The following is a 144,179-nucleotide window of genomic DNA, read 5'->3' on the forward strand; positions in this document are numbered from 1 at the left end:
TTGTTGCTTATGAGTTGTTTTTTGAGCTGATATCTTTATGCTGGTTCCCACAACTGGAATGGAAAGACCAATCTGGGACAGAAATTAATTGGGGTCCATATAGTGTTGAGCTACCATTTTCAGAAAACACCAGTCCATCATATATCTCTTTATCCTCTATCCCAAAGCAGGTTTAGGAATTCTGACACTAGAGTCACCTGACCTCTCTTAATTTCTAGAAATTTTTGAACAATTGAGGTATATTTCTACCTTTGGGGAAGGAAAATGAACCAGTGAAAGAGACAGAGAAGGAACAGTCTGAGAAGAAGGAGGAGAACCTGGAAAGTAAAATGTCACAGAAGCTATAGGAAACAATAGTTTCCAAAAGGTAAGGAGCAACCAACAATGTCAAGTGTTATAGGGAGACCAAAGAAAATGAGGATGGAAAAAAGGCATTTGTAAGTAGGGGGTTCCCACTTATTAGGAAGTGCCTCTTTATCAAATATTTTGCAGAGAAGACCCTGGTTCAGGTACATCAGGAGGTTTCAACATTGTGTGTGTGTGTGTGTGTGTGTGTGTGTGTGTGTGTGTGTGTGTGAGAGAGAGAGAGAGAGAGAGAGAGAGAGAGAGAGAGAGAGAGAGACAGAGACAGAGACAGAGACAGAAACACAGACACAGACAAAGTGACAGAGACACAGAGAGAGAGAGAGAGAGAGAGAGATCCCCTTTAGTAGTCAGGCAAAATCTACATACCCATTTTCAGAATAATTTTTTTCTTTTATTTAGTTTAAAAGTATTTTATTTCCCCTAATTATATGTAAAAATAATTTTCAGCATTTGCTTTTTAACGTTTTGATTTCCAAATTCTCTCCCTGTCTTTCTTTCCTCCCCCACTGCCTAAGGCAGTAAGCAATCTGATATGTTAGACATGTACAGTCACGTAAAACACATTTTCACATTAGTCATTTTGTAAAAGAAAACTTGAACCAAAAACAAAAGAAAAGAGAAAGAAAATAAGGGGAAAAAATAAAGAAAATGAAAAATAGTGTATCTTGCTCTGCATTCAGACTCCATCAGTTTTTTTTTTCCTAGAAGCAGATAGTATTTTTCATCATGAATCTTTGGGATTGTCTTGGATCATTGTATATTGTAGAATAGCCAATTCATTCACAGTTCTTCACTGTACAGTTTTGCTGTTGCTATACACACTGTTCTTCTGGTTCTGCTCACTTTGTATCAGTTTAGCAGTTTTTCCAGGTTTCAGAATAATGTTTCTGAATGTACACAATAAAATCCTTAGGATATAAAAGTAATCAATTATATTGAAATACAGTTTTCAATTTTAAAAAACCACAATTTTGTGGACCCCAAGTGAAGAGCCCCTCAGATAGACATTATACTAGGATAGTCCCTGAGATATTTTACAACTCTTAGATTCTGTGATCCTATGAGTTTGCCATAGGAGGTAATTGATGATTTTCAAAGTACTGACTTCAGGGGACTAGAAGAGATAGAAGCCAGACAACAGGAAATTAAGAAAAGAATGAATATCTCAAAGTGGAGGTTCCATTTATGACAAAAACTCCCTGAAGGCAGGAACTGTGCCTTTTTTTATTTTTTATATCTAGCACTTAACATAGTAGCCTGCACATTTCAATTGTGTCTTATTCTTCATAACCTATTTTGAGGTTTTCTTGGCAAACATACTGGAATGGCTTTCCATTTCCCTTTTCCAGCTCATTTTACAGATGAGGAAACTGAGACAAACAGGATAAAGTGACTTGCCAGGGTCGCACAGTTAGTAAGTGCCTGAGACCAGGTTTAAACTGAGGTCTTCTTGATTCTAGGCCAAATGCTCTATTCACTGTGTCACCTGGCTGCCGCATAGTTAGTGCTTAATAAGTATTTATTGTTTTGTTTTTGGATTCTTGCGAACTATTCTTTGGGGAAATTTGATGAGAAATAGAAGGAAATAAATACCTCAATAAGTAGAAAATCAAGAAAAGGTTTATTTTAAAAGAAAATATTGTGCCTATAAAAATGGTGAGCAAATGGGGATAAAAGCTACAAGAACCTCTAGTTTGTTGTATACCAGTCCTTCTGCACAAGACAACTCCTGTCCTCATCCAAGGTCTGCATTCTTGTTATGCACCGAGAGAGCTTCCAGGGAGGAAGAATAAAAAATATGCTTTATTTTATGTTAAAAGAGAAGAATCTCAGACCTGTTCCAATGATCTTGTGATGGAAAGACCCACCTGCATCCATAGAGAGGACAGTGGGAACTGAATGTGGATCACAACATAACATTCTCACTCTTTCTATTGTTGTTTGCTTGCATTTTGTTTTCTTTATCTTTTTTTCTTTTTTAAATGATTTTTCTTTACGGCATGATATTTGTGGACATGTATATAGAGGAATTGCACATGTTTAACATATATTAGATCATTTGTCGACTGGGGTAGGGGGAGGGAAAAAAATCAGAATACAGAGTTTTGTAGGGGTAAATATTGAAAATTATCTATCTATATAAAAATAATATTTTCATTATTATTATATATTATATATAAACAAAAAATATTTTATTATGATATATACATAATATATATTCAATATATATTGAAAATAAAAATATATAATTTAAAACAAAATAAAAACAAAAAAATTGAGAAGAATCTGTTAACAGTAGTCAGGGTAATATAAAAATAGGCAGTATCAATTGTAAAATGATGAGAAAGGACCCCAAGCAATCCCTTATTCCCAAAAATATTTGCCTTAAGAATTTAATATTTATGTTTCTAAGTCTATCATTAGCATGTCCTTTCTTGGAGTTAAAAAAAAAGTATTATACATCAAATTTTTATTTGTTAGCAATGTGAGGTTTGCTCCGGGTGGAGAAATGAGAAGTGGGTGAGAGGAACATAGCTGGACTGCTGCCCAAGATGCACTGGCTTGGGTTGGGCATCAGTCAGCCAGCCTATCAATAAACATGTATTATTAGGCTGTGTGCCAGGCACCATATTAAAGCATTGGGAATATAAAAATAGGCAAAAAGATAGTTTCTAACTTCGAGGAGCTCATAATTCAATGGAGGAGACAAGAAGCAAACAAATTTGCATAAATAAGCTATATACAGGATAAAGAAATAATTTAGAGGGAGAAAGAACTGAAATTGAGAGAAGTTGGAGAAAAGACAGGAGAGAGCCCGAGGGATACCCAAAGAGCATCATGGATACACTAAGTGCTTGGGGGAAGGCAGAGGAAAAAAAGAAGGGAGAGAAAAGTGTTCTAAATGGAGAGGTGAAAGGAAAGGAAGGGCCAGTCATGATTTTATTAATAATAACAATAATAATCCCAAGATGTTTAATTCCTGGTGGATGGAGCCTTGTTCTTCCTCATAGTTCCACTTAAGTGGGATTTTTTTGTTTTGTTTTGCAGCTAGCTGGAACAGCACACTCATTTCACTTAGTACATCCTACGATAATCTCCTGCGGGGACCATAATGTAGATGTCTGAGACTATCTCAGTCTGTGCATTGAGCACAGTCATTAGCATCTGCATTTAATTTCCTGTCCTTGGAAACCAAATCACTTTCCTGGTAGGGCCATATGGAAAGTGCTCCAAACAGCATAGCTACTAACCAACCTGGAGTGCCTCTCTGAAGCTACCAGGCGCTGGTTGAGAGAGGAGGGTGTTCGGAAAAGGGAATGTCCGGTCATTTCCAAGGACTGTTTTGAGAATTAAGAGATGAGACCTATGGAGTCCTTTAAGATCAAATCTTGGGAACAAGAGGGTGCCAGCAAACATATTAAACTAATTTGCTCATCCTCCAGTCTAGTTCAAGGGGCAGCCAAATAAAATTCCACCCACCTCCCTGAGAATTAAGTCATGTGCACAACATTATTGCATGTTCAATCATGGGCAGGTGCTACCCCATGGGCCAGATGTAGGTCTAGAAGATAAACAGCTATGTTGGTCACTGACAGGGAACAAATACAGTGTTAGCCTGTCACTTGGGACATTCGGGGCCATAATAAAGAATTCTGGAGAAATTCATTTGAGGGACAGGGAAGCCGAACTGATAATCAGGAAGACCTTGGGTCACAGCTCACATTAGGTGTCCCCCATGAAAGGCATGCTATGGGTTTCCAGGCACAGTAGCGCCTGGCCTTGGTTGGTTGCAGTCACTAAGGGACAAGGGACAGCTGGTCTCCTAAAAATACTGTCCAAATCACAAACTTCATTTACTAACTCCAGCTCCATAAAAAAAGGCAATGTATCACGGGAAACAATCAGAGGGAGGTACTGAAGACAAGGAAGGCAGGAATGTAATGAGGAACACACGTCTGCAAAAAAGCAAAAAAGTCCTGTGGATAATGGTATGAAGCTGGGCAGAGGAATGGGGATTGTTATCATGATCACACTGAGCAAGAGAGATAACAGATGACTGCCGAGGGAAGGTAAGGTGGCTCCCCCCAGAAGCTGGTACCTTAAGTAAAATCTTAATTGTTCTACTGTAACTCTGGCTCTAAAGACATACAGAAAACAGTAATGTAAGCAACAAGAGAAGGTGCCAGGTGGAAACCATCCCAAATCAAACTTTAGGGAGCAGCTTTTTGTGAATGGGGAGGACTGTAAGTTAAGGGGGTAGGAATATCAGAAGAAAAATGGGAAATTTTTGAGATCATCATTTTTTTCGTAAGAAGTCTATGCCTTGGTATAGCATTTTCATGTGTGGCAAATAACAAGAACATGTACAGATTCACTCATTCTAGTGGGCTGTACAGAGCATGTCCAGATGTTCTGCTCCCAGGTAACCAAGTGGGAGCTTTGGGAACACTTCTGGGACCCACTGCTACAAGGACTTGCTATTTTAATATGATATAATAGATCCTGAGTGATACTTTAGTCATTCCCCTGACCAGTTAGAGTTGTTGTTCACCCTTCATTTCAAAGTGGACCAATGGCATGATGGGTGATGTCTTGACTTATGCATGAATTGTATTTAAGTGAGGCAGAGCTACACAAAGTCATCACTCTCTGTGCTAGAGGCATTGAAGTCCAGTGGCAAGACAAACGTCAGGATGACCAGCAGCAACCCACGATGCAGTGGATGAACTTGGTGTCTTTGATGTCTGCCCAAACTCTGAGCATTCCACAGAGCCTGCTTCAGCCACCTTCATGGCCACTGGAACAAACTGTTCTCATCCATCCACTTCCCTAGGGGAAGTGCTTGGCATACACATTCCCTTAACACACCAACAGATTTGAGGCTTTTTGGTTGCCCTCAACTGGCCATCTGCCCAGAAGGTTTTGGGGTCAGGGGTGTGGCTGCTACCTGTGCTACTGCTTCTTGGAACCACAGGGAAGAGTTGGGAAGACAGGTGGTCACCAAAGGTGTATGAGCAGCCTTGAAAAGGGCTTGACAAATGTATACTTATTGTGTATCTAATTTATACTTTAATATATTTAACATCTACTGGTCATCCTGCCATCTAGGGGAGGGGGGGTGGGGAGAAGGGAAAAATTGGAACAAAAGATTTGGCAATTGTCAATACTGTAAAATTACCCATACATATAACTTTGTAAATAAACTATTTTTAAAAAAGAAAAAGAAATAAATAAAAAAAGAAAAGAAAAGGGCTTGACAAGTTTTTATACCAAAGGTGCTAATCCTCCCTGAACACCCCATCTACCCAGTTACATTAACAAGAAGGAGCAGAATTCTTCATCTATTAAAAAAAAAGAGAGAGAGACAGCTTCTAGCTAATGGCCTGTTGGCTGTTAATCTCCAGATGGCAAAGTATGACTCCAGTGAGGGCTATAGAAAGATGTTTCTTCTTCATTGCATTATCAGGGTGTCCCTCTAACTGCTCTCCTCATGGCTGTGAACTCAAATGAGCAAACTTCATCCTGGGGTTCCTGGCTACCTTTGTCCTTTTTGCTCTGCTTCTTTCCTGAGTTATTTCAATAGATTCAAAATTTCAATCATAGATCCCATCTGTGGTCAGAACTGAATGCTATCAATAATCAATGACATATCTGGAATTGGAGTGGCTGACCACAAGGGAAGTTTTTCAGATAGTGGCCACCAGGAAGAAGCCTGGCCAACGGGTGCCATTTTACCAACAGTCAAAAGTCAGAATGATTTAGACAATTCCAACTCAAGGGAAAATGAAAAAATGGCTAATTAGCAAATTTTCAAGATGACTAATGTCCTAATAAGGCTTAACTACCCGCCTCTTCATACATAGTCTTCAGAAAAATCTTTTGTGACGTAGGCAGCTCAGAAAAGAAAACTGAGGCACAGAAAATTTAAACGACTTATATTAAGTCACACAGCCAGTTAGTTAATGGCAGAACCAGGAACATAGGAGCATCGATTTAAAAATGAAAGCATACAAAGTAGTTATGAAATCCAACCTCCTAATTTTCCGGATCAGAAAACTGAGACTTGGAGAGATTAAATTACTTACACCATAGCTAGTTTCTGTGATGGGATTTGAACCCAAGTCTTCTGACATTCAGTCCAATGTTCTTTCTACTACATGGGAAGAAGGAATAAAGGAGGAGGGGTGTAGAGAAGAGGAATAAGTATTTTTAAGAGTGTACTGTGCCAGGCACTGCGCTAAGTGCTTCACAAATATTGTCTCATTTTATCATGCTAACTTTTCTTGCACAAACAAACATGTAAATCCCTTGTGATATTGTCCCAGGGAAGTATACTGAAACTATAGAAACATGTTTCCTTCCTTCTTAAAGGTGTTTGCAACCTGAAAGAAATGAGGCTGATATATAAACAGGCAGCAGAACATAAGCATGAAAGAAATGGGTTATATTTCTACAACATAGAGAACCAGGGAGGCAAGGGTTAATGAACCTCTCAGGAGGCAATGAGGTGGTGTGATAATGGATAGGGGGTAGCCCTGGAGTCAAGTCTTCTCAGGAAGGAAGGAAACAAGCATTTATTAAGTGCTACTAGATTTCAGGCACTGTGTTAAGTTATATTATCTTGCTTTATCCTTGCAACACTAGGAGGTCAGTGCTATTATTACCCCCATTTTACAGATGAGGAAACTAAGGCAAATAGAGGTTGTGACTTGTCCAGAGTCATGGCTAGTAAGTATTTACAGCTGGATTTGAAGTCAGGCGGGACTTCCTGACTGCAAACATTCGTATCTCATTTGATCCTCCCAATAGCCCTGGAAAAGGTGTTATTATCCAGATGAGGAAACTGAGGCAGACAGCAGTTAAGTGGCTTAAAGATTTATGACATAGCACTAAAAACAAAAATACTTTAAGCTTGGGCTATATAAAAGAGGCATTATTTTCAAGAATAAGGAGGTAATAGTTCCCACTGTACTCTAAGCCAGTCAGAGTATACCTTGAATATTCTGATTAGTTCTGGACACAATAATTTTAGAAATAACATTGTTTACCAAGAGTAGAGCAACCAGAATGATTTCTTGCTATAGGATTGATGGAATTGGGGATATTAACCTAAAAGAAAACTCAAGGTGGGATATGATAGCTTCTCAAATATTTGACAGGGATTGCTTGTAGAGGGATTCCACTTGCTCTCTTTGAGTCCAAGTAGAAGAACCAGAAGAAAGAAAGGAGATTTTAAAGGAACAGATTTAGGCTTGATATCCCCAAAAGTTTCCTAACAATTACAACTGTCTCAAAATGGGGGGGGGGGGCTTCTGTGAGTCTCACAGTATGAATTACACTAAATGGTCACTGGGATCCCCTCTAGACTGAATCTGTCTGTCTCCACCAAGATGGATACTGGGCACCTTGAAGGTTTGGGCTCACCAGCTGCAGGAGGACATTAACTGATGAAACACTTAATGCCCATGTAAACAAACCATGATTACCAACAGAAATGCTACTTCCTGAGTCCATCCCTCTTTCCCTAAGGACACTATGTAATGAAAAAAAAAAGAGATAAATTTGGAGTTAGAGGGCCTCGATCCACATATCAGCTCTGCAGCTTATGAGGCTTTCTGACCTTCAGCAAATTCTTGGCACATAATAGGTGCTTAATAAATGGGTATTTCCTTCCTTGTCACTGATTGATTGAAAACAGAACCAGGGATCTTTCCTCCATACCACATACATTTAAGCCAAAATGTGCCTGAAATAGTAGGGGTGATGTAGGGGAGAGAGCAGTGACTCTAAAGCCTTATTGACCTAAGATTGCTCTTGTTTGCCAATGATTGTAAAAGTCCTCTAGCCTAGGAATGTAAGTGCTCTGGTCTGTCAATTATTGTAAAATGTAATAATATTTCTCCCCTTAGATTTTAGGGAAGATATATCAGTGATCCTGAAACCCTCTGACCTTGTGTTAACAATCTGTCAATGATTTCAAAGTCTTACAAGCATCCTATAAATATTACTGTCAGATAGAATCTGTTGGACAGTAATGACCAAGTTCCAAACCTACCTGAGAGCCATAAAATTAGCAAATAAATAACATGAGGCTCTGATCCAATTTTGTATAAATCTATCCCCTTCTCTTGAATCCCTTGCTAAATTCTCTTGGAATTTAGTCCACTTGTAATGGCGTTATAATTACAATAAATCTTTGCCCTTTGATTAGGAACTGGGTTCAAGCCTGCAAATTATTTTGAGACATTTGGCGACACTGGTCTGTGACCCCACACTTTTGAGGTCCTCTTTCCCAAACTCAACAAGGGAATATTTTATCCTTAAATTTTGATAATTATCTAAGTTCTTGTTTTCAAGAGAAATCTTGGTATGTGCCATTTACTGGATACAATCTGACAGTTATCTGCTATTGTTAACATATGAAGCACAAGGTTATCTTGGTTGGAGAACTAGGTAAAAGGAGTGGGGAGTTCTGTGAGTCATTTGTAGTAGAAATGTCAGATAATCCCTAGCAGGATATGAGCAATCTCTGTTAACAAAATCAATGGGCATGGAATGTGGAAGCAAAAATGACCAGACCTTTAGATCAAAGTGTCAGTAAAAAGCCCAGCTAAAAAGAATAAACCAGGAGCAAAGACAAAGTGGGGCCCATGTCCAGATATTTAGGTTGAGCAAAAAAAAGGCACATTCAGAAGCAGACTCCAAGAAGAACCTAATCAAGGAGTAAGAATCCAGGACTCACCAGAAGAACAGAGAAGTGTTAAGCAAGGAGACTGGACAACTTTTCTCAGGGTTTCATACAAGTGGGTGGATCCACTTGGCAAAAATCAACAACTGGGTTGTCTCTTCTCTGCCCTAATTTTAAGCACCCTTCTTGGACTGAGTTGATAAGATCTAGCAGGCAAGGGAGTTTGGGTTTGGTTGGGGATTTTGTAGATTTTGCTCAGCATACAAAGAAAAAATCCTGATAATAATAACTGACCTTTATATGATGCTTTAAGTTTCACAAAGCTAAGACAAAGATAAGTGTAGGAAGAAGACAGGATCTGGAGTGAGGAAATACCTCAGTTTAAATCTAGCAAATTGTATAACCATCACTTAACTTTTCCAAATCTGTTTCCTTATCTCTAAAATGAATATAAGGGCACACATCACAGAGTGCTTTTGTGAAGATCAAAGAGATATGAATATAAAACACTTTACAAATCTTATGGGGCGATATAAATATCAGCTCTTTTTAATCTCATTTCATCTTCATGTTAACCCTGCGAAGTCAGTACTAAAGGTATTAATCCTATTTTACAGAGGGGAAAACTGAGGATTAGAGAATTGAAGGGGATTTCCTCAGTCAGAGGTGCTAAATGTCAGAGGTGAGATTCTAACTCAAATTTAGTCTGACTCCAAGCCCAACAATCCAATAATCAAACTATAGAGCTAATAGTCAAAAGAACTTGTATGGCGTGAGCTTTGTACAGACAATGGATTCCCTATCACTTTGTCATGTGAGATCTTCATGCAAAAGATGAGTGACCACTTGCTGAGGCTGTTTTACTGTAGTAGGTATCTATGGATTGTTATGATGGGGTCAGATTAGAACAGGGCTTCTTAAACTTTTTCCACTCATGACCTTATTTCACCTGAAAAATTTTTATGCAATCCTGGTTATAAAGATATATAAAATAGAGATATAAATCAAACATTTACTGATAAAAAAATCATAAAGAAATTTATTTTAAAATAATTCTTTGGTGTATATACATATGTATAATTTTCCTATTTAGTAAAAGTGAAAGCAAATTTGCATACTAATGAGATGGATGGGCTTGTTTGTTTTTATATAAAAAATTAATCTTAGCCAAATATTTGATACTGCAAGTCACAGAGCATTCAGAAATCTTTTACTGTTAAAAATTTTTTGTGATCCCACATTGCAGCTCCACATAAGGTTATGATCCATAGTTTAAGAAGTTTAAGAAGTCTTCTCAATATAAGTCTATAATAGATGGAAGTCCTGAGAATGAGAACAAGATGAACATGAGGGATCAGATGGTCACAAATTTAGAGAGGCTGAGGTTGGTGTGATCCATGACTGTATCAAAGACTGAGTTAAGTCATACAGTTTCAAAACTTATCATGGGATAAGTAGAGTCAAGAAAGCTGGGGTTACCAAAATGGAAGCTTCAAGGTCAGCTATTTCTTCTAGGAAGAGCATGAGTTTTCTAAGGCTTCTTCTACCTCTGCTGCCCATATGCCCCTGAAATCTCAAGAGAATCTATTCAGCTCTTATCCAGGTCTATGGTAGTCCCTTAGGCCAAGAATTGAGGTCATGGTATTCCTTTCCCATCCCTTTTAATCATTTTTCCATTCTTTGCCCTTTCTCCCATTATTTATAAAGATTTTAAAATTTATAGAGATTTAAACTCAAGGTTTCTAGATTCATCAGAGGTGAGCTTCCCTTAACTCTACCCACCCCTCACATGGGATGCCTATAGCTCCTCTCTCTCCAGCTCTGCCCTTGTCTTATATGGTACAAAGAAAAGTTTATCTGTGCATTGCTTTCATGTTTTTATACTCTATACCCTACACACATACTTGACTGCATCAACATCAACTCTCAGACTGTAAACACCTTAATGTGGGTGAAAGATCCATGTAAGTTCTGTTGGTATGCTGCCTAGCATAACAGCAAAGGTAATTTAATGCTAGTATTTTAGTTTTGGTAGGAAAGGCAGCAGAATATAATGGAAATGGGTACCAAGAGACCAGGATGCTACTAGCTAGCTAATGTGCCCCTGAGCACTTTACCACTCTTAGCTCAGTTTCTATAGCAGTAATAGTAATAGTAGTAATAGTAGTAGTAGTAGTAGTAATAGTAGTAGTAGAGGAGGAGGAGGAGGAGGAGGAGGAGGAGGAGAAGGAGGAGGAGGAGTAATAGTAGCAACAGTAGTAGTAATAGTAGCAACAGTAGTAGTAGTAATAGTAGCAGCAGCAGTAGTAGTAATAGTAGTAGTAGTAATAGTAACAGCAATACTAATTATGCTAGTAGTAGTAAAGTAGCAGTAGCAGTAGTGATAGTAGAGTAGTAGTAGTAGTAGTAGCAGTAGTGATAGTAGAGTAGTAGTAGTAGTAATAATATTAGTAATAGAGTAGTAGTAGTAGTAACAGTAGTAGTAGCAGCAGTAATAGTAATAGTAACAGCAGTAGTAATAGTATTAATAGTAGTAAAGTAGTAGTAGCAGTAGTGATAGTAATAGTAATAGCAGAGTAGTCATAGTAGTAGTAGTAGTAGTAGTAAAAGTAGAGTAGTAATCATAGTAGCAGCAGGAGTAGTAATAGTAATAGTAGCAGTAGTAACAGTACTAGTAGTAGTAGAGTAGTAGTAGCAGTAGTGATATAGTAGAGTAGTAGTAATAATAGTATTAGTGGAGTAGTAATAGTAGTACTAGAGTAGTAATCATAGTAGCAGCAGTAGTAGTAATAGTAATAGTAGCAGTAGTACTAGTAACAGCAGTAGTAATAGTACTAGTAGTAGTAGAATAGCAGTAGTGATAGTAGTAGAGTAGTAGTAGTAGTAATAATAATAGTAGAGTAGTAATAGTAGTAGTAGTAATAATCGTAGTAGTAAAGTAATAGTAGCAATAGTAGCAGCAGTAGTAATAGTACTAGAGTAGTAGTAGCAGTAGTAATAGTAGTAGTGATGGTGGCAGTGGTGGTGGCAGTGATGGTGATGATGGTAGTAGTGATAGTAAAAATAGCAACCCACATTTACATGGCACTTTGACTTTTAAAAAATGCTTTCCTTCTATCAACCCTAGCAGGTTGTTAGTATAAGTATCATTGTCTCTATTCTACAGATATGGAAAATGGATCTCAGAAATGTGAAATGTCTTGCCATAAAATTGGTGCACAGCTCTCCTGATTACAGTTCAGTTCAGCATCTATTATATGCTCCGTGCTAGTAAGTCTTGATGATTAAACTAATAATATTAATAAGGATCATAATAACTAGCATTAATATAGTGCTTTAAGACTGAAAAAGTACTTTACAAATATTAATTCCTTTGATCTTCACAATAATCCTAAGAGCTAGGTGCTATTTTTCTCAAATTACAGATGAGGAAAAAGAAGCACACAAAGGTCAAGAGAAGAAGGGTAGAGAGGTAACCTGCCTAGATTCACATACCTAAGAAACATCTCAAACTGAATCTGAACTCAGATCTTCCTGACTCCAAGACCAACATTCTATCAACTGTACCACCTAGTTATCCCAGTCAAATAAAATATAATAATATAACTAAAATAAATTAAAGAATACCTACTCTCAAGCAAAGTTTCTGTCATTCTGCCTTTTTTTCATGAGTTAAATTATATTATCTTTCTCTAACTGCTAGTTTTGCAATTGTATAGTTTGCTTCCATTTTTAATTGAAAAAATATATATAATATATATGTGTATAGTATTTCCTCTATTTTGTACTTAAAACAGAAATAGTATGACTTAGTAGAAAACCAGCCTCAGAGTCAGAAATGGTTGTGATATGGTAGTAATATGGTCAGACACATAAAGTCTGTGATCATAAGCAAGTTTCAGCAACTTCAGCAACTCAATGTTCCCAGCAACAATCTATGACTATTCATTGTAAAGGTGCCAATCAGTATTGTTTGGGAAGTTCCTATGTCAGTGACATCACAGGTCAACCCCCAGAGCTCTGTTTTAAATGCATTTTTAGGAACAAGTCTGGGAAGGACATTCTTTAGGAAAAGAAATGTTCAGTTACAAAGAACTGACTTAAAAATAGGTTACATTGAGAAAGTTCACATGTAAACTCTTGTGTGAAGAAACAATGTAGGCACTGAAATCTGTGGCAAAGTAGGATGTGGAGTTTGTTATCAGGGCATTCAAAGCACTTTATGAATAATAGAAAGAGAGGCAGATAAGAAGTCCCCTTTCACCATAGGCAAGATCGAAGACTCCTAGATACAGAGAATAAATCAGTAGTGAGTCAAGAGTTTGTCCCAGCTCACCAGTACTCTTTCCTCTACCATAATATGGAGATGAAACAGCATCAGCCACATTATGGGACACCTGTATGGTTCTGCACGATGCAACATTTCCTACTCCTACCTTTGGTTTTCTGTACAGCACCAATCCTAGGTCTGTTCTTGAGATAGGCTATCATGCAGCCAGGATGGAAAAAGAAGAGAAGCAGGAAGAAAGGAACAGGAGAGACGGAGGAAAAAGAGAAAGAAAAAAGGAGAAAGAGAAGAAAGAAAAAAAAAAGAACACAAACAAGAAAAAGAGGAAGAGGAGGAAGAAAAAAAAGATGGAGGAGGAGAAAGAGGTAGAGGAGAAGGAGATAGAGAGGCATTAAATCTTAATTGGAGCGTTATGTCCTGGACCATCCTGGCAGCTGTATCTGGGAAGAGAGGACAAAGAGAGAGGGAAGAGGAGTGGAGGGGAAAGAGGCTGAAATAGAGACAGAGAGAGAGAGGAGGAGGAAGAGAGGGAGGGAAGGGGAAGAGACACATTAAGGCTCTGAATCTGCTACAACTTTGGGAAAATTCATTCATGGAGGAGATAAAGTCAGTGAAGAGAGGTAAGAAATCTAGAGAAATAGGTCAACCAATTAAACAATTTGATAAGAGATGTAACTAGTTAGGCAAATGAAGCTCCAGGCACTAGCATTCATTAGCTGTGAGCTCTTTTTTCCCCAAAACAAACACACCCAGGAAAATGGAGAAGGGCCCAGGAGGTGTGAGTCAGAAAGTAGTTAGCTCTGTCCTATTATAGTCATCATTTCCTAGACCTTTCTCTGCTTAATACCACACAAGCCTCACACAATAAAGCTCAAAGCACAAGTCTTTCCCGGGGATACATACACACAAAAAAAACTGAACCAGACATGCAGACAAAGCCATTCGGGTTAATCTCCCCAAGACTGCCTTTCTCTATGGGGAAAGGCCTGAAGTGGCTCTCCTGCTTTTCTTCCACATCCATATATTCAGCTCCACAAGGGCTGGTTTGGAAAGACAAGTTCAAAGGCCTGCAATCTCCTCTGCTTTTCAAGATAACTCTTGGGCAGTCTCAGAAGGAATAAAAAGAAAAGAAAAACAGACATTATGAATTTATTATTCACCAAGCACTGTGCTAAATGCTTGGGATATAAATAAAAAAGGCAAAGTGGTTCCTACACTCAAGGAGCTCACACTCTAATTGAAGAGACACAATATACAAAATAAATGGGACTGGTCCTTCAGGAGGTATAATTTCACTATGTCCACTTAGGAAGAGAAGGGGAACAAGAAAAAGGAGGAGGAGGAAGAGGAGGAGGAGGAGGAGGAGAAGGAGGAGGAGGAGGAGGAGGATGAGGAGGAGGAGGAGGAGGAAGCAGCACTGCAGAGCAGATAGAAAGGCCCAAAAGTGCTAAAAGTGAAGAAGCGAGGTGGATGGTTCAGGGTATTTTAGCATACATCAGTAAATCAGATGACAATACAAGAGGATTTTAGGGCATACAGGCAGGACAGGTGGTAAGACCTGGAGGATTTTAGGAGTCAGTGACAAGGCAGATAGTAAAGGCTGATAGTTTTCTATCTCCTAAATAGGCATAGAGTTAAAGCTAAAGTGTTGGTATCCTCATTAAGGCAAATGACAGGAGCTCCTACCTTCCTACTTCAAAAGCTCATTGCACTTTCTGATTGTGAGAATATCTAGAAGTAGAAGAATTCATGCAAAAAAACCATGCAAAGCCTTGCTTCATGTAATAGTGCTCTGAATATGCACAGAATCCTCAGAGATAAGGCATCTTTCCACATTTCAATGAGAGCTAAGAAAAGAAAAGTTGGGGTGAATTGTATTCCCTCATCACACTTTTAATTATTTGCAATCCCAGTAAAGAGAAACAGCATTAGCCTCTATTGCCAAATAATCAAACAAATATCTAACTATGATTACTATTATTATAGTTTTTAAAGTACATTTAAATTATTTTCAGGGACAAAATTTAGACAAAAGATGAAACTGAAAAAAAAAAAGTTGTTGAAGAACAGGGGCAAATAGCTAAGCCCCAGTGAACAGTTATCATCCTGTTCCCTCTGTGGAATTGATTGTTATACACAGATTTTAATGGTTGATAAAAACTGTGAAAATACTGCTTATAACACAGATGCAACTGAAGTTCATTTAAATGTCAAAGAACCAAAGATAACATCTTAAATGATAGCTGACATCACAAAACTTAATTCTAAAAATCACATTAATTCATAATTTTTTTCCCAAACCACGTCCATCTTCTTAACTTCTTCATTTCAGTCCAGGATACCATCATCCTTCCAGCTCCTCAAATTCAAACATCCTCTGCTCTTCATTCATTCTGCCTTCCCATGCCCTTCCTACCATAAATAGTCTGTTTTCAAGTCTTGATTGTAGCTCAACAACATCTCTCATATCTGCTCCCTTCTCTCCATCCTCACCCAGGGCTTTGAAGTTTCTTTATTTAAAGGCCCACAAAACAAAGTTTTTGTTTTTACTATAGTCCGGCCCTCCAACAGTCTGAGGGACAGTGAACTGGACTCCTATTTAAAAAGTTTGAGGACCCTTGGAAATAACCTCTTACTTGGTTGGTTTATCTTAAGACTCAATGCATCAAATCCTATTCCATTGCCCACACAGTCATCAAAGTGATATTCCCAAAGGATAATTGTGACCATGGGATCATGATCAAAAAGCTCAGGAACTCCCTATTGCATCTAAGATAAACTACAAAGCTTTCTGTATTTAAAACCATTAAAACATAGCTTCAACCTGTCTTTCCAAGTTTATTACCTATGATTCCCTTCACAGACTCTACATTCAAGCAAATCTGATTCACTTTCTTCTCTTCCTCATATGTAACTTCCATCTTCATGGTTTTGCACATATTTTCTCCCATTCCTAGAGAACATATTAGAACACTCTCTCTTCTCATCTCTTCATTTTACAATTCCTAGTTAGAGCCATCCAGGTGATGAAGAAGAGAGAACACTGGACCAGAGTGAGGAAGACCTGATTTTGAATCCTACTTCAGGCATGTTTTAGTTATTCAACCATGAGCAAATTATTTATCCTTTATCAGACTGAATTTCCTTATTTGTGAAAAGGGGATAATAATACCACCTATACCCCAAGATGGTTGTGAGGATTAAATGAGGTGACATATATAAAATGCTTTGTAAACCTTAAAAGAGTCATATAAATTATTATTGTGTAGCACGGGCAGAATAAATGTGGCCAATTCAATAATATATTGGGAGTTATTCGCAAGATATTGGTTTATCAGGCAATTTTCCAATGGAAATATAGCAAACTGAGATTGTTTGACATATTGCAAATTGAATAAATCTTTATTTTGTTCTCCTCAAGTTCTCTTTGCAAGACAAAATAGTATATGATCACACTCATCAAAGAATATTCATATTCTAAAACTTGTATCTGTGCCTGAATATAACATTAGTATTCAGTGTATGATTTTTTTTGAAGTACGAATAAAAATCCAAAAAAAGAAAAGAAATATTGCCTTGATGCTACTGTTCAAATAATCACTCACCACAGTGAAGTAAAAATTATACAAAAGTCTCAAAGGTATTTCTGAGGCCATTCATTTTTTGTGCGGAAAATAATCTGATATTTAGAGATCCCTGTAATAAAATTGGAAACCAGCATATTGAACTCTTTGTGGGTATTATAAAATTACTTCACAAGCCTAACAAAGCATGAAGGGAATGATTTCAAAGCATAACTTTGGTTCTGAAAGCTACTTGTCTAATACAAGTCCAAAATATCTACAAATGAGTCCAATGAACTACAAAATAAATCTATTGATCTGTCAAGCAACAAAATTCAAGCCATGATAATTTCAGAAATTAAAGTGAATATTTCCATTGCAGTTCAATTATACCCATGATGTACCAAGAAAAACTGAGTCAACTAACTCAGTAAGTTTAAATTACAATAGGATAGTTTCCCTTCAAATACAAAAATTTGATTGTGGATTATCATCATAAATTACTATTAATTCATAGATTCAGAATTTGAAGGTTCTGTGGAAGCCAACCAGTTTATCCCCTCAATTTACATATCATTTTAAATGCATTATTCTTATTTTTAAATTCACAAGTATTTTTAAAATTAATGTGTCCCAATTTGGAACTATGCTCAAAGGGCTATAAAAATGGCCTACCCTTTGATCTATCAGTGTCACTACTTGGTCTATATCCTTATTCCAAAGAGATCATTAAAGAGGGAAAAGGACCCACATGTGCAAAATTATTTATAGCAGCTTTTTTCATAGTGGCAAGGAACTGAAAATTGAATGGATACACATTAATTGAGGAGTGGCTTAGTAAATTATGATATATTAATGTAATTGAATACTATTAATTGATAAATGGTCAAAGGACATGAACAGACAATTTTCATATGATGAAATTGAAACTATTACCACTCATATGAAAGAGTGTTCCAAATCACTATTAATCAGAGAAATGCAAATTAAGACAACTCTGAGATACCACTACACACCTGTCAGATTGGCTAAGATGACAGGAAAAAATAACGACGAATGTTGGAGGGGATGCAGGAAAACTGGGACACTAATGCATTGTTGGTGGACTTGTGAACGAATCCAACCATTCTGGAGGGCAATCTGGAATTATGCCCAAAAAGTTATCAAACTGTGCATACCCTTTGACCCAGCAATGTTACTACTGGGCTTATATCCCAAAGAAATACTAAAGAAGGGAAAGGGACCTGGATGTGCCAAAATGTGTGTGGCAGCCCTGTTTGTAGTGGCTAGAAACTGGAAATTGAATGAATGCCCATCAACTGGAGAATGATTGGGTAAATTGTGGTATATGAATGTTATGGAATATTATTGTTCTGTAAGAAACGACCAGCAGGGTAAATACAGAGAGGATTGGTGAGACTTACATGAACTGATGCTAAGTGAAATGAGCAGAACCAGGAGATCATTATATACATCAACAACAATACTGTATGAGGATGTATTCTGATGGAAGTGGATTTCTTTGACAAAGAGACCTAATTCAGTTTCAATTGATCAATGATGGACAGAAGCAGCTACACCCAAAGAAAGAACACTGGGAAATGAATGTAAACTGTTTGCATTTTTGTTTTTCTTCCCAGGTTATTTATACCTTCGGAATCCAATTCTTCCTGTGCAACAAGAGAACTGTTTGGTTCTGCACACATATATTGTATCTAGGATATACTGTGACATATTCAATATATATAGGACTGTTTGCCATCTAGGGGAGGGGGTGGAGGGAGAGAGGGGAAAAATCGGAACAGAGGTGAGTGCAAGGGATAATGTTGTAAAAAATTATCCTGGCATGGGTTCTGTCAATAAAAAGTTATTATAATAAAAAAATAAAATTAAAAATTGAATACTATTGATTTATGAGAAATAATGAGCAGACTGATTTCAAAAAAACCTGGAAAGACTTACATGAACTGATGTTGAGTGAAGTAAGTAAAATCAGAAGAACACTGTACACAGTAACAGCAAGATTGTGTGATGATCAGCTCTAATAGACTTATCTGTTCTCAGCAGTATGGTGATCTAAAACAATTCCAAGAAACTTAAGATGGAAAGTGCCATCCTCATCCAGAAGAGACTGAATGCAGATCAGAGTATATTATTTTCACTTTTTTATTGTTTTTTCCCTTTTGTTTGATTTTTCTTTCACAACATGGCTAATATGGAAATAGAATTTGTTTAAAATCATTGTACATATATTTAACATGTATGAGACTGCCTGCCATCTAGGAGAGGAGATGGAGGGAAGGAAGGGAAAAGTTGAAACAGAAGTGATTGCAAGGGTCAATGTTGAAAAATTACCCATGAATATGTTCTGACAATAAAAAGCTATAATAAAAAAAATAAAGTAAAATAAAATAAAAAATCATTGTACATGTATAACATCAGATTACTTTCTGTCTTGGGGAGAGAGGAATTAAGGGAGAGAGAGAAAAAAATTTATAACTCAAAATCTTGCAAAAATAAATGTTAAAGACTATCTTTACATGTAATTAGAGAAACTAAAATACTTTTAAGTAAAATAAATCTGACTTCCCATTACTCCCAATTAAATAAATAAAAAAGCAAACCTGAAAAATAAAGTTCGCAATACATAAGTACAGAATCCAACAAAACTAATTCTCCTGTTAGGCATATCTGTTAATGTATGTTTTTTTCTACATTTTGAGTTCATCATCTCTCTGTCTGGAGGCAAGAGACATGTTTTATCTTCATTCTTCAGAGCCATGTTTTATCACTGCATTCATTAGAATTCTAAAGTTTTTCAAAGGCATTTTTATCTATATTGTTGTTATTGTATAAATTATACAATTTTTATATATAAGAAACTAAGAATGGAGGGCCACTTGCCCAAGGTCACATATGTTAAATGTCAGAATCTGGATCTGAACCCAGTTCCTCTGATTTTAAATCCGGTACTTTTTAAACCTGAATTGCAAGAAATAAGAGAGCCAAGACTATGTCAACAGAATAGTTAGCATGGTAAGTACAAGGAAGTATATCCAGCATATTTCCAGAAAATGGATTTGCCAGATCTATGTTTTATGTGGCACACAGTCTTAATTTTTTGGGAGCAAATTAAGTTTCTTTAAATAATAGAGCTGTGAAATTTTGGGGAAGAGTAAAAAGAAAAAAAAATGACAGGCTTTCTTAGGCATTGGAAAGTGTTAATGAGCATATGGCAAGCGTCTGTGAAAGACCTCTCAGAAACAACCTTGTGTCCTAAACAAAGTGCTATAAAAGCATTGAATTCCTAACAACAGTCACCTTTGAGGTCTCAATGAAAGTGTCATATATCAGCAAATTCAGAAATTATTCCCATGGTCCAAAGCTTTTCTGCCAAATGGAAATGCTATTTTTGTGTGTTCAGGTATTCTAGAATGTAATTCTGAATCATGGTGATAAATTCCACAAAGCAATGTTAACCAGGAAGGTGATAGTCTTGCAAATCTTAAAAATTAGACAAGCTGAAGGGAAGGTTTACAATATTATGTAAAGATAACAAATTTCTCATTTACACTGAAGAAATTTCCAGGAGGCTTAGAAATTCCTACTTCACACAGCTTGTATGAATCAAGATTTGAATCCAAGTTTTCCTGACTTCAAGTCCAACATACTATCCATTGTCATTCTAGCCTCCGTGAAATAAAAGAAATAAATCACCAAGCAATGAACATTAATTAGGTTTGGCCTGCAAACATTTGTTTTCATGTACAGAAAAAAAAAATATTGATTTTTCAGATCTGACACAGCAAAGAAAGAAAGTTTTATTAAAAACCTTGTTTTAAGGTTTTCCTTCCTGTCTAGTCCTAGACCCACCAATAAGAAATCAGCTGAATTAAATGGAGCCCCAAATAGGCTAAATGCAAATTGAGGAGTTTTATATTTCAGATTTCTGTTTAGAAAAACATGATGTCAGTCACAGTAGATGTCAGATCCCTAGGTAAAATCTTTCTTCCCTGCCTAGAAAGAAAAGGGGATTTTCTCATGTGATGAAGTTTGAAGGGCAAAAGACCTCATTAGTATTAATGATTATTCTTCTGGGCAAATAAATGCTGCTGAGTCACTACCCTGGCTACTTGGGATGCCAAGCCTATAGCTTGGTACTTAATACATGCTTATTGAATTGAATTGGGAAAAAATGTGTTCCCAGAATGTGTTGTAGTTGCCAAGAGAGAGCTCATAGGGGTCAGTGTGAGTGAATGCTTCAGTATTAGGGTCTTTAATAATTAAAAAGTAGCAATATATTTATATGGAAAAGTGAAGAAGGAATTTAGTCAAAGTTATTTGACTGTTCTTGAAGGAATTTTTGCTATTATTGAGGAAATGGACACTGGATTCCAAGTCAAAAGATTTAGTCTCTCAGGGAAGACACTTCCAGAAAAATACTTATCCCAGATCTTAATGCATATAAAAGACCCAAATCACTAGAGAAAACTCCAGTTTTATGAGCTGAAAAAGTCTTCCTCTGTGATTTTCATTTGCTCTTCTATAGAACTGAATCTAAAGCTCCTTCTAACTTTTTGTTCCTATTCAGTCTTTTTCAACCATGTCTCACTCTTTATGAGCCTATTGGGGTTTTCTTGGCCAAGACACTGAACTAGTTTGCAATTTCCTTGTTCAGTTCATTTTACAGATGAGGAAACTGAGGCACACAAAATTAATTGACTGGCACAGGATCTCAAGATGGTAAGTATCTGAGGCCAGCTTTGAACTTACAGGAAAATGAGTCTTCTTGACCAGTTCCAGAACACTATACACTAGATCACTTTCTAGTTCTAATATAATACTCTGAAGGGATTTCCATATCCACAAGACCATCTCCAAATCTCTCTTCCTGGATGATAAATATGAAGACCTAATTTCCTAAATTCTAGGAATTTCTCTAATTTCTAGAGTCTTATTCCAATAACCTTAGACTCCCTTTCCTGGATATTGGGCTCTGACTGGCAATTCTAGCCTTTTTAACTAATGCTCCAGCCTGTTTGGGGGCCATCGCTACATCATGTCTACACTCATCCCCACCCTCTTTTCCATCTTCTCTTTATGTGCTGCCTTTCCTTATTAGACCTTGTACATAGTGACCATCTCAATGGCTTGTATTTGCACTGCTGGGTCTTAGCACAATATCTGACACTTAAGTGCTTTATCTACTTATCTTCTTTGCTATTCAAACAGAAATTGAGCTGGGGAGGCTGCTAAGGACAAAGACCACTAAACCAGAGAAGGCTGGAAATCTGCCTGGTGGTCTGTCTGCCTAATGATCTGCCTGTTACCAGCCCCCAAAGAATAAACTACCTTCATCCATGGAAAGAAAAGTATCAGATTCCCTTCTTTATATATCCCCAAGGCACAAGAAAGGGTTGTACAAAAATTCCATGGGTGGAGAGAGAGAGCCTAAAAGCTCTAAACACAAACTTATCTCTGGAATCAAGACTAGAAACCATAATCCTGACCCCTAAATTCCTCAAACTCTTGCAGCAAGAGTTGGTTGAAACATGGCTTGGGGAAAGACAGGAATGTTGCTAAATCTTAATTGACTAGAAAACCAAAATACCTAAAATATCCCATTCCTAAGCAACTATCCAATGACAATTCACATGGTTATAGCAGCAAAGGGTATTATGTATTGTTAACTTATTTGAGCTTTAAAACACCTCAATGAGGTAAATAGAGCAAAGGATATTATTCCCATCCTGTAGATAATAAATCTGAGCCTCAGAATCCTTGAATGACTTACCTACAATCACACAACCAGAAAGGGGAAGAGCTGAAACAGAGGCTTCTGATTTCAATATCTTTGGCATTTGTTCCACTACATCACCCATTTATTCTTTGGTACTCATCATCAATACATTGCTATCACTGTTTGCATGTCATTGCAGGTGCATAATAATGTTGACTGATGGACTGTATATGGTTTACCAGATTGCAAACTGAGGAAAAGGGATCAAATCTGTTTCTTTTGAATTCCTACACGATATGATATATCTACAAATGGTAGGTACTTGACTAGTGTTGCTTAATTCATAATTCAATTCACCTTTGTCTATAAGACCTGTTTTCATTCCTCATTGACAAACTAGTAAAATATAGTTTTAGAGCCTCCCCAGTCATAAAGGTGAATTCTGGTCACTTCACTCTGAGTGACATTTTCTGGATCTATATCACAGAGGGGTGGATTTACATAAAACCTTCTCTCTTTCTTCTCTGGGGCTCCATTCTACATAAAAACATTTCCCAATAGCCTCTGTTTGATCACCTGATTTAAAGCTGTGGGTTTTTCAAAGTGGGATAATTATTTGCCAGTGAAGTCATTTCTGAGAATGTTTCTCAGACCCAGCCTGTTTGAAGGGTGTGGCTCTGGAGAAGTATAGAAAGAAGCTGCTCGTCCCAGACAGGAATAGAGCTGGTTAGCCCATTACTGCTCTGTGTCCACAGAGTCCAAAGAAACTTAGGCCCTTTGGGACAGATTTATTTTTTTCGCCTGGTAAGTTGGTTGAAGGAAAGGGTAGGAGTGAGGGTGAGGGCGGAATGGTTCCTTCTAAGTATTGTAAACATGTGCCATAATCCTAAAATATACAGCTACAGTCTAGATAATGTTATTTTGTATTTTTCCTCCTCTACTTCTTTAGGGAAAAGAGCACCGGACTGAAGACAATGGCCTGGTGGAAAGCTTGGGTAAGTCAACAAAATGCTGTCGTAAAAATGGCTTCAAGAGAATCTACTAGCGATTCTTTAAATTCCGCCCCCACATATAATCCTGCTTTTAATTTCAGCTACCACATTAACTGAAAGAAGTAAGAATGGAGTTGATTTTCTAGTTGTGGGATTCTTACCGAGCCATTCTTGCTCTCTTGCCTATCAACTTGTGCTCATTTTTTTTTTCTATACTTAGAGGGGAAATAGCAAAGAGGGTGAAAATGTCCCATATTGTCCCCAAGTCCCTGACTTGATTCTTTTTATCAAAAACATGAATTCTTAGCCTTGGGTGGAGAAATTTAATTTTTTTAACATTTTGAAAACTTTATTTCACTATAATTGATTTCCTTTTTAATTATACATATTTTATTTTATGTACTAAAAACATTATTCTAAGTCCACTGGCTTTCTCAGATTGCCAAAGGGGTTCAAGACACACAAAAAAAAAAAAATGTTCAGAATCCATGGATTAAAAGAATCAATTTGACTACCTAAAAAAAGGGATCTGTAATGAAAAGTGTTCTGGTCCTCTATTTCTTAGTAGCCAGGACCATTTTGTCAAAGATTTGTTAGGCTATTGTAAGTTGAGCCAGCCATGAGCTTCAGAGGTTAACTAAGCAAAAGGTTATGCCTCTTTTTAAAGAAAGGCTCATGCAGACCAAGAGTCTGTAATTTAAAATAATGGATCAGGAGCAGTTAGGTGGTACAGTGGATAAAGCACCAGCCCTAAAGTCAGGAGGACCTGAGTTTAAATCTGACCTCAGACACTTAACACTTCCTAGCTGTGTGACCTGGGACAAGTCACTTAACCCCAGTTGCCTCAGCAAAAAATAAAATAATGCGTCATTATCATATTACATTTTATGGCTACAAAACTTTGTACTTAATATTATCTCATTAGGGGCTCTAAGAGATAGGTAACAGTATACATTTCTTAGACCCTAGGTAGAGGTAAAAAACTAATGGGCTGGACTGGGACTTGGGCTTTTGCCGCTTAAAACGCAAAAGAAGTTTGGCTGAAATGACAGGAAAAGATAATGATGAATGTTGGAGGGGATGCGGGAAAACTAGGACACTGATGCATTGTTGGTGGAGCTATGAACGGATCCAACCATTCTGGAGAGCAATTTGGAATTATGCTCAAAAAATTATCACACTGTGCATACCCTTTGAGCCAGCAGTGTTACTACTGGGCTTATATCCCAAAGAGATCATAAAGAAGGGAAAGGGACCTGTATGTGCAAGAATGTTTGTGGCAAAAAACTGAAAACTTAGTGGATGCCCCTCAGTTGGAGAATGGCTGAATAAATTAGTGTATATGAATGAAATGGAATATTATTGTTCTATAAAGGACATAAAAGAAGTAATGGGATAGTCAACCTTGCTGGAAGGAAGGGCTGGGTTCAAATTCCCCTTTGACTCATTCTAAGTCTATTAAGACCCTTAATCTTTCCAAGTCTTTCAGGCAACTTTCTAAGGCTCCTAAGTGAAAAGGGTGACATTGATCTGCATTAGCAGAGGACCAGAGAAATTACAAATTACCTGATTACCAGGTTCTCTCTCTTCTCTCCTCCTCTCCTCTCCTCTTCTCCTCTCCTTTTTTTCTCTCTCTCCTCTTTTCTTTCTTTCTCTCTCTCTCTCTTTCTCTCTTCCCTCTCTCCTCTTCTCTTCTCCTCTCCTCTCCTTTTTTTCTCTCTCCTCTTTCCTCTCTCTCTGTCTCTCTGTCTCTATCTCTCCCTCTCTCTCTCTCTTTCTCTCTCTCTCTCTTTCTCTCTCTCTCCCCCTTTCTTCTCCCTCTCTGTTCCTCCCTCCTGTCTTTCTTATTCTGCCCATTGCAGAGGTGGTTTGGGTAATTTTTGCTAGCTTATATTCACTTAAGGAGGGAAGACAAAGATACAAATGATCTCCTTTATAATCGTTATTAAAGACATTGTTAATATGTATAGACATGCTTGACTGAGTCACATTTATTCTATAAAATATTTCTGCTTGGATCAGCCTCTAAAACCTTGGGAAATTGCTAGTGCCTTTGTCCATTACTGTCTAGGTAGTGGCTTCTCATAAAAGACTAAGAAATTTCATGGAAAATTATTTAGCACAATGAGGATAAAAAATCGGGAACTCTCGGTTTGGGTCATTAAATCATATCCCTCTTCATAAATTCTAGATTCCTGTTTCACCCCACCCCCAACCTCAACATCTTTTTAATGTTAAACCCTATAAGTCATCAGCCCTATCCCCAGTCTTCAGCTCTGGATCAGTGAGTGCCAGCTCAGATGGCTCTCCCTTGGTGAAGGCTTTGCAATGGCCCTTGTGGGCTAGACATTCTTTTCAAGAAGAAAACTCTATTCTGAATGAGAGATAGAGGAAAACCCCACCCTAAAAGTCTTTTCCCAAGCTGTGTAGAGAAGGGGATTATGGGCCAGCCTACATTCCTAAGGGAAAAGGAAACAGGGAGTGGCAGGAACACCTTTCAGAGACAGAGTTCTTGGGCAATCTTTGTGGCTGGGGGAATGGAGTGGGAGGACAATGGCACTACGATGACTCTGTTCCCATCCCTTTCTCTGTATAACAGACACTGAGCATACCCCAAACAGGCCACGGAACCACACCCACCATGCACGCTACCCCGGATGGCACCTGTCTCCCTTACCAACCGTCCATACACAATCACACACAACACATAAACCAGCCACTTTCACACCTGCACACACCCCTGCTCCCCTGACATCCCACCACTATGCAGACACATAAGCCAACACACACACACACACACACACACACACACACCAATTCTTACAGCAGAGAACAAGAAGCAAAACAGATGAGTGTCAGAGCTCTCCAAATGGATTGTCTCTAGAACTCTAGAGCTGCCATCAGAGGATCTCTATCAGTTATTATTTGTGCAAGCCATTTGATCTTGAGTCATATATGTTGTCTCTGATCATCAGTTTCCTTCATTTGTCAAATGGAACTAAACTGAAAATATCTGCCCTGTCTACTGAGCAAAGTTGTTGTGAAAGTAGAAATGAGATAAAATGTGAGAAGGTGCTCTGAAAACCATACACAAAAGCAGAGTGAAGTACAATGGTTTTCAATAAAACGAGGTTCATTCCTGGACCCAGTGCTGAGTAAAATATACAAGTGGACTCCTTCTCTGCCAAGATCCTGTGTAAAATTCAAGGTTTCTCTTGTCTCCTCTGGCCCAGTTTCCAACCGGACTCCATATCCAGTCATTTAAAAGACCACCCCTCTCATTTAACCTTAATAATTTATCTTTGAGCTTGGAGTCAAAAGACATTTAATAAGTAACTTCTAAACGTAAGGCAGCGAGGTGCTGCAGTGGAAAAGCACTGGGCCTGGAGTCAGGAAGACCTGAGTTCAAATATAGCCTCAAATATTTATTTATTGGCTGTGTAATTCCAGGCAAGTCACTTAGTCCAGTTTACCTCAGCTTCGTTATCTGTAAAATGAGTTGATGAAGGAAATTTCAAACATTTTTCTTGCCAAGAAAACACCAAATGAGGTAATGAAGAGTTAAATATAACTAAAAAACAACAACAAAAAAAAAAAACCTAAACTAAATTAAATGCAAATTACTAGACTAGATGCTAAGTGAGAAATTGAGAAGAATAAGGTAGAGGCTGTCCTCCAGGTTCTTATAGTCTAGCAGGTTAGATAAACAATTATAAACAAAGTGTGTACTGTATGTACCTTTTTTATACTTTCTGTGGTCTATGAGAGCTGCTAAGAAATTACAAGCATTTATGACTGAATAGCACCAGAAAGAGTTCCAAGATGGTACCTTTTGATTAGGAAACTAACCTAGAAATTAGGACAGACTTGGGTTAAAATTCCACATCAGTCACATATTGAGTGTGTGACCCTAAACAAATCCATTTAATTTCTCGGGGGCCTTGGGCACCTCTAAGATGTTTTTGTCACAACGCAGGTGTTAAAATATGTACTGGAAGTAGGGGTTCCTTGTGCCCATGAAATTACTGGTTCTGTCCAAAAATAAATAATAAAATTGCTTCGTGGACAAAATGGCAATTGATACAGACTTTTAAAAAAAATAAAACTTAGACAGAAGAAAATATGTGTTGTGGAAGAGAGAGAGATTCCAGATATAGAGAAGGGAATGTGAGAGACAGATTCATACAACAGTGAGTTCAGACTAGACTGAGGAATAGTGGAAAGTAAGGTAAGAAAGATGGGTTGCAGTCAGATTGTGGATGGTGTTGAATGACAGTCTAAAGAACTTAACCTTGATTTTGTACTTACTGAGGAGTCACTGCAAGATTTTGAGCAGCAGAATAATTTTTTTTTTGAATAGCACAATCAGGATTGTGCCTAAGGATATTCCCTGACTTTGTCCCAGAACACTCTCTGCTAGGCTCACCATCAATGCCTCAAGGACATTTGGAAAGCATCAGCATTCAGGAAAGACAAGATGATCTTTGCCATCCTGTTAGGTAACTGGTACAGGGTACAGTGAAAAGTGGTAAACAACCTGTAATGAGCATTGATCAATGCAATGAGAATAAGAAGATAAAACACAAACATCTGAGAAATGATCCCAAATTAAAGTGTTGGAATTTAAAATACTTCTTGGTAGGTTAGGTGAGCAAGACCTGGATTCAGGAAAACTTGAATTCAATCCAGCCTCAGACACTTACTGTGTAACTTCAGAGAAGTCACTTAATCTGTATCTCAGTTTCCTCATCTGTAAAATGGAGGGGATAATAATAATAATAATAATAATAACCCATCTCCCAGGGTGGTTGTGACAACAAATGAGGTAATATTTGTAAAGCATTTTGCAGACTTTAAAATGATATGTAAATGCAAGCTATCATCATTTTAAGGGTCTGGAATTTGATGTTTCCTGCAAATGAATTTGAGACCCTGAAATGTCTCCCCAAACTTGAATGATAGATGCTAGTAGAGATTATCTGGGAAATCTTTTTTTTTTTCGGTATTTTTGGCCTGGATGGGGAATGTCACTGTGTCATCCTCTTGCCACATGCAAAGAAGAACCAAGACCATATTAATAAGTTATGCCTTTAGGTAGACAAGTCTCTTTCAATTATCTTGTGGTTGCGTCATTTGACTCTTCATGGACCTCATTTTCTTGCCGTTTTCTTCTCCATCTCATTTTACAGATGAGGAAACTAAGGCAAACTGGGTTAAGTGATTTGCCCAAAGTTACACAGCTAGTAAGTGTCTGAGGCTAGATTTTAACTTGTGAAGATGTCTTCCTGATTCCAAGTCCAGCAGTTAGTCCACTTTGCCCATTATCTTAGTACTTAGGCAATTTACTTCCCTTGAACATCACTTCAGTGGCAGAAGGTAAATCAAGTGCGGAGGGAATTATTATTTAGACCCTTATTACAAACACTTATTAAGGACCTAAGGTAAGTTGTATGCTGTGTTATGTGCTGGAAGAGCTATTATACTTAACTAAAACATGGTGCCTGTCTGGAAGCTTTCATGAACAAGACACAAATACAGAAAAGTGTAATACATAGTGTTACCCCCTAAACACATTCAAGTTGCAGACCAAAGTATTCTATGAGACCAAAGGGAAAGTCCTTTACCAAAAGGAGGAGGAAGATGGGAATGGGAAGGTTGGTAGAGAAAAGTGAAGAAAGAATGAAAAGATAATGTTCTCTGCAAATAAAATGGAAATTTCCCAGGAGCAAGTATCAGTTTGTATTTTATCTTTCTGTTCTGGTGCCTGGTGCTTAATGGGTACCTAATAAACCCTTGTCGTTTTGAGTTTGAAAGGCAGAGTCTAAGAAAGGAAAATTAATTCAAGTCTCACTTTTCCTTCCAGAAAGGAACCTTGAGAGCTCCCAAAATTGCTGTAATTTGCAGATTCCCTGTTTATTATATATTCTTGAGTATATTGGCTTCTGAACCAAATGCCACAGGGATACAGGTTCCAGATAATGTGCCTGGTCTGGCTACAACCAGAGATGATGGAATGATCATTCTATTTCTTCCCAGGTTGAGCAAGAAGCTATCACTGTGAAAGGCAGCCCCCACTTTAACCCTGACCCTGATGCTGAAACTCTGTACACGGCCATGAAAGGAATTGGTGAGTTGTCACATAATCAGCCCTACCGTTGAAAAATTATTTTGCGGTCATCCTAAGTGGTTTTATTTGTTTTCAAAGAATTAACTATTCTATAGAGAGGCAGCATGGGAATAGTAAATAGACTGGACAAGGAACTGAGGAAAGTGTGGATTTAAATCCTGTCTTTCCACATACCTATTGGGTAATTCTAACACAGCTTTGTCTCCAAATGCCTTTGGGCTACTTTCTAAGATTAGAAACTTCAAAGCAGTTAAGTTTCCTCACTCTGGAGATCAATACAAGAATTAAGTCACAGGTTTTGACCAAATCAACAACAACCAATTATTGTGTCAAGTTGGGTTGAAATGGAAAGATTAGTATAAACATATAAAGGGAATATGGGGGGGGGGAGTGTCTGTGAGAGAGAAAGAGAGATAGTATGTATGTATGTATATTTTACATACATGTGTGCATGTATCTATATATAGATAACTATATGTATTATGTATATATATTATATCTATGTAGGTATATATATATGTGTGTATGTATATGTATGTGTATATATATGTGTGTATTTCTATAAATGTCTCTCTGCATATATGTGTATAGTAATTTAAAAGACTTGAGAAACAGTTTCTGAGTAAGTTAATCATTGTATTAATAATTACAATAATTAATCATTAATAACATTGTTAATAAAAGAATTATCATCTGTCTTAGACTAAAGACCATCAGGGTAGCAGACTCAGGGCTTATTTGTTTTTTTGAGAAGAAAAATGGCAAGCAATTCTGATTGGTTAGCATAGTGACAATTGTTGGGCTCTATTCAAATGAGGGGCTGAAAATGACATTTGTCACCCTTGGACACCTTGAGCCATCTAATCAAAGAATTTATCCCCACCCAAAGCTGAGTAGAAGACTGTGGGTTTCCCACGTTAGATTGAATTCCTTATAAAGCCGCTTGGGGTCTGACCAAGATTGAGGAGAGTTAATTCAGTCTCATTATCAGTAAAATTCAAGAGACTGAACTTTTTATTTTTTTAAATCAGGACTTTGACAAAAGGAGATAACTCTGGATCTCCCCAAATTATTGGTGACTAATAATCATTTCTCTGATTATACATACATGCCCATATGTGTACATATCTATACATACATATAGATATATACAATTATATGCATGCATATATTCACACATATACACATACAGATGTTTATGCAAATCTATATGCATGTGTACATGTACATACAGACACATACATATGTATGTACTTGTGATGATATATGTACATTTGTGCATATGTATGCTGCATGATACACACATATATGCATATTTACTTATACATAGACATATGTATGTACCTACACATATATACATGCATTCATATACCATGAGTCCAGCAGTTTGGAGGCAGAAATAGTTAGAAATAATTCTCTATGGCCATCTCCTAAGGCTTTCTTGCAAGAAAATGTGAGGTTTTGCATCAAGATGAGCTTGTGGGATAGTGCTAAATTCCAAGTGGCTCATCTTACTTTCTGCCTTTTAATAACATATTAAACTCTCTGCTTTTGTGACGAGGCTGACATCAGCTGAAATGTTACTTCTCATCTTCTTGGAATAAGGTGAAAGATTTTTTTTCTGAGTTGATCATAAAATCGTAGATCCAGAACTCAAAAGGGTGGAGGACAAAAGCCCAACTCAGAGGACTTGAGTGATCTTCCCTCACTCTTGTCTTCCACTTACAGAGACTGCATTCAAATTCCACATTCACCTCTCTCCCTCTAGGCAGTACACAAGATAGTGATTTCAGGAGTGAAGGCTGAGGATAATAACTGACACTTATGCAGCCTTATTAAGATCAAGGAACCCTTAGAGGAAGGAAAGTCACAGCCTGGGGCTAGGGACTGATCTTTGGCCTGAGATCTAGAAGATTCAGGTTCTTGTCCCATCTCTACCAGGCTTTTTCTTAGTTTCCTCGTCTGTAAAACAAAGAGGTTGAAAGACATAACCTCTAAGTTCTTTCCTAGTTTTGAATCCTATAGGTGGTATAACTATTATTATTCCCATTTTACAGGTAAAGAAACTGAGTCTCAGAGAAAATTAAATGTCTTGCCTTTGAATTCACAGCTAGTAAGTGATGAGAGTGAGTGAACAGGTCTTATTGTTTCTATAGAGCACCAATTTCTGATGGATCCCGGGACATTCTCTTCTTCTCTGATGTAATTAAGGTAACATTGTTCTAAAGGAAGTCTTTAAAAATCAGTATTAACTGCTACAAGCTAATTTTTACAGTAGCCTTGACTAGAAATGTGAGAGAAAAATCGATCAATCAATGAATCAATAAGCATTTATTAAATGCCTTCTTTGTGTCAAGGTGCTGTGTTCAATGCTGAGAGTAAAACAAAGGCAAAAATGAAATGACCTTTGACATCAAGGAGCTTACGCTATAACAGAAGAAACAATATGTATGTCTATAAGCAGAGAAAAAATATGTAGAATATATACTAGTAGGGCAAGTTGTCCAGAAAGGTCTCTAAGCTGAGTCCTGCAGGATTGCTCATGGGATCATCCAGTGCCCGGCGCTGCAGCTGGGAGTCCAAGGCAGTGACTACAAACTTCCCCAACAACTACTCGTTTCTAAGTAATTTATTGATGAAGCTATGGAGGCTCTGCTTGCAAACATCAGTTGCCTCATGCTAATCAAACTTTCTTGTTCCTCAACAGGAACCAACGAGCAAGCCATCATTGACGTTCTCACCAAGAGGAGCAACACACAGCGGCAACAGATCGCTAAAGCGTTCAAGTGTCGGTATGGAAAGGTAAGAAAGGTGGCCACACGGCCTCCTGCCAGCCAGTCCCTTCCCTTGCCAGCTTTGGAAGGCAGTGCCAGGGCTGCGCTTGGTGTCCAGAGATCTGGCCTCAGACATTTACTGGACTGTGATCCTGGGCAAGTCATTTAACTCTGTCTGATTCAGTTTCCTAATCTGCAAAATGAGAATAATGACAGCAACTACTTCCCAGGGTTATCATGAAGAACAAATAAGATAAAATTTGCAAACATTAAAGTGCTATAGAAATGTATTATTATTATTATTATCATACTAAATTGCCTGGTTACCCATTTGGGTAATGCAGCTCTATGTTAGAACAAGAGGAATCAAATCAGATATAATTACATCCACAGTCTCCAGCCCTAAGTCCATAAAATGTAAATAATAACAGCTTTGCCAGCTCTGGCCCTGAATTCAGGAAGACTTGAGCTCAAATCTTATCTCAGATACTTAATAATTACATGATTACCTCAGTTTCCTCATTTGTAAAATGGAGATAATAATAATAATATTAAACTTCCAAGATTTTTATAAGGATAAAATGAGATAATAATTGTAGAACTCCAAAAATCTAAAAATCACCACACAAATGCTAGTTTATTTAAAAAAAAAAAAAAGCAATCACTGTGACTCAATGATTCTCCAAATTAGCAAGAAGACTCTCCCCTTTCCCACTGAGTGGAATTTCAAGGGTCCATTGATTTGTCAAATTAATTCTGACAATTAATATTAACAACTAACATTGATATAGAGCTCTAAGGTTTGAAAAGTACCTTATATGTATTTGATCTTCAGAACAACCCTGAGGGATAGATGCCCTTATTATTCCCATTTTACAGATGAAGAAACTGAAATTCAGGAGAGGTGGCTCAAAAGTAATATTCAAATATAGTTCTTCCTAACTCGAAGTCTAGTACTCTAGCTATTACTTGACCCATATATCTGCTTTGGAGGTGCTGTCAGGAGAATACATTTGTGCCAAAAGGCTTAGCAGCCTGACTCTGCTTCCCTCTGCATTCATTCTGATTGGCTAATCTCAAGTTCCTTTGATGGAGTGATTCAGGAATGGCCACTGGTAGAGGATAAGATAAAAAGGCTGACTCATATTTGCTGGATAAAGAAACAATGCAGAACATATACAGGTCAAAGGAGCTCACCGGAAGATAGGAGAACAGTCCCAAGAGGGCAAGACTGCAATGCTATCGCTTTAGCTAACAAAGTCCAAGGTTAAATGGCATTGCATCCACTTCTGATGAGCTAATATTAGTGATAGAGCATCTGAACCAGAGAGGCATCTGGGCAACGTGGTCCTGAAGAAAGAGATGAAGGGGGATGAACTAGCAAGGTCTTTCTGGCTTCTTTCCTAAAAACTGGCAACGGCAAGGAAATGTGTAGGAGCCAGATTCTCTCTGATGGAGCATCTTGTTGTTTTCTTGTTACACCAGGATCTGACTGAGACCTTGAAATCTGAACTGAGTGGCAAGTTTGAGAGACTTATCATAGCTCTCATGTACCCACCATACAAATACGAAGCCAAGGAATTACACGATGCCATAAAGGTAACTGAAACAATGGTAAAATCCTGTCAAGAATCAGCTGAAATGCTGCCCATCCAGATGTGGCCTGAGGTGTCAGCTTCCCACAAGGAGGATGAATGTTTGACCTTCTGCATCCTCCATGGCAGACAATTAGTAAATGTCTGCCATAGGGTGGAAGGATTGATGCTGTCTCTTGTTTTCAAACAACTTACATTATAAAGTTACCAATATTGCGGCTGGTGTAGATGCAAAAAAAAAAAAATCATTTGCCAGACCCAAGAAACACATTAAATTTGAAAACACCTATGTGCACATAAACTCTTTCTCTGTCTCTCTTTTTCTCTCTGTCTCTGCTTCTCTCTGTGTGTCTCTGTTTCTCTCTCTCTCTGTCTCTGTCTCTGTTTCTGTCTCTGTTTCTCTCTGTCTCTGTCTGTCTCTCTCTCTCTCTCTCTCTGTCTCTCTCTCTCTCTCTATCTCTCTCTCTCTGTGTCTCTGTCTTTCTTCTCTTTTCTCTCTGTCTCTGTCTTCTCTCTCTCTCTCTCTCTCTCTCTCTCTCTCTCTCCCCCTCTCCTTTTTCTCATTGAAATATACCCATGTACAACACTCTACCGCCCTAAGAACCTGTCTCTCATATTATCTCCCAATCTGACCAAAGGCTGCCATTTGCTAGGAGTTACTCTTATGTGGAATTTCTTTCTCTTCCTAGGGCATAGGAACCAAAGAAGGAGTCATCATTGAGATCTTGGCATCTCGGACCAAAGCCCAGCTTAGGGAAATCATGAAAGCTTATGAGGAAGGTAAGAATCATTGTAGCCATACCATTGGCACCTCATGTCATGGATTCACATGGCAGTTACTGAAAGTAATTCACCAATGAGAAGGCTTAGTAATAATAGAGACAAAGATATGGGGAGATGGAAGTTATCCGCTGTCAGAGGGTAAAACACTTTGGGAAAGTAAAGATCTATATAATGTTATATAAAAGTAAAAAAAATCATAGAATGTTGTCTCTAGAGACTTTAGCAATTATCTAGCCAATATCCTTTTTATTTGCAACAAATCTGCTTACCATCTATTGTACCAACTATTTTATTTGGGGGATTTTTTTCACAGAAATTGTATTTTTCCAAGTAAATTGCAAATTGCTTTTATATTCATTACTATATTTTATAGCCAGTGAAGGCTATTTTTATAATTTTAAATGGTTTCCCTCCAGTACTTAATAGATTTTTCTGATTAATAACAGCTTGTCTAGAAGGGGAAAAAATGAGAATTAAAATGGCATTCTCTCCCAGGGCATAGTAATGTAAGGACTGCCTCAAATTACTAACAAATCGATTACTAAGTTGTTGTTGTTCAGTCTTTTAGTTGTGTCAGATTCTTCATGACCCAGTGGACCAGACTGTCCATGGGATCTTCTTGGCAAAGATATTGATATGGTTTGCCATTTTCTTCTCCAAAAGTTAGATGATTTGCCCACAATCCCATAGCTTATAATGTCTGAGACTGGATTTCAATTCAGGTCTTCCTGACTACAGGTCCATCAGTCTATCCACTGAGCCACCTAGCTGCCTCCTCTTGTTTTTTCACTAAGATACGGACTAATAATTAGTGACATGTGCAAATGATAAAGCCTGTGTTCTCTGTCCCACTGTCTTGTAAAGAAAGGGAACTAAGATGAAAGCCATAGACAAATCTTAGGGAAAACTTGCTCGATAGGCTTCAGAAAAATAATACAAATTATGCAGACCAATTTCAATGAGAAGAAAGAATTATGAACAGGAGTGTTGCTCTTCAAGCCATGGCAAGAGTAGAAAAATGCTGAACTTCTCAAGAGACTACGTTCAGACTCAGTATGGTGATAGATGTGGTTCTAAAAACCTGACAGAAAATCAAAGAACACAGCCATATAGTCTGTCATCTGACAAATTAAGAAACAGAAGGTTAAGGAGGATATGGACTGGCTCAAAATTACATTTGTAGAAAAACCAATGGATTTTGCAAAACGTATGCATGAATCTATGTCAAGGGCTCTCTTCATTGCACGATGATGTAAACAGAAAGATTTTGCTGCCCACCAACACGGCAATGAGCAGTACAACATATTCTTGTATTTGATGTCACAAGATTTGAATTCAAATCCCAACTCTTTTACTGTTAGTTCTGGAGTATTAAGCAAGTCACAGTCTCCCCAGGGTTCAATTTCCCTATCTTTAATGTGCTAGATGGTCAAATGTTGTCTCAGACATTTACTAACTGTGATTTTGGACAAGTCACTTGATTTCTCAGCCTCAGTTTCCTCATCTATAAAATGGAAGGGTCTCAATGGCTTCTACAATCCCTTCTTGTTCTAACTCCCCAGGCTCCAGTTGTTCTAAATCTGACATTTTTTTCTAAGCATACCTATCTCACAGGGTCATTTCATCACAGGAGAAAAAGTGCTTTTATACTTTAAAGTGCTATATAAATTTGGACCAATATCATTAACCCTCCTGAGTTTCTGCCTTGTAGAATATGGTTCCAACCTGGAAGAAGATATTAAATCAGACACCAGTGGATACCTGGAAAGAATCCTGGTCTGCCTTCTACAAGTAAGAAGGGGTTTATATTTCTGATGGTCCCTAAGCAACTATGAGTCTACAAGTCTGGTTCCCTGAGAAGACCTAAGTTAGAGAGCTAGGTCAATCAGAGAGGGAAAACCTTTGGTGATTCCAATGTCAATGAATGGAAGAGTGCAGACTTATTTTGTCACTACAAGGTTAGCCAAGGGTAGGAATGTAGGGTTCAGGCTCAGCTTCAAATCTAATCTGGGGTCAGGTGGAAAGATTCCATTGCCTTAAAAAAAACTACTTTTTTCCTCTTCCAGGGCAGTAGAGATGATATGAGTGGTTTTGTGGATCCAGGACTGGCACTCCAGGATGCACAGGTAAACTTTTTAATTATTAAATGAATTTTTTATTATTCTAAATTTGTCAAACACTAGAAAATATGGGCATTTCTATATGCAAACAACAAAAAAAACAGAATATAAAAGTTCAAGCCTCTATGACATATAATTTTAATATTTAAAAGTACACTTAGCATGTTAGTTCCAAAGCTAGACCACTTGTCTATGTTATTTCCCTCTTGGTATTTAATTTTATTACTTCCTTGATACTTTCTCATTTTTAATGGTTTTGCCCAAGTAAGTTCTAAAGGATCTCAGAGTATAGCTAGTCCAACCTACTCATGAGCCTCACCATTGCTTCCCTAGAGATTATTTTCCCTACATCCTTCACACACACACACATACACACATACTCTTTGCACACACAAACATATGCAGACACCATACTGTTTACCTCCCACCTCTTCTGTAGGCAAATTTTATTTCTTTAGACCAATCTGTGATTTCACTGTTATGGGGAAATTTCCATTCAGGAAACTCCCTGTACCAATGGACATCCAAACCTGGTCTACGTCTTAAATATTAAACATTTGGCTTGGAGCACTGAGAGGTTATAGAATTTGCCCAGAGTCACATAACTTGTAGGTGGCAGAGATGGAACATGATGAATATCTGTAGAGATCTTTTATTATTATATTTAGAACCTTAGAATCAGAGAAAATCTGAGGTCTATTGAGGGGGAATGACCTGTCCAATCAATAAAGTTAGACAAGAACCAATTCTTCTGATGGCCTGTCCAAAACTTTTCTCAATTCAACCAACTGCCTCCTTTGCACACTGATGGCAGAACTTTTACGAAAGCAGGATCACCTCCACCCCACAATGAGACACTGAATCATTCTGTCTTCCTTCTGTCATCCATTGTCCTACCCAAGTCAAAAGGCAGTCCTAATTCTTTTATATTCTTTCCCAACATAGCTTAAAAGGGCAGCCAGGTGATTCAGTGCCTAGAATCTACATGAGTCCAATGAGTTGGACACAACTGTAATGACAGAACAACAACATAGTTCAAACTATTATTTATCACTTTCCTTGCTCAGAAAGGCTCACCCAGTCAGTGAGTGCCCTCTGCATCCACACTGATCACTTTTTAAAAAGCTCCCCCATTAGAACCACATAGAGAACACTTATCCCTTTTAAAAAATATTTTATTTTCAATTCATGGAGCAAAACAAGCATTTCTAGAACATTTACTCCTATAACAAAATCCCTTCTGCTTCTCCCTCCATGATGGTGACTCAAATGCTCTCCATCATAATACTTTTCTTTCACTTTCTAGACTTTCTCACAAGTAGATATTGTTGGGGCTGACAAACACATTGTAAATAAATGTTCTTTGTGCTATTAGGATCTCTATGCAGCTGGAGAAAAGATACAGGGTACTGATGAGATGAAATTTATCACCATCCTTTGCACCCGGAGCGCCACCCACTTGATGAGAGGTACAGAGCATTCTTTGTAGTGTTTTCATACTCCTACAGTCAGTCAACAAACATTTCTTCAGTGTCTTCTATGTGCCCAACACTGTGCTAACTAAGCTTCCATAGGGCTATCGGTGAGCTCTGCTTTGGCTGTGGACCTGTTCAAATCCTGAATCTCCATCACATCCAACTTTTCACATGAATCACATCAAGATAGGATAAATCTAAAGCAAATGGAAAGTGATATGTTCAGTCCCTCATATCTGGGCAGTGTCTGTGTGGGAATGGGTTATAGCTATTAAACAGAATTGGGATTTCTAGAATTATAAACTAAAATTCTCAGCTCTTACCCCCATTCATCCCTCAGAGTTAAGTCTCTTCAACTAATATTGGTCAGGATTGATGCAGCTAAGATACAGGAATTCCTCTAGAGCCAGTGAAGCTATCAAACTGCAGAGAGATGCTACAGATTTGGAGCAGGTCCACCTGGAAAGAGATAAAGGTTTCAGCCTAGGGTCACAGTTTAATGAGCACAGAGTATTTGGCCATCTTCATATAGCCTAGTGTATCTAGAAGAACATCATCCAGAGATCCTAAGAACTCAGCTAAGTAAATTGTTGATGATAACAATAATCATACTAGCTAGTATTTAAATATGCTTAAAAGTTTGCAAAGTGCTTCATAAATATTATTTTATTTAATCCTCACAACACCTCTGAGAGGAAGGTGCTATTAGGTACTTTATCATCCCCATTAAGAGAAAAGTGAGGACGAGAAAGTGATTTGCCCAGTTAGTAAGTGTCTGAGGCTAGATTTGAACTCAGGTCTTTCTAATTGCAATACCAAACACCTTCTCGATTTTATGGGAGACTAACAAAGTAATGGAATCCTCTATTAGAATAGAAGTAATTCCATGGAGGAGTATTACCACAGTCCTTCAAACTCAGGATTGTTCTCTGGCAGAGTGATATAAAAGGAATTATTGCTCCCTCTACTGAATCCCCTCTAGTGCTTATATTGTGGTATGAAAATGATCCTGTGTTCCCAAAGGTTGTGACAAAGAGGCAACTTAAGTCCCAACCAGATAGAAAAATTCTCAATACAGAGATATATTTCTAGCTAAATTTGAAGAGATGTGTTACTGGGAGGTTGCTATCAAGTGATAATTATTTCACTCACAACTCCAGAAAGAAAGGCTATCTCCTAAAGTATAGATGGATGGCTATCTGCATCAGTAGAAAAAGTAGTCACACAAACAAAATCAGGAGTTCTTGAACATTTGAATTAATAATGGTTCTCATTTACGTATTGCTTTAATATTTACAAAGCACTTTTCCTTACAATCATCTTGTGAGAAAGGTAATGCAAATGTATTATTTATTTTTTATAGTTGAGCCAAATAAATCTCAGAGGGAGAAGTGAATTAGAATCACACAATGCTATATTCTTTCTTAGCATCATGCTTTATGAGGCATCAAGGATGGGGAAAAGTTAGAGCTCTGGGCTTGGGGCCAGGAAGAACTGAGTTCAAATCCAGTCTCAGATTGCATAACACTAGACACATCACTTAACTTCTCCCTCTCAGTCAGTTTCCTCATCTATAAAATGAAGGGTTTGGAGTCATGGCCTCCAAGATCCTTTCTGGCTCTAAATTTGTAACGCTGTAATTGTACTTCATGATAACCTGGAAAGATCCACAAACCACCTCCGTTTCTCTTCAGCGTCCATTAGGAAGTCTCTTATCTATAAAAGTACCTAACTTTTTTGTTTTATTTTGTGTTTTTACCTCTACCATCTTGGGATCAAATTGAAAATTATATAGAAAGTGTTTAAGAAATAGAAACAGATTTAGGACTGAGACTAAGATCACACAGCTAGTCTGTACTGGACTTGGAACCCCAATTCCAGCTTTCTTGACGTTGTTGACCAGTGCATTTTCCACTCTGCCAGGCTACCAAATAAAGAGCTTTACTTGAAATCAGGAGTTCTGAGTTTGACTCTTAATTTTACTAGCAGGTGACTCATTATCTGACTCCGTTAACAATTTGGAACTAATAATACTTGGAAATACCTTTTTTTCAACTTGACTGTGAGGAAAGGGTCTTGTAAAACATAGAGCAAAAAATAAATGAAAGTTATTGATGTATTTAAAAAATTCACCTTAAAATTTAAGATGAATTAAACAATTACTGAGCAAGTTAAGTTCTTCAAATAAGAATCAGGGGAACCAACTCCAACAGTCAACAAAAATTAACCAAAGTACTTAATGTGTTCCAGATGCCTGTAGTCTATTGAGAGAAAAAAAATAGAAATTTGTATTCATAGATGCAAATGGAAACTGTATACAAAAATATAAGTAATTCTTGGTAATTTTGGCAAAAGTTGAGAGATACTAATAATACATATGGGGGATACTAATTTGTATGAGGGATACTAATAATTAGCAAGTTCTTGTAGTATCTTAGAGGAGATGGCACTAGAACTTAAGGAAGCTAGAAATTCTAGGAGACAGAAGTGAAAATGGAATATATTCTAAGAATGGGTGTAGACGAAGACCATAAGATTGGAAATAGAATGTCAAATATATAAAGCAAAAAGTTCAAGAATGTAGCATGCTTGAAAGGGAATAATGTTCAGTGAGTAACCTCAAAAACATTATAGTAATTGGCAGACGTTTTTGCTAAATTTTGCATTTCTTTTCATTTATTTTTTCTTTCAAAAGTATAACTAAATGCTTTAAATTCTATATCTTTATAAGGCATTTTGTATAATCAATTTCAAAAATTAGAGAAAAGGAAGATTTTGTTAGATCATAGATTGTGATTTTTGGTTCAGAAAACTTATCTATAGCCCTTTTCTTTCCCTAAAAGATTCTTGTGACCAGCTAATCCCTATTCTTTCTTCACAGTGTTTGATGAATACCAGAAAATTGCCAACAAGAGCATCGAAGACAGCATTAAGAGTGAGACCCATGGTTCCCTGGAGGAGGCGATGCTCACTGTGGGTAAGGCACTGGAAGAGTCTCAATAATTGTTTACAACTCCTTATGGCTTTCAGATTGAGGCTGCTTCTTGACAGCTGTATCTACTTGGGTCCAATAATGGAGACAAAAGCAAAAGATTCAAGTGAAATTCAATAAATAATTTTTAAGCTTAGTATAGTGGATCCCAGCTTTGATAAATATTGGCAGGGTGATTCTAGACAAATTATTTAGATCAGTAAACAATTCCCTATAGCTATAAGTGACAGAGAAAGTGTCAAGTTACACTGGCATGTGTAGCTTATATAAGATTGCTTGCTATGTTGGGCAGGGAGAAAGAAGGAAAGGAGAAAAATTTGAAACTCAAAAATATGTTGAACACTATTGTTAGCCCTCAAGTTTCTAATACTCTATTTGTCCAAAGATAATTAAATACAAAACTCTACCCTCTGTGACAAGACAGAACAAATCTAATCTCTTTTCCACATAACTACCCTTCTTCTAATTTTACACATGAGATGAACTGATTTCATTTCTCTTGGTTATATTGCTGATTGAAGGAAGGAAGGAAAGAAGCACTTGTTAAGCACCTACTTTGTGTTTAGCACTCTACAAATATCTTGTTTGATCCTCACAACTACTCAGGGAAGTAGATATAATTATTATGCTCATATGATAATTAAAAAAACAGGCAGAGAAGTTAATTTTTGCACAGGGTCATACAACTAGTGTTTGTAGAATAACTCACACTCAGGTCTTCTCAATTCCCATTCCAGCTTTCTTTCCACTAAGTCACTTGACTTCTTGGCTCAATCTAGTGTCATTTTCATTATACTATGATACTTTCAGAGCAGAGGGGAGAAATGAAAAATATAATTTTTTAAAATTTATGTCATAAGGGACTATAGATGTAGACTATTGCATATACTATCCAATTTCAATCACAACAATTTATTAAATATGTACTATATATCTGGCACTGTTCGAAGTGCTTAGGATTCAAAGAAAAAGTAAGATCTATCCTTTCCCCCAAAAAGCTTATGTTCTAATGGAGGAGACAATGTGTATATAAATAGGAATGTACAAGTTATATACAGAATAAATGCAAAGAACTGACCTTTTTCTCTCTCTTTTTATACTTAGATGCAAGGGGGATAGCTTGTGGGAGGAGGAGGGATATATTTAGAAATGAAGGTGATATAAAAACAAAAGATGCCAATACAAATGAAGAATTTTTCAAGTATATTAGTTACAATAAATAAATAAAGAACTGAGTTGAAAAAAAACACCGAAAACACAAATCTGTGTTTTCCATAAATTGCCCAGGTTGAGCTGAAGGCCACCTCAAACCTTGAATTAAAATCCAGGAGGTCTTGTTACATATAATCCACTGGACCCTCCCAATAGTGTAATGAGTCTCCCTCATTTTACAGTTGGGGCCTCTTCTAAAACAAAACTTTTTGAAGTCATATTTTTAAAATGGTTCAACTTAGATTATCAATACCCACCTTACCATAACCAGACACTGACTGTTGGGAGTTACATCTATGAAATAAATCCCTGATCACTATCATGATGATAAAAATACGATGAGGAACTATTATTCCTAGAAGCATGAATATCTATATCTATATATAAATATAGATATAGATATAGATATAGATATAGATATAGATATAGATAGATAGATAGATATATCTACACTCCTAGAAGTTAAGTTAAGAAGGCCCAAGTTGCCTCATGTTTATAAAAGATTCAAATTTCAAACTTAGGCAATATCATCTATCATCACTTCTAGAGGATTAACAAAATCTTTCCCTTTGTCTAGTGAAGTGCACCAGGAACATTCACCGTTACTTTGCAGAGAGGCTGTACTGTTCCATGAAGGTGAGAGACTATGCTAATAATTTAGCCTATCAAATTCCTTTTCAACCTCTTCAAAGTCCCTTGTTCCTAGGTCTTATGGGAAAACTGAACATAATCATCTGATTTGGGGTTTGGCTTTTTTGGGTGTATGTGTGTGTGTAGCTTTGAGTATCTTCAATAAACAAAAATCTGCCTCTTACCTAAATTCTATTTATCAAAAGTTCTTTTATTTTGCAAGGAGACATTTTGAGTAAATATGGTCAAACACCAATGCTCATTGATCAAAAATCATTTATTAGCCACTTATTAGGTGTTAGGCTTTGTGGCAGGGCTGAAGTTATAAAGCTGTAAATAAAACGGTCCTTGCCTTCAAGAAAGTAACATATTGGGGAATGGTAAATGGAGAGAGAAGGTAGAGCATATATTTATATAGTATAAACAAAATAAATACAAGATAATTTTGTTAAAGCCTACTCATGCCTACCATATGTCTCTTTGTTTCTCCTTGAGTGAACTTCAATTTAAATTCCAACCCAAGCTGGATATCCATTTCTTATATCTTATATGACCTTTTAGACCTTATAGACCTTTTAGACTTTTAGACTAATGTTCAATTCTCAGTGAACTCCCCAAAATCTTTAATCTTTTCAATCAATATGCTTTCAACCTCCTAATTTAACAGAAACTCTGCTATTTACCATACCTCTATAAATGTCTCCACTAGATTCCCTTTTCCCAATATCTATAACTTATACAAGGATACATGTTGCTTTTTGATTCTTTTTTCTAGACTTATAATTCACAGACACTACTATTCACCCAGTCATGTTTTCTACCTTGAGATTATCTCTGATTTTTCTCTCTCCTAACCAGTTATTTACTAAGTCTCATTGATTTTATATTTGTGACATGACACATTTATTTCCTCTTCTCTATTCCCATTGCCTCCATTCTCATGCAAGCCTTTATTATCACCAATCTAGATTGTTACTGAAAGATTCTAACAGATATACTCCTCTCTGGGTTCTATATCTCTCCTAACAATCCCTCGCATAGACTATTTCTTGCTCATCAATCTTTGCATGTCCTTTAACTACTCAAAAATCATATGGCCTGCCAAATAAAGTTCACATTCTTCTGCCTAGCATTCATGGTCTTCAATAGGTTGACACTGACTTTCCAGACATTTCATTTTATTCCTCTCTTTCACTCTACTTCCAAACTGGTCTGTTCACTGCCCCCTGAATATGATACAGGTACTCTTTCTTGCCTTTGTACTTTACTGTTTCCTCCTCCATTATTTTTTTTTGATTTCTACCTAACCTTTATAGTTAATTTTAAATGCCACCTTCTACAGAAAACCTTTTCTGAACCCCAAAAGGGATGACCTTCATTAGTAGAGTTTACATAACACTTGGTTTTCTAACTCTCTAACATACTTATCAAAACATTTGATGTTATAGTTGGATATGATGTTGACTGATGCTCCTACTAGATTATCAATTCTATGAGAGCAGGAATCATGTATTATTTAAATTTTATACCTCTAAAGCCATTAAGCAGAGTATTGTAAACTGAAAGGGATTAATAACTATTTGAATAAGTTAACAGCATCAAATCAATTTATTTTTAAAAGCTGTTGAACTGGAAAGATAGCAAATACATAAAGGCAAAAGTTTTACCTCTGATTATCACTATCCCTTTGAGAAGTTTAACCAGTGTATAAAAGTAGATATCTTCCAAACTACCTCAGCCAAAAGAAAAAAAAAAGTGATCTCTTTGCTTAGAAGAGGGATTTAACTACTAGTTTAGAGTATAAACTCATTTCCAATGCTTTATTGACAAGTATAATAGAGAAAAACACAAAACAGCAAAAAATCAAGGGGAAAAAGAGAAAAAAAAAATGGCTTAAAATCTGTTAACCAAATCTCCTCAAGAACTTTTGTAAACAAAACTGAAAGAAGGGTGACAAATAGTTGTGAGATGGAACAGGGTTCTGTAACAATCTATTCCCCTCATTAATGATGGCCGAACTACTATTTTTACTGTCACTATGTGAAGTACCTCATTATATGAGAAAGTAGAAATGACAATTAAGTAAATAAAATCAAGAAAAACAGCTTAAATATGGTAAGAAAAACAAACACAGACTCCAGAAGACAATATTTTATTATTCTGAAACTAAATTGGTCTGGGTAGACTTTTATTAAGAAGATTTTACTTGTAAAATAACAAGGAAAAAATGTCCTCAAATGTCATTTATTATTTTAAGGTCTTGATTAATCGATGTTTTTCACATAACTGACTTAATAACCACTAAAATCTTCAAATTTCATTATTAAGAAAGTGAAAAAGTTCAAATTTAATGGTAATCTTGTTAGTTGGGAACAGAAATCATGGAGAGTGATACTTTACATTAAATTAATGAATTTCATTCCTGTATTTCAAAACAAATATGGAAATGTTTCATTAACTAAAGTCTAAATGAAACCTACTAAGTTTCTCTCTCTTTTGAAAAGGCCAGAAGTAATACCTATTTTATAACTATTTTATCCAGGGAATAGGAACTTGGGATGGTACCCTGATCCGAAATATTGTTTCAAGGAGTGAGATCGACTTAAATCTCATCAAGAATGAGTTTAAGAAGTTGTATGGGAAGTCTCTTTCTAGCATGATCATGGTGAGTAAATCCTTATCTTCTACCCACTTAATTTTCTGTTCTCATGCACACAGACACAATTATATCATCTCTCTGATTAAAAATCTGAGAATCGTATTGTCTCCCAAATAAAGGTTAAATTCCATTGCCTGGTACCTTAAAGAAAAAAATCCAATCCCTCTATCATAAGAGAACTCTTCAAAATGCCTCCTCATTTTTACTATTTCCTGAAAGCATCTACTGAAAACATCCCTCAAAAGGTCTTTTGACTAAACCTTAGAGTTTGAAGCAGTAGCAGTATGTCAGTGTTCAGGTTCTGTTCGACAAATTCATGGAGTAACTTTTGAGTTCCCACTGATAAACAAGTCAAAACAACCCACATTTTTATTTGTTTTTTTTTACTTTTGTTGCCTCAAGCAAAATTTATTTAGCTTGAACTATAAAAAGGAATGAACTGCCAGTGAACCATGAATTTAGATGGCTGTTGTTCAGTCATTTTTCAATTATGTCTAATTCTTCATGACCTCATTTTGGGGTTTCTTGGCAGAGATATTGGAGTGGTTTATCTTTTTTCTTCTCCGATTCATTTGACAGATGAAGAAACTGAGGCAAAGAGAATTAAGTAACTTGGTCAGAATCATACAGCTGTAAGCATCTAAGAGCAGATTTGAACTCAGGAAGATGAATCTTCCTGACTGGAGGTCCAGCATTCTATCCACTGTTCTACCTACCTTTCCTTAATTTTGATTGGGTTGCCTCAAAGCCATTTAGAGTATGAATTTGTGCCCAAAGATATTTTGAAATTATTCAATTATTCTGTACTTTGAGAACTTTAAATTTTAGATATATAGAATTATATTCTAGGGTGAAACAGAAACTAGAATGTAGATTAATATCTTCTAAAGTATTTTGTCCCAGAAATGAACTTACATTACCCTTCAAAATACAAAAACAAGCGCTGGTTTTTTCAGGTGCAATAGAAAATCTTCCTAGGGACAGTCATAAGTAATCAGTCCTAAGAGATTTAATTTTAAGAATCAGTTCCAAGAATACACCCCCCCTTATAGTGCAAGTAATGGTCATGAGAATCTGGCAAAGAAATTCTTGAGCCATATGCTTCCCCTTACCAGGCCAACATTACTACCATTTTTGATTGTAGAACTTGCTACTTAGGTTTTGAGTTCTCTACTGGGAAAACCAAAAGACTGACCCCAGTGACCCTCTTAGAAGAATATTGGCCAAAGTGCATTAGAGGAAGATTTTATTTAAAGGAAAGAATTTAGCAGAGCACAAGTGGACAGTCTCAGTCTAGTTATCACAAAATCTCAACTGTCAGAAAGAAGTTACCTATCATAAAACCAGATCAGAATTAACCTCTATCCCCTTATAGATGATCCTTCAGTTTTTACTTGAAAGCTTCTAATGAGGAGAAATCCACTACCTTCCAGTAACCTATTTCACTCTTCTGCTCTAATTTTAAGAAGTTTTTCCTTCCATCATTGTGAGCTCTAGCAATGAGGAGCCCTACTAAGGATGACTCTTTATTGAAGCTTTTTTTCCTCTCTTTACTTACTCAGGAGTAGGGGCTTTGTATCATACACAGAATCACTGAATCTCAGAGTTGGAAAGAATTTCATAAGTCATCTGTTTTCATCCTTATCTGAATTATGCAATGCAAAGTTTTACAGCCTATTGGATAAGTAGATATTTGACATTCACTTGAAGGCTTAAAGTGAGGGGGTATCTTTTAACTCCCAACATAGCCCATCTCATTTTCAGATAGCACTAGTTATTAGAAAACTTTATACTATACAGACACAACCTTCACAGGTCCCCTGAGTCTTCATGAGAATACACTGTGATAATCTTATTTACAGATAAGTTGACCAAAATTTTATTTTATTAGAAAGCTCTATACTATACAGACACAATCTGTACAGGTCCCCTAGTCTTCATAAAAATACATCATGATAATCTTATTTACAGATAAGGTGACCAAAAATTTTATTCCAAATCTCCCCAGGAGAACTGAGCATCCCTTGCCCAAAGCCCTACATCCTACTAGTCCAAGACCTGACAAGATAACCTCTAATTATCATTCCTAATTAGATACTTGGACAGGATGTATCAGATTATTTACTTCTAAAGTGAAACTGAATCCACAAAAACTTCATACTTTAATGTGAATGGCCTTTGGGTTCAAAGCCCTCCTATAAAACCTGGAGAGAGAGATGAGCTCAGAGCTCAGAGTCTTCTGACTAAATAGAAATATTTTTTAAAATACTGGTAGGACATAAAGTTTGAGTGAGGTTTTCCCCAAACCAGAGGCAGCCTAATAGTACAGTAGAAAGAGTACTGGGCCTGGAGTCAGGAACTCTGGATATGTCATCTAAAATATTTTTTCCTTCTCTTCCTAATCTGTAAAGTGAAGGTGATAATAGCATCTACCTCCTAAGGTTATTATAAAGATCAAATGAGATAATAATTATAAAGCACTTAGCATAATTTCTGGCACATAGTAAGCACTATATAAATGTTAGCTGTTATTAATTGGACCATTTTTAGTTACCGATTTGAAACGCATGCACACACACACACACACCCCTTTGTAACCTCCTCAGATATACTTGCATACATCAAAGCTACAGTTACTACAAACTTTATTTTTAATAGTAAACTTAGTAACTATTTGTTGAATTGGTGATTTTAAAAAAAAAAAGTGTATCCCTTTCCCTAGGATACAGATAAACTTTTTTCTCACTTGGAAATGGACCTACAGGTTCATCACGTGAATACTCCCCAAAGAAAATCTCAATAGATTAAGGCTCCTTCTTCTAATATACAATGTCAGCTTCAGCTATCTTGATAAATGAGCCTCCTTTAGGGATCTGGAAAGAATATTAATTTTCTGATGAAACTTGTGATGAATATCTCCTCCTTCCCCTTTTTCTTCTTCCCTGATCTGAAGAAAATATACAAGATGGAGAGAGGAGAAAAGGAAAAGAATCACTTCAGACATTTTATCATATAGCTGAAATAATGCTTATATCTTTGACCTAAATGTCAGGTTTTTTCCCCCTAACTGATTTGTCTGGGCACATCAAGTTAATTGGTAGTTGGAAATCATACTTAGATCTCTAAGTAAAGTTGTCTCTCTCCATCTCCTCCAAAGTACAACCTGAATTGCACTGAACAAAGGTTGGGGATGGCCTTAAAATACTGATAGAGAGTAGCTTGCATTTATAAAACACTTTCTTTTTTCACAATGGCTCTGTGCAATAGGCAGTGAAAATACCAATATCTCCATTACATAGCTACATACACTGTATGTGTAAAAAGGCAATTTGATTAAATTCATGTCCTTAATAAGCAGCAGTCCTGGTTTGAAGGGAGATCTTCTGATTTTGAGTACACTACTATTTCCACTAGCAATATGCTGCTTTTAAATGAAGTTACCAGCTGGCAACTGGGCAATTACAAGGACAGAATAGCTCCATCTGTTCAGGTTGTCCCTGATCATTGACAGTGGTGATGACTGAGCAGCCTCTGAAAGGCCCCTCTGGACTGGGATTCATTGGTAATCAATACCCTGAGTTGGTGGTGGTCTTGCTATCTTGCTCCTTGTATTGTTGTTGTTGTTGAGTACTCTGAGTACAAGTCAGCCTCCATTCAACAAAATAGGCCCCAGACATTATCCCATTTTATGGATGATCTTTCTGTTTATTTGTGTTGCTTTACTACAGATATTAAATGCTATCTCTATTAGAGTGGGAGTCTTTAAAATTTGGGAAATTTTTCTATGTGGCTTAGAAATAAGACTTGCTTTTTTTATTTAGCATAGTTACTGACTTCATTTTTTAATATCAGTTATCTAAATCTTAGTAACTAGAAACTAATGCATGAACTGAAGAAGACAGGTATACTTCTGGGAATTAATTTCTGCACTCCTTTAACTCATAATCCCCACCCAAGAAGCCTCAGGCAATGAACAGGCAGATTAAAAAATTAGAGGGTTGTTTTTAATGAAAAGAAAGAGGGAAACAAAACAAAAATTCTTTTTTCCACTTACTAGTATTTTATTTTTTTCTAATTACAAATGGATATGATCTTCAACATTCACTTTTATAAGAATTTGAGTTCCAAATTTTTCTCCATCCTCCTGCCTGCCTGTTCCCAAGATAGCAATCTGATATAGATTATACATGTACAATCATGTTAAGCATATTTCCATATTAGTCATGCAAAACAAAAATTCTTCAATTAGAAGTCACAAGTATTGAACATCTATGTAAATCTCCAGAATCACTTACTCCCCAATATAGGAATTCCATCAGCATAAATCTCTGGCCTCAGGTTTTCTCATGAGGATTCTATTCTCTAATTGCTCCAATTTTGAGAAATTTTGAAGAAAAAGTGTTTTGTCTCTCTACCCTCTTTTCCACTGATTGTCTCTCCCATTATACATCTGGCTTTTTCTGTGTGCCTATCTTTGTCTCTGTTTCTATCTATATCTCTCTCTCTCTCTCTCTCTCTCTCTCTCTCTCTCTCTCTCTCTATATATATATATATATATATATATATATCTCTCTCTCTATGTCCCTATCTATATATGTCTCTCTCTCTATGTCTCTATATGTCTCTCTCTCTATATATATGTCCCTATATATGTCTCTCTTTATATGTCTATATATATAGATATGTATATCAGTTTCTTTCTTTTTCTGTGTCCCTGTCTCTGTTTTGCTGTTTCTCTCTGATTCTGTATGTTTCTGCCTCTCCTTTTCTCTGTCTCTATCTCTCTCAGTCCCTGTCTCTTTCTCTCTGTCTCTGGGTGTCTATCTTTGTCTCTGAATATACCCACTGTCTCTATTTATCTGTGTGCTTCCATCTGCCTCTCTCCTCTCTATCTCCTCTCAACTTCCTGTGGATCATCATGCTAATAAGGCCACCAGACCTTTATTTATCAATAAACAAGTGAGGGCTGATTCTATTAGCTTTTATTGTGTAGTTGTTAGGTCAGTTTGATGTGAGAATTGAATATTCCATCTAATCCCTTTTAATTTATTGGCTCCAGCTTGACTGTCAGAAATTATAGCTAAAAGAGGAAATTTTCTCTTGAGCTAAATATTCACTTAATGAAATGCAGCCTCTGAAGTAAATATGATGCTTCTCGTTATAAAGTTTTTATGCAGCATGGTACCCAGGAGCACCGGGTAGCAAGTATCTATCAACAGAACACAGTATTTAGCTACTAAGAAGTATAAAATCAAACCTTTGGACCTCTTTGTCCAAGAAAGATTAGACTGAAGAGAGATGCTTAAGATTTTTTTTTCTTGATCATATTAAATATACCTACTTTCTTCTGCTTGAACACAACACATATTCTCTCTTCCTCCTAACTACTTTCTCCTACCTTCTCCTTTTCAACTATAATAAGATTTACTTATTTGTCTTCTCGCATCAGTGGTGAGAGAAATGACTATTCCTCCCTTCTATTTAATAACTAATAATTGAAGTAGGACCAAGGTTTTTCCCCTTTTCTATTTACTTATTCAGAAATCTTCCCCTATAAGTTATTCAGGCAGACTTTGAGGTGTAGGACTGATACTGAGAAGAACTCAGATCTGTTCAAAAGACAGTTAGGTGAATTGATGAATTCCAGTTCTTTTGTCTCAGATAGGTCTGAGGAAATGTGAATTCTTCCTTTTGTCAAACTGATGATATGGACACAGATAATTCTCTTTGACTAAAACTGTGTGATTCTGGTCACATATCATAATCCTTCCTTAGAATAAGCTCATTTCTCATTATAATAATCAGTCTTCTCATTAATTGTTAACCAATAAGAGTTGATGTCTACCCTCAAGAACACCCAGTCTTCCAAGGAAATATAAACTTTGAGTGAGTTCTATAAGGGATCTTTGGGCTGAGAGATGGCCAAATGACCAATCTTTTATGTTGATATTATTAATAAAACAATTAATTATCCAGAAACCATGACATTCAAGCTTTTTATATGCCACAATGGATTTCTTTGTCTTGAAATTGTTCAGTTTAATAATTTCATCGATAAGATGAATGCTAATATATGAGTAAAAGTTTCATGAGGACGAAGACTTCTTATCTAACTTTTGTATCTTTTCTAATACCTAACAAATTGCTTTGCACATTTTTGTTGTTCAGTTGTGGCCAACTTCTTGTGAGTTGGGGTTGCCTTGGTAAGGTTTGTCATTTTCTTCTCCAACTCATTTTACAAATGAGTAACTGAGCCAAAAAGAGTTAAATGACTTGTCCAGGTTCACAAGGCTAGTTAGTGAATCTGCAGCCACATTTGATCTCATGGAAATGAGCCTTTCTGATTTCAAGTTCAGTGCTCCATCTACTGCACCACCTAGTGGTCCTTAGCTACTCTGCACATGACTAATACTTAATAAACATGTGGATTGATTGATTGATCACCATTAACTCTCATTTTCTTGACACTTTTCCAGGATGACACTAGTGGAGACTACAAGACAGCTCTGCTGAATCTGGTTGGGAATGACTCCTGAAGCTTTCAGAGGCAGAAGAGAATATCAGAAATGGGAATTAGAATTACAGGATACCATTATTGTCAATACTGGGGAAATCACATCCAACAAGCTTTTATTTACAGAGTTTCTATTTTCTTTGTTGTTGTTGTTGTTGTTTTACAAAATCTCCAACCTTTTCAAGCTAATATTTCAAGCAGTTGGAATCAAATATGTCGCTCTATCTTCCCAGCACAAGAGAAGAGCCCAAATTCTATATCAGGCTGAATAAGGAAACCTAAGGGGCTCAATTAAGAACTGGTACTAAATACAATCACAATACCGTGATTGTGAAACTAGCCACATGTCTTGAATCTGATAGAATTAAATCATTTAGTTCAAGGCAAATTATCACAAGATTTAATTAGGAATGACTGAAAACAGAACACAATTTTAACAATTTAAAATATTATTAGTTGGTTATCACCAGTATCTTTAAAAAAAAACCATCCTCATCTAGAAATTCTGGGAGATCAGAGGATACTAAATTTCATGACATGAGAAGCTGAAGTTGATCTATCATATTTGCCAAATCAGCTGCTCCTGGGGAGACTGAAAGCCGGATAGGGATAGAGCAGAGAAAGGTGTTGCCAGAGCCCAATAGCAATTGTTGACAGCAATTAAATTCCTAGGAAGACTCAATGTATTTGCGATAGGTGGCCCTCTCTGTTGGAGAACTTCTGAATTCTTTGTTGTATTTTGCAAATTAATAAAGATTTGTATATTAAAACCTAAGGGTTTTGGGGTTTGTAGCAATCATTTGGCTGGAAACTCTTTCTTTGGACAGCTCAGTACAAGTGAAAGGGGCTCACTGGCATTCTGAAACCTCTGAACACCTGATTCTGTATGGTGTCTTTGGCTCTGGAAGCTTTCCAAGGTAACTAGGACTGATTTCTATTTACTTCATCACTTATAACAGTTTATACTCAACCATCTCTTACGTCATTTATCTTCACCACCATCCTGGGAGAGAAAAATGGTAATCATCACCTTTGCATTTTATTGATGGGAAAACGGACTCAGAGACTGGATATCTTGCCAAAAGGCAAGCCACAAGTCAGTGTTAGCCACCACACTATGTTGTTTCACAGACAGATTTGTGGTATTGTGAAATATTAGTCAGTGTTAAAGCAACCATCTCATATAAAGTGAAATCAGTTCAATATCCCCTGAATGGTGCAGTGACTAGAGCACTAGACCAGGACTCAGGAAGACCTGATCTAGTCTCAAATACTTAAATGCATGACCCTGGAAATATCACTTAACCACTTCTGCCTCGGTTTTCTCATTTATAAAATGGGGATAATAATAGGATCTACCTCCTGGGGTTGTTGTGAGGATAAACTGAGGTAATATTTATCAAGAACTTTGAAAACCTTACGTTGTTATATAAATGCTAATTACTATTATCATTTTTTTGAATATATATATTTATTTATACGTGCTCAAAACTTACCTATTGCTTAGGTTTAGAGAAAAGGGGAGAATCAAAACTGAAGGTCACTCTTGGGTCTGTCTGCTTGCCTGCCTGCCTGCCTGACCAATGCTGGACTCTGATAGCTTCAAAGAAGACCAGATGATGCCAGATGAACAATGATCTATGACAGCTGATGCAATCTCAGCCCCTAATTGGATTCCATGTTTCTGTTGAGATGGCTATACAGGCTAACAAATGTTGATGAGCTGCAGAATTGAATTACAGACTAAAGAGGTTCCTGAGTCATGGATTATTCTGTTCTGCACAAAGATTAAAGACTGCTCACTGCTCACAGAATCTTTGGGGGGGCTTTAAATATTAGAGAAATAGTTGGTTTTCCTAATCAAGAATAAAAATTAGCTGTCAATAAATAATAGCTTAGACTTTATAATGATTCCCACTTGAGTATACAGAAATATAAAGAGTAACCAGGTAAAACTCCTTGTCTCCTTAGGACTAAATCCATCTTGTCAGAAGTGGGATTTGAACCCAGGTTCTCTAACTTTAGAGCTTGCACTTTGTTGATATAAAAAGAAAAGCTATCAATAATTTTTTTAAATCATAGGATATGTCTGAAGAAATGGGGAAAAGAAACTGGGAATGATATTCTCGTTTAGTCATTTCAGTTGTGACTGCATTTGAAGTTTTCTTAGAAAAGATATTGCAGTGGTTTGCCATTTCCTTCTCCAGCTCATTTTACATAGAAAAAAACTGAGGCAAACAGAGTTAAATGCCTTACACAAAGTCACACAGTTACTAAATGTCTAAAACTAGATTTGAATCAAGAAGATGAGTCTTTTCGACACTATGCTCAGCACACTATGTTCTGGGCTACTTAGCAGCAACAGCAGCAGCAGGAATAGGGATGAATTAAATTAGAGATTAGCATATAGTATATAAAGAAAAAAACTTCATTTCTGGTTTATGTAGACTAGTATGGTAGGAGGTAAATACCAGTCACTGGGACAACAAATAAGGTGAGGCTTGAGTTGACTCCCTGGTTCTAATTTAGAATGTTAGTATGAAGGTGTCTCTATAGACCCATCTCTCAGATTGGCCCCTCTACTGATTTCAGAAAGGAGCCAGGAAGGAGCCAGTCTCCATTGAGAAAACAAAACAAAAATTCTCACAAAGTAAGCCATATACAGGCCACTCCTCAGAACACACTCCTCAGTCATTCTGCTTAACTCCAAATCAGTCTGGTGATATTGGTCCAGGTTCAGTTTTAGTCCCTAAGATCCTCCAAATAAAGCAAATTCCCTGGGAAGCTGATGTTCTTATCTCAATTTCCTCAGAGACCATTTGCCTTGCCATTAAGGGAAACTGTCTAAAAGGCAAAAACAGAGCTGGGTCTCAGTAGGGGAAATGTTGATTTGCCCCTCTGATGATAGGGAAAGACAGAGGTTAATCATTCTTGGCCCATGACTGTGGATTGCAGCATCCTTTAGATAAAATTGTGAAATAAAGTGTTTATCTTCAGGAACTCCTCGTCCTTCCATTCTCCTACTAACTCTCACCCCCTCCAACAACCTAGGGATCCCATAAAGTTCTCTATTTCAATTTCCTATACCTCTCTGCTCAGGCATTTATTTTCCTCTACAAATCCCTTATCAAAATTTACTTTCCCATATCTATTATATCCTACAAATCTATCACAGTACTTATCTCATAGTAGATATTTAATAAAATCTGGTTGATTGATTGATTGCCAAAAAGAGAGCAGCTCATAAAGTTTTAGTTTGTCTTGATGACAGTTTTTTTTTTCCTTCAAGAGATGAGAAAGGGAAGTGACAAGTGGAAATTTTATGCAAAAGGGAATCATGACTAATGAGGAAAATGGAGCTTGATATGGAGATTAAGAAGAGATAAGAGAGAAATAACCACTCTATTTTAAATGTGCAATTGAGAACAGGAAAATTAAACTTTGTCTAATATGCCCACTAAATTTCAGAAGTATATATTTCAGAGCTCAGAGAAGACTCTATAGGATTCCAGAGCCTTGAAGGTAAGTCTCTATTTGAATTGCCTAGAGATTTTTTTGGATCCCTGTTATTTCACATGTTCATCAATGACTTGAATGAAGTCATAGATGACTTGCTTATTAAATTTTCAAATGATATGAATCCAAGAGTTATAGCTAACATATTGTATGACAATCAGTGTCCAAAATTATCTTAAGAGGCTCAAACATTGGACAAATTTAATGAGATGAAATGTAATAAGGAAAAAAAAATTAGCCCATAGACAATGAATATAATTCATCTTCCTCTCTGGTGAGTCCCACTTTCTTTCAGGGTCGTAAAGCCTTTCATTTTTGTATCTCCACCCTTTGGGAGAAAAACAAAGAGGATTTCTAAGGAGGCAATTCTTTAATACTTCAGTGAATAGTTCTTTTAACTAAAGAGACTCATAGAGGGATCCAGACTTGTCATTGTGTGGTTTAGACTTCCTCTGAAAGGAAAGCATTCTAGGGGTTTCTAGACTGGCAGCTTCCACTTAATATTCCAATAAATCCTACCTTTACCTCCCCTTCCAAAACCAATACAAACTTACAGCTTTATAATATCTCCCTGAAGGCTTCAGATCGTAAACAACAACAAAAAAAAATTTGGCCTGGGGAGGCAGGGACCTGTTGCTGAACAGGCAACTTCCTTTGGAACTACAATCTTTAAATAGTTCACAATGATAGAAGAGGGTAAAATCTAGATTTTCTCTTCTGCCCTTAGCATCATTTTGTTTTCTTCTCTAGTTTTGCAGCCATCTCTTAAACTGCTTTTCTAATGCCAAGAAGAGATAATCAGTCTATGGTATTGGACCAGTAGTTAGGTGCCCTCGAAAGACCAAATTCCAATCTGAAGTATTGGATCTCTGATCTCTTCTTAGAAAAAGAGATAAAAAAAAAACAAAAAGGCCAGCATATTTTTAAGTCTAATATTAAAGTGTGACTTCTCCGGCAAGCGTCCATCCTACAAGAATCTGAGTTAACTATCTGAGCTATCCACAATCACTGAGACCCATCATCCAAGCAGCACTAAGGGGAGGCATGGTATAGAACAAATGAGCCCTGGATTTAGATCCAGATTATGTGGGTTCAAAGCCCACTTCTATCACTTGGTGACTTTGGACTAGTCCTTTAATCACTCTTTGCCTCAGTTTACCCTTCTTTGAAGTGAAAGAGTTGGGCTTCTAACATCTCTTCCAACTCTATGCGCTGTAGATCTCAATAAGAAGTTAAATCAAATCCAAAGACCCCAGCTTTTGGGATAAGAATTCAGTATTCAACAAAAACTACTGGAAAAATTTGAAACTAGTATGGCAGAAACAAGGCATTGACCCATACCTAACACCATATACCAAGATAAGGTCGAAATGGGTTCATGATTTAGACATAAAGAGGGATAGTATAAGCAAATTAGAAGAACATAGGTTAGTTTACCACTCAGATCTGTGGAGAAGGAAGGAATTTGTGACCAAAGATGAACTAGAGATCATTATTGATCACAAAATAGATAATTTTTGCAAGGGCTAATGTTGAAGAATTATCCACGCATATGTTTTGAAAAATAAAAAGTTTTAATTAAAAAAGTTAAATCAAAGTCCCAAACAAAGCCCCATCATTCTTCACACTCATCAAATTTATCAGGAAACTGCCCCAGATCGACCCCATGCAGGAGATAGCAGATTCCCCCTCATTGAAGCAGGTTCCCTCTCTTCAAGCAAAGGTTGGATAATCAACCATTGAGGATGATGTAGAAGGCATGGATTGAACTGTTCTACTCTGAGCTGCTTCTAACCCTGAAGTTATGTGATTCTGTGACTCACTCCTTCCATGGGATTTAGGGGAAAGGCACAAGAACAAGAGTCATCCCTCATCCCTATCCAAAGCTCCACCCTAACTTGGGGAGAATGAGATGGTCATTTCATCTTTCTTTTCTCATATTTATAACATCACAGAATTTAGAGCTGAGAGAGATCTTCTATCCCAAATTCTGAGTTATGTAGATGAGAAACTTGATTCCCAGAAATTAATAACTTACTCATATGGTCATATAATTAATAGTAGGAAAAGTGAGAATTTGAACTCAGGCCCTTCAACTCCACCAGTGCATTCTAAGTCCTTTTCCAGGACTAATGCCCCATAGTAATGGATATAGCTGCTATCTAATTAATTAAGCCAGGTTTGTGCATTATTGTGGTCCTCCTTTTATATAACATATGTACCTTAACAGAAGGTTAAGGTACAATTGTCTCCAATTTTATGGGAATAAATTGAATCCCCAAAGTAGGAATTTCAGTTACTGCAAGATACTGTAGAGGATATTAAGGAAAGATGGTGGCCAACTTCCCAGTTTGCACTGCTTCTGTATCACCTACTCCTATCCTATCCATTCCCGGAAACTCGGAAGACAACTACAAGCAGAATAGGGGAGAATAACAATTTCTTAGAGAAGGAAGAAAAGAATCTATAAATTGCTTTCATGAAGAACTGACAATGTGGAGAGTATTATCTCCATAAGATAAATGAAAAGATAAAATGCTCCGTCAGAAATCCATGATGAAAACTTTCCTATGAGACTAGAAACTTGCAATATCCTGAACATTAGTGTTTCAATTTAAGGTTCTGCCTTTGGCAATAAATGATTAATTCATCTTTGGAATGGATCATTCACACCACTACCCCTCAGGCTCATTCTGTGCAGATCACAGAATCAGAGAATATTAGACCTGGAAAGCACTTTAGAGACTATATCCTCCTACCTTCTCATCTACAAATGAAGAAAGCAAGTTTAGCGACTTGTTCAAAGTCACACAGATATTTAGTGGTAATGACTAGACTAAAATCCAACTTTCTTGATTTCTAAGTTTTTTAAATCATCTCTTTGCTATTACACCATAAATATCATATTCTATATTTCCAAGCCCCATTCCCCTAGACTAAATCCTGATATATGCCTATATTGCTAGCCCTCTGAGACTGATTAAGTATAGAATCATAGAATTTTAGAGAAATAATTCAGTGGCAACATAGTTTACCCCATAACTGAAAGAGGAAAACCCCACTATAATATCCCTGAAACCCAAACGTCACTGAAAGATCCCATTGAGGAGGAACCCACGGTGGCAAGTGTTAAGAGTCTGAAACAGTTAACTTTAAACTCTGCCTCAAACATGTGTGACTCTGGGCAAATCACATAATCATTCTCAGCTTGACTTTCCTCATCTACAAAATGAGGATAATAATAGCACCTACTTCCCAGGACTGTTGGGAGGATCAAATGGAATAGCACATGTAAAGTGCTTTACAAATCTCAAAGCAGTGTATACAAATGCTAGCTAAACACTATTATTATTAATTATCATCTGAAATAATTTGTTCCACTTATGGAAGGCTCTGCTTATTAGAAAGTTTCTCTTGACAACAAGTCTGAGTTAAACTCCTTGAAATTCTCACTCACTTTTCCTGATTTTCCTGGGTGTTTTTTCTTTTTCATTTGGGTGACTGGCCCATTACTTATCACCCCACAAATTTAGAAGATTCACTATATGATATATCCCCATGTTGTCATCAGTGTCCCTTGCAAGCACATATTTTACAAAGCTAAAAAAAAATTACAGAGCTCTTTTCAGAGCTTACAGTCTTTTTGTCTATTTTTGTTTGTCTTGTCTCTCCCTACCTTTGTGTGTCTGTCTCTGTCTCTCTCTGTCTCTTTCTGTGTGTGTGTGTCATTACATCTTTGCTATTTAAATGTAAGAAAGTGATGTGCTGTCTGGGAATACAAAAAGAACTCAGAATAATCTGGACACAGCCTGCTGGTGGAAAAATCCCTTTCACATTTGAAGGGCAGAGGAAAGTAATGAAGGTGCAATGACTGGAGAAAATGGAAGGGAACATGCCTAGGGCAAGAAAGAGAAAGAAGGACGATTTAGTCCAGGGAAATGGGAACTTGGAAATATCATAGAGGTTTGCTATTTAAAGAGTAATAGCAAAGGAATAATAGGCAACTAGAAATCTTTCTTTCCTTTCTCCCTCCATCTCCCTATCCCCCATCCTCTCTGTCTTTCTCATGTCTTTGTCTGTCAGTCTGTCTGTCTCTGTCTGTCTCTCTCTCTCACACACATACACACACACACTCACACACACACACACACAATCTCACAATTTCTTATCCCAGAGATCTGGACAATCCCACTGTAGTCGCACACATCAGGCATTATCTTGGCCTTCACATGGCATTTCTCCTCTCATTCCTCAACACATGGTACCCACTGCAACTCTACAAAGCTCCTAGAATGCACCCCCTCCCTTCTGGAGGAAAGCCCCTCTTCTATCATAGATTTCTCAGTGCCACAGGAGGAGTCACTATCAGAGTTCTTTATCATAGTACTGAGACTGGACCACTCCACATAGACTTTTCCTTGGTACTATGGTTCCTCCAGCCCCCTGATCTCATGAAAGACTTTGCCTAGAAGTTAGAAACACACCATACCCCTTTTCATTCCCCCTTTGCCCTTCATTGCTGATGCCAGGCTAATTCCAAGTAAAATCACAGTCTAATGTACCCTCTCCTCCAGCTTCTAAAGGGCAAAGGGCTTTGCTTATATCAATATTTTCCATGAATCCAGAAGATCAACAAAAAAAATGTTTTAAACATCCAGACAAAAAACATCAGTAACTAATGTAAATTTCACATTATTCAAAGCTGTTTCCCATGCCATCCAGAACAGGGGGATGTATGGTAGGGAAGTCACCCACTCCCTGGCACTGCCATGCATTGAGAAGAAAAAATGGCCAGCTCTCCTAGCATCAAATAAGGATACTAAGGTTTGCAATAGCCATCTCACAGAATTGAGGAAAAGAGTCTGGAAACCTTTAAGGTCTTACAGAGATGTGAGCTATTACTCAATGTCTAAAGAGAAACACTAAGGACTTTATTCTCCTTTCCAAATGGCCCCCTCCCTTCTCTTCCTTGCCCTAGGCGTGTTCCCTTCCATTCTCCCCAATCATTGTGCCTCCATCACTCTTCTGTTAGCTTTAAAAGTGGCAGTTACCCTGAACCCTTTTTGCATTCCCAGACAACAGATCACTCCTTACATTTAAACAGCAAAGTCATTTTTAGAGACCTTTAGAGTTTCAGAACCATTTCATACTCCAACTGTTTCATCCACATTACTGCAACTGTTACATGTAAGAATTCTGAGGCAGGGAGGGATTATTATCTTCATGGCTAGAATAGGGAGTGAGGGAAAAGATACTAGACCAGTGATTTATCATAAAAAGTTCCTCACTTGAGATAGATCAGCATCTCTCTGTAATTTATGGTCTTAGAAAGAGTTCTAGGATATTGAGAAGTTGAATGATTTGCCCGTTGTGACACAGCCAGTATGTGTCAGACACAGATCATGTTTTAGTTTATATCATAATAATATGTCATATCATAATAATAAATAGTATTTATTTAGTGCTTTGAGATTTGAGATACATAGGTTCTCTCTCTTGTTTGATCTTTACAACAACCCTGGGAGGGAGGTGCTATTATTATCCTAATTTTATAGACAGGAAACTGAGGCTGAGAATTACCAAGTGAGTTTTCCAAGGTCACAGAATTAGTAAACATCAGAGGCACGGTGATCCTCACAACAATCCTGGGAGGCAAGTGCTGTTATGATTATACCCATCTCACAGTTGAGAAAACTGAAGCTGAGAGAAGTTAAATTACTTGCTCACAAAATAAATAAATTACTTGCTCACATAGCTAATAAGGCAGGATTCTCATTCAGGTCTTCTATTTCTAATGCTAGCATTCTATATACTCACCAGCTTGGGAAACAATATTGTTACCAAGAGGCAGCCATGTTAAAATGAATAGAGTGCTGGATTAGAACTCAGAAAACCCCAGGTTCAAGATGGTTTTAACACTTATTGGCCAAGTGATCTGAAAAACCACTTAGTTTTCTCATCTGTGAAATGGGCATCAGAATACCTAAATTCATGATTGTAAGAAAGATTAAATTAGATCATGTATGTAAAGCATTTTAAGACACTACATAAATATAAAGTATTATTCATTAATAATAAATTAAAAGTTAAATGATCATTTTTTTTTCAGTTAAAACCTTCCTTTCCTGATCTTCAAAATGGGGATGATAATGTTTGTCCTATGTTCCTCCCAGGAATGTCATCAGGATTCAAGGAAAAGCTGTATGCTCTCCAGCATTTTCTTTTGGCATCAAACCCAAAGGGATCAATTGCTCTAGAAACAAACTGCTTATCTTCATTTGAGAGAAGGGGCAGAGCAAAGGCACAACATTGTCCAGAAGCCAGCTAGATAGACTCAGAGACATGTTTGGTACTGCCAGGCTTTAGGTAGCAATGGGATAAACAGACCAGCCTCACAGATGGAGGTAGAGGATGGAGAAAAAAAGATAAGGAGTACTCAATATTCAGCTAGGCAGAAGGAAGGCTGGCAGAGCTGGACCAGAGATCTCATCCATAGCAGGAAAGGATGGTAAACAAGCTGGCCTGTCCCAGTCTTTCCCTTCCTCAGTCTGCCTTTCACACAGCTGCCAGAATGATCTTCTGACCACATCAGTGACCACTTCTCCACTCAAAAACATTCAATGGTTCCCTATGGCCTGTAGGATAAAATACAAGCTGTTTAGCCTGGCATGTAAAATCCTCAGAAGTTCAGCTACCTTCCTTCCTTTCCAGCCTTCCCCATGGTACTACTTCTCCTTGAATTCTATATTCCATACAACCCGAAGTACTTACTAACTGCTCCTGGGCTGGACGTTCCATCTCCACTGCTTTCTCTCCTGGGTCTAAATGTTTTTTTTCTTCTTGTCTCCACCTTGAATAATGCTTGTCACCTTCAAGTGTCCTTTCTCTGTGAAGTTTTCCCTGACATGTCCCTCTCCAGTTGTTAATGTTTCCTCCTTCTTCAATTTTCCTTATATTCTTCTTGTTTGTTTGTGCATTATACCCCCCCCCCCAAGAAGAATGTAAGCTTCTTGAGGTCATGGACTACTTCATTTTTGTCTTTGTTTCTCTAGGCTTACTACATAGTATGTATCCAGAAAAAAATAATGTTTTTCTAAAATTGAACTGAAATATTTACAAACTAACTAATTTTGAAGTTGCTTAAACCAAATTATGTTGTAAAAAGTCTCCCTCTGAGCAGGAAGTAGGTTGATTGGAGGGATATCCTGCTGCTTTAGAACTTGGTTGACCTTCTCCGTCTATTTTTCCAGCTGATTTTCATGTTAGAGTCTAATCTAAACAGAAAAGCCTGGAATTAAACAATAATAAACTTTTAAGTTTGTGTCTCTGTAGCCAGCATCTGGATGAATATTTGGGGAGGTTCAACCAAATTTAGTTTGAAATATAATAAATTGGAGCAAAATCATTCAATTTATTGTAATGTCTTTTGGCAACTTTTAATTTTGTGTCACGTTCATCTGGAGCAATCAAATTATTATATTCATTTGAGGCCAAGCCCCGTGATGCATGGAACCATACTCCATATTGAGGGCATTAATTAAATCTCCACTAACAGAGATAATTAGCCAACAGGAAGCTGAAGAGGAGGGGTATCCTGAATTATGAAAAAGAGCTCCAGTATGTTCTAGGAATACAAACAAGCATCATAGAATCATAAAACCTTTGAGATCAAAGATCCCCAAAGATCCTCTATTCCAAACTTTTACTTGATGCATGAATCCTTTCTATAACCCAAATGGTACTAGACCAGTTCTAGTTTTACATCCTTAGGTCATCTGGTCCATTTTGTTGTTGTTGTTCAGTCATTTAGTATTTGATTCTTTGTGATCCCATTTGAGGTCTTTTTTGGCAAAGATACTATATTGTTTAGCCATTTCCTTCTCTAGTTCACTTTACAGACAAGGAAGCTAAAGCAAATAGGGTAAAGTAATTTGCCCAGGATCATACAACTAATAAGTGTCTGAAGACAGATTTGAACTCAGGAAGATGAGCATTTCTGATTCCAAGTCTCCTGCCTTATCCACTATGGTGCCACCTATCATGTAGTAGGTACTGTATTATTATTATTATTATTTTTAATAATAATAATAATAATAATAATAATAATATTATTAGCTATTATTTTTTTTAATTAAAGGGCTTAGCAAAAAACCTGGCACATAGTAGATGTTGTATAAATGTTAGCTATAATTTCATTTACTTATTTATTTGTGTTTCACATTCATTATTTATTTATATCTATATTAGATATAATATATATTATAAATGTATTTACATAAATTTATTAATGTATTTATATATTTATTTGTTGTTATTGATTAGTACAACACCTGGCACATAGTAGGGGCTGTATAAATGTTAGTTATTATTTGTATAAAAGGGCTAAGCACAGAACATGGCACATAATAAGTATTATATAAATGTTAGCTATAGTTTTATTATTAAAGTGATTAGCACAACACGTGGCCTATAGTAGATCCTATATAAATGTTAGCTATTATTTTTATAAAAGGGGTCAAAATCTGGCACATAGTAGACACTATATAAATATTAGCTATTATTATTATGAAAGAACTTAGTACAGTACCTGACATATAGTTGGTGCTATATTAAAACTTATTCCCTTCCCCTCCCCTCTTTTTCTAGATTCTCTTCATTGCCTTTATTATTTATTTATTATTTATTCTTTTCATTGCCACCGCTTTACCTTGCACTAAGGTTGTGTCAGTAGTAAGGCAGGGCTTTTCTAGTATTAAAGAGTAATTGGCCATCTGTCAGGAGACAGTCTTTTGGTCTGGAAAACTAGTGGGTACTTGTACCTATAGAACTGAAGAGAGAAAATATGAAGAATTAGCTGCCTTAGAAACCCTGTCTTGTGGCCAGGTACCATGGCAACTCAGATTGACAGCTTTGTGAAGGTTGTCTCTTCCTGGGCACCACTGAAGAACCCATTGTTTGTATGAAACCAAATCAGTCTCCTGGAAAGTCTTTATCATCTGAAATGGGGATTCAGTTAATGTGTCTTGAAAGTGGATAGTTAATAATTCATACGATGTTAGAGTTGGAAAGGATTATTAAAATTGTCTCATTTAATCATTTCATTTTACAAATGGGGAAACTGAGATTCATAGAAAAAAATTTATTTTAAGGAGGTTAAAAAATCTGGTGTGTGGTTGGGTGAAGATTAAATCCCAGGGCTTGTGACTCTTGGGCCCAAGCTCTTTTAACTATGCCGTGTTGCACTTCTTTGTTTCTTCCCAATAAAGTTTTATTTTGCTTGATAAAATGAATCGAAAGTTCTTCCTTCTTACCCTAATCTAGTCATGTCCAGTTATTTGTATTAGAAAATTCTGGCTACATTCCATCCCTGAAGTGGCTGTATTTCAGGCTCGTTGCAAAGGGCAATGTTCACACATGAACTGCTTGCAATTACTAATTTGTTTAAAAAAAAACACACTCTGGATATATTGAGGTGAAATAATCTATATAAATGCATCATCATAATTGCATTTCCAGCTATTAAAATACATAATACTTATCAGAAAGATATATGCAAAAATTATTCTCTCAGCTTCTGCAATCCAATTGGGTTATTCAATTAGACTTCTCATAATACATCCTCCGACAATGAGGCTGGCTGCTCCTTCACGTTCAGAGGCTACTGAGTGATAATAAATTTGACATAAGAATGACTTCACCATGACCTCTTGTTTTCTGCCATAATCATGAACCTATTAAATCACCAATGACTCATCAAGGATTCTGCTCATTAATATATTTTGTTTCATTATCCAATCCAAAAAGCATTTTTTAATTTTTAATTTTATTGATATCTTTTCTTTAAGGTCACCTTTATTTCCAAATTCCCTTCCTTATCCAGTGAACTATTTCTTGAAACAACATTTTTTAAAAGGGGGAAGGGGAAGAAAGAAGTAGTTTAACAAAATTAGGTAACATATCAATTGAGTCAGGCAATATACACAATGTTCCACACCCAAATTCCTTGCCTCTGAAAAGGACAAGAGGTGTATTTTCTTCTTCATTTACAAATGTGTTCATTATAATTGCACAGTGATCAGTTTTATTTTTTTCTTTTAATTAACATAATTATAGTCGTTGTGTATGTTGTTTTCCTAGTTCTGTTCACTTCATTCTGCATTAGGTCATATTCACTGTTTCTCATGATGTGGTAATATTCTGATATATTTATGCAGGACAATTGGCAAACCTGCAATCAATAGGCATATGTACTTTGTTTCCAGTTCTTTGCTACCTACCACAAAGATACTGCTATGGATATTTAGGGCTATATAGGATCTGTCCTGTATAGTAACAAGCTAATTATAGATGTTTAATAAATGTTTGTTAGTTGACTGATTAGTTGCCTACACCTATCAAGGACACTTCTTTGTCAATGGATATGGATATTTTAGTCACTTTTCTAGTATAATTCAAATCACTTTCTAGAACCATTGGACAAATTTGCAACTCTACCAACAATGTATTAGTGTGCCTATTTTCCTACAAACTGCAACTTTGACCATTCTCTCTTTCTGTCATCTTTGTCAATTTACTGGATGTGAGATGAAGCCTCAGTCTTTTTTTTATTATTTTCATTTCTTTTTAACTAATGATTTGGAGCAATTTCTCACATGTAGTTACAACATTGAAATTCATCTTTTGAAAATTGGTTATTTATATCCTGGGGTTCTTTATCCATTGGTGAACAACTTTTAGTATTTTGTAAATTTGAAATATATTTTTATTTTTTAAATAATAGCTTTTTATTGTCAAAATATATGCAAAGATAGTTTTCAACATTCACCTTTGCAAAACCTTGTCTTCCAAATTTTTCTCCCTCTCTTCCTTTCCATCTCCTCCCCTAGAAAGCAAGTAATCCAATATATGGATTAACTTTAGTCTCAAATCTTTATGTTAAATGTGTATGAATACAGATCTTGGTTATCAAGTCCTTACTAAAGATATTTGGTTCACTTTTCCTTATCATTTGCTTTCCTTTTTATCCTAGATTAGTTGAGTTTGCACATGCAAAAACCTTTCAATTTTATGTTATTATAATTGTATTTTATCTTTTCTGATTACCTCTTTCCCTAGATTGACTAAAAACTGTCCCCCTAACCATAACTAAGAAAGATACCTGGTCTTCTTGTTGCTTAATTAATTTATTTAAATGATAGGGCCTTTGAAAATATTCAATTCACAAATGTCTGTTTTGAGTTTATTGTGGTATTTGATGTAAGTTAATATAAATCAAATTACTGCCAAACCACCCTTGTACAAACAAGCCTTTGTTAAGTGTTTACACTTTGTTAAGTACAGCTCACTATAATAAGTACTGGGGGAACAAAAACAAAATGAAAAGTAGTCCCTGACTTTAAAGAGGTTTACATTCTAGTAATTGGATATAACATATAAACAGTCATATACTTGATAACTTAAGAAGGAGGGAACAATAACTAAGGGAAAGCCTATAAGAGGTAACTCATGTGCTAGTCCTTGGAAGAAACTAAGTCTTCTAAACGGCAGAGATGAGAAAATCATGAGAAACACAAATGTAGCCAAAACTGAGGGAAGAAGAAAATATTTTACATCCAAGGGTTCTGATAAAGACCTCATTTCTGAAATATAGAGAATTGACTCAAATTTATAAGAATTCAAAAGGATATGAATAGACAATTTTCAGATGAAGAAATTAAAACCATTTCTAGTCATGAAAAAAATGTTCTAAATTACTACTGATCAGAGAAATGCAAATTAAAACAACTCTGAAGTACTACTTCACACCTCTCAGATTGGCTAAAATGAAGGGAAAAAAATAATGATAAATGTTGGAGGGGATGTGGGAAAACTGGGACACTAATACATTGTTGGTGGAGTTGTAAACTGATCCAACCTGGAGAACAATTTGGAATTATGTCCAAAGGGCTATAAAACTGTGCATATCCTTTGATCCAGCATTGTGGTACTACTAGATCTGTATCTCAAAGAGATCATAAAAAAGGGAAAAGGACCCACAGGTGCAAAAATATTTGTGGCAGCCCTTTTTGTAGTGGCGAGGAACTGGAAATTGAATGGATGCCCATCAGTTGGAGAATGTCTAAATAAGTGATGGTATATGAATGTTATGGAATATTATTTTTCTATAAGAAACAATCAGTAGCATGATTTCAGAAAGACCTGGAGAGACCTACATGAACTAATGCCAAGTGAAGTGAGTAGAACCAAGATAATATTGTATACAGCAACAACAAGATTATGCAATGATCACTTCTGCAGTTTGTGACTCTTTTTAATGATGATTCAGGCCAATTCTAATAGACTTGTGATGGAGAGAGCCATCTGCACCCAGACAGAGGACTATGGAGACTGAATGTGGATAACACGATAGTATTTTCACTTTTTTCAATTATTGTTTGCTTGTTTTTTTCATATTTTTCTTTTTAATCTGATTTTTCTTAGACAACATGATAAATGTAGAAATATGTATAGAAGAACTACATATGTTTAACATATATTAGATTACTTGCTGTCTAGGAGGAGTGAGGAAAAGGAAGGAGAAAATTTTGGAATACAGAATTTTGCAAGGATGAATGTTAAAAACTATCTTTGCATATATTTTGAAATAAAAAGCCATTATTAAAAAAAGAAGACCAAAAATAAGCCAAGTATGATCCCTAGTTCTCTATATAACAGTTCTCTATGTATCTCCCCAGACAATAATGATGTTATGAAAAGCTTCCTCAAATTGGGAAGGCCAATATTAATGCTCATTTTCATTAGACATTGAAGAGGTTCATGAATGGTTGATTTTTATGGAATAAAACCATGATAGAAATTGAACATAGTGCCCAGCACAATGATATAAACTTAGTGGCTGCCTGATTAATGTTTGATGAATTAATAAAGAAAAAAAGGAAAGAGAAAGGAAGGAAGGAAGGAAGGAAGGAAGGAAGGAAGGAAGGAAGGAAGGAAGGAAGGAAGGAAGGGTAGAAGGAAAGGAAGGAGGGAGGGAGAGAGGAAGCTAAGGAGGTAGGACTTCAACCCGATGTTCTTGCTTTTTTTGCCTAGTTGCATTATGAACTACATATTGTTTCTTAGGTAGAAAGAAAAGCAGTAACCTCAATGTGGCAGTCTAAGATGACACTGAAAGTTTTTATTTCACATTTCTCTTTCTTTACACTAAAATCTAGAGTAATAAAATCTAACAAGGTTGTCTAAGACTTGGAAGGGACCTTAGAAGTCATCAAATTTAACCTTCTCTCTGAAGCGAGAATTCAGTTGAAAATGTCCCCGTGTAATTATTTAACTGGTATCTAAACATCTCCAAAGACAGAAATTCACTAATGCCTGGGGCAGCCCAGTTCATGGTTGGACAGTTGTATTTGCTAAATTTTCATTATTGAGCCAAAATTTAAAAACTCATAACTTCTACCATCAAATGTTTGTGGTTAGGAGTTAAAATAAAACAAATCTAATCTCTTTTCCACAAGACATCCCTTCAGACATTTGAAAATAGTCCAGCTCAAACCTTTTCTTTTTCAAGCTAAATGTTTTTAGTTCTTTGAAAACATATACGTGGCATGGCAGTCTCAAAATGGGAGTTTCAAATACCTAATGGAAAATTAAGGCTAATCCATAGGAACATGATAACATTAAGATGGATGGGAAGCTCAGAAAGAGACAAAGAGAATAGAACTGGCATGAAGGATGAAAAAAAGGTTTATAAGGAAAAAGTTAAAGAATATGTATATATTATATATGTATATATATATGTAAGTTAAAGAATATGCATATGTATAACTCCATGACTCAAAGTCCATTTGCATAAAATTCCCTCCATTGATAGGGAAGCTAGGTAGTGCAGTTGATCAAGTGCCAGACTTGGAGTCAAAAAGAAATGAGTTTAAATCCAGGTTTATACATTTCCTAGCTGTGTGACTCTGGGCAAGTTACTTAACTCTGTTTGCCTCAATTTCCTCATGTGTAAAATAACCTGGAGAAAGAAATGGCACACCACTCCAGTATCTTTACCAAGAAAAACTAAATGAGTTCAAGATGAGCTAGATAAACTGAAGTGATTGAATAACAAACTTTTCACTCTTTAATGCAGCTCTACTGATGTACTTGCTATTCTTCACACAGAACATCCTATCTCACCATGCCTTTAAACTGGTTGTCTTCCAGTCTTAGAAGGTCCTTTCTCCTCACCTCCTCCTCATAGAATATCTGGCTTCCTTCAAAATTTAGTTCAACACAATTACAAAACACTTTTCACACAAATAAATACAGATATAAAGAACTGGAAAATTATTAATTGCTCATAGGTAGGCTAGCCAATATGATAAAAATGACAATCTTATCTAAATTAATCTATTTATTAAGTACCATATCAATCAAAGTACCAAAAAATAAAGCCAGGAAAAAATTATTATCAAAGTTCATACGGAGGAACAAAAGATAAAGGATATCAAGGGAATTAGTGAAAACAGATGTGAAGGAAGGTAATCTAACCGTACCAAACTGTATTATAAAATAATCAATAAAATCTGATGCTAGCTAAGAAATAGAGTAGTGGATCAACAGAACAGATTAGGTACAAATTACATTATAGTAAATGACCAAAGTAATATATTATATGATAAATCCAAAGATGCAATCTTTTGAGACAAAAACATCATTCAATAAAAATTTCTGGGAAAACTGGAAAAATTTGGCAGACCAAAGAGCTATCAAACTGCATGCTTTTTGATCCATCAGTGTTTCAACTGGGTCTGTATCCAAAGAGATCATAAAAAAGGGGAAAGGACCCACATGTGTAAAAATGTTTGTAGCAGCCCTTTTGTAGTGGCAAGGAACTGGAAATCAAATGGATAACCATCAGCTGGGGAATGGCTGAATAAGTTATGGTATATGAATGTTATAGAATATTATTGTTCTATAAGAAACAATCACCAGGATGATTTCAGAGAGGTCTGGGGAGACTTACATGAACTGATGCTAAGTGAAGTGAGTAGAACCAAGAGAATATGGTACACAGCAACAGCAAAATTATACAATGATCGATTCTAATTTCAACAGTAAGGTAATCCAAGCCAATTCCGATAGACTTGTAGTAGAGTGAGCCATCTGCATCCAGAAAGAGGACTGTGGGAACTAAATGTGGATCACAATATAGCATTTTCACCTTTTTGTTGTTGTTTGCTTGCTTCTTGTTTTCTTTCTTATTTTTTTCCTTTTTGATCTGATTTTTCTTGTGCAGTATGATCATTGTGGAAATATATGTAGATGTGTGTATAGATATATCTATAGATATATAAGAATTGCACATGTTTAACATATATTGGATTTACTTGCTGTCTAGGGGAGGGGTGGGAAGAAGGGAAGGAAAAAATTAAGAAGGGAGGAAGGGAGAAAGGAAGGAAGGAAGGAAGGAAAAAAGAAAGGAAGGAAGGAAAGAAGGAAGGGAAGGAAAGGGGAGAGAATGGACAATCTTTGTGTGTAGTTGAGGTTGGATGAAGGTATATATGGGTACAGGTCAGAGGAGTTAAAGAAACTGATAAACTGGGAAGCTGCAATGTCTGGGGGGACTTCAACAAGTATATCCAAAACCCCAAGTAAGAACAAAAGCAGGGCTGAGAAAGGAGAGGAAGCTTGCACAGGCTGGGCTCTGGGCTCTTTGCTGGGTCAAGGGAGAGAAAATTTTTGGAGTTCTATCTACAAAGCAAGGGGATAACAGCATAACTGCCCAGCAGCCTGGGGCCACACACATTGCCAGTCCTGTTCTCTGTAATTAATATTGACATCTCTAGTTCCTGGAAATGCTGGAACATATAGTATGTCTGTTTAAATGGTCTGTTTAAACGGACACCTTCTTCTCTTTTCCCAGATTCAGAGAGCAAAGGAGTAAGAGAAAACATTCCCCAACTCTCAAAAGAGAATATTCTGCGTGTGCATGAAAGGCTAGAAATCCATTTGGGGACCAGTTATGTGGATGGCTTCATCTGTGCCTTCTGCAGTTGGCATGGGCACTAGAGCAAAACCCAGCCTGTGATGAGAGCTCTTGCATGAGCAAAGTCCCCTTCTCCCAATGCAGGTTGTGTCCTTCTCTGGAATTTAACAGCTTAGAGATTTCTCTAGAGTCCTGGGAAGTTATATGTTGGGAGTCACACAGCCAGTATTTAGAGACAGAATTTGAACCTGGCTCTCCCTGGCTCTGTGACACACTGTTGTGACCCTACATAATAAAAGTTCAATAAAGACTTCCTTGGAAGGAGTGTGTTTTGCATGAAAGAACTTTAGATTTGGGATCTAATCCTAAATTTTCTATGTACTACCTGTGGGTCTGTTTCTGCATTTGTAAAATGAGATTGAACCAGATGATATTTTCAATAAATGAATGAAAAAATAGTTTATTAAAGTGTTTACTGTGGGCAAGTGGTGCTGCCATTTAGTCAATTAATAACTAACTCTTCATCACCCCATCTTCTTGACCGAGATTCTAGAGCTTTTTTCCATTTTCTTCTCCAGTTCATTTTATAGATAAGGAAACTGAGGCAAATAGGGTTAGGTGATTTTCCCAGGATCACACAGCTAGGAAGTATTTGAAGCCAGATTTAAACTCAGATCCTCTTGACTCCAGACCCGGCAATGTATGCACTGTGCTACCTCCTCCCCCTAAGTATGTGCCCCTAAATGGACTAAGTATGGGGTACGAAAAGGAAATCACAATATTGCTAGTCTCAACAAGCTCATTTCAAACACAGACAACAACAGGGATGGAAGATTTCAGTTGTAAGTCAGAAAGAGCATTCCCACAATCTGTGGGGAGCAATGTTAAAGCTAATAATAAGGTCTCTTCTTCATTGTCATTTCCATTGACAAAATCACATCAGTTTCAGATCTCTTCCGTGTCTAAATCACATTATCTTGTTATCTGTGATGTCAGCACTGAGCAGTGCAGTACAAGAGAGAGTGAGGTACCATAGAAGGAACGCTGGGTCTGGAGGCAAAGGTGTGGATTCAGATCCCATCTCTGTTACTCGCTCTGTGACCTAACCTGAGTCTCAGCTCCTTAATTTGCAAAAGAAGGTGCTTGGGCTGGGTCGCCTCTAAGGTCTGCTCCAAAGCTAGGATCCCATAAAGGAATTCTTGCAAAAATAGTTGATAGAGTGTTATTAGAAGGAACAGTTGCCATTTTGGTTCTCAAGATCAACCTAAAACAGAATGAGGGACGGAAGGTCATACACAGCTGGATGGCCAAATATAACTGAATTAACCAAATATGGGAAGAAAAAAATATAGCCTTTAAAAGAAAATTTCAGGCATAGAGATTTAACAAAATACAGTACAATGTGAGATTTATCCCCAAAACTGTAAGGAAAGATCTAAGATGATTTTGCTTCTGAAAAGAGAGGGGTGTGATATAGATCCGCCTGGACTTTCCTCTCTGAGATGTAATTTAATTTCATGAGAGGCTTTGTAAATCTAATTGTCTGACAATTAGAATAGCATGGGAGACTTTTTGTAGTGGCTGAGTGGATGCTCATCAGTTGGAGAATGGCTGAATAAATTGTGGTATATGAATGTTATAAAGTATTATTGTTCTGTAAGAAACGATCAGCAAGATGATTTCAGAGAGGCCTGGAGAGACTGACATGAATTGACGTGAAGTGAAATGAGCAGAATCAGAAGATCTTTATACCTGGCAATGACAAGATTATAAGATGATCAATTCTTGATGGATTAGGTTCTCTTCAACAATAAGACAATTCAGGCCAGTTCCAATAAACCTGTGATGAAGAGAGCCATCTACACCCAGAGAGAGGACCATGGGAACTAAGTGTGGACCACAACATAGCATTTTTACTCTTTTTGTTATTGTTTGCTTGCATTTTATTTTCTCATTTTTTAATTTTTCTTATGCAGCATGATAATTGTATAAATATGTATGCCTATATTGGATTTAACATATATTTTAACCATATTTAACAAATATTGGATTACTTGCCATCTGGGGGAGGGGGTGGGGAGGAAGGGAAAATTGGAACACAAGGTTATAAAAGGGTCAATGCTGAAAAATTGTCCATACATATGTTTTGAAAATAAAAAGCTTTAATAAAAAAAAGAATAGCGTGGGAGTATTAGCTTCCCCTAAATGCAGCAAAAAACTGCACCATCAGCAACTGAGCCCCAAGATTGGTAACTCTATGAAGTTCTGAACCCCCAGACTTTAGAACTCATAAATCATCACTGACTCCCAATGAGGTATTCAGAATTTCCCATTATCTTGGGCTGCATCTGAATTGCCCCCCCAATCTTTATCTAATTACTAAAGTCAAGCTAGAGATCAAAAAACCTTTTTTTAACTAAAGAGGGCAGAAGAAAATAAAATCGTAAAGAGTTTAGATCATTGGGTTATAGGATCATAAAGATGCATGATGATATTTTCCCAAACTTACCTAATATGGATCACAATAGATCATAGATTTAAAGCTGGAAGCTCAGAAATGATCTACTTCAAGCCCTTCCTTACATAGATGAGACCCACAGAGACTAAGTGACTTGTTCAAGACCAAACAGAGACTATATCATATATTTCAACATGTGGGATGTGAGACCCTGTTGTTATTTGACTTCAAATCCAACAGTTTTTTCTCATTAAACTACGTTGCTTCTCTCATGTTTGTATAGACAAGAACTTAATAAATATTACTTGATTAATTCACATAATTAGAAATTCTTTTACTTGGATGGTGGGAAATTGTTGGGACAAAATGGAAGAGTGGGAAATCATATACAAAGACTTGGTCTAATGACACCAGGAGAAGGGAAAGCCCAACAGCACAAGTCCTCTGGGTGATGATTCTGTATTAACCATAAGATTTTCTAAAGACTTGATCAGTGTTTACCCTGTACATTACTGCTCTCTTTCTCCCTCCCTCTCTTACTCCTATCCCTCTCTCTCCCTTCCTCCATCCATTTCTCCTTCTCTTACTCTCTCTCTTTCTCTTTTCTTCTCTCTTTCTGTCTCTCTTTTTCTCTGTCTCTGTGTGTGTGTCTGTCTCTCTGTCTCTCTGTTTCTCTCTCTCCTCACTCTCTCTCCATCTTTCTCTTTCTGTCTGTCTGTCTCTGTCTCTCTCTCCATCTCTCTCTCTCTCTCTCTCTCTCTCTCTCTCTCTCTCTCTCTTGTGTGTGTGTGTGTGTGTGTGTGTGTGTGTGTGTCTCTTTCTTCCCCCCTCCATCCCACTACTCCCAAATCCCAATATGGAGCCTAATTCCTGAATTTAAACTCCAAAAAGGCACTGGTCATGACCTTAATAAGTTTGAAGAAAATAAATTTAGCAAAGATAAAGAATGAAAACAACATAGCCAGCAAGCAGAGCCCTGAATCAGCCATCAGGGTCTGATTTCTTGCTCTCTGATAACTGGAACTTTCCTGTTTGCCTTTCCCCAAGGTAATATTTGAAATCCATGTACACTCACGGGTTGGGTGGATCTAGCTAAATGAGTACACAGAAATATTACTACAAGAGGCAAACCCACAAATGTAAATATAAGCAGCCCCAATCTTAATGATTTCAACAAATTCCCCAATCAGCCTCAAGTCACTTGAGCCTGGGGTTCAAAGATGGTTAGACATCCTCCACTGAGGCTGAACAAATGCACTAAAGGTTTTCTCTGAAGCTGAGGTCACCCAAAGCTCTCGCCAAGCTTGTGTGACGAGACCATCTTCTCCACTGTGATTGATGATGACATTGGAACAGAACAAATCCATGGTAGATTTGATTTCACACCAAAAATAATGGACTATTCAGCCCAGTTCAAATATTCCTGACTTAGGAGATGGGGAAAATCCTAGCAACCAAAAGAGTTCTTCTGTTTTAAGAGATAATGGGAACACTGTAGCCTTTTATGAACATAAATATATTTCTTAACACTTAACCAGGTCTAAAGAAAATTGACATTGTATTTCAGTGAGGGTGGGAGAGTCTGGGTCACACCTTAGTCAAAATTATGTATTTGCTTATGATAATCTCCATATTATTCTTTCAATGATGAATTATGGGGCTTGTCCTTTGATGTAATGGCTTGCCAGATTTATCTGTGAGACCAACCACCTTTATTATAAATGAGAAGGGTTTTTTTTTTAATTTATTAAGTGTCAATCTTATCAAAATTCAGTTACCACGGTTGCTGTTTCCTCTTAGAATCCTTTCTGAGTGGCTAGAGAACCTTGACCTTATATCTGCCTCCTTCTTGTAAGCTATATCCAGAATCATTCTTCATTGATCTGGCTTTTGCTTTGTCAAGAGATAAGTAATATTTATACAAGTTTGTATTATTTCTGTTTAAGGAAGCAAGGGAAAAATAAAGAACTTGTTTATTCAGTTCCTGAAAGACAAGAAATTAGCTTCATACATCTACAACCATTTTTTTCTCTCTAAACACCATCTTCCTGATATTTGACTAATGTTAAGATAACCTATAAGTGTACCCCTGTGCACACCACTTAATGTGTTTGACAGGAGTATCTTTCTTACAACTTATTTTGCTCTGCTATTAGATTAAATGTGTTTTGCTTTGAATTAATGTATTCTCTGATCAGTTTAGAAAAAGAAACACATTATTAAGGCTTATATTATAATTTTGAGCATAATCTGACCCATAAAGTAACTCATATCTAGAATAGATTTTTAGGATCCCTCAAGTGAGGGGCCACCTAGATACTACAAATAATAATAAGATTGATAGCATTAATATAGAACTTTAAAGTTTACAAATTGTGTTGTTGTTCAGTCATGTCTTATTTTTCCTATTCCCATTTGGTGTTATCTTGGCAGAGATACTGGAGTGGTTGGCAATTTCCTTTTTCCAATTCATTTTACAGATGAGGAAACTGCGGCAACAGGAATAAGTGACTTGCCCAGAATTACACAGCTAGTAAGTGTCTGAGGCCATATTAGATTAGTCTTCCTGCTTCCAGGCCTGGCACTGTACCCACTACTGTCTAATACTAAGTTCAAAAAACTTACTGATATGCCAAATCACTAGATTCTAGGGAGCTCTTTTTCCAGTAAAAACAAAAACAAAAAAACTCCATCACTCATAGAAATCACTCAGCCTCTCTGGGAAGAACTTGGTCTATTAGTATTTATAATATTTGTTTAGACATTTAGAGCAGAAACACAGTGATCAGTCGATCAGACAACAAGCACTTAATAAGTATTTACTAAGTGCCAAGCATTAGGGTGCAAATAAAAGTCAAAAAAACTAACAGTCTCTTCTTTAATGGAATACATTCTAGATACATATAGTATATATGATATATATGTACTATCCACAGAAGGTAACCAGGAAAGACCTCTTGCATAAGGTAAGATTCGAATCCAATTAGGAAGGAATTCAAGGACAGAGAGAGAAAGGAGAGAGAGAGAGAGAGAGAGAGAGAGAGAGAGAAACAGAGAGAAACAGAGACAGAGAAAGAGAGAGAGAGAAGGAGGGACTTCATTTAAAGGAAGGAGAAAGAGAGAAGGAAGGAATTCATTTACATTGGGAAGGAAGGAGAGAGAGAGAAGGAGGGAGAGGGGGGAAGGAGGGAGAAAGGGAAGGAGAGAGAGATGGAAAAGGAACCAAAAAAATGCTATAAATCAGGACTCAATTTTTTTCTGTTGATTTTTATTCTAAACTTAAGAAAATGATGGAAGAAATGTTAATATTGCGAATTAAATTTACAAATATATCATATAGACACCTTTTTTTTCCTAGAGATCCAATTATCACACATATTTCAGAATACTCCTGGCCCATGCTTTAGAAGAATTACTTTGGCTGCTGAGTGGAGGGTGGATTGGACTGAAATGAAGTTTAAGCAGAAAAACTAGTTAATAGTTTATTATAACAGCCCAGGTGAGAATTTATGAGGGTCTGAACTAGGTGGGGCTCCTGAGTGAGTCGAATGTTTATAAAAGATGTTGTGAATATAAAAGTGATGAAATTTGACAATAGCTTAGATAAATGGGGTAAGTGAGAAAAAGGAGGTAAGGATGACACTGGGGTTGCAAATCTGGGTGATTGTGGGGATGGTGATGTTCTCAACAGTAATAGGAAAGTTCAAAAGAAAAAAGGGTTTGAGGGGAAAGATAAACTGTGTTTTGAACATGTTGAATTTGAGATGCTATTAAATACAGTTCAACATGTCTAAAAGACAGGACAGTGGATAGAGCACTAACCCTGAAGTCAGGAGGACCTGAGTTCAAATCTGACCTCAGACACTTAACACTTCCTAGCTGTGTGACCCTGGGCAAGTCACTTAACCCTAGTTGCCTCAGGGGGAAAAAAAGATGTCTAAAAGACAGTGATGTGGGATTAGGGTTTGGAAGAGAAACTAGTGCTGGTTTATTAACTCTAGGGGCTCCCATAAATTCATGGGACCTGATGAGATCACCACGTAAGAAAGAGAAAAGAGAAGAGGACTTGAAACAGGACCTCAGTCAGTGTACAAACTCAGATGAAGAACCAGTAGATGAAATAGATAAAAAAACATCAGGACATGGAGAAGAAGAATAAATGCAGTGTCACAAAGACTTAGAGAGAAGAGACCTTCTAATAGGAGGACAATATCAGCAGTGCCAAAGGCTTCAAATAGGATGAAAATTGAGAAAGGACCATTTGATTTGGTAACTAAAAGGTCACTAGTAACTTTGCCCAGAGAAATTTCAGTCAAATGAAAAGATCTAGATTACAAAAAGACTAGAAGCAAATGAGTTGAAAAGAAATGGAATCACCAAGTACGAATGAATTTTTCAGAAAGTTTAGCCATGAAAAAAAAGTTTAGCCATGAAGGAAATGGGGATATAAAAGCTGGGGATGGTAGGATCAAATGAAGCTTTCTTTAAGGATAGGGAGAGATGTTTATAGCCAGGGGAGAAGAAACCAATAGATAGGGAGAGATTGAAGGTTAGAGAAAAGAAAAGAGAAAAGAAGGTGGAGATAATACCCTAGAGCATATGGGATGGAATGAGATCAATTGCTATTTGCAATAGAAATAGAAGTTTACTTTCATAAGAAGATTCACTTTTTCATCTGAGACTGGAATGAATGAAAAGATAATGGGGAAAGATGTCTGAGTGATCTGAAATATGGAAGAGGTAAAAAGAGAGTTCCATTTTTTTTCTCAGTTAAGTTGAAGATATTTCCATTCCTTTCCTGTTATCCCTCTTAAAGTGCCAAAAAAAAACCCTCTTCCCTATATAAGATCCTCCATAAGAGGTCCCCTCAAATCAATAGCCATGGACTCTAATTCAAATATCTCATTATTGATATGAAGACCAGATAGATTTTCCTACATCAAAATTAGATACGGCAAAAATGAGAGTGTCTGGCTCTGCCTGGATTCATGAAACCTACTTCCAAATGATCTAATATAAATTGAAGCAAGTAGACCGATATAGTTTAATTTTCCAAGGTTTAACTGTTAGACAGGACATTTACACTGGGAAATATTCAGAAAAAGTCAATTAAGACAGTCAGCTTCTTCATGGCTATGCCATAAATTGAAGGATCTCAGAATGTTTATTAGGAAAAATAGAAGTTTATAGGTCATCTGATAGGAACAGGGAGTGGATCTGATAGTTCCTTGATCTAAGGAACTCCATCTACCACCACAGGGTAGAACCTCTTCTGCAATTTATAGTTTTAAAGAGGTTTCCAGAGCATTAGAAAGTTAAATGACCTGACCCAAGGTCACATAACCATCATGTCATACACTTGATATTGAAATAACTGAAGCTCTGTCAGATGGAAGAAATATTAAATTTTTTTCTATTTGGCTCCAAAGGATAGAAGTAGAAGTAGTGGGTGGAAGTTATAGAGAAACAATAAATTAAAACATAACAAATAAATCCAAAGGAAAGTTGGGATGATTTATAAGGCTGAGCATCCCCCAAGTGGAGGTTTTCAAACAAAAACAGAAATATTGAAAAGATGATGTATTGTAGAACAGAGATCATTAACCTTTTTTAGTCATGGACCTCTTTTGGAAATCTGGGGAATCCAATGGACTCCTTTTCAAAATAATATTTTAAATGCATAAATTAAATTCATAGGTAATAAAAGACACTATTTTTATTCAAATTAGTTACAAAAGGTTGTTTTAAAAGTAAGTTCGTGGATCTCATGTTAATAACTTCTGCCTTAGATAGAATTCTTCTCCAAACAGAGGTCATACTTAATGGGTTTTGATTTCCTTGCTGACTGAGTTTTGTGATTGTGTGACCTATAGTGTTTAGCTCCTAAAATTGACTTGTGTTCTCAATAACCCCAGGCATAGTGGAGAGAGGGATTTAGAGTAAGAAAGATCCCAACTCTGACATTCACAATCTGTGTGATACTGGGCAAGTCACTTAACCTAGCTGAGGCTCAAGTTCCTTGCCTGTAAAATGGGGCCAATCATACCAGTCTCATGGGCTCCTTGTGAGATTTTAAGAAAAATTATCTATGTGTTTGATAATGAAAACATTAAAATAATAAAAATATGTCAGTTATTGTTATTACTTCTATGATTCCCCTTCTGGGGGCTAGCACAACCAACCTGGAGCACACACAACCTAAATCAGTTTCCAAAGACCACACTGGAAGTCAGCATCAAAGACAGGAACAGAATTAGCTTTCCTGTCTCCTAAAGCTTTTCATATGACTCACTTAATTCACTCATTGGTCTCCTGGCAACGAGGATGGAAATCTTCTCAAGACTAATTCCCCAAATTATTCTGTAGAAGATTTACAAAGCCTTGATATTTGCTGGTGAGATTATTGTTAAAATTACCATCGCTCCTTTTGCAGGGATTTAGACATTATAATCAGGAGATTGGAGGAGCCCAAGGGGAGTGAGGGGGGAGAGGGAAGAGATTGTTGTGATTCTGTCTTAGCTCTTGTCTCTTAACTGTGTGATTTGGGGCATATCACTTTATTTCTGTGAGTCTCAGGTTTCCTAACTCTTGGTCTGGAGTACTGCCTTCAACATAGGAAAAAGCAAAGTGTCCTTGCTGTAGAAGGAACCTGTTACATTGGATTAAGAGGGGCCCTGAATTTCTAGTTCCATCTAAATAATTTGTGTTTACTATCTCACCTGCCTTGATCATTCATATTACCAGGCAATATGTTTACTGATATTGCTGCTATTATTATTATGCTTTTGCTGCTCTTCTCAAGGCAACATCATAGTCCAGATCCTCATCACCCCATGACAGGATTGGAGAGGTATATGGTGGGGGTGAGCCAAGGAGCCTCAACTTGCAAGATGTATCTTCTGTGCTGGGCAAAAGTTATCTCAGAGCTCCAATAAATATAATAATTATTATTATATATTAATTACTATTGTTAACATACCCACAAAAAAAGTACAGAGAAAAGCCAGAAAAAAATCATCAAAGAAATGTATGATAAAAAAGAAAAGAGACTGGTCACATGACAAAATCTAGGGATACCAATGAACAGCCATCATGAACCTGTTTTTTTTAACATAATATCTATCCCCGTAGGCTCCCTGAGAGTAGGGGCTAAGTTTTGTATTTTTGCCTTTCTTTGTATTGGCAATACCTGGCACATATTGAGCCCTTAATAAATACTTGTTGATGGATTAATTATTTCAATTAAACAATAATTAGCCTCCTGAAATTCTTTTCTTCTCCTCCCTCCAAAACTATTTTGCATGCTTCTGCCAAAATAATTTACCTTAAAGATGCTGCCATTGTGTCACTTTTCTGGTTAAAATTATTTAATGACTACCTGTTTCTAATCATGTAAAATCATGGAATCAAAGACTTTAGAGGGCATCCCCTCTATTTTAGGGATGATAAAACTGAAATTCAAAAAAGAAATCACCAAGTACAAATGAATTTCTCGAGAAGTTTAGCCAGACTGATCCAAGACTTGATCTAATTAGGAAAAGGAATGTGGAGGAAAGGAGAAAAGATTTAGATCAGTGGTTCTCAAAGTCTGGTCCAGAGCATCCTGGGAATCTCTGAAATCCTTTCAGAGAATCTACAAATTCATAATTAGTTTTTATTTTTAATGTGATCAATATCTATAACTATAAACCACATAAACAAAAACTCTTTGGACAGATCCTCAGTCATTTTTAATAGGATAAAGATATTGAGAACAAAAGTTTGAGGACCACTGGTAGATTATCCCTAAGGGTGCTTCCAGATCTAAATCTACATCTACTCTATCAGATAATAAATCTGACTTCTAATGCATTCTGCTTTCTTTTTTTTTCATCGTAAATGTAATCATCAACAAATATAAACATTTCAGTATATAATAAAGAATTAGAAGAGAATTGTAAAAGAAACTATTACATAGTTTGTTTTTTAAGAAAAAGGGAAAAGGTTTCAAATCAAGAGAGAAGCCCAGGTCAAAGTTGGTGTTCAGTTATTTTTTAATTGTGTCAACACATTGTGATCCTGTTTGGAGTTTTTTTGGCCAAGATACTAGAGTGGTTTGTCCTTCTCCAGCTTATTTTATAAATGAGGAAACTGGGGTGAACAGCAGTTAATGACTTACCCAGAAACACATAGCTAGTAAGTATCTGAGGCCATATTAGATTAGTCTTCCTGATTCTGGGCCTGGCATTATATCCACTAATTGAATGTTGTTTGACTTTCATTCTCAAAGAGGACCAGGACATCAGAGAGGTGATGCTATGCCATGCAAGCATGGACCAAATGGAGGCCTTTTTTTAGGCTTGGAGATAATAGGGAGTCACTAGAGTTTGTTGAGAGTAGTTGGATAGATGGCCAGACCTCAGTTGTTTGCATGTTGTCTCTTCCATGAGACTGTGAGTCCTGGAAACAGAGATGATATTTACCATCTTTGCATCCCCAGAAGATAACATAATGCTTGGTATACAATAGACATTAAATAAATATTTATTAAGTGACTGATCTACACTTTAGGAAGGTCACTTTGGTGGTTGTGTGGAGGAGATATTGATTTGAGGAGGACATGAATCGGGAAGACTAATTAAAAGACTATTACAATGGTCCACCTTTAATTAGTCGGCTCTGTGAAGGGAGAGGAGACTTATGCAGAAAAAGCAATAAAGGGAGAAATAACAAGATTTGACAACAGTTGGACTACTTGAGGGTAACTGGGTGAAGAGTTGGAGATGACATGGAAATGTAAACCTGGCTGATGGAAAGCTATTGGATGTAAAATTACTCTGAAAAATGTAAAGAGCTATAAAATGTATAGGAATCTCATCAGACTCATCTTGCTCCTCCTATGATCCAATCCCTTCAGTTAGCTGCATTTGATTGGTTGCTCATTAACATTTTCCTATATCACAGCAAAGTTTCAATGGCTAAATTCATCTAAAAGTTCCTGCCAACTATGTGCTTACATACCCCGATTTTCATGAGAAAGTTAACGATATTTACCCAGGAAAATCACAGCATGTGTCATTTGATTTCCTGCTTGGTTAATGCAGAAGCTGCTCTTGTAGGTATCAAGAGCTTGTTCTCCAGTAAGGGAGCAAGAGGTATAGGCTGGTTGATAAAGTCCTGAATATATCAAAAGGACATGATAGCTTGCCCAGGCTCCTATTTGATTCAGTTCAATTTTCCTAAAATGGAATAACTCTGTGGGAAACAGAAATCCATGCTAGAGATCAAGAAAGATGCTTAGTTTTGATAACACATTTACCCTTGTCCCCATGGAGTTTACAATTTTAGAGGGAAATACTTCATATTTGTTTCATCAGGAACCCATAGTTTTATGGCTTTACCCTGAGAAAAGTTAAGTGATTTGCTCAAAGTTATATATCTAGCAAATGTCAGAGGGGAATGTGACATATATACAAATAAGTATAATACAAAATACATATATGGTAATAATTTACAAAATAATGTATAATAATACAAATGTGTTGTATTATATATATATATATATATACAATAATATATATATGCAAAAAATACAAATGCTACAAAATGTACCAACTAGAAAGATAAAATAAAATTTCCTAGAATTCCTCACTGGCTCCCTCAAACAACCACTATCTGTTTCATATTCTTCAACTAAAAAGGAGAGATACCATCTGTACTTGCTGGATCACAAATATCCAGAGAAATTAACAGGTCTAAGAGGATACTATGAATATTCATATCAAGGTTTCCATTTTCAAACAAATATTTGCTATTGTGTGGACAGCACCACATCCACCATGGGAAAGTTGCTGAGTGAACCAGCTCCCATTTACTATAGGGAAATTTCTAGTGAAGGATACCAGAAATCAGGATTAGCGTAATAGAACAAAGCTTCTTTAACTAAGTGATACAATTCCATATGAGTCACATAATAGAATGTGAGAGTAGAGAAAAATTTGGCAATAATAAAAGGTATCAAATTTCATTTAAAGGTGTCAAGATTTAATTTTTTATCTAAAAATAAACAAGAACATCCATCTCATAAGCATGCAAACTTGTTTTCCTCTTTAATAAATAATAAAATTATATGTATACTGAAGAATTGTTTTAAAATAAACTTCGTTATAATTTATTATATGTAAATGTTTGGTTTGTTTTAAAAATAAGCTTCCTTATAATTTAGTAGCTGAAAACGTTTGGTTTGACATCTCTTTTATTTACCTATATACCCACAGTTGCAAAAAACTTTCTCTAGTATAAAGGGATTGCAAGTGAAAAAAAGTTTAAGAAGCCCTATAATAGGATAAACAGAACTTTAGATCTGGATTCTAGTCTCAGGCTTGCCATGAACTCATTGGGCCACCCACCATATGCTTCAGGGTCTCAGGAACTCTCATCTATAAAATAAAAGGTTTGAATAAATGTTCTCTCTAAAGTCCTTTTCTGTCAAGGTCTTGCAAGCACTGAATGTCAGGGCCCTTAACCCAGATACACCTGCTAAAAGAAAAAAGGGCTCAGGTCTGATGCGAAAGATGCATCTGTCACCAAACAGAAACACTGTTAGCCAGCTCCTGGCTGACTTTGTCAATCAACCAACAGTGTCTCATACATAGTAGATGTATGATGTGGTGGAAAAAGCCCTAGATTCGGAGGCTGAAGGCTCAGGTAGAAATCTAGCTACATAAGTGCTCACCAGGTATGAGCAAGTCATTTCACTCCTCTGTACCTCAATTTCTCTATCTATAGAATGGGCAGCATAATCCTAGCTCTACGTACTGCAAAAGAGTGTTGTAAGAAATATGCTTCATAAACTTTGAAATACAATATAAGTGTAAGTGGATTAAACTGAGACAGCTTGTCCCATTGCTGAACAACTAAATGTTAATAATGAGCCGAAATTTGCTTTCCTTTTATTTCCAGATCAGGAGCCTTTGTCCTGTCTTTTGGGGTTATTCAGGTTAAAACAATTCCTTCAGCACTTAAAATCATAGCATCGAAAAAATCGTAGAGCCTGGAAGGGACCTTAAAGATAAACTAGCTTACCCTTTTTCATTTCACAAAGAGAATTACCTGTCTTAAGTCCTGAATATATGAGCCAACATTTAATTTCATAACTGGGTTAATTGATTAATTTATAAGACTATTATCTATGTAAGATCTGTATAATGGTCTATTAGAATACCAACTAATAGTAACATCACCATCAATTAATATGTACTTAGCACCCACAGGACAAATGGTACTAGAATAAAAGCTATAAAATCCAAATATCAAAGGAAAAATTGTAAAAAATAATAATGTTAAGGATTTAAATAGTATTATTGTCGGGTTTTGAAAGCATCCCTCTTTCCCCAGGTTACAAATACAACATTTGTTTCCAAGGAGATAAAAGTATTTTTTCAAAGAAAGCATTTCATGACTCTCCTCAAAATGCTCAGTGGGTTGAGGTGGCTGGAAGATTTTATAATTAGTTCTTAATTATTCACTTGCAGATGTCATGGAGACCTGAGACCTCCTTTTCCTTTCACTGCCCAGATTTGTGATAGGTGCAAGATCAGCTTTACCTGCTTGAGAAAGATATTCTATAACTTGCCTTGATGACCATACTGTGTACATTTGCGGATGGGCATCTGAGACTGAAGGGCTTCATTGTTAGCTTCTTTCTCAGACTGGTTCTGATCTGTCCAGTTGGGCCATCAGGCAAAAAGTGGGATGGGTGGCCTAGGAAGAGAGAAGAAGAGAAGGGAAAAGAAAGAGAAATGGATAGAGAGCAAAGAAAGAGAGAGGAAGGGGAGAGAGGGGAAAGACAGAGACAGATAGAGACAGAGGAGAGAGAAAAGAGAGAAGAAAAAGAGAGAGAGAGAAGAGAGAGAGGGGAGGTGAGAGAGAGGAGAGAGAGAGAGAGAGAGAGAGAGAGAGAGAGAGAGAGAAGAGAGAGACAAGAGAGAGAGAGACAAGAGAGAGAGAGAGGGAGAGAGAGAGAGAGAGAGAGAGAGAGAGAGAGAAGAGAGGAGAGAGAGAGAGAGAACAAGAGGAGAGAGAAAAGAGAGAAGAGACAGACAAAAAGACAGAGACAAACACACAGAGAGAGACAGAGAGAAAGACAGGGGGGAAGGAAGAGGAGAGGAGATGAGAGGAGAGGAAAGGGAAGAGGGGGAAGAAGAGGAGAGGGGAGGAAGGGAAAGATTTGAATGTAATGTGGGAGACAATGTGTCAATCCTTGAAGCTCTCCAAGATTGCAAGAGCAGAGCAGTTGGTAGTCAATAACTAGTCAAAAAAGTCTTTTCACTGGGAATCATCTACATAAATGAAATCTCAAATCATGCCTGAAAAAAACATTTTTAAGATTTGCAAAAACATTTTCCTCACAATCCTGTGAAAAAAGAGTACAAATATCATTATCCCATTTTACAGATGAGGAAAAATTTTAGAGACTCTGAAAAACTGTTATTTATTTATGATGACAAATAGCATCTGGGGCCAGATTCAATCCCAGGTCTCTCCTGCCTAAACCAAACACTGAATCAACAATGCCACATTTTCTTCTAGGCAAATAATGAGCTGAAGAAGAGTAGTATCCATCTAATGAGGAGAAGGGGTGAAAACTGGGTCAGAAATGGAGGAGACACGATCAAAAGAGGTCATAGTTCTCTTGACCTAAGCTACTTTTCCCGACACCAAGAATCATGTGCCAAAATCCTCTTCTCTCTCCCTGAGGAAGAATTGTCAAGAAATCCCCCTTCTCTGCTTAGAAGACTTTATTCTAGGACTCTTGGACACCCTTCTGACTTATGAAGAGACTTAACAGTTTTGCTCTGGGTTGAAGCCTTCAACATGAGGAAAGAACTAGGTTGTTAGCAAGTAACCTTTCCCATCTATAAAGACTTCAAGTCTTAGCCATGGACAGCTCCACAGACAGCTTTGCTAATCCCTGACAAGAATCTTCTGCCTCTTAGAGCCTGAACTAGTATCTCCTTTCAAGTCCGGAGCTCCAGTCAAGCTGCCACATTGTCTCCAACATACCATTCAGATGAGTAGAATAGATAGGTAACAAGTAACTAAATGGGAATGTGAGAGGAATACTCAGATTCTTGGTCCAACCAGAGTCTTTCTAGATCCTAGGACTTTATAATGGACCGTTGGGCTTGATACAGAGAACCCAGAATGCAGAGCAAAGCTAAAAAAAAAAAAGAGTTTTTGAAAATGGACTTATTTCTATCACTTCCCCAAATTTTTCTCTTGCAGGTACTCAGAGGAATTACACGGGGAAAATTTCCTTCAAAATATAATCTCCTTCAAAATAGGGCATTCTATTTTACTTCAATATACCCAGGCTTTCCATTGCAATTTAGAAAAAAAAAACACTTTTAAATTTCCTTTTTGAAAGCTGGCCAAGCTCTATTTAGAACCCTTTAAAAGTTCTAATGAGCTTGTTTTTTTTTTTTCAGAGAAAATTATTTATTGTTTTTAGGTTGTAAAATTAAAACTTGCTATTTTCCATCATTTCATGGTACCTTTGGTGGCATAAAAATATGAATTCTTCACTGTAATTAAAAACTGTGAATAGAACAGATCCCTCACCATTCCAGCAACACCTTATAAACTTGTTTTTTTTTTAACTGAAAAGTGATATGGCTCCTTTAAAAGAAGCCAGTCAGTAAAACTTGTAGGGGAGTTGTAACCTGGGTGTTTAATGAAGAAGCTTAATTGCTATTATATGTATGCAAATTTCCAACAATTAAAAGTCAAAATTACTGTATTGATCCAAATACAGGCTGTGTGTACTTTTTCCTATATCTCACATAAAATTTGAGTTGCCTTAACCAATTAATTTGTAAAATGTGTGTGTTTGCACACACACACACACACACACACACTATACATACATATATATATATATATATATATATGTATGTAATATGAGATTGAGAGAAGAGGGTAAAGAACGAGAAGGGAAATGTTATATTTATCTCTATATGTCAGCTAGAGAGAAGAAACAGAAGAGGTTCACTGCTTGTATCCCAGTGGGGATGAGGCAAGACATCTCCACATGAAATTCCAGACATCCCAGAGTCCTGTCTCTTTGTAGCCATGAAATAAAAATTCTGAGCAAATTCTGATTCTGAGCAAGGAGCCCCTTTTTCTGTCCTTTCAGTTCCAGCTCAGCAACCAAAGAGTCATCAGTTCTTCCGTAGCCAATTAGAAGATATCCTCTCCTCACCCAATACTAACCACTGAGTCATCTTGGTGAGAAAATGGATTCTTTCCTCTCTTTTCTCACATGATTTCTTAGAATGAAACTAGAAAGAGAATATACATTCATTCCTCAAAGACAAGCCAGCAAATCCACCCCTCATTACAAATGTAATCAATTCAAAACTTCAGTTAAAAAAAATGATAAATGTATTCTCAGCAGGCTTGAATTCGAATCACTGCTCTAACTGTTAGCCTTGGGACCACTAAAGAGTTATTTCATCTCTCTGGGACTGTTTCCTCATCTCTAAGTTAGAGATAAAATTTACCCTTTCTATTTCAAGAGATCGTTGAAAAGAAAGAGCCTAGTAAACCTCAAGGGACTTATTATTTACAATGCTATCAGATCAATCTTTTTATGCACAAATTTGGATCATGCCATATCTCTGTTCAAAACTCCCAACTTGCATTGCCTGTTGTATTTGGTCATATTCCCCATTCCCCCATGAGGCAACTTTATTGAGTGAGGGAAAATTGTCTCAGACTGAATAGTCAGATACACAATGGGGACTGGCTGAATCTAACACTGAGATTGTCACAGGTCACCCCTGCGATATAATATTCATAGCTCTGAGAGAGCAAAATACCATGGCCACAGATTGACAAGGCACTCTGAGCACCCAGACACACATAAAGTTCATTCCTAGAAAGTGGATAAATTATCAAAGCACAAATAAACAAGAGCTCTCACTCAAGAAGACTCTACGTCCATAGAGAATGTGCCCGCCTTCAAAAACCGGCCTTTTCTATCATACCCTCCTTGAATATATTATTTTCTCAACCACAGAGTTTTATCTGACAATCTGAAGACATGCCTTAATAACCTAGGAGGTGTCCTTCTCCTAAATACCCTGGAAAATGAACTTGAGTATAGTATAATAACTCAGTGCTGGGCCAGATTTGTCATGCTAGCACCAACAATGACTACTGACATGCAGCCTCTCTAGTCTTCCCTCTCATTACTCCCTTTTTCAAACCACTGCAATTAGGACTGGACTGGACTGGCTAGCTTCTCTTATATACCTTTCTTTATACTATTTTCCCCATCTTTCTACTTTTGATCAGTCCCACTTCCTACACATGGAATCCCCTATTCTAATGCCATCTCTACTTTACTATTCATCCTTTAGGACTCAATTTAAATGGTACCTTCTCCATAAAGCTTTTTCTGATTTCATTGGTTAAAAATGAGCTCTCCTTACTAGAACATCAGGCTTCATTTGCATCTTTCTTGACACATATCAAGGCAATTGGGTAGCACAGAGGATAGAGTGCCAGCCTGGAGTCAGGAAAACCCGAGTTCAAATCTGGCCTCAGACAATGACTAGCTGCGAGACTCTGGGCAAGTCACTTCACCATGTTTGTCTCAGTTTCCTAATCTGTAATATAAACTAGAAAAGGAAATGGGAAACCTTTCAAATATATTTGCCAAGAAAACTCCAAATGGAGCCACAAAGAATTGGACCTAATCAAAAACAACTGAACAGCAAGACACATTTATCATTTTCTACCATCATAACAGGATAAGTTATTTATGAGAATGACGTATCTTTAATGAGACTGTAAAGTCTGAGTTTATGTACATGCTCCTTTCACCAATGCCTGGTCCTGATAGATCTAGATAAGAGCTCTATCAAAAACCCACCAGAATTTACTGGTTTGGAAAAGGGTGCCCTCATTCCCTAGTTGGGTGTCTAGCTCTACCTGAGACCCAGAAAGGTACCAAATCCCACTAGAGGCCCAACACACTTATTCTCTTATTCCCTTATTCTCCCTGATTGCCCTTTGTATCAGTTTTCAATAAAACTAGTATGCTTTATTTTCTTGTCATGGATGTCATATATCCTTGTACTGGTCATTTGGAATTCTGAACATTTCTAATCCTGTGTTAAGACAATAGTTTTATAATTTCATCTTACAGAATAAGAAGCAATATGTGAAAACAATGTACTAGAAAAAACCTACAGAGGTCTTAGAAATGGTCTCCACTGCAGCTACATCAAGTACAAACCCAAGGACTTAAATCTGGGACACAGAAGATGGACAGATAGACAGAGGGAGGGAGGGAGGAAAGAAGAAAGATAAAGAAGGAGGGGAGACAGAGAAAGAAAGACAGACACAGAGAGAAGGGAGACTGAGAAGGGAAAAAAGAGAAGGAGGGAGAGAAAGAGGAGAGAGAAACAGAAAGAGATGAGAGAGAAAAGACTTAGGAGAGAGACAGAGAGAGAGAGAGATGAAAGAAAGAGGAGGAAAAGTAGGAGAAGGAAGCAGAAGGGAAGAAGGAGGAAGAGAAAAGAGACAAGGAGAGGGAAAAGGGAAAGGGATAAAGGAAGAGAGGGAGAGGGAGAGAGACAAAGAAAGAAGGCGGAGGAGGAATGAGGGCAGGAGGAGAAGGAGAAGGAGAAAAGGGAAAAGAAAGGGGAGGAGGAGGGAGAGAAGAGAGAAAGGAGACAAAGGGAGCAGAAGAGATTGCTTCTGACTGGGAGTGAAAGGAGCAGATGGATGAAATAGAACAAGGGGGCATTTTTTCACTCTCTTCCTCTTTCTCTCTTACTATTTAAAAAATTAGTAACTTAGTTCCAATAAAATGCTCAGCCACTAGGTACTTTTTTCCCCCTACCTTGAAAATAACAAAAACAGATAGGAGCAAAGTCACTTGTTTTAATGAGGTAGCATGATAGAATTGAAAGTCAATCAATGACCATTTATTTACTATATACCAGCACTTGTGCTAAGCACTAGGGATGCAAAGAAAGGTCAAAAAAAGAATCTCTGCTGTTGAGTCAGGGGACCTAGGTGTAAATGCTTCCCCTAATGTTTAATATCTATATTATATCTATATATCTATATATGTTGGGCAAATCCCTCTTCCTGGGTCTCAGTTTCCTGAATAGTAAAACAAACATATTGCACAGGATGGCCTCTGAAGTAAGCAACTGATTAAGACACATTTATTAAGTATTTATTGTGTATCGGGCACTGTGCACAGTGTGGGAGAAATGAAGGCAAAAATTAAATACCCTCCTCCAACTGTATGTCTATGCTCATAAGAGAAAGGCAAAGACAGGAGAATAAAGGAAAACGTGTTTTTCCCCTCTCTCCAGTTCAACCTTCTTTCATCTATTTTAGGAGCCCAGCAAATGTTTGTCATTTGTTCAATTATATTAAATGAGAAGTCATCATCATTATCTTAATCATTTGCCTCCCTCAACTTTAAATGAGTAAAATAGGAGTGGGACTTGGAACGAAGCTTACAAAAAAAATGAAAAAAGAAAAAAAGCTTCTGGCCCTTGCCAATTGAAAATGCCTGGCAGCTGCAGAGCCAAGCCTTCTTATCAATAAGATTTCACCTCTTGAGGTTAGACTCTTTGTTCTGAACAACACAAATGCAGGCTTTCTTTGTAGCCAGGAAGAAGGGTCAGCATATACAGATTAATTAATAAAAGGCAATGTATTTTAAGGAGTTTGGAGGCTATGAACAAATTTCACACTGATAAAACTGTTGTAATTATGCAAGAATGGGAGTTCTGTAAGTGCTACAGCTGGAACACTAAAAATCTCGAGACTGATTTGTGGTTGTTCAGTGACTTTTCAGTCCTGAATGACCATATCTGTGGCTTTCTTGGTAGAGACACTAGAGTAATTCGCCATTTCCTTCTCCAGATCATTTTACAGATAAGGAAACTGAGGTAAACAGCTTTAAATGACTCACCCAGAGTCACACAGCTAGTAAGTATCTGAGATCAGATTTAAACTTAAGAAGGTGTGTCTTACTAATTCCAGGTCTCACACTAGCTGCCCATCAAAACTGATAATATCCCCAAATATGACTGCAGGTACCTTTCATATTGGTGATTAATGATTCACTCAGGCTTCTGAAAACACAAAGAAGCAGCAAAATTAGTAGAGATCTCAAAAGAAGGAAACCCATTAATCAGCTAATTGAGTCTAGAAGCTGTGATAGACCATGGTCCATCTGATATTCAGATTTTGTTTTTGTTATTCATTGAATCAAAACAACCATAGAGAAGTGCCCAGATTCACACAAATTATAAATTAAAGAGTATGAACCCTCATCTTCCGATTTCGAATCTACCTCTTTTTCTCCTAAACTTGAAGGTCATTTCCCCTTGATGTTGTGGCTGCCCTGTCTTAATTGAACATCCCTTCTTACATTTCTATGGCATTTTATGGTAGCAAAGTGCTTTGCAGAAATTATCTCACTTGAGCCTCACAGAAATCCTATGAAAGAGGCAAGGGGCAGGTAAAATGATTCTCCTTCTATAGCTGAGATTTCAAGAGCTGAAGTTATTTAGTCATGGTCTTATCAATAGTCAGCAGAGCTGGGACTGCAACCCAGCTTTCTGATACCAAATTCAATGATTTTTCCATTATACTCCAGCATTTGGAGGGTTTAAAAATGAGCACATAAGACAATATTTGCCATTGAGTTCAAGTCACATCTTTGTTATTTGAATCTCTTCTCCTAATTTCTTATACTGTATTATATGCAATTTGGCAGTAGATTGTTCAATTATTGCCAACACCAACAGATATCTATGGCTCAAACCCATTTAAAACAATACTCTGAAGCACCAAAAGATGTTTCTAACCTTTGCATTAGTTGCCCGAATCTCCTGGCAACTGGAAAGACAAAGGAAAGAATTATAAGTATTGTTCCTATCTTAAATGTTTGAAACTTGGGCCATGACAGCCCTTTTTGTAGTGGCTAGAAACTGGAAACTGAATGGATGCCCATCAGTTGGAGAATGGCTGAACAAATTGTGGTGTATGAATATTATGGAATATTATTGTTCTGTAAGAAATGACCAGCAGGATGATTTCAGAAAGGCCTGGAGAGACTTACACGAACTGATGCTGAGTGAAATGAGCAGGACCAGGAGATCATTATATACTTCAACAACAATACTATATGATGACCAGTTCTGATGGACCTGGCCATCCTCAGCAATGAGATCAACCAAATCATTTCCAATGGAGCAGTAATGAACTGAACTAGCTAGCCCAGAGAAAGAACTCTGGGTGATGACTAAAAACCATTACATTGAATTCCTAATCCCTATATTTTGCCTACCTGCATTTTTGATTTCCTTCACAAGCTAATTGTACAATATTTCAGAGTCTGATTCTTTTTGTACAGCAAAATAACAGTTTGGTCATGTATACTTATTGTGTATCTAAGTTATATTTTAATGTATTTAACATCTACTGGTCATCCTGCCATCTAGGGGAGGGGGGGGGGGTAAGAGGTGAAAAATTGGAACAAGAGGTTTGGCAATTGTTAATGCTGTAAAGTTACCCATGCATATAACCTGTAAATAAAAGGCAATTAAATAAAAAAATAAAAAGAAACTTGGGCCATGAAAAAGGGAAGTGATGGCATTTAACTCTCCCTCCAGAATACAATTATTTTTCTAGGAAATTAGACATTTCTTGTTGCTTAGATACAAGTACAATTACCAGGATATGCAAGCATTAGTTTGTGTAGTAAGAGACCCAGATTGGTCTCCCCAAATGGAAAATTTCTGTGAAGATGAATGGGTAAGGAATATTCTTTTTACATAAATTTTCACCCACATATAATTAAGAAAGGGGGGATTTTCATATGTCAGCATGGCAGAATTGAAAGCCAATCAATTGGCTTACTATATACCAGGACCTGTTCTAAGTACTAGGGATACAAAGAGAGGTCAAAAAAAGAATCTCTGCTGTTGAGTCAGGGGACCTGGGTGCAAATGCTTCCCCTAATATTTAATATCCATATGATATTAGCAAAACATGGATAGATAGTACATAAAATAATAACATACCCTTCCCTTCCCAGGTTCTGGCTTGAAAATTTATAACTACAATGGATTTTTTGATTCATGTAAGGTTATTAATCTTTCTCTATCATCTCTTCTATTCATCAACTTGAGCTAGTTTGGGAGGAACCCTCAGGGTACAGTCATCCCAAGATGGGTGAAGCAGCTAAGGATGTAACAGTCTAAAGAATTAGTGACCTGGAAAAGAAATTTAACAACCCTCCTTATAATTTTAGCAGCATTGGTAAGAGTATTTTATTCTACAATAGTCTACACCATTTTCCTTTGCTTAGGAAAAGCCTCTGTTCTGAGATGGCTGGATTAGATAGATGATCTCTGAAGTACCTTGTAGTCTTAAATACAATTATTTCATGACTTTGTAGATATCAATCAATAAGTAAATTATGAGGTAGATCTAGAATGCTGCATAATTACCAAAATGCTGTGTAATTAAGAAATCCAAGGTAACCAATAAGATTGTCATTGAAAAACAATACAACCAGTAATGCTGTCCATTGCCACAGTTTAATTAATGTGTATCAATCATATGTAATATTTTTACAAATAGTCAAACATGTCCAAAAGTAGTCTCTGCTCAGAAGGCTCCTAACAAGAATAATTATATAAACTTTAAGAGTAGAATTTACCTTAAGCCACATGTGTAAATATCCATCCCATTCATTCAAATTCCCAGCCCAATATATCTCCATCAAAGATGACTACTACTTGGACTGTATTTACAATATTTGACAAAACAAGCAAATACCAGTAAAAGGGATGAAATCAAACTTTTTTCTACTATTCTCCATTTTTCCTGACTTCCTGTAATTTAGGGACTTGTATGATCTTTGCCACTAGCATCTTACCTGTTACAAATTTCTAGAGGATAAAAATAACACAAAAATACAGCACAAAGCACTTGCCACTAAACCACTCTAGTAATAAAAGTATTATTTATCATCTCAGTTTCACAACTGAGGAAAAGGAGGCTCAGAGATATTAAGCAAGTCACATAAGATCACACGGTTACTAAGTATTAATCATCTGGATTTTTTGAATCTGAAATCTCTTTCCACTATAGCATGTTATCCCCAGCACAGTGAGGTGCCATCTCTGGCTAATAAATATTCTAGGATGAGTGAGGCATGAGAAATAAGAGGAATTTTTTCTACTCTTTAAGGATTTCTAGTGTTTTCTAGGAAATATGACTGCATTTATATATTTTTTCTTCTGTTTCCTGGTCAAGTGTTTTAAGAAACAGTTATTATTATTCACTGAGGATGTTTTTGTCAGTTATCCCAACAACTCAAGAAAAGGATCACTTCAGCTAGCTTCCTAAAAATTTATTCTTGATAATATTAAAGTATAACTACATACAACTCTCCTAAGCAGTCACAGAATGGATTTGAAGTGCATGATCACAAGTCACAAGATCATAGGTCAAAAGCTAAATGGGATCCTGGAGGTTAATGACTCCAACCCCTTTGTTCTAAAATGAGGGAACTGAGTCCCACAGAGGTTAAATAACTTGCCCAGTATGACATAGCAGTAAATATGTGCAGTGAAATTTGTACTCAGGTCTTCCTCAGCCTGAGTTCAATAGCCTGTCTACTATGTCATGTGGTGATTTAACTATGGATTTTTGTAATAGGTACTTTCTCCAAGACAGGGGATTGCAGGAGAGAGTAATGTGATTTGAGGAATTTATGGTCTAGACTTTTAGGCAGGGACTAAAATATTTAGTCAAAACTAGCTAAAAGCACAAATATCAGCTTCCAAAATATCATACATTTGAAAAGTACTTTAGGACTTAAGTATAATCTATTTTAATGCAATGAAGGCAGAATTTCTTAGAGGACTAATAACTCCAAAAATAATAATTAACACTTATATAGCAGTTTAGGATTTGCAAAGTGCTCTATATAGGTATTAATTTTAACTGATTCTCACAACAACTCTGTGAGATAGGTGCTATTAATTTTTCCTATTTTACAGGTGAGGACACTGAGGCTGACAGATGTTATTAAGGTCATAGAGTTAAGTGTCCAAGGCAAAATTCAAACTCTTGTATTCCTGGCTCCTAGTTCAATGCTCTTTCCATCATGCCAAAAACTCATTCCCCATTAATTCCTTCATCTTTTCCCTCTATAATTTGTAATTCTTAATAAACCATATATTACTTGTTACTTAATACAGAGTAAACAAAGTTTCTTCTCACTCTTCTACTTTTGCTGGTTCATTTTCAGTAATAATTTGTTACTAAAAGAAGATACCATTGAAAACATATAATGATAATCCCCAAATGCTTCTCTTCCTGGATTTCCTAATGAACTTTACCACTGTCCTTTGCAGAAAGAGCATCTTTAGTGATCTTTAGGAGCTAACTTATAGTCCAGTGGATCTCATAGTGGATTCTTAAGCTAACAGGAAGATATTCTTACAAACAGAAAAGTTCCTTGAAGACCAGAGGGTCTAAGTTACAAATTCTCTGAGGAAAAAAAAGTCAAAGGTCTTTGCCAAACATGAGCACCCTCTAATGTTAAAAACCAGCTGTCCAGCATGTTCTTCAAGGTGTCCCACTAAACTCTGGTGTCCTAACAGGTTCCTGGAAGACCTAGGAAAAAGGCATGTATGTCTCTGCTACAGACTGAAAACCAGTGCTTGTTTAAGTCAAGCTTTCTTGAGAACAATCCCTTTCATTACAGAGACAAAAGCTGTGTTTACCAGTCCTTGCATGGTTTCAGGTAACTTCTGATGTGAGAATTTTTTTTTTTTTTTGCCAAAAGTCCCTCCAATGCATCCTCATCAAATAGTTGGTTAAAGTGATGAAAGTAGATTGTATATGCACAATATTAAAAAGCAATTTTTAGCCGTTGTTCAGTTGTTTCAGTAACGTCCAACTCTTCGTAACCCCACATGGCGTTTTCTTGGCAAAGATGCTGAAGTGGTTTACTATCTCCTTCTCCAGCAACTATTTTTATATCAAATCATAAATAATAAGCAATGATGATAATGGTGATGCCATAATAACCAATATGTATATAGTACTTTAAGGTTTGCAAAGCATTTTCCAGAGCCATATCCAGGAATTCTTACACCTGGGCCAAATTCAGGTGGGGAGGGAGATGGGATCAATGCACAAAGGACCCTACATCTCTAGGGGAAATCATGGGAAGGAGGTGAGGAGCCCATCTCCCAGAGATTCTGGGCCAAACCCTCACAACACAGCTAGATGTCCTTGGCCCTCTATTCCCCAACCCCCAGAAGGAGAGAGAGTGGGAGTAAGGGAGCTTGAGGAAGTAGACCCCAGGAAAGTGGCAACAAGGCAACACAAGCCAAGGGGCGGCAGCACAGGGCCAGGTGAGGGAGCAGGCAGCAACCCCCCACCCAAAATGTCACGTTTTTCCACATAGAACAATTTTTAGTATTATTACAAAGAAGCAAATGTCATTTCATGACTTCCAAAAGAAAATTGTCATCTCTTTACATTGATTTTTTCCTAAATAACAAAACAATAAATATTGTTCAATAGTTTACTTGATGTCTCTTTATTATGAATTAAGAGCCTGATGTCTGGGACCAGCATGGTTGCAGCACCTTAGCTGGTCTTGCAGTTGAGCATCTCTTTACTGTGAGGAATTTTGACTTGAATCAGGTGCCAAAATCTCAGTTCCCACTCTTCTGCTACCCAAGTATCCTCCCCATCTTTCAAAGTTCTGGTAAAGGTTGTGTAACTGTACTACAATTTCTTCTGCATCAACAGGGGAAACAACCAGTTGTTCCCTGTGAGGGAAAAAAACAATTGTTTAACTCAACTATAAGACTGTTTTCACTGTGTCAGCAAAACAACTTCCCAATTAGCCCTTGTTTAGGTTAAGTAATAATAACAAAAGTCAAAATAGCAATAGTTCACATTTAAATACCATTTTGTGGTTTGCAAAATGTTTTACATACTTACTTCATCTGATCCTCACAATTCTGTGTAGTAGATGCTATTATTTTTTTCATTTTACACATGAATAAAATGAGGTTCATAGAGTTTAATTGTTTGCCCAGGATTGCAATGCTAGTGAGTGTTTGAGGCAGAATTCAGACACTGGGCTACTGATTTTGAGTGCTTTATCTACAATGCCAAGTTTCAAAGGGGCCTGGAAAGTCTGCATCCAATTGCTCTTTTCCCTTCCACACACACACCTGGATTAAGCCTACTGTTGATTAGTTTAGCTGGTCGGAGCACAGTAGTGTTGGGTCGGGGATTTGTTCTCTTGCCAGAACCACTGAGTGGTTTTGTTCCACAGCCACCAGTGGAATCCCATTCTCTGATCAGCCACCTTGCCAATAAGTGTCCTTAGGTGATACAACCTAGATTTCCGGCCAATACTAGAGCATTTTGCAGGAGACACAACTAACTCATGGAGACAATAAAAATGAATGGGCAAATGAGTGGGTAAATTTGTGATCATTACATGAAAGACAATTCAAAGGATGGATCCTCTATACAAAGTCACCTCAATCACTTTTATGTATTAAGGAGAATATATCAGATAAGAACCACCGTTTAAATTAGATAGGAACTACAGTTTAAATCTTGGCTTTTCAATACCATGTTAGCTTAACTATGACGGGCTGGGCGGTCTCACTGAGATCTCCTCCCAGATACTTTCAGCTTCCTGGAAATTGCTCTCCCCAAACAGATGCACTTATTTGTTGGTTCCCAGAAACATTAATGAAAACCAAAGTCCTGGATTCTCCCTTATTTTATGTGTTTCTGAGTCATCAGAATAAAGACTGACTCTAGTACGCCTGTCCTCTCCATCTCTGGAGTATTCTAGTTCAGCAATGGGCAAAATACTCTGCAGCTCCTGCAGCAGCCTAGAATTCTTTAGCTTTGACTTTTTAACTTTATTTTTTAGCTTTGAGATTTCACAATCTCATGAACTTAACCCTGGTTCCTGAAAGCTGAACCAACAGAATCCAAGCCAAATTGGTCCTACTCAGTTGGAAAGGATTTGGGTACAATCAAGAGAAAGACTTTGTGTATTTCTGGTGTCTGAAAAACAGCCCATCAAAGTGGGAAGAGGCTTATGAGCAGAGAGGTGCCCAAAAGGGGGTGACTTTTGTTGTGGTGGTTGCCCTACATGCAGACAATCTTCTCAGGTGTTCCTCCATGGAGAGAAGGAACATCTACTGGGGAAAAAAAGCCATGGGTATTTTCAAATAGCAAAAACCTAGGAATGAGTGACTGGATTATTTTCATCTAAGATGCTGCAATGCAGATAGATCGTCTTTCATCAGGTTTCCTAGGCTGCCATTAGCAAGTGGTGTGTTTCTGCTTCTCCCAAGCCAGAGGATACATGGGGACAGTGGTACCTGCTGGTGCAGCAGTGGCTCTTCTCCAAGGGGCTATACAGGATTGGGCTCAGAACTTGACTTGAAAGATTCTTTTGAAATCTCACTTTGCATGGTTGAAAGAGGTAGCTGTTCATAGATTTCCTTTGAAGGCTTACTCTGACAAATGAGGAACAATGGCTTCATTTCCTTTTTGAAGTTACTATTCAAAAATCCATAGATGATGGGGTTGACGCAGGTGGATGCCATGGCTACCAAATGACACACTAAAAAAATTAGATTCCCATAGCAGATGGGAATAGCTTCATGATACCAGTCCTCGAGGCTGTTGAAAACATGCAGGGGTAACCAGCAAATGGCAAAAGCCGCTACCATGGACAGAAGCACCGAGTTGATCCTTTTCATCTGTGCTACTCCCAAGGAGTGCTCGTTTTTCCTGAAAAGGTCCCTTCTCCTCTTCAGGCGGTGATGGATCCGCAGGTAGCATGCCATGATAAAAGTCAAAGGTGCCAAGTATTGGAGGAACAGCAAGAGGATGGTGTAAATGGATTTCTGCTGATCCGTTGGCCAGGATTCTGTGCAAACAGCTTTATCCACTAAAAAATCCATAGCTCTGGATTGGTTGTTTTGGAATACATTTCTCAAGACACTATTGGCCATGAAGGGCATAGCTAAGAAGCAAGCAATGAGCCAGGTGCCCATGATCCCTAGGTAAGCGTGAATCATGTTGGGCATATAGCCTAAAGGGTTGGTGATCATATGATGTCTTTCCAGGGCAATCAGAACAAGAGAGAGGACAGACACTGTGACTGACATGCATTGGATGAAGGCGGACAATTTGCACATGGCATCCCCAAAGATCCAGTAGTCCATGATGGTATAAATGAGGGTAAAAGGTTGGCAAAAAAGACTCATAATAAAGTCTGAGAAAGCCAGATTTGCAATGAGGATATTAGTTACATTGGCTTTCTCCCTCTGTCTAATCACCACGCCCACTAGGCACAGATTGCCTAAGATACCTATGAAGGTCTCCAAGCTATAAACAATGACCAGGAAGATATTCATGTCGGTGGAATTCTGGCAATGATCTGAGAAATTGGATAGAATACCCCTTCTCCAGCTCCTGTTTTGACCTTGGGGTAATACTGGCAGTATGGAAAAATTAGTTGAATTCATGTTGGAGACAGAAATAGAGAGAAGAATCTCTTGAGCTACGGTAGCCACTTCAGCGAGACTACAAAGACACCCAGGGAACACCTGTAAAGGGAAAGAACATTGATCAAGTCACAGAACTGCAATTCAGTGAGGATTTATTAAACATTTATAAGGGGGGAAGGAATTTCATTTTTATCCTTTCACTTTGAAAAGATAAAAATGAATTCACTCCTTTCCTCAAGGAACATATACTCAGTTGAAGAAAATAAGATGCTTACAGATTAATGAATGATACCAGTCCTCAAGGCTGTTGAAGAAAACAACACGCATATAGATTAGTAAATATAAAATCTATACAAAGAAAATACAAAAGTAATTTCTATGGGAAAAGTACTAACAACTGGGAAAATCAGGTTAAATGACTTGCCCAAGTTTACATAGGTAAACTTTTAGAATATCGATTTTACTGCTATGTGAAAGATAGATTAGACAGGGAAAGAGCCAGGGAGGGAAACCAACTAGGAGGTAGGAGATTATGAAAATTTCAATTAGCTTGGTAGCCATGTTGGCAGAATTAAGGGAACACATGCAAGATATGTCATGGAGACAGTATCAACAAAACTAAGTGATTGATTCTGAATATCACTAGATAGATATCAATGGGTAGGAGCTACCTAGAGAAGCATGGGACATCACGCTAATAGAAATAGAAAATTTCTATGAAATGGGTACATGGGGAAAATATGGAAAGGAATTTTATATGTTTTTAAGTTATCTTTATTCTGCTGGTTTTTTAAACTTCAATTAGTTGTAAATGTTTGCAATTTAAATCAATAGCAAATCACCTGTTTAAACAATACATGCATACACATACATACACACACAGGGGACCTTCTTTTAAAATCTGGAATAGAGATATTGTTGGAATAGGAGATTTCAACCATCTGGACATCTGTATGATGTCATTCCATGGTCTGGGATCTTTTCAGATGACGCCATAAAGGAAAATTCTGCAGAAGTAAAATCTCATTTCATAAGAAATTAAAAGCAAGAGGTATGTCACAAGGAAGGAATGCAAGAGAACTCCAAGTACTAGAATACTGAGCTCAAAACACAAAGCAACTGGAAGCCCAAAGCAAGAGGTCTGTCCAGAGAACACAAGGGTAGGGCAAGAGTAAACATTCACAAGGTCCAGCATGCAAGCAGGAAACACAGATTGAGGTCAGGCTAATATTAATGAAAGCTGGCAGTTATGTAGCAACTGAAGGTTTACCAAGCTCTTTGCATGTGCAGTTCTCAACAGATCCTGACAACAACCTTGTGGGGTGGATGCTGTTATTTTACTTATTTTACAGATGAAAAAACTAAAGCTGAAAGGTTAATTCTTGCTCTGGATCAACAATCTAAAAGTGTCTCAGAATGATTTGAATTCAAATCTTTCTAACTTTAGCAGTCTCTAGGTGGCTAGAATTTTCCAACATTTGTCAAGATCCTACTATGTGCCAGGCACTGTGCTAAGCACTGAGGATACAAAAAGAGGCAAATGACAGTCTCTGCCCAAAGACCTATCATCAAGGAGCACTGAAGGCTAGATTGCTCAATGTTCTGCCAGAACCGATCAGTAAGCCCAAAAAGAAAATACTAGATTAATGATGAATGACAGGGCCCACAATTCTCAAATTTGTCATTCATTTTTGTCTGTGCTTTCACTAAGAGTTTATGTCAAGGACTGAGCAATAATGGGTCAAATGGGATGGAATGAAAATGAAACCAAAAATGGAACAAAAGTAAGGATTTGGGGGATACATAATATGTACTGCAATAGCAAGAATGCTGAAATATAATGGTGTACAAGAGTGGAGAGTTTAACTGTCAGTAGCACAAAAGAAAATTATGACCAAGAAAGATCAAGGAAATGTTGAGTACAATGAAATTGATATATGACATCTGTGGAGATTCTGTTTTGTGTAGCAATAGGAAAAGAACTGTCAATGTTACAAGTTATTATCAAAGATATTTAAATAATCCACTTCAATAAGTGTTTGTCAGAGTTGTATTACATAGATAATGTAAAAATTTTTGTTATGTTCTACAAAGTTAAAAAGAAATAATGAGCATGAATGAGTTTAAAAGAATAAAAAGCACTATTTAAATGCAAATTTCATCTTATTTTTAACCTGGAAAATCATGACAGTGATATGGACCTGTGTCATTGAGTCTGGTGCCATTGAGTGTTAGAACAATGTTAGCACAGAGAGCTTTTCAAAAAGATTGAATATTTAAATATCTTAATTCTGAATCACATTAAAAAAAAACTACTATCTAGCCAAGCAGTATTGTGTAGCCCAGGGTCCCCCACACCATTCAACCAATGTGGTAGGACTTGATGTTATTCCACACGAATGATTGTCAATCATAGTCCTTGGGAACTCTGAAAGGCTGGGATCCTAAATAGGTACTTAACAAATGCTTGCTGAATTGACTTATAAAGGCTAAAATATAGGAACAAATATTTGGAAAACAAAATGTAATAAGGATAAATACAAAGTCATACAGTTCAGAAAATCAATTTCATAAATAAAGATAGGGAAGGCTTGGCTAGATAGTAGTTTATCTGAAAAAAAAGTGGAAGGAAATTCAATATGCATCAACAGAGTGATGTAGCAACTAAGAAATTTAATTTTACTTTAGGTTACATTAAGAATCATTAGTTCATGATGCTAAGTGAAGTGAGCAGAACCAGAAGATCATTGTACCCAGCAACAGCAAGATTATACAATGATCAATTCTGATGGATGTGACTCTTTTCAACAATGAGATCATTCAAGCCAGTTCCAACAGAATTGTGATGAAGAGAGCCATCAGCTCCCAGAGAGAAGGGACTCGGTGTGGATCATAGCATAGTATTTTCACTATTTTTGTTGCTATTTACTTACATTTTGTTTTCTTTCTCATTTTTCCTTTTTGATCTGATTTTTCTTGTACAGCAAGATAATTGTGGAAATAGGTATAGAAGAATTACACGTGTTTAAAAATATATTGGATTTTCTAAGGGTTGGGTAAAGGGAAGGAGAAAATTTAGAACACAAGCTTTTGCAAGGGTGAATGTTGAGAATTATCTGTGCATATGTTTTGAAAATAAAAACTTTTAATAATAAAAAAGAATCATTAGTTCATATTCAGGAAAGTTCCCTTTCGATCCTGCCTTGACTAGAACACATTTGAGACATGGTATTCAATTCTAAGTATCCCAACTTATAAAAGATGCCAATAAATTAGTACCTATTTGAAGAAAGTCCACTAGGATCAAGAAGGATCTTGTGAAGATATCACTGATTGGAAAGAATTAAAGAGAATATTTAGGCAGGACATGCTAACTGTTTACAATGGATGTCATAAAGAAGAATAGTTTGACTCATTCTAACTAGCCCTGGGAGCAATGAGTAGAACTACAATTAAGTAAATTTAGGCTTGCTATAAAGAAAAAAGTTTCTAACAACTAAAGTTCTTGAAAAATGGAGAGGGCTGGGTCTGGAGAACATATATTCCTCTTCAATGGAAATCTTTAATCCAAAGCCCTATGACCACTTGTTGGATATGCTGTAGAAGGAATTCTTCAGATAAGGGTGATGATTTCTGAGCTTCCTTCCAAATCTGGTTCTCTGGCATTGGAGATGATGCTACTTTTGTCAGGACATCCTGTTCTTTGATCTCACAGCCAACAAAGTCACACCTCTATGCCTAACATAAACATCTGCCATTTTAATCACTTTCATCGAGTCCTCAATAGAGGAAAGAAATATGTACTTCCACCTGCCTTATAATAGTCATTCACATTAATAATAATTCTCTTAGTCTTTCCAAATATCTTATGAGGGATTGTTTAAAAAAAAATTTTAAACTATTGAGAAAAAAGCTAAACCTGCTTTCAAATGCCTATTCTGATATCTCTATGGATTATCCAAAGGATCTTTGCTAGTCAGGATTTTTATCAAGGACTTGAATGAAATCATAGCTAGGAAGCTTGTCAGATTAGTAGATGGCACAAAGATAGAAGACACTGGTAAAATATTAAGACAATTCAGAATCCAATAAACTCCAACAGAATAGAATGGAGGGCCAAAGCTAATAAGGTGAAATTAAATTTTAAATATAAATTTCAAATCCCCTACTGGTAGATTTAAAAGATCTTCATATTGGAAGATATATCTACAAAAACAATATGAAAAAGACCTGATTTTCTTAGGGAAGTTCTACTCATTAGAAGTCAAAATATAACAAGGAGTATAAAAGTATAATAAGGAAATGCAGTCTTAGAGCTGTTTTTGGTTTCTTCACAATCAATCAATGTATATTTATCGATTATAACTTATTGCCAGGCACTGTTCCAGACTCTAATAAAATGGTATCTATCCTCAGGGGACTTTTACTCTTCTGATCTTATGATTATAATGTTAAAAATAATTCTTTGAGTCATTGTATCCAGAATGATGGTAGACATAGTTACTTATACTTTTACCTAGATAAATCACAGTGTTTGATTTTAGAAAGGAAATTCCAAGCAAAGTGAATAGGTTGGTCAAGGGCCATTCCTCTATACAATGTTCTAATTCCCACTCCATACTTTTGTACAAATCTACCTCACCTTCACTTTTGAATCATCAATTCCTTGCAAGACTCATCTCAAGTAACACCTCCTTCAGCCATTTGGAGTTTTGTGGGCAAAGATACTGCAGTGGCTCACTATTTCATTCCCCAGCTGATTTTATATATGATGAACTGAGTCAGAGTTAAGTGACTTGTACAGGATTATATAGCTACTTAGTATGGAAGACTGTATTTGGACTCATTAAGCTAAGGTATTCTGATTCCACACCCAGGGTTCATTGTACCACCTAGCTGCTCTCTCAGGTAAGAGACAACCAAATCTAAAGAAGAAAGACCATAAGGGCAGAAACCATGGTATGTTAGTGAAAAGATCACTGAGTTTGGAACCAGATGATCCAAGTTCAAATTCTGTCTCTACTACTTACTACCCAAGTTACCTAAGTTATTTAACTTAGGATTAATTCCTCAACTTCTAAGGTGCTTTCCAGTTCCAGACCCATTATCGATGTAGTAGCTAAAAACTGCATCTCACCCTTCCTTTAGTTCTATATACAAGAAGATGTGTAAAATGTTTGTTGAATTGAAGTGAGTTATGTTGCATTGAGGTCACAGAATCAGCTAAAAGGCTTGTTCCCACCCTAACACAAAGATCTTTTCAAAAGACCTTGGAAGGGGGAGAAACACTAACATGGAGACACGGCTAAAACCAGCTGGCTTCTTCCATGCCCAAATCACAGAATTTTAAAACTAGAAGGAACTTTAAAGATCATGTGATCAAATTCTCTCATTTTATGTATGAGGAAATGGAGAATCAGAAAGGTAATTAACAAATATTTAATGAATTTGTTTGAATATAAATCCATGATAGAGAGTAAACATAAGGCCTTCCAAGAACACATTTTCCAATTCCCAGAGAGTCAAACCAAATAATCAGCATGAATTTTTAAAATTTACTTGTAGAAATATTAGGCACTGGGACTAACCCCTCCCTAGGATGACTTCCTATTGGGAAAATAAATTATATACAAAATAAATACAAGATAACTTGGAAAGGGAAAGAACTAAGTAAGATCTGAAGGGATAGGAAGGGTTCCATGTAAAAGATGGCATTTGAACTGAGTCTTGGAAGAAAAAAGGGATTCTACAAGGCTGAGAGAAGGGAATATACTCCAGGCACTGAGTATAGCTAACACAAAAGCACAAAGGACTTTTAATGGAGTGTCAAGTGTCAGGAAGAAGAAGAAAGAAAACTTGGCAGGATTGTAAAGTGAGGTGAAGAGAATGATGTTTAACAAGGCTGGAAAGATACCTTTGGGCCAGTGTTACGGGCCTTTAATATCAAACAGGAATTTGTATTTCATCCTAGACACACTAAGAAATCACTGGAGTTAGTTGGGTAAGGGAGTGACATGAACAGATCTTGACTTTAGAAGAGAAAGTAAAGGGGTAAGAGTAGAAAGAATCCAATTCCTTTTTCAGTTTAGTTTGAACAAAATGATAACAAAGTTTCATAAGAGAAACAACAAATGCAAAATTCCAACAATGAGGGAGATAGTCTGGGACAATACAAAGAAGATCTCATCTCGGAGATTTGTAATTTATTTGATCTTGGGGTAATCCACTTCACATCTCCCAAAGCTCAGTTTCCTCTTCTGTAAAGTGAAGGAATGGTTTCTGAGATCTCTTCCAACTCTGGGAGCATGGCTTATGATCCTATAATGATATTTGTTTTTTAAATTCCTTGCCCTTTTTTGCTCATAGAATCATGTTGATGGACTTTAAATGAGTTCAAATCCTGACTCCATCATTTATTATATGATCGTGTACAAGTCACTTCTCTCAGCTTCAGTTTCCCCATCTATGATACTTGCATCTTCTACATTGTTGGAAAGATAAAAAATTAAAAAAAAAGATCATGTCTGTAAGAGTACGATTTGGGTAAAGCTCTGTAAACTTTAAACCTACATAAAATAAAATGCCAGCTAGTGACTACTTATTCAAATATCAGCCCACCCATTTTCATTTTTTTTTCTATATCCAAATGAAAGCAGTTGTTTGTTCCTACCTGTTTGCTGGAAAAGAAGCTTCAGCTCCATCTAAAAGATTTGTTTCATGGCATAAGAAAATATCACAATAAACCAGAAATCTAAGGGAACCTCATCTTTTATGAATCATACTCAAATTTACTTAATTTTGGCATTGTGCCCTTTTTTCCATTTTCAATTCCCATTCCAATTGACTGCTTTGACTAACATGTTAATTGAATAAACTAATTTTCTCCTCACTACACAACTCAAACACAATTCTCCTGGGGTATGTTATTCAATGAGTCAACTAGAAGCTCTTTAAAATGTTCTCTCCACATCAGAGTTCCTTTAGCTAGCTTTCCAGGATACATGCACATAGCCCCAAGCTTCCCTTCAGGATCAGAAGGAAGAGGAATCCCGGTAGTCTATTTCACATTAGTCATCAGAGGGCAAAGCACACTTAACAATGAAATACTAGAGATAATGACACAACATCATAGACAGCCTGGGGATCACAGTTAGGGAACGTCCTATGGAGTGAGAATATCCCCTTCTTTTTTTCTGTTATCTCCCCCTTTTTATGTGGATTTACACATCCATTCCTTCAGTAAACACTACCTGAGTGTCTGCCTTCCTTGTACACGGTAAGTGAACCTCCCCAAGCTGTCAGGTCTGTTTTACTTGGTGACTCCAGTACACCCACAAGTACAAATGTATGACCAATGAAGGCACCTGTTGATACACAGACAGACACCCAGTTGTTTGGTCTTCCTAGATTTAATAAAAAAAAACTGAGAAACTCCAGAATGAAGGAAATGAATCAAGCCTCTAGCTCCCCTCACCTATTGTCCTATCGCAACCTGCACTGGAAGCCTTAGGTATCTTACCTGCTCATTCCCCCAACCCCAAGTGGTCAGGAGCCAGATGCTCTGCGCTTGATCGGAAGGCTTCCTCAGCAAGACTGAGCCAAGCAGCTCCAGCAGCAGCAGCAGCAGTAACAGCAGCTGATCCAGCTCACTGCTGCCTGAGCTCCTGATAACTGAGGACCCGGGTTCTGAGCCTCTGATGAAAACTGAGGAGCTGGGTTCTGAGTCTCTGATCACGGAAGCTGGTCCTGAATCTCTGATAACTGAGGAGCTGGGTCTTGAGTCTCTGATCACAGGACCTGGGTCCTGGGTCTCTGATAACTAAGGAGCTGAGTCCTGGGTCTCTGATCACAGGAGCTGGGTGCTGGGTCTCTCATCACAGGAGCTGGTCCTGGGTCTCTGATAATTGAGGAGCTGGATCCTGAGCCTCTAATAACTGAGCAGGAACTGCAGTCCCTAGTTCTTACTAGAGAGTTGCACCCGGCTTTCTTTCTCAACAAAGGGGACCCTGAGGCGATTGGCTTTGCCTGTATTTGACCTTCGAAGTTCTAGCACCCTCTGTTGATATGAATTCATCTGAGTCTAAGCAAGGAGCAGCCCTCTGAGGAAAGCCTAGAGTTTAGAGCTGTCTGAGGTATTGCAGAGGGGTAGGGCAGGACCAAATTGTCCCAGCAAGGACAAGGGCTATAGCACCCAGGAAGGCAGCAGAGAGAGAATTCTTGGAGGCAAACAGTTGGGGTCTGACAAGATTGCCAGGATTTCTGGGTTCTGGTCTATGTGTCAGCCCTTCATTTTAATTTGCTGAGATGAGCAAAGTAAGCTTTTGCAAAGCACCTCCTGGGGATTAAGAAGAGATATTACAGTAAGCATCAAACTGGATCTCTTGGAGCTTCTTAGAATCCATGAGCCTATAGATCAGTGGTTCTCAAAGTGTGGTGCAGTGAATCCTGAAGGGTCTCTGAAATCCTTTCAGAGGGTCTACAAGTTTTTTTTCTATTTATGATAAATATCTATTATATAACCCATATAAACAAAAACTCTTTAGATATATTCTCAATAGTTGTTAATACCGTAAAGATACTGAGAAAAAGAGTTTGAGAACCACTGCTATAGAGTCATATTTGTTTCAGTTCAATGGCTGGATGTATACAACCATTAGCAAATCACTTAACTTCTCCATCTGTAAAATGGGCATAGTAATATCTACCCTTTCTTCCTCATAAAACTGCTGCTGACATTCAAAGGAGAAGCTATAAGCAGAATACTTGGCAAATCTAAAAGTGCTGCATAAATGTCAGAAATTATTACAGAGATGTAGCAGTATGCAGTGACTAGGACTGGGTTTTGAGTCAGACAGATGGACGTTCAGGTGAGTTAGGTGACAAAGTAGAGGGACAGGCCTGAAGACAAAAAAGACTCACCTTCATGCGTTCTAGTCCAGCCTCATCTGTGCTACTCTGGACAAGTCACTTAACCCAGTTTCCCTCAGTTTCCTCCTCTGAAAAATGAACTGGAGAAAGAAATGGCAAACCACTCCAGCATCTCTGCCAAGAAAACTCAAATGGGATCACAGAGAGTCAACCACAACTGAAAATAACTGAACTACAGTAAGACAAAGGTTGAAATCCTGCCTCTGACACTTGTGGCAATGTGTTTTGAAGTAAGCCTCTGTGTGAATATGTGGGCACACAGCTCAGGCAACAGTAAGTCATAGAGAGGGTTCTAAATGTTCCCTGCACGGACAAAATCAGTTTCCCTTATATTTTCTTTTCATTGTGCCTGTGATTCCATAAATAAAATGGAATCTTCTGCACTCATGAAGATCTATGCCTTCTCTTCAAGTTTTATTCATAGCATGTTAGCTGGAGCAAAAAAGAAGAAAAGTGACTTACTTACCCAGAGTCACAGCTTGTGTCTAATGCAAGTGTTGAATCCAAATCAGTTCTTTATTCACTTATTCCATGTTGCCTCTCCTTCTTGGGTCAAAGAAAATTAGACCTGAAAGAGACCTTTGAAATCATCCCAATTAGTCCTCTCATCTCTCAGATAGAGACACCATAGCCCAGAGGAACTACATATCTTTTCCAATATAGATAATATATTGTAATAAATCACTCTGAGTCAGGAGACCTCAGTTCTGGTCTCAAGACTGTGTGACTATGGAGAAGCGTTTAATTTTCTAGATTTGGTTTCCTCATCTGTAAAACAAAGAGGTTGGAGTAGGTAATTTCTAAGATTCTTTTTAGCATCCAAGTTGTTTTTTGTTTGTTTTTTATCCTAGTGGTGTTCCATTTAATTCAACAAATATGTATTGAAGCAGGCCCTGAATTAAGTCCTAGGAAAAAAGTTTAAAACGAATGATACATTTCTGGCCTCCAGAGGATTAGAAATATAATTGTGCTGTATCCATAAGTGATTAATGTTAAACTGGGCACAAACTAAATAACCTTGAATATTGCAATCAAATATGCAATCAAAAAAAAAAGGAAATGAAAGTAGAGGAAAAGACTGTTGAATTTTGTGACTAAGATTACTGGGAGCCTTCAAGACAGCACTTTCTATTTGGGGTCATTCCAAGTCATATAACTTCTGTTTGCCTTAACCCACTGGAGAAGGAAATGGCATACTACTCTAGTATCTTTGCCAAGAAATCTTAAGTAATCTTAACTTTCCTGTAAATTGGATTAAAGTGAGAAAGAGTGGCACAAGGTAATTAGCCAAGATCTCCCTTCCAGGGTCATTGAAACCCAGTGGCAAGATAAAAGTCAGGAGGCAATGGCTCAGGATGCAATGTATGACTTTGCCATCTCCAAGGTCTGACCAAGTTCTAAGGGTTCTGCTGAAAGGATTTTCCAGGCTTTAGCTATGCACATACTACAGTTTTATGGAGCCATAGGTGAGAAATGAAGTGGACAACAAAAATGAATGAGCATCCCTGAAAAGAACTCAGCAAACCCTCACCCCAGAAGCACTAATCTTCCCTGAACACCCATTACACCCACTGAGCACAGTACTCTAATTAAAACTTGACTAGGGCAAATTAAAACAGGTCTATAATGTTTCTTATTCTAAACAACCCACACTTAATGGAACCTAAAATCACATTAGGTTTTATGACTGTTTTGTCACATTTTTGGTTGATTGAACAGTACACTCAATCATATCCTTTTTCAATAAACTATTGTATAAGCATAGCTTCCCCATTCTGAACTTATAAAGTTGATCTCTTGAGCCCAAATATAAGGCTTAAATTTCATCTTATTAAATTTAACCTATTATTCCAGCCTGACAAGATTTTTCTTTTAAATTCTAGCTACCAACCAACATGTTAGCTGTTCTTCACATCTTCTGTCCATCTGAATACTTGATAATTACACTAATAGGTATATCTTATCTATCCCTTAATAAGAGTCACTGATCATTGTTAGTAGAGTTGTGAACTGATCCAACCATTCTGAAGCACAATTTGGAACTATGCCTAAAGGATTACAAAGTTGTGTGTATCCTTTGATCCAGACTCTTTACTACTGGGTCTGTATCCCAAAGAGATCATAAAAGAAGGGGAAGGGGCAGCTAGGTGGTACAGTGGATAGAGCACCAGCCCTGGATAAAGCACTGGATCTGAAGTCAGGAGAACCTGGGTTTAAATCCGGTCTCAGACATTTACTAGCTGTGTGATCTTGGGCAAGTCACTTAATCCTCTTTGCCTCAGTTTCCTCATCTGTAAAATGAGCTAGAGAAGAAAATGCAAACCACTCCAATATTTTTAATGTGAAAAAATTATATTGTGATCCACATTCAATCTCCATAGTTTTCTCTCTGAATGTGGGTGGCTCTCTCCATCGCAAGTCTATTGGAACTGGCCTGAATCACCTCATTGTTGAAAAGAGTCACATCCATCAGAATTGATCATCTTATAATCTTGTTGTTGCTGTGTACAGTGTTCTCTTGGTTCATTTCGCATCAGTTCATGTGAGTCTCTCCAGGCTTTTGTGAAATCATCCTGCTGATCGTTTCTTATAGAACAATAATATTCCATAATACTCATATACCAGAACTAATTCAGCCATTCTCCAGCTGATGGGCAGCCACTCGGTTTCTAGTTCCTTGCCACTGCACAAAGGGCTGCCACAAACAGTTTTGCACACGTGGGTCCCTTTTCCTATTTTATGATATCTTTGAGACACAGACCCAGTAGAGACACTGCTGGATCAAAGAGTGTGCAAAGTCACTCCAATATCTTTGCCAAAAAAAAAAAATCCTAAATGGGCTCACAAACAGCTGAATATATTAGATATTTAAATCACTTCACCATCTACCTTCAAACTACCTTTCCAAACTTAGTTCACATTATGCCATGTTTTCACATATTCTTGGATTTAACCAACCTGACCTACTTACTATGCCCTACAGTCAATGTTCCATTTTTCATCTTCAAAACTTACCATAGTCCATTCACCATTTTTGGAAGTCCATCCACCTCTTCATTTCCACCTCCTAGAATCCCTAGATACATTCGAGACAAGCGGAGGTAGGATCTTCCACATGGAATCTTTCCTGATTCCTCCTAGATGTTAGCAATTTCTCCATTCTGAAATTAAGTTGCATTTAATTTATCAGTATATATGTTATATCCCTCAGTAGAATGTAAGTTTCAGAGAACACAAGCTTTTCTTTCATTTTTGTTTTTTATATTGCCATAATCCATTCTGGTGATTTTTACATGCTTAGTAAGTACTTACCAAATTGGCTACTCCCACTGACCACCCCCACTCAGGTCTACCTGGGGGTAATAATGTCTTAGGAGATAAACTCCTCTCCTAAACTCACCTCATAAATCTGAAGTTTCTTTTCTTTCTACCTACAGCTAACACTCCTAGGAAAGGACAAAGATCATGTCTTAATCATCTTTCTGTTCTCCCACAGTTCCTAGTACAGTATAATACACATCATAAGCATGATTGGTCCTTAATAAATATTTGTCAAATGAATGAATGAGTAAATAAATAAATACTATATGTATTTTGTCAAATCCCAGCTTTCAGGAAACAATCAATAGGTGATGGTATAATCAGCAGTTTTCTATATGAGCCATATTATCAGGTAGTAAGAATGTCATGACCTCAGTTCATCATACTTGGGTCAATGGAAGGCAGTGTCTTCCAAATGTGGTGGGTGGGCTATGGTAAATTTTTAACATGAGAAATGGAACATTGACCATAGGGCATAGCAAGTAGATCAGGCTGGTGAGACAAAAGAATATGTGGGGGGGAAAGAGGCATAATATGAACTAAGTCTGGAAAGATAGTTTGAAGGTAGATTGTGAAGTGATTTAATAACTTAATTTAATTTAATAATTTATATTAATAATTTTAAATAAAAATATAAATTAATAATTAATAAATTAATAATTATATTAGTTATGTATAATATAATAATATTATATATAATAATATATAATATATGTATATATTATATACATATAACATATGTATATTATATATACATATAATAAATATATTATTTATATATTTATATAATATATTTTTATTATCATATTATATTGTATATAATATTAAATTAATTAATAATAAATAATAAATTAATGACTAATAAATTAATAAATAAAAATTAATATTTTTAACAATTCAATCCAAAACGGGGAATAAAAGGTAGAAGGGAATGGGCAGTCAGTTGGTATCCTATTCATTCCACAAATGTTGGAAGAATGTGACTTTACCGCAGGCACTGACATCTAGCCAAGGGAAAATTATATCCTTTCTCTTAAGAATCAGGCAAGAGTCTATGCTACCACCTTCACTGTGGCTCTCCTCTTTCCTCCTTACCAAATTCTTCCTATAGACTACCTCTCTCAGCATAACTGCATCCCTTGTCATCCTTGAGCTACTATCCTTGCCCATAGGTGTGATATAGATTGTGCTGAACAAGCTTCTCCCATCCCTCTTCAATTTCAATTGAATTTGTTCCATATGCAGCAATTTCTCTGTGGAATACCTAAAGAAACCATTCAAAATTATATCTTCACTTTACTAGTCTGACTGATGATTCAACCAGTTGAGGACCTTCTCCAGGCTAGATAAGACTCTAACATCATGACAAAAAGAAGCTTCCATCTATCTCCAGTTGTTCCTCATAATTCATGCTATCCCACATTTCCTAAAGTAGTACCAAAGGATCTAAATGCAGAATTCAGGGCCACGTTTGCAAAGTGCTGATATTGGAATTAGAAATGTTGATCTGAACTGCCACTTATTTTGCAGGCAAATGAGTGGGTGATTATGGAGAAGGAAGAGTTATTTGTAAGTGTAGAACAAAAAGAGAAAAGATAGAAGGTAATAGAAGGGGAAGGCTATCCCTATGTGGTCCCACAATAGGGACTGCCTAGAGACCAATGCAAAAAATTGCCATGTATTCAGGACGATGTTAAATAGCAAATATTTATGAATATCTGTATGACAATTATTTTTAGAATTTATCAGAATATTTGACAAGGTGGAACTATAGCCACAGGGTCAGGGAGACACCAGGTCAGGAGGAGAACAGGGGACATCTATGTTTGGTTGAATTCCATTGCTAAATATACAGGAGATTTCTGGGTTATCTGTTATTTTATTTGAACAGTGTCTCTTTTCCCCTATGATTTATGCCAAAAACTGAGTGTGGATTATAGAGTAATGGTTAATGTAACTATGGTTACTGCAGAGTAACCATAGTAACGAGGCACTTCAGTAATTATCCAGTATTGCTTTGTAATAGAGGTAATCTCTATCTAGCTGGGCCATAGCTTCCTTTGCAATCATTTGGGAAAGGAACATTTTGAGAGTCAATACTGTTTGCCATAAATCTAGCAGCCAAGCTGCTTTAGTTCTTATTAGAGATAGTCAAGGACAATCCCTAATAAACAGGAAAAAAAATAAAAGCCATGTTTTTGCAGATCTGGCAGATGATAACAAGAAGTTTACCAAAAATTCTGCAATACACTCAGTGTGGAACTACTATTAATTGAATTCCACCAGTTGTGACAAAAGTTACACTGCATACTTTTTAATATCACTCATGAGAAAGTTTCAGAGGAAGCAGAAAAATGACCCTTGTGAGCCCTACAGGTGTAGTCTGAAGAATAAGAAGCATATTGATGACAATAGTCAAACAGCAAGTAGGGCAACATAGAAACAGTCAAGAAGTCAGGTGAGCATCAGCCTTCCAAAGTAATGCAAACAAGTGATCCAGATGGGAGTTCAGAGGAGGGAAATTGTAATAATAAGAGGGAGAATCTTTGTTAGTTGTGGATGAATTCCAGGTTTTGTCTGTTAATTCAGTTTAGTTCAATAAATAATTACTAATAACCTACCCTCTTTAAAGGCACTATCATAGATACTGGGGGTTCTCTTTATAGCCCTTATAGGACTCACTCTTTGGGGGGAAAAAAAGATAACTTATCACAGCTCTTGAGTTTTTGGTACCAGGCTCAGGAACTCCCACATTTTTTATTTACATGCTAGATGTCTAAATACATAGAATATCCAGGTGCCCTCTTCGAAAAAGGGATCAGTGGAAAACCAAGTTGCTCTGGGAAGTTTAATATAGGGAACAACTAGCTTTGATGTTAAGATAAATGAAATGCTGAACACATTAGCTAGCCATTTGGTTGGCTCTGAGTCCTCCTGACTAACCATTCTATTCCCATTCCCTCCCTTCTTCTCAAGGATTATGATGAAGAAAATGGAAGAAGGGCAGCCAGATAGCTATACCCACCTGGAAGTAAATATATCTCAGTCCATTTAGACTTCTTCACCCCATTCCTCTCATTTCTATCCCAAGGACCAGTCCACATCCCTCTTCAGGATTAGTCAGTCTCATTTCCCACAGAGTAATATATATATATATATATATATATATATATATATATATATATATATATATATTCCGCAGATAATGGCATTGAGCAGGGCCACGTTTATATGGAGGGGGAAAGGTAATTCAGTTTCTCTTCTACCCCCCTTGTCTACCTCCATCAAGAAGCACTGGGGCATGTAAGGACTCCAGAGTTTTAGGGTCGCCGTCCAGCAGATTCCCGGCCCACGAAGGGCCCAAATTTCATACTATTAGTCCTCCTCAGTCCATATGTGATATGCCAGCAAACTTTAGGCCAAACTCAGCCCACTGCCTCTCGCCATATAAAAACGGGCAACAGCTGGTTATGGTCCTTGAGCTATAGTTGACCTCTGTGCAAATCAAATCAGAGGGCACGAAGTGCTATAATCAGAGCCATGAGGATTCCTTTGGGGTTTCCTAGAGGACAAATTCAGAACAGAGACTCAGCACCTTACAAATACACAATACAATTTTCTCTAAAATTTCTTTTTCTGTCAAAGATGGAACAAAGTCTAAACAATAAAGGCAAAAATTAAGATTAAAAGGAGAAAACAATCAACTAAGAAAAAAATCTTAGTGGCAAGTACTCATTTCTTAGATATACAAGGAACTGATTAAAATTTATAAGAGTTATTCCTCGGTTGATAAATGGTCAAAGGATATGAATAGTTCTCAAAGAAAAGAAATACAGACTATAAATCTTATGAATAAATGTTCCAAATAACTACTAATAGAGAAATACAAGTTAAAGCAATTCTGAAATTTTACCTCATATCCATCATCTTGACAACAATGACTAAAAAGCGGGGGAGCTATTTAATCTATATTAGAGTTGTTAAAATACAGTTTCACCTGTTTGGTGGTTGTTAGTTCACCTATAAATGGGTACAACTGTTTTAGAAAGAAGTTTGGAATTACCACTCCTATGTTTATACCCAAATGATATCAAGGAAAACAAGGATAAGATCTTATATGAGCAAAAATATTCATAGTACTCTTTTTTGTACTGGCAAAAAAAATTGTAAACTCAAAAGATGGTCATCAAATGAGGAAAACTGGATATATTGTGATATGTGAATGAGATGAAATACTTGTTCTTACTTCTTGCATTCCATTCATTGCCTATCAATTGGACCTGAACCACTGATGAAAATAAGGAGGAAATCCACAACATAAACCTGTGAAAGGGAGGGAGCAGAAAAGATTATACCAATGTAAGATGGCAAACCATGTGAGACAATACTGAGGTACTGAAAAAAAAAGCTGTCTGCAGTAGTGTGGGCTGTGTGTGTGTGTGAAAAAGAGATGGACAGACAGACAGAGATAGAGAGGGATAGAGAGATCATGTGCAATCTTTCCCATGAGCTTCTTCTACTGTTTACATTTTTCAAGGTAGCTATATATAGTCTATGTGCGTGGAGGAAACCACATAACATTATAACACATATTAAACCACATAATATTATTAAATATTAAATATTATTAAAAGAGATTTTAAAAGTCGTGTTCTAAGGTAGAATCTTCAAGGGAAATAGAGAAACATAAATGGGGAATAAAGAATAGCCTGATTTGTCAACACGATCAAATTCATGACTGAAAGTCGAGCATTAATCTTAGGAAGATAGAATGAAGTCCAAATGTAAAGTGCCATGCAGAGAAGGCAATTAGAAGCACTAGTACTTCTCCAGCAGAGGAGTCCCATGGGCAGAACTATGCTTTAAGAATACCAATTTGGCAGCTGGCTAACAAATGGCGAGAGGAGTCTTTCGACTACATGGATTTAGGGTGACCAATTCAGAAGTGTCGCAATAGTCCAAGGTAAAGGTAAGGAGGATTTAAATTAGAGTGGTGCTCCCTCCTTCCTAACTTCTATCCTGTCAGCCACCCCAGATCACAACCTGGATATTCTCTGACTCCTTCCTTTCTATCATCCTCCTTTCTAATCAATTGTTAACTCCCATCATTTCTACTTTTATAACATTTCTTGGATATCCACGGGAAGAACAGCCTTCTAAAATAGGTCTCACTCAATGTATCCTTATTTGTATGAATAAATAACCCTTTGAGTATTCTCTTTGGTTTTTTATATTTTAAAATTAAAATTATATGCCCATCAGTTGGAGAATAGCTGAATAAGTTATGGTATAAGAATGTTGTGGAATATTATTGTTCTATAAGAAATGATCAGCAGGATGAAAGAAAGAAAGAAAGAAAGGGAGGGAGGGAGAAAGAGAGGGAGGGAGGGAGAGAATGGACAATCTCTGTGTGTAATTGAGGTGGGGTGAAAGTACATATGGGTACAGGTTGGGGGAATTAAAAAGATTGATAAACTGGGAAACTAGAATGTCTAAGAGAACTTCAACAAATATATCTACTTCCCCAAGTAAGAACAAAAACAGGGGTAAGAGTGAAAACAAAGAGTTTTTTTTATTAGAATCATATAATCAAAGCTTAATGCAACCTTAGGAGTCACTATCATGTCCAACCTGCTTAGAATCAGGAATGCCCTCTGTGAAATCGCTCATAGATGCCATCTAGCTAATGATAATCTCCTCCAGTTCCAAAGAATGCATCACTTTCAGTGACAGTATTGCATTATTGAGTAGCTCTAAATGTTTATTAGAAAGTCCTTCCTCATGTTGAGTCATATATAGTCAGATACATTCATTAAGAAGGTTGCTTTTGTGACTGTGTGAAGGTCATCCTAGAGAAAAGAAAGACTGGAAGTCAGAAGATCTATTGGAAAGCTACAACTGCCTTTATCCTATAACTCTGCAACTCCCAAATGTTGCTCCGAATTCTGACCCCTACTTCCACTCCAGAGCCAAGCAAAACAAGTCTGTTAAACCTCCCATAAATGAATCATCCAACTCTTTGAGATCAACAATATCCCCATCTAACTTCTCTTCTCCAAAAAGAACATTCCTTATTTTTCAAAGAATCATCTTGTCACATTATCCTTCTCCTCTGGACATGATCCAGTATTATCTGTCATTCCTAAAATTCAGTGCCTAGAGCTGGCCAGCCCTGCTCATTGATGTTTGAAGCCATGATGCAGAGGCAGTGATAAGCTAGAGGATGTTTTCATGGTGTCACACTGGACAATGGGTGAAAAAATTCCTGGCACAAGTGGTAAATTGCCAGCCTGGCCACTTAGCCTGAATCTCTGTTTTGTTTTGTTTTTCCTCTTTGAATTGTTGAAAGTCATCCAAAAAATAGCTTTCACATGTTTAATTTTCAATTGTTCCCAAGGCACAGTTTGTTCCTGAGGAAGCAATTTCTGTAAATCTCCATTTAGGGAGAGATACCTGTGTTCCTAAGGCACTATAACTAGCACTGATCTCATTTGTTTTGAGCAAATGACTTCAGACCAATTCCACTTTGTGGTGACACAGAGGTACGAAGGTAAGAGATCTCTTCCCATTAGCCTCGAGCTTCTGCTAATATACTTTGATTTGGAGCAGGTGGGGATTTTTTTGTTCATTGAGTTAGATAATGGCAAAAATGATGTATTTATCAAAATTGCCAACAACACAAATCTGGGAGAAAGAGCTAACTCCAGAGTCGGGCTCCAAAAAGCTCTTGATAATCGATCATTGAATTGAATCTCATAAGAAGAAATTCAAAAGGGAGAAATATAAAGTCTCATATGGATTCAGAAGAAAATCAACTTTACAAATTAAGAAAAAGTTTTAGGGTTTTTGCTTGTTTGTTGCCTGAAAACTAAATGTGCATCCACAGTATAATATAGAAAGTTAATGCATCTCTAGACTACTTTGAGGGGAAAAAATAGCATCCCTAAAGAAAGAAGTATAAATTCCATCAATCTCTAGTCTGAGAAGAGCATACCTAAACTACAGAAGCTAAAGTCTTTCTTACACCCTGCCACTAAAGTCTTTGTCCTAGGCAAAGACTGTGTCACTTTCCTGCTCAATAAATTGTAGTGGCTTTCTATTAAAATGGTACTTCCTATAGTTTTCTTTTAAAGCTCTTCACCATTTTGCTCTAATCCATCTTCCCAGCCTCATTGTATGGTACTCTCCCTCTTGCATTCTGCAATCCAGTTGAATCCACTTTGTCTCTTTTCTTTCCCTATGACATGACATCTTCCATTTCTATGCCTTTGCACTAATTGTCTCCATGTAGTCCCTGTTCATCTGTGCTTTGTAGAATCCTTTTCTTTCTTCAAGGCACAATTCAAGTTCCATCTAATCTACACAAAGCCTTTCCCAATTCCCACTTCAAATGCTCCTATCTTTTCTCCTTAACTACCAGGATTTAATGATTTTGGTGTTTTTTGTTTATCCTTTTTATTCAGTAGTATTTTTATACATGTACACATATTGTGTTTGTTATCTCTGTTAGAATGTAAATTCCTTGTAAATGGGGATTCTTTTGTTTACTATATTTGCAACCATGGCTCCTAGCAAACCTAATATAGAGAAACCAGGAGCTTAATAAAGATTTATTGATAAGCTGTCAAGAATCTAAAGGTGGGCAGCCAGGATGGCGAAGTCAAATCAACTAGCATTTATTAAAGCGTTTACAATGTACCAGCACTGTGCTAAGCCCTGCAAATATAAAGAAAGACTTTGAAAAAAAAATTTAAAAAAAGAAAGACTTTGAGCCCAAAATACAATAGGATAGACTAAATGAGGTGGTATTTTAGGTGGATTAAATAACAGTGAAAATATATAAGAAATACAAGGCTGGTGCTCTGTGTCTGAAGGAAAGTCTAACAATTTGAACCACCTCTTTGATAACCAGCAAGAAGCCCTTGGAGATACTTTAAAGAGACTTTTTTACTCTGGAAAGGGGTAAGGAGAACCTAAGCAACATCCTAGTAGTGACAAACAACTTCGCCCATATATTCAAGCCTAGTCAATTTGGAAACAGACTGAGCCAAGGTATTATGGGAGAAATATTTTTCAGTGAATGATTTCCTTGCTATAACTCAATCCAATCAGAGTTGAGATATGAACAGCAAGTTACTTAAGGAATAAGGCAATCTAGGATTGCATCCTATAATTCTCCAAGAGTTCCACAGACAGAGCATTTTAATCTTACCTAGCTGACCATGCTATTAGATCCTGAGTTCTGGGGAAAAGAATCAGTGGACATAGGCTTTGTTCTAGACTAGTCAATGTATGTGTGAGAAACATGGCTACTTTAAAGTCACTGGAGATGAGAATGATATAGATTCACAATCAATTGGGCAAACAACAACATTGATTAAGACCCTACAGTGTCAGGCACTATAATTTAGATGGAAATATAAAGAAAAAATGAAATAATATCTGCCTTCAAGGTTACTATATTCCCATTAGTACCTCAATTGACTGATTGGACAGCTGAAGCAGACCTACCATCTTCCCATGCCTTTTGTGTTGGAATAGAGAGAAGAAAAAGTAATGTTCAAGTCCATTGTCAAGAATGCTAACTAGAGGAAAAAACTGCTTTGTGAAATCTTGAAATCCTGGAAAAAATACAAGGAAGAAGGCTGCCAGGGAGTCAGTCCTGCAAAGTATTGATTCTGGAACTAGAGAATGTAGGTTCAAACCCTGTTTCCAATAGTTAACTTGGCTAAGTCACTTCCTCACATGATCAATTCTGATAGACGTGGCTCTTTTCAACAGCAAGGTGATTCAAGCTAGTTCCAATGGTCTTGTGATGAAGAAAATCATCTGTTCCCAGAGAAAGAACTGAGGAGACTGAGTGTAGATCACTATATAGTATGTTCATCTTTTTATTGTTGTTTGCTTGCATTTTGGCTTTTTCTCGTTTTTTCCCTTTTTTAACTGATTTTTCTTGTACAACATGATAATTGTGGAAATATGTAAAAAAGAATTGCATATGTTTCACATGTTGAATTATTTGCCATGTAGGGGAGGGAGCATGGGGAAGGGAAGGAAAAATTAGGAACACAAGATTTCACAAAGGTGAATGTTGAAAATTATTTATGCATATATTTTTAAAATAAAAAGCTTTCATTTAAAAAATGACCCCCAAAAATGCATCATAACATGAAAAAAAGTCATTTTATCTCATTTTCAACTGGAAAACAACATGCTTGAACTACATGACTTCTAAAGTTTCCTCCAGCCCTAGAGTTATGAGTCTATGATGCTAACAAGTAGTGAAAAGCCTAGATAATCAGTCATTCTACAAAATAACTTCAATAAGAAAACTGGGGGGAAATTGGAAATTTTTATATCCAATATTTCTAATAAAGGTCTCATTTCTAAAATATATAGAGAATTGATTCATATCTATAAGAATATAAGCCGTTTCCCAATTGCTAAATGATCAGAATATATGAGCAAACAATATTCAGACATTAAAAACATTAAAGACATTTTCAGTCATATAAAAAAAATGCTCTAAAGCACTATTAATTAGAGAAATGCAAATTAAGACAACTCTGGGGTACCACTTCACATCTCTCAGACTGGCTAAGATGACAGGAAAAGATAATGATAAATGATGAAGGGGATATGAGAAAAGTGGGACACAAATACATTGCTGGTGGAGTTGTGAATTCATTCAACCATTCTGGAGAGCAATTTGGAACTATGCCCAAAGGGCTATAAAATTGTGCATACCCTTTGATCCAGCAATGTTTCTATTGGATCTGTATCCCAAAGAGATCATAAAAAGAAAAAACCCACATGTGCAAAAATGTTTTAGCAGCCTCTTTTGTGATGGCAAGGAACTGGAAACTGAGTAGATGCCCATCAGTTGGGGAATGGCTGGATAAGTTCTGGTATATGAATGTAATGGAATATTCTTGTTTTATAAGAAATGATGAGCAGACTGATTTCAGAGAAGCCTGGAAAGATTTACATGAACTTATGCTAAGTGAAATGAGTAGAACCAAGGGCACAACTACAAGATTATGTGATGATCAACTGTGGATTTGGCTCTTTTCAACAGTGAGGTGATTCAAGGCAATTCCAATAGACTTGTGATGGAGAAAGCCATCTGCATCCAGAAAGAAGACTGTGGGGACTGAATGTAGATCACAGCATAGTATTTTCACCTTGTTTGTTGTTTGTTTGCTTGTTGATTTTTTCTTTCTCATTTTTTTTCTTTGATCTTATTTTTCTTGCACAGCATGATAAATGTGGAAATATGTTTAGAAAAATTGCATATGTTTAATCTATATTAGATTACTTGCTGTCTAGGGAAGGGGAAAGAGGGATAGGGAGGGAGAAAAATTTGGAACACAAGGTTTTATAAGAGTAAATGCTGAAAACTACATGTGCATGTATTTTGAAAAGTTATAAAAAGCTATTATTATTTTTAAAAAATAAAATCTAGAATTTTTGTGTGTGTGCTGAAGCAATTGAGGCTAAGTGATTTGCCCAGGGTCACACAGTCAAGAAGTGTTAATTGTCTGAGGCCAGATTTGAACTCAAGTCCTCCTGACTTCAGAGGTGGTCTTCTATGCACTTCACCAACTAGCTGTCCCTAGAATAAATTTTTAAAAGCTTCAATAGAAAATGACAAAGCCTTCCAAAGGTAATGTAACATAATCAAGCTTATGTTTTAATTATCAAGCTTAATTAAAGAATTTTTTTCATGCTTCAGGAAGGAATTACAAAGTATAAATAATTTTATTCTTAATATGTGAAAAACATACAAATAATATGAACTTTTTTCATAACTCTTAGCATTCTTTCTTATTCCTACTGGTGTATTTTATCCCTATACTATATTCTACTATGCAGAGGCACGTAGCACTGTGGAGTCAAGAAAATTTAAATTCAAATTTGGCCTGAGATACTTTCTAGTTGTATGACCCTCAGTTCTTTCCAGGGTTGTTGTGAGAATTAGATAAGGTAATATTTATAAAAAAAAATAGCATTAAGTGCAGTACCTGGCACATAGTAGGGACTTAACAAATGCTTACCTCCTTCTTTCACTGTTTCAATACCTCCCTCTGACATCTCCTTGGCTTTATTCATGCTGCCCCCCATATCTGAAATAGACTTCTTGAAAGCCAAATCTCCATGTGTTAAAAGACCTTTCTTCATTCAAGGTCCAACTCAGGTGTCCCCGTCTGCTTTATGAAATCATCATGTTATTATTTCCCTCCTTTCTTTCTCAATAAGAGGTTTAATCCAAACAAAATGGACCAAAATGGCCCAATGGGGCACCAAGAAAGGCATCTTTATTGTTCCAGTTTAGTTTTTCCTGGAGGAATTTTCCTTGCAAGGTGCAGCATCCACTTCTGCATATGTTTTTCTTCCTTCTTCTGATATTTAGCCAATTCCCTTCTATACTATATGTATTCTCCCGTACCATATCGACTAAGGTGAGGGAATTACTCTTAAAAGCTACAAAAGTTAAGTTTTTTACTTTAAAGTCATCTGATTAATCCACAATTTCTGATCAATAATTATTTGAAAGGTTGTCTTGCAACTAAAATTTCCCCAAAGTTGTCTACATATATCTAATTCTACATGCTCAAGCATTTAAATAAAGTCCTTTTTTTCAAAGGGCTTTTGTAAGGATGGGTGACTGGATGATTATAAAAATCAAAAGATAATAAGTTCACAAAACTCTTAGGAAGCATATACTATTGTTGTTGTTGTTCATTTTTTGTTCTTGAAGAAGGCCAATGATATCATGAGGGTAACATCTTGACTTGCACATGTGATGACCCAGGAGATGCAGTGGATGACTTCAGCCTTTCTAAATTAAGGTTTTTCTCAGGTTTCTATTTGAGGCCATGCCCATTCAATGACCAAGAGTTGGGTAAGAATTAAAACAAAAGATGATTCAATGTACCATTACAAAGATATCTGGGAAAGGAAGACTCTCAGAATTTCTAGCCAGAACAGAAAACAATTGCTATTTATCATTCCATACCATCAAAAACCTAAACAATGAGCCAAAAAGATTTACTTTTGGTAACAAGATTGTCTAGCCCAGAAATTCTTAACCTTGAGTTCCAAGATGTCCATGAATAAATTTCAGGAAGTATCCACAAATTTGTGGGTTTTTTAATTTATAATTATTTTTCAACATAATTACTTTCCTTTCTAATCCTAGGTATTTTATGTGCTTAAAAACAATATTCTAAGAAGGACTCCATAGGTTTCACATAATTGCTAAAGGGGTCTATAACACAAAAAAATTTAAGAGTCCCTAGTCTAATTATAACAATAGAGAAAGAACTATGGAGTCTGACTGCAAATTGAAGTATACTATTTTTATTTTTTGTTGTTTTTTTCTCATGATTTTTCCTTTTTGTCCTGATTCTTCTTTAAGAACATAACTAATGTGGAAATATGTTTAATATAATTGTATATGTCTAACCTATATAAGATTACTTGCTATCTTGGGGGAAAAGGAGGGAGAGGAAAAATTTGGAATGCAAACTTAGAAAAATAAATGTTGAAAACTATCTTTACATATAATTGGAAAAAATAAAATAATGTTAAATAAAAAATATAATTTCTGGTGAGAGGAAAAAAGAGAGAAAGAAGAAGAGAAATAATGAGGGAAATAAGAAAGGATAAAAGGGATGAGGACAAGAAAGAACATGTGGAAAACCACAACTTATAACATTCATTGATCAGTCAGAAGAAAGGGCATTTAGAAAGAGTTTTTAACCTACATAGGAGTCATGGAAGAAAACAGAACAAGAAAATTACATTGGTGACTGATTGACTTGATGACATCATGACTGAATTATCATAACAGCCTGCAAAGTGGTTTCTGTACCTCAAAGCTTTCTACCTTTCATTTCATTTAGCACATCTCTGCCAAACATTATTTTCATTTCTCCACTCTTCTGTTTATGTCCCTGTATTGAGTCTCCACTGATTATCAGATTTTAAAAATACATAAAATTAAACCCAGTACAAATAAGCATGACCCAAATAAACCTAAAGCTTGAGGTTCTAGAGGTTACTTCTGTAAGATTTCAATGTCAAAAAACAATTATTTATTTAAGGGATGCCTTTAAGAAAACTGATATGGGGGAATGACTGAATATAAAGTGAGGTATATGTGTACTTGGTCTTCATAGTAATATTTAAAAACAGAAGGTTTACATCTTTCAAGATGGCAAAGTGTCTATTCTCTGGTTCACTGAGTTTCCACAGCTCAGCTGAGAAGCCTCCTGGCATTTCTGAAACAAAGTTGTCTGGCAATGGTATTTACAAAGGTTTTAACACAAGTGGTTTACATGATATAGCATAGAGTTGTCTTGGTTTTCAATTATTTGATTGTCTTTAATAAGAGGATATGGATAACGGCTTTCAAAAATGATTAAACTCTACCTGTTTCTTCATTTTTTTTCCTTTTTGTCTGATATTCCTTGCACACATGACAAATATGAAAATATGTTTAAAAGGATTACACATGTTTAACTTATATAAGATTATTTTCAGTCTTAGGGGGGTGGCAAGGATGGAAGGGAGAAAAAATTTGGAACACAAACTCCTACAAAAATGAATGCTAAAAATTATGTTTATATGTATTTGGAAACAACCTACTGGGAGGGAAAGATTAAACTCATATTTACATTGGCCCCATCATCACATTCAAAAAATATTTATCTAATATGTATCATACAAGGCTTGTGTTAAGTACTAAGAGAGGTATAAAGATGAATTAGACACAGTCTTTGATTTCAAAGCACTTACAATATGGGAAGGGAGGTAAGACCAGGATATAAACAATCAATAAAAGCAATGATTCCAGTCCAAAGTCCAGTATTAATGATTTGAGTGCAAAGTTTATAATCCACTTAAACCTTTGCTACAAAGTACTATGGGAGATCTGAGAAGGAAAAAATTCCCTATTGTGGAGAAGCTGCCCTGTAAAACTTCATGGTAGAGATTAAATTTAAACTTTGTCTAGAGGTTGGATAGGATTTCCTCAGACAGAGGTTTGTTGTCATGATGAGGTATATTCTGAATATTGGAAACAGTGTGAACAAGAAAACAGGGAGGATTTTCTTCTGAAAATGTAAATATTCTAATTGGGTTAGAATGTAGAGCTTATAAAGGGGATGCTGAGTAAAATCTATTAAGGTATATTGGAGCTAAATAATGGATAGCTAAATTGGCTTTTACTCAATAGGCAATAGGGAACTGTTAAAGTTCCTTAGCAGTGTCATGATATGATCCCTGCATTAATAAAGTTATTCTTAGAACAGTATATAGGAAGGATTAAAAGGGAAGGTATTGGAAATGGCAAAATAGTATGATCCTGAATAAGTGTGGTGAGAAGGAAGTTTGGGGAGCAGAAACAACAGATATTTTGGAAATAAAAAAAATAAGAATTTGGCATTTAACTGTTTTTAAGAGTGAAGGACAAATCTGGCATGTTGAGTTTTAGTGTTTGGAAGAACAAGCCAGGAAGACATGAGTTCTAATCCTGCCACAGATATTCAAATTCAAAGCATGTGAGAACATAAAATGATGTTGGAGTTCTTCTAGTTTAAGAGATCAAATATCATTGATACTAAGTCAGTGGAACAGCTGTGTGACCTTGGGCATAATGGAAAAACTTAGAGAAATGATTAGGATGCACAATACTCATTCAAATCACTTTCTTTCTCATCCAAATCTGCCTAAAAATTAACATATATTTGAAGTGTTTCTATCTTAATTATTTCCTGAAGAGTTTTTAACCAAAAATATGAGAAGTTAGAACTGAAAAGTGACAAAAAAAATTAACCTCTCACTCAAACTCTGAGCCAGGGTTTTAACTGATAATTACTTGGGAGTTATTTATTTCTCTTAAGAGTTATTTCCCCACAGTCTCCTAATATACACACTTTCTTTCTCTCTTTATATATTATATAACTACACACACACAAACACACATATATAATGATTATGTATATGCCTATATGGAAGTATATACATATATGGCTAGTTACTAGGAATATCATTTCATTAATATAAGGATGTTGTGAAATATCCAATGTGAAAACTCCCTCTATCAACTCAGATCATCACTTTCTCTGGAATTTATAGTCTTACTTAGAAAGCTATCAAGAGCCCTAAGTAATTTATCACATAGTAAATAAATGAGAAATTACAACTGAAATCAAGTCTATCCTATCGACTATACTACACTTACATGATATGTGTAAAGAGAATTCAATTTATTATGTCAAACCATGATATATCAGAACTGATGGTTGAGGTACAGCACAAATGATGAGAATGAGGAGAGCAATTGACACCAAATCTGGGGTTCGTCATGTGAAGGATTCACAATGGCCTTTCTCTTTGGCAAAAGGTAGGTTTATTTATGAGAAGCGGTTACAGACAAAATGAAGAAGTAAAATAAACACCAGGAATGGTAAATATGAAATAGGTTTGGGAGAGCATATAATTAGCAAAGAAAGTGGTTTTAACAATTTACAATGGAAAAGACAAGTTCCCTAGTGGAACTCACAATTAACTAGGAGAAAGGGAATACACTATGAGGTGGGTGTACTCCACTGGTTGGCAGAATAAATCCATAGAGGAGTTTAAGGCACCCTAAAAGAGTTAGATAGTTATAAAAAAGGAGGGAAAATACCATAAAGCAAGGGGAGAGAATGGGGGAAAAAAAGCACCACAAGGCAGAACTCTGTGGCAAGCTAACCCAAAATGGATTCAGCAAAGATGGCATGGGACATGGACAGATTTATAAGGGAAATTTAACCTCACGGGTTTGAAATAACTTGACTTTTTGATTAGATACAATTAAAGTAGGTTTATTCATGACCTTCACAGGGGGTGGGATTATAAAGTTGAACTGATCCCCATCTGTCCTCTTCCCTGCTTGCCTCAGGGAATAATCTTATCAGTACTTCAGGGGACCCAATACATCATCATCAAAAACCCATAATCTACTAAGTCACAAAGTAGAAAAGATAACTATACAATATATACAAACTCACTTAAATCTCTAATTTTGTGAGTAAAAACTAGATGGCTATGATTAAATGGGACAGGGAGAATAATGAAAGAATATCTGTTAATTGCATAATTTCTGACTTACATGTTAAAACTCACATAAGGCAGTACAATTCAGGCCAAATCCCTAATTTGCCTAAATTAACCAGATAAGCACATTGATTTTCAACTTTATTTCAGTCAAAGAACATAAATTATGAAATGTTTAGTTTGACCTGAATTATTTTAACACAACCTCGGGTTATTTTTAATGGATTTTTTAATGGATTAAAAGCAAATTAGAACAGCATTATGAGAAAGAGAATATGGGAAGTAACTCAAGTTGGTTTCAAAACAAACAAACAAACAAATCCTGGAGCTGAGAAAGGAATCTGGAATCACAACTCCTCCTCAGGTGTGAGGAAGTTAACTCAAGAAAAAATATAGCAAAGTGTAGCCACCATTTATTTGGGGAGGAGGGGCAAGGCTCTTGGGAGAAGGATCATACATAAAAAATTCTGAAGGTAGATACTGAGAGATCTTCTAAACAATTTGATAAGAGCAGGTCTTCATATCAAAAATAGCTACACAAGAGTCCATATCATATCCTCTGGGAACAGAGAAGTTGGCAATGAGAAAAAAAAGAGAGAAGTTAATCAATTTACCATCAATATTTCCCACTTTCTAGTCAATGTCATAATGAGAGATATCAATTATTTTATTCATATTGATCCTTTTCCTGAGCACTTCCACTAAAACCCTACTTTAATGCTGCATGATGATGCAGAAATGGCTGTGGAGTTTCAATGCCAGCAGAATACAAATTCTTCTGGTCCTATGCCAAGCTAGAAAGGCTTCAAGTGGGAACCAAGCAAAGAACTACATATTTTTCAGTTAACATCCAGCCCAGATAAATCTGAGTCAGAAGGACTCACTTTCAGGTGCAAAGTAACAAAGTGTTTCAGCTAAAAGTATCTTATAAAGACAACTAAAGCATAAAGGCTCTGTAATTAATGGAAAGAATTCCCATACTTATATTTTCACAGATCTTTTAGGTAATGAATACTGGGAGACAGCAGAGTATACATCAGACTCAGATTCTTGTTCAGGCTCCCCTACTATTTGCTGAGTAACTTTGCCACCATCCTTCAGCTTCCTTATCCCATTACACCTGCGGCCACCTTCTTCCATTGATGAATCCTTCTCAAAATCATCATTTAGAGGGAGGATACAGACCAGCCATCTTTCGTTCTTGGGATTTAATTACCTCCTCAGTCTCACTTTTCAGCTCCCTTCTATTCATTCAACATCCTTTTCCATTAGAATTTAAGCTCCTTGAAGTCAGGGACTATCTTTCTTTTTGCTTATATTTATTTTCCCAGTGCTTAGCACAGTGCCTGCCACATAGTAAGCATTTAAATGCTTGTCATGACTTAACTTGACTTTGAGCCAATTTTCATGCCTTGAGCCTCTATTTCTTTATTAATATAACAGGAGACTGGCCGATGAAAGCCCAATCCTTAGGAGCTGTGACTGATACAATCTTCCCATGGTGGCTGGGTGAGCCTGCATTGGGAAATTCATGATAAGTGGAACAGAATGCCCAGCACGCTGCTTCAGATAATATGTGGGTATTCTGTGTGTGCTTCCTGCCTCCTTACTAGGCAAGGAAGAGGGACCTTTTGGTTGACTTCTAAGTGCAACTTAGTATGCACACAAGTGATTCCACAAAAGATTCCTGTATAGCAATAAGGTTTTAGGTAATCACCCACAGTCCCCACCAACTATACTGAGCTCAAAGAATTTTTCTTACAGCTTGTAGCCGGAAGGAAGAAGAGAGCTCCTAACTAAATGTGTCATACAGATGTGAGTTGCTACAGTAATAATATTATTTTTCATCCTTTGTACCAGAAAATACTGCCAGGATGAAAAGAATTGAACTAGTACCTAGAGGAAGATCTATAATGTTCCAAAGGTGGCTGTTTTTTTGGGGGGGAGAGAGAAATTAAACCATATTATTTGTAGTATAAACAAAAAAAAAAAAAAAAGATAACAATATGATGTGATGTTCTTTGTATTATAAGATGCTATTTCTGATGTCTGTTTTACATTCCTGCCCAGTAAGGGTAATAGGCAGCCAGGTTGGGGCAGTACATATAATGCCAGGCCTGGAATCAGAAAGACCGGAATTCAAATATGATCTCAGACACGCAAAAGCCACTTTACCTTATTTGCCCCAGTTTCCTCACCTATAAAATGGGCTGGAAAAGGACATGACAAACCACTCCAGGATCTGTAAAATATTAAATGGGGTTACAAAGAATCAGGAATGACTGAACAACAACAGGAAGGATGGACTTGAACTAAGTCCTCAGTATTCACCTTTGAGAGTGAATATGGAAAGGATTAGAAGCATAGACTATTGATTAGCAGCACCAGGAAAGAAACTATCCTCTTTGAGGACTTTATTCATCAATTAATCAATCAGCACTTACTATGAACCAGGCCTTGTGCTAGGCAGTGGGGATATAGAGACAAAATTGAACCTGTGAAAGTTGATAAAACCACTTCTTTTTCTTTTTTCTCTCTACTGGGTTTTTCTATTCATTCTCTGATACTAATACTAGTACTACACACTAGAGGGAAGGGTGAAAAAAAACAAATCCAAGTAGCCAAAAAGAGAGATGTCCAATATAATCCCAATCCAGAAGACAATTTGAGTAGAAAAACCACTTTAGTAAAGTTCTAAAATAAGAGGAAAAAGTAATGTCATCAATTCCAATCAATTCAACTCTTATTGATTAATATGCAAATGATTCCCAGTTCTAGATATCAGACTTTAATCACTCTCCTGAACTATAGTCCCACATTATCAGCTACCTGCTGGATATCTACATTTACATGTCTCACAGGAAACACATCTACCCTGAACTCACCTTTCCTCCTAATTCTTCCAGCCAAAAAAAAAAAAAACCTGCCTGTTCATATCCTTTGAGACTATCTCTCTTTGTGCTTGCATTTGTATTGTCCAAATTTAGCATAGTGTCTGGTTAAGTATTTAATAAATGCTTGCTAATTGACTGACTTTATTGAATAACTGAGTTGAATTGAGTTTGTTTTATTATTCTAGTTCAATATGGTCCCTGTTTTCTGCCCTAATAAGTCTGCATCTGGAGTACTTAATTCTAGATAAGAGTAATGAAGTTAGTGACAGTCAGAGAGTTGTTAAAATCTCCTTATGGTCAGCACACAGGTTCTTCATGAAAGAATTCATGAACTAGAATATATTAATTGGCAAAAATGAACGTTTATTGTTGGATAGGAAGCCAGTTTTGTAAACAGACTGATTTCCAAAGTGGCAAAGTCCTATTAGGAAAATGGAGGCTGACACTGAGAAGAGAATGCCCTTCTCAGTGGGCAGGGTCCTAGCAAGCTGCTTTGGACCTTCTGCAAAGAGGGAGTTTAGAAACTGCCTTTTAAAAGGAGTCTTGAGACTTCGGGTTGAAAAAGAAGCCAAAAGTTCCCAGGCCTTGATGCTTATTTGTATCTAGCCCAGCTCTCCTATTGGAATTAATAACACTTCAAAAGGGGTGCTTTTTGACCAAGATTTCTAATTGAATCAAAGGGTCTGGCATCCCCAAAAGATAACTACTCTGGAGGGAGACTCCAAAAGGGATCACAGATCAAAAGGGAACACGGTTTCAGAGTGATACTCTTAAAGGGAACAGTTTCAGTAAAGGGAACAGTTTTAGTAAAGGGAACAGTTTCCATCCCCCTTCAGGAGTACCTTTGTGAGTTCAATCTGGCCTCAGACTGGTAGTAGTGTAATCTTGGGTATGTCGCTTGACACTTAACACAGTTTTCTCTTCTGTAAAATGAGCTGGAGAAGGAAGTGGCAAACCACTTCAGTATCTTAGCCAAATAAATCCCAAAAAGCTTCACAAAGTCAGATACAAATGAAAAACAACTGAACGACAAATGCTGGTAAATGTTTATTGTCTCTCTGAAAAGCATCAGACCCCCTTAAATTTAATCTACATTATTGACATTTTGTCCATCACTTTCTTAAGTCTAGACAATCAATAAAGCAATATACCATGCCCTGCTTAATAGTTTTGGCTAAGTTTCAAGATGTAAATTTTTACACTGAAGATTTAACAATCAACTCTTACAAGTCAATACAAGAAAGCTCCAGCATACCCCTGGCTCTAGGCACCATATTTTAGAAAGAACATTGATAAGTCAAAGTGTATCCAGAAAAGAATGAAACAGTGGCAAGGGAACTAGAGACTAATGCTCTAAAAAGACTATTGAAAGAACTGGGCGATTTCAGAAAGGCCTGAAGAGACTTACACGAACTGATGCTGAGTGAAATGAGCAGGACCAGAAGATCATTATATACTTCAACAACAATACTATATGATGACCAATTCTGATGGACCTGGCCATCCTCAGCAATGAGATGAACTAAATCAGTTCCAATGGAGCAGTAATGAACTGAACCAGCTATGCCCAGAGAAAGAACTCTGGGAGATGACTAAAAACCATTACATTGAATTCCCAATCCCTATATTTATGCCCACCTGCATTTTTTATTTCCTTCACAAGCTAATTGTACAATATTTCAGAGTATGATTCTTTTTGTACAGCAAAATAACGTTTTGGTCATGTATACTTATTGTGTATCTAATTTATATTTTAATGTACTAAACATCTACTGGTCATCCTGCCATCTGGGGGAGGGGGGGGTAAGAGGTGAAAAATTGGAACAAGAGGTTTGGCAATTGTTAATGCTGTAAAGTTACCCATGCATATAACCTGTAAATAAAAGGCTATTAAATAAAAAAAAAGAAAGAAAGAAAGAACTGGGCACATTAAGCCTAGAGAAAAGAATGCTAGAAGAAAAATATGGTGACTCTAATATTGTTCTGGCATGTGAAAGTGATTAAAGTTGATCAGTTTTTCCCCAGAGAGGAGAATTTGGATTCATTTGTGGACGTTATACTGAGATATGCTCAATTTACTGTTTATTGTATAGACTGTTTAGAGCAGTGAGTTTCCCATCTCTGGAGGAATTTAAGTAAAAAATGATTGCCTATTTTTCAGGGATTTTGTAGCAGGGTTTCAAGCTTCAGGGAGGAATTGGCTAAATGACCTCTACTATCCTTTCCAATCCTTTTTGTTGCATCCTGTGCATTGGGGTTTGGTTTTATTTTTGTGATATTGGTTTGCTTCTTCCCCCCATAATCTGGCCTTTGAGTGTAATTGATTCACTTTACACAAAGATTTTCTATGTACAGTACTCTGTAAAACAGCATATTGTATAAAAAGACTTCTTTACTGAGAGTCATAAAGACTCAGCTTCTAGTTCAAGCTTTGCCACTAGACACTGAAAGCATCTCATTTTTCATGTTTGGTCATTCAGCTTCTTTATTTGTTTAAAAAGCATAAATAAAATCACGTAGGAGAGAGGAAATGATATCTAACGTCCCTTCCTGGATGTATATTTTGTGATTTGATGACTGGAAAGCATAATAAGTTTTAAATCACAGAATTTAGAGTAATCTGATCTCACAGTGGAAGAGGTATTCTCCTAAAATATAATTGGGGGGAAAAAAATCTTCAAGAGAAGCTCACTACATGCTAAGGCCATCCATCCCTTCTTGGAATAGCTCCAATTATAAGGAAATTCTTCCTCACATCAAGCCAAACTCTACCTCTTGCTCTCAGTTCAGTCCTCCTGGGAGAGCAGAATAAGTTAAATCCCTTTTCTATGGGGAAGCTCTTCAAATATTTGGAGACAACTATAATGGACTCCCTAAGTCTTCTCCAGGCTAAATTAGGACCTCTCCAGCCTGAAGTCCAGATAAGTAAGGTAATTTAAACAAAATAAAGAGCTGAGATTTCAACTCAGGTCCACTGACTCCAAATCCTGCTTTCTTTCCATTGTAATACTCAAAATACTGCAGAATGATGACCTTCATTTTGGGAAACCCTATGCAGTCTAAGATAGCATTGATAGACTACAACCTTAGGAGAAATGTAGCACTAATCTTGAGGTCCCCTTTCCTTAGAGTTCAATTGTTCTAACAATCCGTCTGTCAATGATTCTAAAGTCTTCCAACCTTAAGATAGTCCTACAAACATTACTGTCAGATAATCTGCTGGTTAGTGACAACCAAGTTCCTGAGACAATAGTGAAGTGCCCAGACAAGAGAAAATACAGGACAGCCAAAATAATGAAAGTTTAAGAGCATTTATTGTTACTGGCCAGGACTGAACCCCATCAGGACTGGGGGGATCAGTGCTAAGCGGTTTCAGAGACACATTTATATAAAGATCCACAAAGAAATTCCTTTCCCAGACAGGAGGCAAAGGTTATCACACTAAGAATTCCATTCCCAGAAGCAGTAAGACAATATTTCTTTAAGTTTTATATTTGTCAAGTTGTTAAGGTCTTAAGACAGCATATCTGGGGGCTATGTGTGCCTGCAATTGGGAACAGAAAATACCAACTGCATTAGGGAGTGAAAAGCTGGCAACAGAGTTCTGACTGCAGACAAAGCTGAAACCAAAATAATGTTCTCAGGGTCTCAGGAGTGCTTAAGCAGGTTAGGGACAGCATCCATTTCAATAGTGAATAGACCACTCCTCAGTTCTACACCTAGGTCATAAAATTAGCATATAAATGACAAGAAGAACAAGATCTTTCTGCTGTCTTTTCCTCTAAATTTTCTTCTTGCTCCTGGTTCTTTGCTAAATCCTTGTGAAATTTAGCCCACTTCAATTTGTATTACAATTACAAAAAACTTTGACCCCAACCTCTTAAGGTCTCCTGAACTCCAACAGAGTTATCACTGAATTCATTTTCCTTCCTAATTCAAGTATAATTTTATCTGCCTACTAATTCTCAACTTCTTCAACTCAGTTCAATTTTACCATCTTTCAATTGTTCCATAATTTGGGTAATCTACCTAGCTTTCTATTATCTGATAATCTAACAAGCAGTGTTTGTGTAAATCATTGATTGCACGGAACCAAATCCTGGGGCACTCCCTGGAGGACTCTTTCCAAATTCATACATTAACCCGTCAAAAGACATTTATTATGGGGTTTTTTATGTGTCATGGACTGTGCTAAGTATTGAGGATACAAAAAACCAAAAATTTAAAAATGCCCTGCTCTCAGTGAGTTTGCACTCTAATGGCGCATATAGCTATTGCATCAAACCATTTAACTGGTTCTGAATTCATCTAATTGTACTAATTCATACTTTTCCATCTTGTCTAGCATGAGAAACTGCTCAAAATCTAGATGTTATGTTGCTTTAAACAATCATAGATCATAAATTTAAAGCTGAAAAAATAATGGATAAATTTAGAATTGAAAGAGATTGGATGAAAAGTTATCAAACTGTGCATACTCTTTGATCCAGCAGTGTTACTACTGGGCTTATACCCCAAAGAGATACTAAAGAAGGGAAAGGGACCTGTATGTGCACGAATGTTTGTGGCAGCCCTCTTTGTAGTGGCTAGAAACTGGAAAATTAATGGCTGCCCATCAATTGGAGAATGGTTGGGTAAATTGTGGTATATGAATGTTATGGAATATTATTGTTCTATAAGAAATGACCAACAGGATGAATACAGAGAGGCCTGGAGAGACATGAACTGATGCTGAGCGAAATGAGCAGAACCAGGAGATCATTATATACCTGTATTCTGATGGAAGTGGATTTCTTCGACAAAGAGAAGATCTAACTCAGTTTCAATTGATCAATGATGGACAGAAGCAGCTACACCCAAAGAAAGAACACTGGGAAATGAATGTAAATTGTTTGCATTTTTGTTTTTCTTCCCACATTATTTTTACCTTCTGAATCCAATTCTTCCTGTGCAACAAGAGAACTATTTGGTTCTGCACACATATATTGTATCTAGGATATACTGCGACATATTCAACATGTATAAGGACTGCTTGCCATCTGGGGGAGGGGCTGGAGGGAGAGGGGGTAAAATTGGAACAGCAGTGAGTGCAAGGGATAATGTTGTAAAAAATTACCCTGGCATGGGTTCTGTCAACAAAAAGTTATTATAATGAAAAAAATAAAATTATGAAAAAAAAAGAGATTGGATGGAATAAGCTTAATAGATGGAAGAAGGTCATCTATTTAGTCCAATTTCCTCATTTTATAAAGAGAAACTGAGGCACAGGTTAAGTAATTTGCCCAAGGTCACAGAGGTAGTTGTCAGGGTCTTAACTGAGGTCTTTAGTCCCCTGATTTATAGTTTAGTAAAGTTATCAAAAAAGAAAATAAGATTAGTTTGGTATAACTTACTTAAAAAAAAAAAAAATGCTGGTGCTTTATGATCACTGCTTTTTCCAGCTTTTCACTGACAAATGAGATCTACTTCCTTTCCCACTACTCCTTTTTTTTAATCTTTAACAAATTAAAATTTGTTTTAAGTACAAAATGAATATTCAGATGTAATCAGTTAAATAGCCAGTGATTTCAGAGGGATATTGAGCAATTATATTACTCATTATTGAGCTAATACCCAGAATGAGACAAATATTTGAGATTTGGGGTATAATATGAAAGATTTATTTGACTCCCTATTTGTTACAAGGATTTGGGTCTTTCTTTTTCCATCTATTTTCAACTTGGGATGGAAGAGAGAAAAAAATATTAATGCTCATTAGCTGAAAAATAATATTCAGCTTTTAAAAAACAACAATTCTTCCTGGGCAAGTCACTTAACAACCTCAATACCAACAACAAAAAATTAAAATTAATAAATTAAATTAATTTATAAATTTAATAATTTTAATGATGAAGTTAATAAATAAGTTTAATGATGAAATTAATAAATAATAAAAATTAATAAATTAAATTAATTTATAAAATTAATAAATAATTTTAATAATGAATTAATAAACAACTTTAATAATGGAATTAATAAATAATTTTAATGATGAAACTAATAATTTTAATGATGAAATTAATAAATAATAAATAAATCTATAAATTAAATTAATTTATAAATTAATAATTTAATAATAAAATTAATAAATAATTTTAAGAATAAAATTAATAATTTTAAGAATAAATTTAATAAGTAATAAATTAATAAATTAAATTAATTTATAAAATTAATAAATAATTTTAATGATGAAAATAATAAATTAATTAATTTATTTATAAAAGTACTAATTTTAATAACGAAATTAATAAATAATTTTAATGATGAAATTAATAAATAAAATAAATTGATACATTAAATTAAATTCTAAAATTAATAAATAATTTTAATAATAAAATTAATGAATAATTTTAATAATAAAATTACTAAATAAACTAAATGAATAGATTAAATTAATTTATAAAATTAATAAATAATTTTAATGATGAAAATAATAAATAATAAAATAAATTGATAAGTTAAATTTATAAAATTAATAAGTAATTTTAATAATAAAATTAATAAATAACTTTAATAATAAAATTAATAAATAATTTTAACATTGACATTAATAAATATTTTAATGATTAAATTAATAATTTTAATGATGAAATTAATCATAAATTAGATTAATAAATTAAGATATAAATTAATAATTAATTTCAATAATGAATTAATAAACAACTTTAATAATGAAATTAATAAATAATTTTAATAATGAATTAATAAACAACTTTAATAATGAAATTAATAATTTTAATAATGAAACTAATAATTTTAATGATGAAATTAATAAATAATAAATAAATCGATAAATTAAAGTAATTTATAAAATTAATAATTTAATAATAAAATTAATGAATAATTTTAAGAATAAAATTAATAATTTTAAGAATAAATTTAATAAGTAATAAATAAACTAAATTAATAAATTAAATTAATTTATAAAATTAATAAATAATTGTGCTGATGAAAATAATAAATTAATTAATAAATTACATTACTTTATAAAATTAATAATTTTAATAATGAAATTAATAAATAGTTTTAATGATGAAATTAATAAATAAAATAAATTGATAAATTAAATTATAAAATTAATAAATAATTTTAATAATAAAATTAATGAATAATTTAATAATAAAATTACTAAATAACAAACTAAATGAATAGATTAAATTAATTTATAAAATAAATAATTTTAATGATGAAAATAATAAATAATAAAATAAATTGATAAATTAATTTATAAAATTAATAAGTAATTTTAATAATAAAATTAATAAATAACTTTAATAATAAAATTAATAATTTTAATAATGAGATTAATAAATACTTTTAATGATGAAATTAGTAAATAATTTCAATGATGAAATTAAAATTATTTTAATGGTGAAATTAATAAATAATAAATTAATAAATTAAATTGATTTGTAAAATTAATAAATAATTTTAATAATGAAATTAATAAATTTAATAATGAAATTAATAATTTTAATGACGAAATTAATAATAAATTAAGATACAAATTAATAAATAATTTTGATAATAAAATTACTAAATAATAAATAAAATAAATTAATAAATTAAAAATAAACAAATAATTTAAAAACAAAACCAAAAAACATAATAACCCTAATCCTCCACATGCTCCAAATCACAAGAAAAGCCTAGACCGGAGAAGGCCTCCTAAAGTAGGTGGTCAACAGAGAGCAGCGCTCGAGGGGAGGCGCAGCGGTCCTGGAACGCAAGGCCTGCTGGGAAATGTAGTCAAGCTCTCGTCGTTGTCTCCGAGCCGTTCAGCCCTGCCTCCGGAGCGCCCGAGGGCTCGCGAGAGTCCGAGCAGGGCCGAGAGCCCAGCGGTTGGAAGTTGACGGCCGTCAGTTGGCCGCGCCCGGCCACGTGACCCAGGAAGTGCCCTGCCCCCCGCTTCCCACCCCCATAGAACCACCCGCCACAGAGGAAGACGACAAGCACACCGCCCGGTGGTGGAGGCCCTTTGGGAAACCCCCGATGAGCCATCCGACGGCCCTCGTTCGGCTGCCCTCTTAGCGCGGGACTTTGGAGACCACCTCACAGCAATGAGTCTGGACAAGAAGAGAAGCGCCCCGTACCACCAGATGAAGAAGCTGCGGACGAGCCCCGCCCATAGCCCGCCCTCTGAGGAGAGAGCTCCCGCGGGAAAAGGGAGCCGCGGGCAGGGGGCCTTCCAGGGTGACCAGCACCGTGAGGAAGCTCCTGGGGCCCAACCCCCACCCCGGCATGAGGCAGGAGCTCATCAGGCTCGTTGCAGCAAAGAGAGAAAAGGAGTACGTCAATTTCCGGACGTTTAGATTGTTTGCTGGAACGTGGAACGTGAATGGCCAGCCCCCGGACTGCGGGCTGGAACTGTGGCTCAGTTGTGACCGGGACCCGCCGGACATTTACTGCCTCGGGTTCCAGGAGCTGGATTTGAGCATGGAGGCCTTCTTCTACTTGGAATCGGCCAGGGAGCACGAGTGGCTGGCGTCGGTGAAGCAAGCGTTGCACGCCAAGTCCAAGTACAAGAAGGTGCAGCTGGTGCGCCTGGTGGGGATGCTGCTGCTGATCTTCGCCAGGAAGGAGCACTGCGGGCACATCCAGGACGTGGTGACGGACACCGTGGGCACGGGGCTCATGGGGAAGATGGGGAACAAGGGCGCCGTGGCGGTGAGGTTCATGTTCCACAACACCAGCTTCTGCGTCGTCAATTCCCACCTGGCCGCCCAGGGCGAGGACGTTGAGGGCAGGAACCAGGACTACAAGGACATCTGTGCCCGGATGAATTTCTTCGTCCCGAATCAGGGCCAGCTGAACATCATGAAGCACGATGTTGTCATCTGGCTGGGGGACCTGAACTACAGGCTTTACATATATAACGCCAAAGAGGTCAAAAGGCTTATTAACAAGAATGACCTTCAGAAGCTGCTCAAGCTGGACCAGCTAAATGTGCAGCGCGCGAGCAAGAAAGCTTTTGCCGACTTCACAGAAGGAGACATCAGGTTTATCCCCACCTACAAGTTTGACAGCAAAACAGACCGCTGGGACTCCAGCGGCAAGTGCCGGGTCCCCGCGTGGTGTGACAGAATCCTGTGGAAGGGGACCAACGTGAGTCAGGTCCGCTATCAGAGTCACATGGGGCTAAAAACCAGCGACCACAAACCCGTCAGTTCTCTCTTCCTTATCGGAGTGAAAATTGTAGATGACAGGAGGTACCAAGAGGTGTTTGAAGACAGTACTCAGCTCATAGACAGAATGGAAAACTACTTCCTTCCTTCCGTCGTCCTTAGCAGGAGAGATTTCAGGTTTGAAAATGTGAAATTTCGGCAGCTGCAGAAGCAGAAATTGCAGATCACCAACAATGGGCAGGTTCCCTGCCATTTTTCCTTCGTCTCTAAGCTGGGTGACAAGCAGTACTGCAAACCGTGGCTTCAGGCTAAGCCCTGTGATGGCTACTTGGAGCCCAATGAGACGGTGGACATTTTCTTGAGTGTCTACGTTAATAAAGATTCTGTGCCGGTCCTGAGCTCTGGGGAAGATAGTATTAAAGATATTCTCATCCTTCACGTGGATCAAGGCAAAGATTACTTCCTGACCATCAGCGGCACTTACCTTCGGAGTTGTTGTGGCACATCCCTGGAAACTTTGTGCCAGTTGAGAAGACCAATCCAAGAAGTTCCTATTTCCAAACTCATAGACTTGGAGATGACTTCTTTGGAGGAGAGTGTTGGTGAAAAGCCCCTTCAGATTCCCAAGGAACTCTGGCTCTTAGTGGACCACTTATATAAACATGCCTGTGACCAGAAGGATTTGTTCCAGACTCCCGGATCACAAAAAGAAGTGCAACAAATTATTGATTGTTTGGATACTAGCATTCTGAAATTAATACCTGGCAGTAATCACTCAATAGCTGAGACACTCCTCATCTTCCTGGAAGCCCTGCCAGAGCCCGTTATCTCTTATGAACTATATCAGCGATGCCTTGACTATTCACACGACCACCGACTCTGCCAGCAAGTGATTTCACACCTTCCACAGTACCACAGAAACGTCTTCTGGTATCTGATCGCTTTCCTTCGCGAACTCTTAAGGCACTCTGAAACTAACAACATCACTGCCAATATGCTCGCCAATCTTTTCTCAAGTCTTCTACTACGGCCTCCACCTAATCTAAAGGCAAAACAGACTCAGAACCACCGGCGTGCTGTCCAGTTTCTCTTGGGCTTCTTGCTTGGAGGTGATAAAAACTAACTCTTCCTCTGTCATTTTGCCACGCTCACCTCCAAATTCCAGGACAAAGGAATCTCAAGCTGTGAATCAGAAGTGATTTGAGAGCTTCCTCTTTGGCTCCAAAGGGATCTGTCCTCCAGCTTTTTGGCTGTTAGCTGTTGAAAATCTGTAACTTAAAAGCACATTAGAGAAAGTGAGTCTTCTAGGGCCACTTGATCTACAACATATCCTGTACATCGGAGGACTTAAGACTCATATTGCCAAGCCAAAGAACCCCATGCTTAATGTTTTGTGCTTTATCTTTGTGGGACAAAGAGATCTGTATTCACAGCCCAAAAAAAAAAAAAGTCCAAGATGAATTCCAGCCCTGGAGTGAAGGTAGCTTACAGAGTCATTCTTGGCACAGAAGTTCCTCATTATGGATGCTGTGCTTTTATTAATGCAGCTTAAGGTAGTCTTGGTCACACTGTTGATGAATATTGAGCTTTCAATTCACTAAGAGCCCCAAACCTTTTTCACACAAACTGTTGCCTACATCTCTTATCTCTCCAGAATCCATATAACCAGAATAACTAAAATCACTTTCCATATCCCATTTTCTTGAGGGACACAGATTTCCAGTGAGTTAATATGAAAGATTTATTCAAAAATATGACTTCAAATATATGTCATAGGATTAGTACAAATTTAGTATAGTTTCTTCCATTATATGAAGACAGAAAAATTAAGGAGGACAAAGCCTAGCATATAGTAGATACATAATAAATATTTGTTCAATTAAATGATCACTGTCTTCAAATATTGAAGGACTGCCAGGTGTAAAGAGGAGTAGATTTAGGTCTTCTTGGATAAGAGAACCTACATAAAATTAGTGGAGTGTTATAGGCAAATAGATTTCAGCTCAATATAAGAAAGAAATCTTATTTAGAGCTGATCAAAAATAAGTTAGATCATCTTGTAAGATAATAAACTATTCATCACAAGGTATTCAAGCAAGGGCTGGAGAGCCATTTGTCAGAAATGTTACAGAAGGAATTGCTGTTCAAGTCTGAGTTGGACTAACGGATCTCTAAAGTCCTTCCCATCTCTAGGCTTCTAAGTTTCTACGATTCTGGACAATGCTGTATGTATCATGAGACCCTGAGGCTTTCAGTGATTCTGAAATGTAAGCACAAGTTGATAAAAATATGTTTTCAACCAAAACCCTCTGCTACCTCTTCCCCAGGGTCAATAGTCAGTATTAGAATGACAACTAGAGATGTATTTACTGATTTCCAGGCTTCTATTTCTATGCTTTTTTGTTTGTTCCTACTCATATCACATCACTGCTCCTATATGTCCTCTCACCTTGCCCATCTCACTCCAGGAAAGAGCTTCCTTAAGGCATCCCTATCTGGCATTGGGTCAGTAAGTGCTGTGTGGGTCCTAGATTGATCCTTCAGAATGTTGACAGTGTTCAAGAAGACTCAGAACTCAGATGGAGCAGCACTGAAGTGCACACACACTGCAGGGGCATCTGTAGCAATCCCTGGTCCTCCATATGGCTCCAGAATTATAAAACATGCCATCCTCAACACAGCTGAGGGTATAAAAC

General features: G+C 36.7%; 2 protein-coding genes and 1 pseudogene across 3 annotated transcripts; 2 read left to right on the forward strand and 1 right to left on the reverse strand.

The window, feature by feature from the left end:
- Window positions 1-23,309: 23,309 nt before the first annotated feature.
- On the forward strand, window positions 23,310-53,294 carry LOC100913627 (annexin A8). The gene is made up of 13 exons (XM_003755170.3): window positions 23,310-23,450; window positions 23,596-23,641; window positions 29,675-29,765; window positions 32,473-32,567; window positions 34,025-34,138; window positions 34,824-34,914; window positions 36,629-36,708; window positions 36,984-37,043; window positions 38,413-38,506; window positions 41,394-41,489; window positions 43,294-43,352; window positions 45,889-46,011; window positions 52,482-53,294. The coding sequence occupies exons 2-13, from the start codon at window positions 23,621-23,623 to the stop codon at window positions 52,539-52,541; spliced, it is 984 nt and encodes a 327-aa protein (XP_003755218.1). The 5' UTR covers window positions 23,310-23,450; window positions 23,596-23,620; the 3' UTR covers window positions 52,542-53,294.
- A 44,288-nt stretch (window positions 53,295-97,582) lies between these two features.
- Window positions 97,583-109,128, reverse strand: NPY4R2 (neuropeptide Y receptor Y4-2). Of its 2 annotated transcripts, XM_003755169.3 has the most exons (3): window positions 108,589-109,128; window positions 99,933-101,168; window positions 97,583-98,345 (listed from the first exon to the last, which is right to left on the reverse strand). In XM_003755169.3, exon 2 carries the CDS (start codon window positions 101,085-101,087, stop codon window positions 99,966-99,968), a length of 1,122 nt encoding a protein of 373 aa, XP_003755217.1. In that variant the 5' UTR covers window positions 101,088-101,168; window positions 108,589-109,128; the 3' UTR covers window positions 97,583-98,345; window positions 99,933-99,965. The 2 variants fall into 2 exon arrangements, with proteins under 2 accessions (XP_003755217.1, XP_031812161.1); XM_031956301.1 differs by having other exon boundaries at window positions 97,583-101,168.
- A 31,136-nt stretch (window positions 109,129-140,264) lies between these two features.
- LOC100935335 lies at window positions 140,265-142,962 on the forward strand (annotated as a pseudogene).
- The last annotated feature ends 1,217 nt before the right edge of the window (window positions 142,963-144,179 follow it).

This window comes from Sarcophilus harrisii, chromosome 2 (assembly GCF_902635505.1).
Source record: "Sarcophilus harrisii chromosome 2, mSarHar1.11, whole genome shotgun sequence".
NCBI classification, from domain to species: domain Eukaryota; kingdom Metazoa; phylum Chordata; class Mammalia; order Dasyuromorphia; family Dasyuridae; genus Sarcophilus; species Sarcophilus harrisii.

Excerpts from the sequence above, each read along its gene's own strand:
- NPY4R2 (XM_003755169.3), bottom strand. The coding sequence starts at position 101,087 with ATGAATTCAACTAATTTTTCCATACTGCCAGTATTACCCCAAGGTCAA.
- LOC100913627 (XM_003755170.3), top strand. The coding sequence starts at position 23,621 with ATGGCCTGGTGGAAAGCTTGG. Across the intron at positions 32,568-34,024 it reads TCAAGTGTCGGTATGGAAAG|GATCTGACTGAGACCTTGAA; the intron begins GTAAGAAAGGTG and ends TTGTTACACCAG. Across the intron at positions 34,139-34,823 it reads AATTACACGATGCCATAAAG|GGCATAGGAACCAAAGAAGG; the intron begins GTAACTGAAACA and ends TTCTCTTCCTAG.